We start from the raw sequence: 144,179 nt of genomic DNA, 5'->3' as shown, positions 1-144,179 counted from the left end.
TGAACCGATAGCCTGAGTCAGATTTATTACCTTGGTTCACTATAGATCATAGTTTCAGCAAACAAACAAAACAAACTTCTCTGGTTTTGAACCAAGTTTCAGAGCTTTCGATACGAATTTCAGAGACTGAAATCATTGATTATCAAACACTGATCGGTCCAGGGACCGATCAGGACGATATCTGATCGGTCTCTACGACCGATCAGGAGAGTTCCACCTCTCTGTTCTTACTGATCGACCTCTGATCGGTCCGGGGACCGATCAGGAGGTTCCCTGATCGGTCCCCACGACCGATCAGGAGGCTCTGACCTCTGATCGGTCCGGGGACCGATCAGGAGGTTCCCTGATCGGTCTCCACGACCGATTAGGACACTCCCTGACCGATCAGGACGTTCCCTGATCGGTCAGGATTTCTCCTGATCGGATAGCCGTCCGATCTTATGATCTGATCACCCTCTTTATATTCCCCCAATCCTTCGTCCTCTCATTTCACGCCGAAAACCCTAGCCGAACCACTCCTCAGTCCCGACTCTTCTCTCCATCTTCTCCGAAAGCCTCAAATGGCGCCCAGGTAACTTCCTTTCTCCCCGAAATCTGTTCATTTTTGGCATTTTAGCTTATTTTTACAGTATATCTCTGTGTGTTGTCTCGGTTCTCGACTCTGTGGCTCCCGTGGACTCCCATTTGCGCCGACCATGTCCCATTTTTGACCTATTTAGGAAGAAATCAGCCGGTGAGGGTACGTCTAAGTCATCTGCTGAGAAATCCAAGTCCCAGGCACCCTCCCGGCCTCAACCTTCTTCTTCTTCGAGATTCTCGAACCGACAGTTTGAACAAGCTTTTCAACAGAGGACATTCAAGCTACTCCCATGTCGATCTATGGATCGAAAGTACATGGATGAGTTTTGTCCCTCTGTATCCGAAACCCTGGCATATTATAAACTTGACTCGTTAGTCTACTTAGAAAGGGACATCAACTATGACCTAGTTTCTGAATTCTACAACAATCTTCATCAGACCAGTGATGGTGCTTATAGAACCAGAGTCGCTAAGAGAACTATCGATTTCTCCGTCGTAGAATTCTTTGGGTATCTAGGTTGCTGAGTTTGTTCAGGAGATCCTTTTCCCATTTATCCTGATTTCCCCGATCCTTTACCTCCTCCATTTGATGTCTCACCTGATTCCATCTATGAGTACTTCTTCGGTCATCCTAGACCGGATGGACTGGATGAGTTGGATGTCGAGTTTCCTACTTTTGCGGCTCTGAGACTATCTCCACCTGACTATATTCTTTTTAAGATAGTCACAAACTGTCTTCTTCCAATCACATCCAAACCTCTAGCAGAGATCCGACCATACCACTGCCTGATGCTTTATGGTTTGCGTCGGCGTCTCGACTTTGACATTATGTCCAGCATCTATTCTTCGATCATCTCCTATTCTCAGCCTAGCAGCTCCATTATGGGCATATAATTACAGATTAGCTCGAGACCCTTCCGATAGATGTGTCTAAGGGTAGGATAGTGAAGATGGTCGACAGGATTGCCGACTTGGGAAACGGGCATTTTCCAAGTCCGGTATCTTGGGACAGAATGGGGCTGTTCGGTGGAAGGATGGGAGAGGTCTGGGAGAGTTACCACGGGCACTTCCTCGACAGGTTGCTGCTCCTCCTCCTGCTGCGGATGAGGCCGATCCTGATCTGCGCTGGCAGATCGCTGAGCTAGAGAGCCGCTTCGATCAGCACAATGAGCTGCTGTCTGCTTCTGGGCTGGATGGCCAACTACCCACCTCCGCAGCATTTCTCGGGTCATCCACCTTCGAGCTCCAGCATGCCGCCTCAGGGTTACGTGCCTCCCGCAGATGATGATGATCCTCCTGTTGAGGATATTGATTGATACATTCTGTGTGTCACTTTGCCTGTCTATGTTGGATGCTATTTGTTGGATATCTTTGTCTGACTTGGATACTTATGCTACTCATATGTTTTTGCTATTCATTTGTCTATTTCTTGCTTTTCCTTATGCTTCAGTTCATATTAATATGCTGTTCCTATACCATGATTTGATTGTATCTTATCTCTTTCTTACTGTCATATAATACACTTAGAGGGAACTCTAGGTGCATTAAGAAAAAGACAGTATGGGTTAAGGGGGAGCCTTTTGAGTTTTTGTCACCTCATTTGCACCTTTTCGGTGTTTGACAAAGGGGGAGAGGATACCTAAGTTTAGAGATGTATGAAGGCTTGATTTTAGGGGAAAAGATAACGGGAAGGATCTTGATTCCCGTTATTGACTTAGTGGTGTATCCATCTTAGGGGGAGGATCTTGATTCCCCTAAAATTATGAAAATAAGAACATTTCTGATCTAAACTTAAATCGTGTTGTCAAACAACAAAAAGGGGGAGATTGTTGATACCATAATTTGATGTTGACAATAAGTTTGATATATAATTAAACTCAGTTTGATTAATGATCAAGGTTGATCAAGTGGAAGGAAAAGTCAAGTTGGAAACTTGGCACGCTTGTCGGAGAGAGCTCGTTCTTGGATTAGGTCGAGAGAGGGCTCGGTGGCTCGTTCTCTGGGCACGAAGTGGAGGGCTCGGTGCTCGTTCTCGGACTAGGTCGAGAGAGGGTTCGGTGGCTCGTTCTCGGACTGGAAGTCGGAGAGGGCTCGGTAGCTCGTTCTTGGACTAGGTCGGAGGGGGCTCGGTGGCTCGTTCTCTGGACCGACGAAGTCAGAGATTAGTTGTCTCGGGCTGAGTCAGGATCTAGGTTGACCAGTCGGAGAGGGCTCGGTAGCTTGTTCTCCGGACTAGGTCGGGAGGGCTCGTGGCTCTCTCTCGGACTGACTAAGTCGGAGAGGGCTGTGGCTCGTTCTCCGGACGAAGTCGGAGAGGGCTCGGTGGTTTGTTCTCCGGATTAGGTCAGAGAGGGACTTAAGTGGACATTCCATGGTACATTGGATCGGTCGTGAGACCGATCGATGTCATAAGGCGGTGGATCGATGCGGTGACCGATCGAAACACTCGAGCTCGAGTAATGTCGATGCAGTAGACCGATCGAAACTACTCGAGCTGCAGTGCAATCGTCGGTCTTGGAGACCGATCGGAGATAGTGTGCGAAGAGAGAAGGCGATCGGTCCGGACGATCCACCGCATCGATCGGTCTCCACGACCGTCGAGAAGGCTATGAACCGATTAGGATATGTCACGATCGGTCCATGGATCGATCTGGTGACCGATCCACACATTGTTTCTGCGATTCCTCCACTGCATTTGATCTGCCTGATTCATGTGATATAACCCTCTGTGCTGTTAGCTTTTGAGTTTGCAGGATCACAGGTATCATTCCAAGCCTAATTTCAAATTAAGTCCATAAGAGGAATACGACAAATGACCTTTCTGCTGTGATTCGCGGCGCATGGTGCATTTGAAGCATCAACGACTACTGGTGTGATCTGGCTGCGATCCGCTTGACTCATGGTGATTGGTTCGAGCTCAGAAGACACCAGTGAAGACTATGATTTCATTGGTGTGAGTTCAGAGAACCAGGTAAGGAGGAAGAGGGATTGGCTGCAACGATGATTCTGTGCAGTTTGACCACGATCCGTGACAGCAGAGAACAGGGGCTTAAGAAGCAGTAAAAAGTGAGAGGAAAGAACAACAAGAAAGCAAGAAAGTGAAAAAACATTCTGTTGATTGTTGAGGGGTGCTAAGTTCTTGAGCTCTCGGGTGAGATACTGCGATCTGTGAGTTCCCTGTTTCCACTGATCCTCGCGTGGTTGTAAGCGTTAGTTCATTCTTCTTTGCCACCGAGCTATGTAAGTCTTGTGCTTTAACATATATATTTCTTGAGACTTTGTGGAGAGGTTACTCCACCGAGAAGGAGGATTTTTAGCCGGAATTTATCCGGGGTGTGATCTACCGAAGATCAAGGGGCCGTCCACCTTACGGACACGCCGAGGAGTAGGGGCAAGTTATCCCCGAACCTCGTAAATCCGTGTGTTAATGCGCTTGTTTCCTCTTTGTTTTTAGTTTCCTAATTCCGCTGTGCTAACAAGTTTCTTTGTAGAAATTTGTGTTTAAGTTTTTAAGAGGCTATTCACCCCCCTCTAGCCATCTAAGATCCTAACACACAGCATACTAGCAGAGTATGCAAGCTGCATAGGTCCATTTATGGACTAAAGCAAGCTTCTCGGAGCTGAAATCTTTGATTCGATGATGCAATCAAACAGTTTGGTTTCATCAAGAACGAATATGATCCTTGTGTCTACAAGAAGGTTGTAGGAGATATAGTTGTCTTCCTCATATTGTATGTGGATGACATACTACTTATTGGGAAGGACATCCCTATGCTTTAGTCTGTCAAGACCTGGCTAGGGAGTTGCTTCTCAATGAAGGACTTAGGTGTGACATCTCGCATTCTAGGGATACAGATCTATAGAGATAGATCTAAGAGATTGCTTGGCCTAAGTCAGAGTACATACATTGACAAGGTACTCCTTCGGTTTGCCATGCAGAACTCCAAGAAGGGATTTCTGCCGATGTCACATGGCGTGAGTCTTTCGAAGACTCAAGGTCCCTCTTCTAGAAAGGAGAGAGACCGCATGGATCAGATCTCTTATGCCTCAGCCATAGGATCGATCATGTACGCCATGCTATGTACTCGACCTGATGTCCGTATGCTTTGAGCATGACGAGCAGATACCAGCCAGATCCAGGTGAAAGTCACTGGATAGCGGTCAAGAATATTCTTAAGTACTTAAGAAGGACTAAAGAATATTTCTTGATATATGGAGGCAATGATGAGCTAGCTGTAAAGGGTTACAGTGATGCTAGCTTCCAGACTGACCAGGATGACTATAGATCGCAGTCAGGGTTCGTGTTTTGCATTAATGGTGGTGCTGTGAGCTGGAAGAGTTTGAAGCAGGACACAGTAGCTGATTCTACGACAGAGGCCGAGTATATTGCTGTATCAGAGGCAACAAAGGAGGCAGTTTGGATTCACAAGTTCATCACTGAACTTGGGGTGGTTCTTAGCATTGCTGACCCTATTGAGCTCTATTGTGACAACAATGGAGCTATAGCACAGGCAAAGGAACCTTGCTCACACCAGCGGACCAAACATATACTATGGCGCTTCCATCTCATTCGAGAGATCATCGAGAGAGGAGATGTTAAGATTTGCAGAGTACGTACAGAGGCTAACATCGCAGATCCCTTGACCAAGGCTTTGGCACAGAGGAAGCATGATGGTCACACTAGGTCATTTGGGCTTAGAGCCTACACTGATTGGCACTAGTGCTAGTGGGAGATTGTTAGCTAGAGCCCTAGAGCCAATCATTTGATGATTGTATTTTGGACTTGTTGTATCATATTCTATATATAAATAAAGGCATTTGGTTTTTGGTTATTATACTTACTTGTATTGGTGCCAAATAAACTAAGTATAATAACGTCCTTGAGTAGACGGTTCTCACCTATATCAATCGGTTAGTTGAACCGATAGTGAGATGATATAGGGAACACTACTCTTAATCATTCCTAGTCGAGTATTAACATTCAGGGACAATGTTAATGCAATAAGACTAGCATGTAGGTCAATTCGATGACTTGATCTTACAAGTCATGGATATAGAGATATCAAGTTGACACATGGGTATGCATTGGAAAATGTATACTGAATGACCCGCGATGAGAAAGTATCATGGATCGTTATATGAGTGTCATATACTTTCTCATGTGGCTATTAGTATGACTACTAGTCCTTAGACCTAAAGTCACCATGGTTCCCTACATAAGGAGTTATGTACTTTGGTTTCGTCAAACGTCACCCGTAATTGGGTGGAATATAAAGGTGATTACTGGGTATGTAACAAATTATGCGGAGGGATGTGAGTGATGTAGATGGGATCTATCCCTCCTATATGACGGGAGAGACATCGATATTCTTGATAGAGTGAGACCACGAAGTGCATGGCCATGCCCAAATGAGTCAATATGAGATATTGAGCTCATTTGATTTAGTGAGTCTACTTGGAGTTCAAGATTTAGACTGATTAGAGGATGACACGGTCTATGCCTCATATTGATCAATCTAGATGTCTAGGATAGAAAGGACATTTGTCATATATTGTGAGGAGTCACAATTAGTAGTCACAAGGTGATGTTGGATCTCAACATTCTTGTAACTTGGGTAGTAATGATGTGTTGCTAGATACCGCTCATTACTTATGCTCCTAAATGGGTTTAGGACCATTGCCAACGTTACAAGAACCTATAGGGTCACACACTAAGGACAATTAGATGGAGATTAGGTTCATATGATGAACCAAGAGGATTAGATTCATTTGATGAATCAAATTGGATTAAGAGTAATCCTAATTGGGCTAACTTGAGTTGGACTCAAGTTGATTCATGTATTCAATGAGTCTAATTTAGATTATGACTCATTAGATCAACTTAATTTAATAAATTAGATTCATTATATTAAGTTAGCTTGAATCAAATGGTTAGATTAGATCAACCATGGAAGAGATTTGGTCAAGTTTGACTTGACTTGAGAGGAAGATAAAAGACAAGTTTGACTTGACTTTATGCCACCTCATTGGTGAGTTAGCATTGATGTGGACTAATGATGTTACTCCACATCATCATGGGGTGCCACCTCATGGAAGTTACAAAGCCATTCTCTTTAATGGCTTCACATTAATTGCACTTAATGCAAAATTTGGGGGTTACACTTGGGAAGTGGCCAACCACTTTTGAATGGGAATTCAATTCATTTTTCTCATTCAAGTGCATTCACATCTTCTTCCTCTTGGAGCTCTTTCTTCTCCCTCTCCTCCTCTCTTGGACGAACAAGACAAGGTGCTAGCACACCTTTGTTTGGTCTTCTCCATCAAGGATTGTTCGTGTGGATACTTCTAGAGGACCGTACACTTGACGGTCTAGAGATCCGGCACCTTGGACGAGCGGGATTCGTGAAGGGCGCGATTCAAAGGTATAACCTTTTTCTTCATGTAGATATAGAAGTAGATCTAAGTAGAAACTCGTACATGTAAATTTTTGAAATCTATCCTTCGTACGAGATCCAGTGGCATGGGTGATTCGGGGTTTCCGCGACGTGAAAACGCGATTTTCGTGGCCCGAAAAACCCAACATTAGAAAGTGCCAACACTTCTAATGAGAAGCCCATTAATAAGAAGGATAACAGTATAAAGGAGCTTCTCGATCTTTTTTGGAGAGGACCGTCAAAAATAATGAGTTAGTCATTATTGAGAAGGACATTATAATTGTTCAAAAAGACAAGTTGATAGGTAAGTTGCAAAGTCTTATGGTACAATGTCATAGAAGAGACAATAGCAGCTCCCAACCATGACAAAGGTAAAGAGCCCCTAGAGGCCACACTAATCCTGAGCCACCAAAACTATATATCCAAGGATAAAAAGGTGTGCCATGAAGAAAACTAGGTTGCCTATGGATGTGAAGGCAAGGGGAGAACCATCATCACCCACTTGGTTCAAAGTTGTACCCAAAAGAAGAATGGTTGATATTATACTAATATAAGTTTTTAGTGTAAGTACCCTGTGATAATTTTGATGTGATCAAGCAAGTCAAATTAGATCCTATTATTATTTTGATGTCTTGTTTTTAAGTGTGCAGGAACTTAGGAGCACAGGAAGTCGAGCGAAATACGTAGCTAGCAAGAAAGACGGTACGGGAGAGAGTTGACAGATTCGGTACGTCCGAGAGACGAGACACTACGGAAGAGTACGCTGGTAGACTAGAAGGAGGTGCACGACATTTCTGAGGGATAAGAAGCTGGAACGGAAGACTGTTCGAAGGCTGAAAAATGGATTCGGGTGAGCCCTATTCCAAATGATCGAAATCACCCAAGCAAGCGGAACAGGAGCAGAAGACCAAGACCGATGCGAACGAAACTATAACGACCTAGCCCTTTGGCCTCTTGGACAGCCCTTGTGGTGTCCCAACTGGCGGCCCTTATATCATCTGCCCATTTGGCGACCTCTAATGTCGTCGACCGACGACCCTTTGGTCGTGCCGTTACTCACTAGGACTTTCCACCCCTGGTAGTGGATTTTTGCCTTCCCCAGGATTCGAACATTAGACCTCCAGGCTTAAGTACTAGAGTTTATGAATCTTGGTAGCCAAGTGAGAGGTGCTCACTTGGTTACCAGGATTTATAAACTCTAGTACTTAAGCCTGGAGAAGGCAAAAATCCACTGCCAGGGGTGGAAAGTCCTAGTGAGTAACGGCACGGCCAAAGGGTCGTCAGTCGACGACATTAGAGGTCTCCAAATGGGCCGACGACATAAGGGCCTCCAGTTGGGATGCCACAAGGGCTGCCCAAGAGGCCAAAGGGCCGGGTCGTTACAATAAAAGGCGCCTTTTTATTGTAATGACCCGACCCATTTGGTGGCCCATTTAGCGACCCTCGGGTGGTCGACCGTCGACTGTCAGCCTTGTCGTTACTCACTAGGACTTTCCACCCCTGGCCAGTGGATTTTTGCCTCCCCCAGGATTCGAACTCTAGACCTCCAGGCTTAAGTACTAGAGTTTATGAATCCTGGTAGCCAAGTGAGCGCCGGATTCATAAACTCTAGTACTTAAGTCTGGAGGTATAGAGTTCGAATCCTGGGGGAGGCAAAAATCCACTGGCCAGGGGTAGAAAATCCTAGTGAGTAACGACACGGCCGACGGTCGACGGTCGACAACCCGAGGGTCGCCAAATGGGCCGCCAAATGGGTCGGGTCGTTACAGAAATCGTAGCGGAAGATTAGAACCAAAAGTCAACAAAATGTTGACTTTTCGATTCGGGTGCCCGAACCTGGTCCACGCGCCCGGACTCCTAGCGCCCGGAACCCCTCTGACCGCCTAGACCTAAAATCTCAGTCAAACGCAATGTGGCACATTCCATTGTGACGGAGATAAAATTTTATCCCCCTCAAGGTGTCTGGAACCCTTCTAGGCGTCTCAACCAGGGTTATAAATACAGCTCTGATCCCAGTAGCTTAGAACAATACTTGTAAATGATTTCTCTTTAGTTTTGTTCTGTAATTAAGTGTTACTACAGTAAGAGATTTCTCCTCCTAAAGGAGATTGTTTAGTGAGTTTCAACTTCCTTGGATTAGCAATCCCCTTATTGTAAACTAAGTAACCCTTTTGTGCCTCTTCTTTATAATCAGTCTCTTATTTCTTTTATGCAAGTGTCTATTTTAATCGAGATATAAGATCGAGAAAGGGGATCTTGTTTGTTTTTATTATGTAAGCTATTCACCCCCTTCTAGCCGGTTGCCAAAGGATCAACAAATGGTATCAGAGTCCAACAACTTTTGGAGGACTAACCACTAAACGAAACACAAGAGATGGCCGGACCGAGCATCTACCCATCAAAATTTGAGGGGGAATTCGTGAGTTGGAAGAAAAAGATGGAGGTATTCTTTAAGATATATTTTAATTTACTATTAATCATGAAATTTGATTTTGTAGCACTAGAGGAAAAAGAAGAATATCAATGGACGGAAAAGGAGCAAGTCGACTTCATGTCAAATGATGAAGCAGAGTTTCATCTGCTTAGCATCTTACCACCTCAAGAAGTCAACCAGATCATAGCCTACGAGTCAGCCAAGGAGCTCTGGGAGAAATTTTGAGAACTACACGAAGGGACCTCGAAAGTAAAACTCGCAAGATGAGATATACTCCGGAACCAGATCAGTAGCCTCCAATTAGAAGTAGGCAAAACCATTACACACCTTCACTCTAGAATAAAGAAACTCATCACTGGACTCACGAATCTCGGAGAAAAGGTAACTAATCGAGATTCACTAAGGTACGAGCTTAACGCATTCCCTAGGACTACTGAATGAGCATCATTAGTAGATGTTTATTATATCTCTAAGGATCTAGAAGTAAGTACTTTAGAAGAGTTATTTTCAACTTTTGAAGTTCATGAAATGAGATGTGCATATCTGAAAAGTAGCTCAACCACAATATTACCTTAAAGGCGAAAATGGACGAACAAAATTATGAAACTTTTCTCTCGATGATGAAACGATGTTTATGGTAAGGAAATTTAAAAATTTATTTAAAACTAATAAATTTAATTAAGTACAAGATACAAGAAGAAGAAGAAAGATAAGATGCTATCGTTGCAATGAAGAAGGACATGTGAAAGATAAGTGCCCTAAATTGAAGAGCAAGGACAAAAGACCAATCCAGATAAAACATCGAAATCTAAAGGAGACGTGGGGCAAAACATCGTCCGAATAGGAGATCGAAGCCATCGTTGGACTTGCTCTAGTGGCAAGTCACCATGAAGATGAAGACAAAGTAAGCTCATCCTCAATGAGCATCGATGAATAGGGAGCATCGTCGAAGGAAAGCAACACTGCAAGAAGAGCATTAGAAATCGACAAGGTAAGTCAGGTACGATCCCTACCTCCTGACCAATTGTTTAAATTTATAAAAATACTAAAAATTATTAAAATAAAATGAAGAATTAAAATTAACCTTAGCAACATCTTGTCAACTAGAGGATTTCAATAAGATAAAAATAGAAAATGAAAAATTGAAAGAAGAAATTAAAAACAATGCATACTCACAAGTTAGAAAGTATAATGGACTAAATTGATATTTTTGATACCATAAGGGCCAAATTTGAAGAATATCACAGAGATATATTTCTAAAAAAATTTTAATTAACCCAGTTAGAAGGAATCTATTTTGGGTTCCAAAATCATATTTAAGTTAAAATTATCGTTTTGTGCATATTTTTTTAAAATTTTTGAAAGTTAGACCAAGGGCTTTCAGAAAGAAAATTAAATATTTAATTTCTTTAAGAGACTTTGTTTAGAAGTGGTTGTTGCTCCAATAATCAAGAAGACTTAGTGGCTCACCATATCGTAGAAGCTAATTACTAAAATGAATATTTAATTGAATAATTGTTAAAGCATTTAACTGTTATAAAATTATCTAATGTTTTCACTTAAATTGGTCTTCCAATGTTATTTTCTGCAATTTTTTTTTGAACTTTATCATTTTCTCTATCTAAGGGAAATTTTTTTCAAAACTAAATTTTTTTTCAAAACTGAAAGTTTTTTTTAGGTTTCCAAACATGGTTTAGAAATTGAAAACTCTAGATTTTCAAAAACTTAAAAACTTCTTGAATTATTCCTTAGACTTTGCATAGACTATCCCATTTTAATATGATCAAAGGAGGAGAACTAGATATTAAGTCTAAGGGGAGGGTACATTTTTTGATTTTTGTACATGTTTTTCTTATATACAAAATATGTACTTGCTATTTCTATTATTTAGTTTTGGTTTATCCTAACTTAACTTGGGTTGATCCATATCAAAAAAGGGAGATTGTAAGTGCCCCGTGATGGTTTTGATGTGATCAACCAAGTCAAGTTAAGTCCTGTTGTTATTTTGATGCCTTGTGTCTAAGTGTGCAAGAACTTAGGAGCATAGGAAGTCGAACGAAATATGCAGCTAGTGAGAAGGACGGTACGGGAGAGAGCCGATGGGTTTGATGCATCTGAGGGATGAGGTACTGCGAAAGAGTACGTTGGCAGACAAGAAGGAGGCGTGCGACATTTCCAAGGGACGAGAAGGCGGAGTGCAAGACTGCTCAAAGGTCGGAAAATGAGCTTGGGTGAGCCTTATTCTGGATGGCCGAAATCACCTAAGCATGTGGAACTGGAGCGAAAGATTGGGACAAATACAAGAAGAACCAGAGCAGAAGACCGGGACCAAAAGTCAATAAAATGTTGACTTTTCGATTCGGGCACTCGGACCTGGTCCAAGCACCCGAACTTGGTCCAAGTGCATAGACTTCAGGCGCCCGGACTTGAAATCTCAGACAAACACAATGTGGCACGTTTCATTGTGACGGGGATGAAGTTTTATCCCTTTTTAGGTGCCTAGAACCCTTTGAGGCGCCTGAAACCCTTCCAGGTACCCCGACCAAGGTTATAAATATAGCCTTGATCCCAGTAGCTTAGAACAACACTTGTAAACGATTCTTCTTTAGTTTTGTTTTGTAATTAAGTGTTTTAATTACCATGAGAGGCTTCTCCGCCTGAAGGATATTGTTTAGTGAGCTTTAACTTTCTTGGATTAGCAATACTCTAATTGTAAATCAAGTAATCCTTTTATGCCTCTTCTTTATAATCAGTCTCTTATTTCTTTTATGCAAGTGTCTATTCTAATTGAGCTATAAGATCGAGAAAGGAGATTTTGTTTATTTTTATTATACAGGTTATTCATCCCCTTCTAACCGGTTGTCAAGGGACCAACATCTAGTGCTTGTGGGGCTGGAACAGAAGCTGGAATTGTTGATGAGGAAAAAGGAGAGAAGATTGCAGAGACAACAGAGCAAGAAACAACTCCCTCTTCTCATGCAACTTGCACTACTGGTTTAACAACATCAAGTCAATGTATTAATAATCTTATAGCTATGAAAGACCAAATCTTAAAGCTAGGAATGATTGTAGGTTGTAGTTAACTCCAATATTTTTAATAGTTTAATAACATGTTTGCTTGTTAATTTCAACAAACAAGTTCTAATTTCAAGAAGAGTAAAGATATTTTAGTAACAGATACAATATTGAAGCTTAGCCAATTGGCTAAAGTGAATTTAGGATTGTACTATTGATACATATGTATATTCAAAGATTGGTTAGTGTTGGGATCTTAGATGGCTAGAGGGGGGTGAATAGCCTCTTAAAAACTTAGACAGAGAGTTCTACACAAAAACTAGTTAGCACAGCGGAAGTGGAAAACTAAAACGAAGGAAGAAAAACACACACACAGCAGACACAAAGATATACGAGGATCGGAGATAACTTGCCCCTACTCCTCGGCGTGTCCGTAAGGTGGACGACTCCTTGATCTTCGGTAGATCGCACCCCGGATAACTTCCGGCTAAAGATGTCTCCTTCTCGGTGGAGCAACCTCTCAACAGAGTCTCAAGAAAGATCTAAATTAAAGCACGAGACTTACAGAAACTCGGTAGCAAAGGAGAATAGAAATGCTTACAACCACGCGAGATCAGTAGCAGAAAACAGAGATCGCAGTTCACCCGAGAGCTCAAGAACTTCGCACAACAGCACAGACTTTTCTTTTAAGTTTTTTTCGTTATTTTGTTCTTGTTCCCCTCTAGCTGTTTTTACTGCTTCTCAAATCTGATCTCTGCTGTCACAGATCTAGTCAAAACTGCGCAAATCAGCGCTGCAGCCAATCCCTCTTCCTCCTTACCTGGTTCTCTGAACTCACACCAATGATATCACAGTCATCACTGGCGTCTTCTGAGCTCGAACCAATCCCCAGGAGTCAAGCAGATCGCAGCCCAATCGCAATCAGAAACCCAGTGAACGTTGATGCCTCAAATGCATCTGTTGCAGCAAATCACAGTGTAAAGAGCACTTGTCTTCTTCTCTTAATGAAGCTCAATTTGAAATTAACCATGAGAATGTGACCTGCAACCTGCAAGCTCAAAAGACTCACAGCAGATGGTTAAAAACAGATGGTGAAGACAAATACGGCAATCAGAAAAAGTACATGCAAAACAAACAATACTGTGGATCGGTCTGCAGACCGATCCACACTGAATCATCGCTGATGGTGCGGACGATCGGGAACTATCTGATCGGTCCCGGGCGATCGAGATAGCGCTATTAATATGCGCGGCTCACGATCGATGCGGACCGATCGAGGCACTAATCTGATCGGTCCCGAGACCGATCGGATAGCGTTCTTCCAGCGCTTACGACTTCGATCGGTCTCGGGCCGATCGAACTATCCTGATGAGCTCGATCGATTTACGATCGGTGCGGATCGATCGATGGCGTTCGATAGCCAGCGATCAATTCACGATCGGTCGGCGACGATCGTATAAAATTTCACTAGATCGGTGTCGGGTGATCCGACTTCTTGACTCGATCGGGTCGGCCCTCTCGACCTAGTCCGGGAGAAATGAGCTCCCTAGCCCTCTCGACTTCATCGGTCCTAGAGAGCGAGCTACAGAACCCTCTCGACTCGCATGCCAAGTTTCCTTCTTGGACTTTTCAACACCGATGTCCGATCACCCTTGATCCATCTGGATTTTCCTTCCTTGCCACTCACCGGACTTGCACTAGCTTCACTCACTAGGGTTTTCACCGCTTCACTCACCGGGACTTGCACCTAGCTTCACTCAGGTCAACCTAGTCAACTGGATTAGTAATTAATCTGAGTTAATTATCTGATACAAACTTAAATCAGTGTCAACAGCAAAACAACATCCAGGTCAGACTGTATCAACAATCTCCCCCTTTTTGTTGTTTGACAACACGATTTAAGTTTAGATCAGAAATGCTCATATACCCATAATTTTAGGGAAATCAGGATCCTCCCCCTAAGACGGATACACCACCAAGTCAAGGACGGGAATCAAGATCCTTCCCGTTATCCTCTCCCCTAAAATCAAGCTTTCATACATTTCTAAACTTAGGTATCCTCTCCCCCTTTGTCAAACACCGAAAAGGTGCAAATGAGGTGACAAAAACTCAAAAGGCTCCCCCTTAATCCATACTGCCTTCTCTTAATCGATCTAGAGTTCCCTCTAAGGTCACAATATGACAGTAAGAAAGACAAAAGATACAATCAAATCATGGCATAGGAACAGCATAAAAAAAACATAGAAAATGAAGTATAATAAGGAGCAAGCAAATATAAAACCGAGTAGCATAAATATAGGAGTAGCATCAGAAGTGCAAACATCCAGGTCCGACATAAAGACTAACAAATAACATCCAAAATACAGACAGCCAACAAACAAACTGTATCAATCAACATCCTCACACTGAGGAACACCGCCATCATCGGCAGGAGGGGTGAAATCCTGAGGCGGCACGCTGGAGGATGAATAGCCTGGGTAAGACTGCGGAGGCGGGTAGCGTGCCATCCATCCGAGTAGCAACTGCTGTGTCACCACCTGATGACTGCGCATATCATCGAAGCGCTGATCAATATGCCCGCGCAGGTCATCGTAGCGCTGGTCTATCCGAATACGTAGTCCATCGAACTCAGCAGCCACCATCTCCTCGTGTCGATCAAAGCGACTCTCCAGCTCGGCAATCTGCCAGCGCAGATCAGGATCGGCCTCCCCATCATCAGCAGCAGGAGGAGCAGCAACAGGAGCAACCTGTCGTCGAGGTAACTCACCAAGTGCCCTCCCATCCTTCCACCTAACTGTCCCATCCTGTCCTAAGATTTCAGACTTGGAAAATGCACGTTTCCCAAGTCGACAATCCTGCTTAACCATCTTTACTATCCTCCCCTTAGAGACATCAATACCCAGGGTCTCAAGCCAGTCAGTAATTACATGCCCAAAAGGCATATAGATGGTGTAACCGCTTGGCTCGCTATGGGATATGATAGAAGTATAGACACTCGACATGACATCAAAGTCAAGACGCCTACGCAACCCATAAAGCATCAGACAATGATACGGTCGAATCTTTGCCAATGGTTTAGAAGTAATAGGGAGAAGACAGTTTGTAACAATTTTGAAAAGAATGTAATCAGGAGCAGAAAGGCCAAGGGCTGCAAATGTAGGAAAGTCGACATCTAACTCATCTAATCCATCTGGTCTCGGATGTCCAAAGAAGTACTCATAAATCGAGTCAGATGAGACATCAAGAGGATGAGGCACGGGTTCAGGCAAAGAAGGATAGAATGAGAACACTGTCCCCGAACACATACGACAGCCTAAATAACCAAAGAAGGCAATTAAGCTGAAATCAATGTTTTGCTTAGCCACTCTTGATCTATAACTACCATCAATAGTCTGATGAAGGTTGTTATAGAATTCAGAGACTAGGTCAAAATTGATATCTCTCTCTAAATAGACTAAGGAATCAAGTTTATAGTAGGCTATGGTCTCCGTAATGGCTGGACAAAACTCATTCATGTATTTTCTATCGACTGATCTACATGGGAGCAATTTGAAGGTCCTTTCCTTAAAGGATTGTTCAAACTGTTGGTTGGGAAATCTTCTCGAACTGGATGGTTGAGGTCGGGAAGGAGCAGCAGGAGCTTTGGATTTATCTTTGGACTTGGAAGTACTCTCACCTATTGATTTCTTCCTAAGGGGACACAATGGGGTAAAATGGGGCAATGAGTGAGCACCGGAGCCACCAACAATTAAGAACCAAGACAACAAAACAACAGAAGATTCAGTGAGAAATGAAAACACAATGCCAAGTTCTTAGAGAGGTAAGAAGTTACCTTGGTGCCATTTGAACTTTAGACTAGGGCTTCCGAGGGCTAGAGCTTCGGCTAGGTTTGGCGTGCAAAGAGAAGAGAAAGGGTGGGCTGGTGGGAAGAGTCGGCTAGGGTTTCGCGTGAACGAAGAAAAGAAGGGATCGGGAGGTTTTAAAGGTTTAGATGGGTGTACAGTGAAGAAATAATCGGACGGTTGTCCGATCCGAAGGTATCAGACGCCTCCTGATCGGTCCCTGGACCGATCCAGGAACATCCTGATCGGTCCACGGACCGATCAGAGAGCTTCCTGATCGGTCGGTAGACCGATCAGAGATTGATCAGTGACTTTTGTGCGGAATTGATCTGATCGGTCTCCGGACCGATCAGGGATCTCTCTGATCGGTCTGTAGACCGATCAGAAAGGGATCAGTAGCGGGCTCGAGCGTGCCAGGCTGACTTGATCGGTCCGTAGACCGATCAGTGTCTGATTTCTCCCGTAATTTCAGTAACTGAAAGTTGTAATTCCAGTAACTGAAAGTTCTAATTTCAGTAACTTGTTTCGATAATTCATGGAAGTTTCTCTAGGAAAACTTCCAAGTTCAGAACCTAGAACTTGGAGGATCTACAAGCATAACTCTTACCTAAAAGTTATGGTCTGAACTTGTTTTAAAGCCCTAAAGTTTCAGTTTCTTATCAAACAAAACCTCACACTAACTCCAACCATATGGAATTCTGTCTTCTTGATCCTTAAGAGTTCAAAACATATTTTTTGCTAAACTCATCTCTATGATCAGGTTCAAGTTTGTCAAAATATAAACAACTTGTCCTAATTTTCAAACAAGGCATGAAAGCTGAAATTCTTGATCCATGTTATGTTTAGTTCCAAGTTTGTCAAAATATATCCAGGTTGTTATTATTCCCTTTAATAACCTATCGTTTTATCAATCAAAGTCATGACATGAACCAAGCAACAATACCAATCAACACATCAACCATCAACCATGATTAGAAAATTTCTAGGCAAAAGTCCAACCAAGATTCCTTGGTTGGAATTTATGAGTAAGATCTAGGAGCCAAATACACATGAATTATGTAATGGCCTTCCCCATACTCAATTAATGTCTCTTCAACCTAATTATTCAAGGGATGCATGATACATTTTGAATAATTGGGTTGATCCTAGCATCTCACCCCATTTCTAGCAAACAAAAATATTTTGTTAAACCTTATTGTTTGTGTGAGATGTTCCCAAGTTGCCCAAATTATTGTCCCAATTACTCTTGTCATTTTAATAGTCCTTATTGATCATGGTGAAGTTCTAATGACCTAAGGAGCCAAACACATTCCCAACTCCCTCCTTAAATGACTAAATTCATTCTCCGGAAGGGGTTTGGTGAAAATGTCGGCTAGGTTTGACTTTGACTCCACATATGTGAGCACAATGTCACCCCTAGCTACGTGATCTCTAATGAAGTGATGACGCACTTCAATGTGCTTGGTCCTTGAATGATGGACTGGATTTTTAGTTAGGTTGATCGTGCTAATGTTGTCACATAGCACTTGTACACCCTTATAAGAAAGTCCATAATCCTCTAGGGTGTGTATCATCCACAACAACTGTGATACACTCTCTCCCATGGCAATATATTCGGCCTCGGTCGTGGAGAGAGCAACACAATGTTGCTTTCGACTTGACCAACTAACTAAAGATGAACCTAAAAATTGGCAACCCCACTAGTGCTTTTCCGATCCAATTTGCACCCAGCATAATCGGAATCGGTATAGCCTATCAAGTCAAAAGACTCTGTACGAGGGTACCATAGACCTACTCGAATTGTGCCCTTAAGGTATCTCAATATTCTCTTAACTGCAATTAAATGAGATTCCTTGGCACAGACTTGATATCTAGCGCACATGCCCACAGCGAAAAGTATGTCCGGTCGACTAGCTGTGAGATATAGAAGACTACCAATCATGCTTCTATATTGCGTTAGATCAATTGGTTTCCCACTCTCATCATTGTCAAGGCGAGTGTTTGTCGCCATTGGAGTGGACACTTCCTTAGAGTCACTCATATTGAATTTTCTAAGCATCTCTTGAGTGTATTTCGTCGATGGACATAAATGCCATCTCGAGTTTGTTTGATTTCAAGTCCAAGGAAGAATGTCAATTCTCCTACTAGACTCATCTCAAACTCACTTTCCATGTGAGAAATAAATTCATTCAAATAGCCCTTGTTATTTGAGCCACAAATTATGTCATCGACATATACTTGGGCTACAAAAATATTTTCACCATCTCTACGCAGAAATAGTGTTGGGTCTATTTGGCCTCTCACAAAACCCTTTTCTAGTAAATATGTTGACAACCTTTCGTACCAAGCTCGTGGTGCTTGTTTAAGCCCATAAAGTGCTTTCTTGAGCTTGTACACGTGGTTTGGAGCTTCGGTATTCACAAACCCCGGTGGTTGTTCAACATAGACTTCTTCTTTAATAAAACCATTTAGGAAGGCAGATTTAACATCCATTTGATAGAGTTTGAAACCTCTATGTGCAGCAAAAGCTAGCATCAACCGAATGTACTCTAATCGTGCCACGGGAGCATAAGTCTCATCATAATCGAGACCTTCGACTTGACTATAGCCCTTGGCTACAAGTCTTGCCTTGTTTCTTACAACTTCTCCCTTTTGATTTAACTTATTTTTGAAGACCCATTTAGTTCTAATAATGGTGGTCTTTTTCGGTCTAGGAACCAAGTCCCACACTTGGCTCCTTTCAAATTGACCTAATTCGTCTTGCATAGCTATGATCCAATCAGGATCGCGCAATGCCTCATCAACTAATTTTGGTTCAATCTCTGAAATCAATGCGTCTTCACTAGACTCATTTCTAAAGAATGATCTAGTCCTAACCCCTTGTTGGATATCTCCCACAATTTGGTCTTGGGGATGACTAGTGGCTATCCTAGATTGTCTTGGTGTTGGTGGTGCCTCATGAATGGTCTCACTCGGCACAGGAGAGGACTCAATATCAGGCAAAGGATCAAATTGAGTTCTTTGTTGCCTTTGCTCATCAACATCAGAGTCAACTTCGACTCGTTCTTCATTTTGATCATTCAAACTTAGATTTCTAAGTTCAAATTGAATTTCTCCTACATCCCTTGGTTGATCATTTAAGTTAGGGATTTCTTCAAAGGCTACATCAGAGGACTCTTCAATCAATTTGGTCCTATTGTTGTAGACTCGATAGACTTTGCTGGTAAGAGAATACCCGACCAGTATCCCTTGATCAGCCTTAGCCGTGAACTTCCCAAGATGGTCCTTGGTGTTCAAAATAAACACCTTACAACCAAACACCCTAAGATGTTTAATTGTAGGTGGTTTCCCAAACCAAAGTTCATGGGAAGTCTTTCCTAAAAACCTATGTATTAAAACTCGATTTTGCACATAGCAAGCTGTATTCACAGCTTCAGCCCATAAGTAGCTCGGTAGTGAGTACTCATTGAGCATGCTTCGTGCAGCCTCTTGTAAGACTCGGTTCTTTCTCTCCACAACCCCATTTTGCTGTGGGGTCCTTGGAGTAGAGAACTCATGCCTATATCCCTTCTCTTGACAAAACTCTAAAAACCTATGATTTTGAAATTCCCCACCATGATCACTTCTAATGGTTTTAATTGTTGTCGATTTTTCATTTTCAGTTCTTCTACAAAAGGAAATAAAAATATCTATAGTTTGGTCCTTATGTTTCAAAAAGAAAGTCCATGTGTATCTAGTAAAATCATCAACGATTACCAAGCAATATCTACTTCCATTCAATGATATTACACTACTGCAATCAAATAGGTCCATGTGCAATAAATCTAAAGCAGTAGATGTACTTACAGTACTTTTACCTTTATGAACACCTTTTGTTTGCTTACCCTTTTGACATGCATCACATAGTTTGGTCTTGTGGTACTTGATGCTGGGTAAGTCTCGCACTAATCCTTGGTTGGCCAACTTCCGGATGTTCTTCATGTTTACATGTGCCAACCTTCTATGCCATAGCCAAGACTCTTCTTCTTTTGACATAAAACACTTAATCAAAGCATTAGTAGCACTTTTAAACGATACTTGATAAATATTATCAACCCTTGTGCCTACTAGTACCGTGTCAAGTGTGTCAATGTGTTTAACCAAACATTGACTTGAATGAAATTCAATTGTGTAACCCGTATCACACAATTGACTGACACTTAGGAGATTAAAAGTCATCCCCTTGACTAGAAGGACATTCTTGATATGGAGACATTCGGATATATGAATGTCTCCAACTCCTATAACCTTGAGACTACCATTGTTACCAAATGACACATTACCTCTATTTTTGTTTTGAATGGTAGAAAATAGTGACTTGTCCCCGGTCATGTGCTTGGAGCATCCACTATCAACAAACCAAGTTGATAGACGCTCCCCCTTTACCAATGCCTACAAGACACGAAAGATAGATGTTTTAGGTACCCAAGTCTTGGGACCTAATGCATCTACAATGAAAGACTTAGGCACCCATGCCTTTGTTACCTTCTTCCTAGTCTCATGAACCCTAGAAACATGCGATCTATGAAATTGGGTTCTTGACACTAAAGAAATAAAGCTAGACTCCTTAGGTTGGTATCCTAATCCAGCCTTGTTGTAGACCGTCCTTTGGGCATTTAGAATCATGTCTAATGTCTTGGAGCTAGTTGAGAATTTCTCAAGCATTTTCTTGAGTTTCTCAACCTCACCCTTCAAGGCTTTGTTTTCATCTTCAAGGAGCTCTAGATGTAGGTCATCAACCTCATCTTCACTAAGAGCTCTCAAGTTCTCTACTTCTTCTTTTAATGATTTATTTTCTGTTTTTGATTTTTTAAGCAAGGTAGACAAATGTGTAATAGTCTTATAGCATTTTTCTAAGTGAGAAGAGGTTACCTCTTCATCATCCGAAGATGATGAAGCCGCGGCTGATGTGCTTGAGTCATCACTCTCGGATTCGGACTCTTCCCTTACCATGAGTGCCAATTGCCGAGTACTCTTCTCCTTCTTCTCTTCCTCCTCCGATGAGCTTGAGGAGGATTCATCCCAAGTGGCCTTGAGAGCTTTCTTCTTCTTGGCTCTTTCCTCCTTCTTTTTGGCCCGTTCCTCCTTCTTTTTGGCCCGTTCCTCCTTCTTGAGTTTTGGACACTCACTCCGGTAGTGGCCTTTCTTGCTACACTCATAACATGTAACATTAGTTTTATCGATATTTTGATCATTAGATTTACCTTTTCCTTTATATCTCCTGCTTCTTCTCATGATCCTCCTCACAAAATTTGCCATCTCGCTTGATGATGATCCACCTTTATCATCGGACTCGGAGGAGGATGAAGATGAAGGAATCTCTTTCTCCTTCTTCTTTTCTCTCCTTCTTCTCCCATCCTTGCTCTTTTCTCCTGCAACCAAAGCTATACCTTTCTCCTTTTGACCTTTGTTAGCAAGTTCATGAAGTTCCATTTCACAAAAGAATTCGTCTAATTTAACAATGGAAAGATCCTTGGAAACCTTGTAGGCATCTACCATAGATGACCACAAGGCATTCCTTGGAAAGGATTTAAGAGCGTACCTTACTAGATCGCGATTCTCCACGCGTTCATCCACGGAATGTAAACCATTGATGATTTCCTTGAACCTCCCATGTAGTTCACTTACCGTTTCATTTTCCTTCATGGTGAGATTTTGTAGTTGATTCAAGAATAGGTCCCTCTTGGCTATCCGAGAATCTCGAGTTCCTTCTTGGAGCTCGATAAGCTTGTTCCATAAATCTTTTGCACTCGAGAATGGACCTACCTTGACGAGTTGGTCCTTGGCAATCCCACATTGTAAGGTGACAACCGCCTTGGCATCGGCTTGCCCTTTACGAGTTTGTTCGGTAGACCACCTTGATGAATCGAGTTCCTTACCTTCTTCGTCCTTGGTGGTGTGAAGCCTTCCTTGACAGAGAACCACATGGAGATATCAGTCTTGAGGTAATACTCCATGCGGCTCTTCCAATACTGGAAATCTGCTCCATCGAAGAACGGTGGTCTGTTGGTGCTGAATCCTTCCTTCATGGCCATCTTGTTGCTCCTTGGAATGTTAGTCCAGATGAAGAGCACCAGGCTCTGATACCACTTGTTGGGATCTTAGATGGCTAGAGGGGGGTGAATAGCCTCTTAAAAACTTAGACAGAGAGTTCTACACAAAAACTAGTTAGCACAGCGGAAGTGGAAAACTAAAACGAAGGAAGAAAAACACACACACAGCAGACACAAAGATATACGAGGTTCGGGGATAACTTGCCCCTACTCCTCGGCGTGTCCGTAAGGTGGACGACTCCTTGATCTTCGGTAGATCGCACCCCGGATAACTTCCGGCTAAAGATGTCTCCTTCTCGGTGGAGCAACCTCTCAACAGAGTCTCAAGAAAGATCTAAATTAAAGCACGAGACTTACAGAAACTCGGTGGCAAAGGAGAATAGAAATGCTTACAACCATCAGTAGCAGAAAACAGAGATCGCAGTTCACCCGAGAGCTCAAGAACTTCGCACAACAGCACAGACTTTTCTTTCAAGCTTTCTTCGTTGTTTTGTTCTTGTTCCCCTCTCGCTGTTTTTACTGCTTCTCAAATCTGATCTCTGCTGTCACAGATCTGGTCAAAACTGCGCAAATCAGCGCTGCAGCCAATCCCTCTTCCTCCTTACCTGGTTCTCTGAACTCACACCAATGATATCACAGTCATCACTGGCGTCTTCTGAGCTCGAACCAATCCCCAGGAGTCAAGCAGATCGCAGCCCAATCGCAATCAGAAACCCAGTGAACGTTGATGCCTCAAATGCATCTGTTACAGCAAATCACAGTGTAAAGAGCACTTGTCTTCTTCTCTTAATGAAGCTCAATTTGAAATTAACCATGAGAATGTGACACTTTGCAAGCTCAAAAGACTCACGAGATGGTTAAAAGCGGATGGTGAAGACAAATCGGCAATCGAGAAAAAGTACATGCAAAACAAACAATCGTGGATCGGTCTGCGGCCGATCCGCTGAATCGCCGCTGGGTGGTGCGGACCGATCGAGAACTAATCGATCGGTCCCGAGCGATCGGATGGCGGCTGTTGAAAATCGCGCGGCTCGATCGATGCGGACCGATCGGGCACTATCTGATCGGTCCGAGACCGATCGGATGCGTTCTTCCGCTTACGACTTCGGTCGGTCTCGGGCCGATCACTAACATCATAATGAGCTCTTGATGATTTACGATCGGTGCGGACCGTCGATGGCGTTCGATGGCCAGCGATCAATTCACGATCGGTCGGCGGACCGTCGGTATAAAGTTTCGGATCGGTGCAAGCGATCCGACTTCTGATTCGATCCGGGTGAGCCCTCTGCGACCTAGTCGGAGAAATGAGCTCCCTAGCCCTCTCCGACTTCATCCGGTCCTAGAGCTACCGAACCCTCTCGACTCGCATGCCAAGTTTCCTTCTTGGACTTTTCAACACCGATGTCCGATCACCCTTGATCCATCTGGATTTTCCCTTGCCCGGCTTCACCACCCTTGATTCACTCTAGGGTTTTCACCTGGCTTCACTCACCAGGACTTGCACCTAGCTTCACTCACTAGGGTTTTCACCTGGCTTCACTCACCAGGACTTGCACCTAGCTTCACTCAGGTCAACCTAGTCAACCTGGATTAGTAATTAATCTGAGTTAATTATCTGATACAAACTTAAATCAGTGTCAACAGCAAAACAACATCCAGGTCAGACTGTATCAACAGTTAGTATCATTTGTCTAAGGAACAAAATAAGATATATAACATCATATTTAAATGAATCTCTATATTTAAAATCAAAGACATGGAGTTTTCATATTAAAATTAAAATAAATTATTAGTTCCCTTTAAGAATTTTCTAGCAGTTATGCTAGACTCATATATATGTTATAGATATGGTATTATATATAGAATTTTCATAGTTGCTACAATTATAGTAGCTATTTAAATCTTCTATTTTCATAGTCATCACTTGACAAGTTAATTTTCTTATAGGCCCACATTATTGCCCATCGGGTCTGACTCATCAAAAGCATTAAGCATGAACTCATTTTTAACAATATTTAATTGGAAGAAGTACACTCATAGAGATTGCATAAAAGCATATTTTTCAATTTTAGAAAATGAGACTAAAAAGAGAGGAATAGCTTACTACTCATCAATCTTTTGTAGTGGTGGATTTGCAATTAGAAAATTTCACCATATAACTATAGTAATTTATTTTGCATAGATTTCATTAACATTTGATTTGGTCAACACAGGACATGTTTGGATTAATGTACATGCAAGCATTTATGCAGATAAAAAAATAGATGTGGATAATGTTGGTGATGGGTGCACAACATATTACCCAGGGCTTTGATATTTAACTAAGGTTAAAATTAGATTAGTTATAATCTAACTAATTGTGTCAAGGTTGTAGGTGCAGGATGCTTGACAAATGTTAAAGTTCTAGTTGTGAACCAATCAGTGATCAAGTCCTAGTTGATATAGGCATTTAAGTCTTGGTTGAGAATAAGGCATAAGCTAAATCTTAGTTGGACACAAAGCAGACAAAATTCTTAGCTAGAAGCTAGATGAATTAAGTCCAAGTGATTAAATTTTGATAGACAAAATTCCTAGCTGGAGGCTAGGTGAATCAAATCTAAGTGATTAAAGTTTGGCAGACAAATTCCTAGCTAGAGACTAGGTAAATCAAGTCTAAATATGTGGAATCAACTATAGGTTGATTGTTTGGCAAAAAGTCCAAGTGTTTAGAATCAGCTGGGAGTTGATTGTTTGGCACAAGTTCAAGTGTGTGGAATCAGCTGAAAGTTGATTGCTTGGCAAAAACTAAATTAGATGGGCCAGATCTAGTCAAGTAAGTACGAGTAACTTTAAATTCTATATCACAATCATTACGTATAACAACTGTAGGGAAGTATGTTCAACGGTTCTAGATACACACCAGTGGAGTCCGTGGGTGACTGGATGGTGTAACTTTCGACGAAGAGATTTTAGAGGGTCTAGGCGACCGGAGTGTACGGTCTACTAGAGCGGCTTCTAGGTGATCAGGAAGATGAAGTTATTAGCAACCTAAGCTAGTTGGGTCAAGATGAGATTTGACCCCTCTACAAGTGATCGGGAAGGGTCTAGTTGACTGAGAAGTCAAAGTTAATGTTATTTACTAAATAGAAGTTATAATCATGTCATCACCTACACAGGCGACCGGGAGGCACCTAGTCGACTGGGAGAGTACTATATAAGGAGTTTCAAGGAAAAACTTCAAGACATCACATCTATGTTGGTCCCAGTGCGGCCGGTAAGAGAGAGGTGAATTGCCCTGAAATTATGATTATATCCTTCTCTTTCTTTCAACTTGAGTTAGACAAGCACTTAATAAATAAAAAAAATATAGCGAAGACTTGTATGAGTTTAATTTGATTTTTATGAAAAATATAGCTTCTATGATTTTCTGTAAATTTAAGTTTTTATGGTTTTTTATGAGTAATTTTCTCGTAGAAGCGAAACACAAGTGTTTATACACTTGAAATCTTTTTGGGACAGCGGGCTAAGGTGCTGTAGGATCGCTTAGGGACACTCGCGATGGTTAGATCGCGGGTAGGGGCGCTGCCCCTGGCCCCGCAAGGGGATTCATTCCACGATTGCGCCCGAAAACCGCTAAACGGGACCGCTGGAAAATTTTACTCGTAAAAATTATAAAAATTAGTATTAAAATTACAAAAAATTATGAAAATTAGATAATTTAGAATTATGTATAATTTGTGATAGTCATGGCCCAAAAAGACCCAATCTGATTGGATTTGTGTTGTAATTCATATTACGGCCTGTGCGCCGTCATTTGTGTTGTGCGTGTTGTACATTTGATTCGTGACCTGCGCGTCGTGCCTTTCTCTATTTTATATTCTTGTTGTAAATTAGTTTAGACACGAATGTAACTTGAGTTTCAAAATTGTAATGTACAAAATTGGAGCTGTGGAAGGTCCACTCGAGACGGAGTTACGAGGAAGGCGTGAGCAACACAAGGTGGTCAAAGGAAGGAGCTTGAGAAGCTGTTGACCTTAGGTTGACCATCCGATTTTCTCATTGGCTTGAGAAGATCGTAGTAGGGCCATGACTAATAATAAATTAATTTAATTAATTGCTTGTGTATATGTGATGCATGATTAGTAATTAATTAGTACCTAATGATTAGATTAGATCTAAATCGTGTACAAGATGCACCCTTTCGATTAGATTAGATCTATCGCGTATTTGATACACATCGACGATTAGATTAGATCTAAATCGCGTCAAATCTAATGCCTACCGTGCCGTGATACCTATCACTACCTCGATCACATATGTTGTTGAATCTGCCAAAGCAGAGCAACACATATTATCTTGGTAGGGTACGGAGGGACAATCTTGGTCCCGCTTATCAACGCATGGGCGAGTACAAACTCAATTAGATTGAGTATTCCTAGTTAACTCGGTTGGATCGAGTACAACTATAGGCATTCTTCCAATGGTTGGAAAGAGAGGACATAAATCACATTTATATTAATTCTTGGGCGTATTAACCAAAGCTAACTCAAGTTTTAATATAACTGCGGATAATGATCCTATAAACAAGAGTTGCATAGAGATGTAATTAGTAAATCGTTACCTACCGATCATACTAAATCTTGGGCGTATTAGCCAAAGCTAACTCAAGGGTTAGTATGATGTGGATCTTGTCCCACATGAATTATAGAATTCAGTGGGAGCATCATTTAGTTAAAGGCCTAATTAAATGATTTAAAAGAATATGATATTTATTTTCTGCATTTTTCTATTGTAGATAATCATGACGTCGAATACTAACTCTTTCTCCCTGCGTTCTGTTCTTGAGAAGGACAAGCTCAACGGAGCAAATTTTCTGGACTGGTACAGGAACTTGAGAATAGTTCTCACCCAGGAATGTAAACTGTACGTTCTAGAGCAGCCCATTCTGGAGGCTCCTCCTGCCAATGCCCCGCGAGCTGACAAAGATGCTTACAAGAAGCATCAAGATGACGCATTAGATGTGTCCTGTCTAATGCCCGCGACCATGAACTCAGAGCTTCAGAAGCAACACGAGTTGATGGACGACATCTTCATCAACTGTATCAAGGACAAGCGAGGCACGAGAGATTTGAGATCTCAAGGGCACTATTTCAATGCAAGATGTCAGATGGGACTCCCGTAGGCCCATATGTACTCAAAATGATTGGGTACATAGAAAACCTACAGAGGTTGGGATTCCCTTGGCGAGCTAGCCACACTGATCTTGCAATCCTTGCAGGGATAGCTATAGTCGGTTCATTCTAAACTATAATATGAGCAAATTGACAAGCCTAAGCTACTTAGGCATGTGAGGAAATTGAACCTTAGAGGCTAAGCCCCACTTTGTTCGATGGTTGAAACACGACAAGAAAGGCAAGCCCAGGCGAAAAGTCCCAAGAAAGGGTAAAGGCAAACCTTTGAAGCCTAATGGAGGGTTAAGGATGCTACAGCCCTGCTCTGAGGTCATGGGCACTAGAAGAGCGCAAGGTGTACAGGAAGATCTTAAGAAGAAGTGAAGTGAGACTTCCACTTCAGGTATATAAGTCAATCTATCTATTTCTTCATCATGGGTATTAGATACGGGATGTGCTTCTCACATTTGTACTAATGTATGGAAATAGCAGGGCATTGGCGAAGGGCGAGGTGGACCTATGCGTAGGCAATGGAGCACGGGTTGCTGCTGTTACTGTAGGGACTTATTTTCTATCTCTGCCCTCTGGGCTTGTATTAGAGTTGGATGATTATTGTTATGTGCCTGCATTAACTAAGAACATAATTTCAGTTTCTTGTTTGGATAAGAAAGGTTTCTCTTTTATAATTAAGGACAAATGTTGTTATGTTTATTTAAAAGATATGTTCTATTGTAGTGCACCTCTGATGAACGGAATCTACATTCTAGACCTTGAAATCCCTATCTATAACATAAATACCAAGAGGTTCAAGTCAAATGACCTGAACCAAACCTATCTTTGGCATTGTCGCTTAGGTCATATAAATGATAAGCGCTTATCCCAGCTCCATAAGGATGGTTTGCTGGACTCATTTGATTTTGAATCTTATGAGACATGTGAGTCATGCCTACTAGGTAAGATGACCAAGACTCCTTTTAGTGGGCACAGCGAAAGAGCAACTGATTTGTTAGGACTTATACATAGTGATGTATGTGGCCCTTTCAATGTCTCTGCTAGAGGTGGTTATAGGTACTTTATCACATTTACTGATGACTTCAGTAGATATGGTTATGTGTACTTGATGACACATAAGTTAGAATCCTTTGAAAAGTTCAAAGAATTCAAGAATGATGTACAAAACCAGCTTGGCAAAAGTATTAAGATACTTCAGATCGAGGTGGAGAATACCTTAGCCATGAGTTTCGTGACTATCTAGCTGAGTGTGAGATTCTATCCCAACTCACTCCTCCTGGAACACCACAGTGGAATGGTGTATCCGAAAGGAGGAATCGTACCCTATTAGATTTGGTACAATCTATGATGAGCCACACAGATCTTCCGACATTCCTTTGGGGCTATGCTCTAGACACGGCAGCTTTTATACTCAACCGAGTTCCATCCAAGGCCGTGATAAAGACACCATATAGGATATGGACTGGGAGAGATGCCCAGGTGTCTTTTATGAGGATTTGGGGTTGTGAGGCTTACGTTCGACGTCAAGTCTCAGACAAATTAGGACCCAAATCTGACAAGTGCTACTTTATTGGATATCCCAAGGAAACTAAGGGATATTACTTCTACATTCCCAGTCAGCACAAGGTAGTTGTGGCAAAAACTGGGGTCTTTCTAGAAAGGGACTTTGTTTCTAGAAAGTCTAGTGGGAGCACGTTCGATCTTGAAGAAGTTCAAGATGCGAACAATAGCACTGAAGCCTCGATGGAAATTGAACTGGAACCACAAAGTGTTGTGGATGATGTTGTTCCACAAGGAGTTGAGGAACAACAACCAGTTCAAGTAGATATATCTCTTCGTAGGTCTGATAGGGTACGTCGTCAGCTTGAGAGATACTCATTTCTCTTGTCTAACCATGATGACATTGTGTTCATAGAGAATGAGCCTGCCGCCTATCAGGAAGCTGTGATGAGACCAGATTCCGAGAAATGGCTAGAGGCCATGAGATCCGAAATGGAATCCATGTACACCAACCAAGTATGAACTTTGATTGATCCACCTGAAGGGGTAAAACCCATTGGGTGTAAATGGGTCTTTAAGAGAAAGACTGACATGGATGGACTTATCTATAAGGGTCGCTTGGTAGCTAAAGGTTTCAAGCAAATTCATGGTATTGACTATGATAAAACCTTTTCTCCAGTAGCGATGTTTAAGTCCATTCGGATCATGCTTGCTATTGCAGCATACCATGACTATGAGATATGACAGATGGATGTCAAAACCGTGTTTCTGAATGGAAACCTGCTCGAGAATGTGTACATGACATAACCTGAGGATTTTGTAGATCCACAACATACTAGCAGAGTATGCGACTTGCATAGGTCTATTTATGGATTAAAGCAAGCTTCTCGGAGCTGAAATCTTCGATTCGATGATGCAATCAAACAGTTTGGTTTCATCAAGAACAAATATGAGCCTTGTGTCTATAAGAAGGTTGTAGGGGATATAGTTGTCTTCCTCATATTGTATGTGGATGACATACTACTCATTGGGAAGGACATCCATTTGCTACAGTCTGTCAAGACTTGGCTAGGGACATGTTTCTCAATGAAGGACTTAGGTGAGGCATCCCGCATTCTAGGGATACAAATCTATAGAGATAGATCTAAGAGATTTTTTGGCCTAAGTCAGAGTACATATATTGACAAGGTACTCCTACGGTTTACCATACAGAACTCCAAAAAGGGATTTCTGCCGATGTCACATGGCGTGAGTCTTTCGAAGACTCAAGGTCCCTCTTCTAGAGAGGAGAGAGACCGCATGGATCAGATCCCTTATGTCTCAGCCATAGGATCTATCATGTACGCCATGCTATGTACTCGTCCTGATGTCGCGTATGCTTTGAGCATGACGAGCAGATACCAGTCAGATCCAGGTGAAAGTCACTAGATAGCGGTCAAGAATATTCTTAAGTACTTAAGAAGGACTAAAGAATATTTCTTGATATATGGAGGCAACGACGAGCTAGCTGTAAAGGGTTATAGTGATGCTAGCTTCTAGACCGACCAGGATGATTATCGATCACAGTCAGGGTTCATATTGCATTAATGATGGTGCTGTGAGCTGGAAGAGTTTGAAGCAGGACACAGTAGCTAATTCTATGACAAAGGCCGAGTACATTGCTGCATCAGGGGCAGCAAAGAAGGCAGTTTGGATCCACAAGTTCATCACTAAACTTGGCGTGGCTCTCAGTATCACTGACCCTATTGAGTTCTATTATGACAACAATGGAGCTATAGCACAGGCGAAGGAACCTCGCTCACACCAGCGGACCAAACACATACTATGGCGCTTCCTTCACATTCGAGAGATTATCGAGAGAGGAGATGTGAAGATATGCAGAGTACCTACAGAGGCTAATATCGCAGATCCCTTGACCAAGGCTTTGGCACAGAGGAAGCATGATGGTCACACTAGATCATTGGGGCTTATAGCCTACATCGATTAGCACTAGTGCTAGTGGGAGATTGTTAGTTAGAGCCCTAGAGTCAATCATTTGATGATTGTATTATGAACTTATTGTATCATATTCTTATATATAAATAAAGGCATTTGTTTTGGTAATTATACTTACTTGTATTGGTGTCAAATAAACTAAGTATAATAGCGTCCTTGAGTAGAAGGTTCTTACCTATATCAATCGGTTAGTTGAACCGATAGTGAGATTATATAGGGAATACTACTCTTAATCATTCCTAGTCGAGTATTAACATTCAGGGACAATGTTAATGCAATAAGACTAGCATGTAGGTCAACTCGATTACTTGATCTCACAAGTCATGGATATAGAGATATCAAGTTGACACATGGGTATGCATTGGAGAATGTATACTGAATGACCCGCCATGAGAAAGTATCATGGATCATTATATGAGTGTCATATACTTTCTCAAGTGGCTATTAGTATGACTACTAGTCCTTGGACCTGAAGTCACCATGGATCTTACATAAGGAGTTATGTACTTTCTTTTCGTCAAACGTCACCCGTAACTGAGTGGACTATAAAGGCGATTACTAGGTATGTAACGAATTATGTAGAGGGATGTGAGTGATGTAGATGGGATCTATCCCTCCTATATGACGGGAGAGACATCTATATTCTTGATAGAGTGAGACCACGAAGTGCATGACCATGCCCAAATAAGTCAATATGAGATATTGAGCTCATTTGATTTAGTGAATCTACTTGGAGTTCAAGATTTAGATTGATCAGAGGATGACACAGTCTATGCCTCATATTGATCAATCTAGATGTCTAGGATAGAAGGACACTTGTCATATATTGTGAGGAGTCACAATTAGTAGTCATAAGGTGATGTTGGATCTCAACATTCTTGTAACTTGGGTAGTAATGATGTGTTGCTAGATACCACTCATTGCTTATGCTCCTAAATGGGTTTAGGGGCATAGCCAACGTTACAAGAACCTATAGGGTCACACACTAAGGATAATTAGATGGAGATTAGGTTCATATGATGAACCAAGAGGATTAGATTCATTTGATGAATCAAATTGGATTAAGAGTAATCCTAATTAGGCTAATTGAGTTGGACTCAAGTTGATTCATGTGTTCAATGAGTCTAATTTAGATTATGACTCATTGAATCAATTTAATTAAATGAATTAGATTCATTATATAAAATTGGCTTGAATTAAATGGTTGGATTAGATCAACCATGAGAGAGATTAAGTCAAGTTTGACTTGACTTGAGAGGAAGATGAAGAGTCAAGTTTAACTTGACTTTATGCCACTTCATTGGTGAGTTGGCGTTGAGTGGGCCAATGATGATGCTCCACATCATCATGGTTGATTAAGTGGGATGCCACCTCATGGGAATTACCAAGAGTTGTGACTCTTGGCATTCCATGGAGGTTACAACTCCTCTTAATGTGGTCGGCCACATCAATTGCAGAATGAGTTTCATTTGTGAGTAATTCTCATTCATTCCATCATCTTCTTCCTCAAGCTCTCCTCAAGCTCTCCCTCTCCTTTCATTGCCGAACACCATAGGTGCTAGCACACCTTTGTTTGGTCCCCTCCACCTAATTTTGTTCGTGTGGATACTTCTAGAGGGTTATCTACTTTGACAATCTTGAGATCCGGCAAACCGTTGGACTAGCGGGATAGCGAAGGGCATCGCATCGAGGGTAACGCTCTTATCTAGTGTAGATCTAGACTTTAGAAACTTGTACTCGTATTTTGTTTTATTTTTCCTTCGCACTGATCCGGTGGCGGGGGTTTCGGGGTTTCCACGACGCGGAAAAGCAGTTTTCGCTGCCCGAAAAACCCAACAGTGGCAGAGCCACGTGCGAAGCTTAAACGAGTTTGGTTTTTGTTTTTATGACAAAAATTCAGTTCTGTGATATTCTCTAATGTGATGCCCTTCGCTATCCCGCTAGTCGAACGGTTTGCCGGATCTCAAGATTGTCAAAGTAGACAACCCTCTAGAAGTATCCACACGAACAAAATTTGGTGGAGGGGGCCAAACAAAGGTGTGCTAGCACCTATGGTGTTATACCAAGAAAGGAGAGGGAGAGCTTGGGGAAGAAGATGGAAGTTACACCCACAAATGAAACTCATTCACATCCAATAAAGTGGTCGGCCACACTTAAGAGGAGTTGTAACCTTCATAGAATGCCAAGAGTCACAACTCCTGGTAACTCCCATGAGGTGACATCCCACTTAAGCAACCATGATGATGTGGAGCATCATCATTGGCCCACTCAATGCCAACTCACCAATGAGGTGGCATAAAGTCAAGTCAAACTTGACTCTTCATCTTCCTCTCAGGTCAGGTCAGACGACATCTCTCATCATGGTTGATCTAATCAGCCATTTAATTCAAGCCGTTTTATTAATGAATCTAATTTATTTATTAAATTGATTCAATGGTCGTAATCTAAATTGAACTCATTAACAGCATCGTCAGAGTCAGTGTGGTGCTCTTGTCAGTGATTCATCACATGTCTGATCCTCTTGAGTTCATATCTAATCTTCCGGCTCTGGTGTCACTGGCGTGGGCCAGGGTTCTTGGCGTTGCTAAACCTGTTTAGATGCATAAATGATGGCGACCATCTGGCGACACCGTCTGAAATTGAAATGTTGAGATCAACATCACTGTGTTTGCAATTGTGACTCTCTGTCGAAGTCCTTCTATCTGGGCATCTGAATTGATCGTGGCGGGCATGGTCCGTAATGGTCACTGGGCAATCTGGTCTTGGAACTCGATGAGCTCATGAGTGGAGTGAATGTGTGAACTCGTTTGCTTGGGTGATTCACTCTGTCAGAATAGTGTCTCTCCGTCATATGGAGATGGTCCGTCACCTCCTCATCCTGCGTGGTTGGGCGATGGCATCACCCGGTGCGGTGGGCGTTGAACAAGTACTGTAACTCACGTAATGTGGATGTGGTGGGCTCGGGGCAGAAGACAGTCTGCCCAGCCAGCGTGATATGTGACGCTCGCGCGCGTCCAGCGGATGCTTCGTGGCGGTCGGCGTTCTTGATGCGTGCCGGCAATGTCTCATGGCGCGGACGGTCGATTCGACCTGTGTTGACCCATTGGCATTGTTCTCCGATGTTAATGCTGCGACTGAAATGATTGAGTAGTGTTCCTCATCGTCTGCTATGGGTTCAACTAACGTTGATATCAGTGGAAACATACGCACCAGACGTATCGCAGTTTGTTAACGCTAATACGTAAAATATAATAACGAAACAAATGTAACTATGTGAAATATGATAACAACAGTCCGCACAGTCGTCAGGTGACTCTGAAATGGCTGATCTCCCACTAGCACTGACATGTCGATTGGGCTCTGGCTCGATAACTGGTCATCTGCAAATCCAAACGCGGTCGAAGAGATGCTGATATCTATGATCCTCTACATCTATCTTCGCATCTCGATAATCTCGAATGAATAAAATATTTGTAGTGTGTTTGATCGGCGGTTGACGAAGATTCCTGCGTTCTATAACTCCATTGATATCACCGATGAAGCAATAGGGTTGGCGATACCCAGACGCCCGGTTCCGGTGAACTTGGATCAAAGCGCCTCCTTTCTTGCCTGCGATCGTCGATATCGACGCTGTCAAACAGAATCGACTGCGTGTGCGCGGCTGTTCGATCACCGTGTGCGAAATGCAGACACACGGTGCGATCGATAATCATGCGATCACGACAGGCTGGCATCACAATGACGCTGCGTGTCCGTATGTCAGAAATATGGTCTCTTAATGCTTAGTGTGACCCTTATCGATGAATTTCGCTTGGATATGACTAGTATCTGCTGGGTCGTCGCTCAAAGCGTCAGGAAGATGGAAATGTAATGGCGTGTGCATGATGTGGTGACGGGCAAGGGATACGATCCATGCGGTCTCTCTGAAGGGGACATGAGCGCCGTGTGACATCCCGGCGAAAATCCCTTCTTGGGGCGGGCAAATTGCCCGAAGTACTGCAATCATCTGCTCGGCAAACGGCAATGATCTATGAATCTCCCTGGGGCTTGATCTCACTGGGTGAGCAACTCCTGAGCTGGGTTGTGACTGGTGAGGATGTCGCTTCCCAGTAGTGTCGTCATGTGTGAGGGTGGCTGCCTGTTCTACCTTGTGAACACAAGGCTCGTCTTAGCATAGAGCCAATTGTTGATTGCATCGTTGGATGAATTCAGCTCAGAAGCGCTGCTGAACCTGTCGTGCATGCGACTGCGCTAGTATCTGGTCTACGAACCACCGGGGTTGTGTGTGCACATCTGTGTTTCGTTGGAAGCGGGCTGACATCCATCGCCATATCTGCGGTCGTGAGCGCAGCCGAAGCATGACGGACAGGCTGTCGCTACTAGAAAGGTTTCATCATCAGTCATACTATAATACCTTTAACAGCCTGGCGTCCATCCATGTAATAGATGGCTGGGTGCCTCCCGATAGGAAATCGAACTTGGTTGGTGTACATGGATTATCTCGAGGCCTCTGCATGACTGTGCCATTCTGCCGATGCGTCTCATCATAACTTCTTTGATAAGTGGTAAGCTCATCTCAGGCGCGTGTCATCGTGGTCGGTGAAATGAATATCTCTGATTCGGTGACAATATGTCGAACTGCGGTATATCTACTTGGCTGGTGTTGTTCCTCAACTCATCCTAACACTTTGTATTTCCGGGTTCAACTTCCACTGGTGATGCGCATCTTAGACTTCTCGAGATCGAATGTTACTCTGTAGTTTTCTAGAAACAAAGTCCCTTTCTAAGACTCCAGTCTTCTCCACAACTACCTGTCTTGTTGGGAATGTAAGTAATATCATAGTTTTCCTTGAGATATGAATAGTACTTCTTGTCGGTTGGTATAGAGACTTGACGTCGAGCGTAACCCCAAATCCTCATGACAACACTGACTTCATCCATATTCTATGGTGTCTTTGGATGGAACTCGGTAGTACCTTAAAAATGCCTAGATGCATAGCCCATAGCCCCAAATGTATGTCGAAGATGCGTGTGACTCATCATAGATCGTACCATATCCCAATAGTGCGATTCCTCCTTTCGGATACACCATTCCCTTAATGTGTTTGAGGAGAGTGAGTTGAGATAAATCACATACTCGGTGAGTAGTCAAAAATTCTAAGGTGTATACCTGCCGATCTGATTATATCTTGTGCCAGGTGGTTTGTACTTCATTCTTGAATTCTTTGAACTTTTCAAAGTTCGAGACTTATGTGTCATCAGTACACATAACCATATCTGCGAAGTCATCGATAAATGTGATGAAGTACACATACTATAACGCCTCAGCGACATTGAAAAGTCACATACATCACTATGTATAAGTCCTAACAAATCGGTCGCTCTCTGTGTCCACTAAAGGGAGTCTTGGTCATCCTAGTAGGCTGACTTCGCGCGTCTCATAAGATTCAAAATGAGTCCGACCATCTTTATGGAGTGGATAGCGCTTGTCATTTATATGACCTAGCGGCAGTGCCGAGATAGGTTTGGTTCATGTCATTGAACCTCTTATGTTATAGATAGGGCTTTCAAGGTCTAGAATGTGAGTCCGTTCATCGGTGCACTACAATAGAACATATCTTTTAAATAAGCAGGAACAACATTTGTCCTTAATTATAAAAGAAACCTTTCTTGTCCAAACAAAGCGAAATTATGTTCTTAGTTAATGCGGGCACATAACAACAATTATCTAATTTTAATACAAGCCGGAGAGCGAGATAGATGTCTCTGACCAGTGCCCGTGCTCTAATGCCAGCGTAGGTCCACCTGCCGCCCTCGGTAGTTTGCACATTAGTACAAATGTGAGAAGCACATCCGATATCTAATACCCATGATGAAGATAGATAGCTTCTATAACATATATACAGGAAGTGCTTCGCCGCTTCTACACCTTGGGTTCCTCTTCTAGTGCGCGGTTTGACCACGGTGGGCAGGTAACATCCTTGGTGACCCCTCCTTTGGCTTCAGTGCCTTGCCTTTGCCCTTGGCTTGCGGCTTTCCCTTGCCCTTGTGTTTGAACCATCGAGCAGTGGGGCTTTGCCTTGTTAAGGTTATTCGGTTCTTAACATGCTAAGCGGCTCGGGCGATGGCTTGTCAATTTCATTCATATTGTAGTTTAGAACTATAGCTATCGGCAGGATTGCAAGATAAGGTCGATGGTCGACTTGGCGCGGAATCCCAACCTCTGTGTTTCTATGTAATCATTTTGGTACATATGGGCCTATAGGGCCCATTTGACATCTTGCATTGAAATAGTGCCCTTGAGATCTCAAATCTCTCATGCCTCGCTTGTCCTTGATACGATTGACAAGATGTTCAACCATATCGTAGCAACTCGTGTTACTTTAAAGCTAGTCATGGTCGCGAGCATTATCTGAGAACATCGTCATCTTGATGCTTCTTGTAAGCATCTTTGCGCTTCGCGTGGCATTGGCGGGAGGAGCCTCGGGAATGGGGCTCTGAGCGTCTGGGTTTACATTCACGGTGAGAACTATTTTCAAGTTCTTGTACTAGTCGGAAATTTGCTCCGTTGAGTTTGTCCTTCTAAGGCAGTATAAAGAGAAGGTGTTAGTATTGACGTCATGGTTATCTGCAAAAATCCGAAATATCATATTCTTTTAAATCATTTAATGGGCCTTTAACTAAATGATGCTCCCTTGAATTCTATAATTCATGTGGGACAAGATCCACATCATACTACGCCTTGAGTTAGCTTTGGCTTCAGACTTATGATCGGTGAGGTAACGATTTACCAATTACATCTCTATGCAACTATTGTTTATCATTATCATATTAAAACTTGAGTTAGCTTTGGCTAATACGCCCAAGAATTAATATAAATGTGATTTATGTCCTATCTTTCGAACCATTGGAATAATGGCTATAGTTGTACTCGATCCAACCGAGTTAACTAGGAATACTCAATCTAATTGAGTTTGTACTTGCCCATGCGTTGATAAGAGGGACCAAGATTGTCCCTCCGTACCCTGAAGATATTTGTTGCTGCTTTGGCAAATTCAACACACGTGATTAAGGTAGTGATAGGTACTATGACACGGTAGGCATTAGAGACGATGAGATCTAATCTAATCGTCGATATATCAAATACGCGATAGATCTAATCTAATCGGTGCATCTTGTGCGATTTAGATATAATATAATCGTTAGGCACTAATTAATTACTAATCATGCATCACATACACAAGCAATTAATTAAATTTATTTGTGATTAGTCATGGCCCTACTACGATCTTCTCAATGAGATGAGAAGATGGTCAACCTAGGTTCAGCGACTTCTCAAGCTCCTTCCTTTGACCACCTTGTGTTGCTCGCGCCCTAACTCCGTCTCGAGTGGACTTTCCACCGCTCCAATTTTGTACATTACAATTTTGAAACTCGAGTTACATTCGAGTCTAAACTAATTTACAACAAGAATATATAATAGAAAAGACGGTGCGTGAATTATGTGAATATTACAACACGTACGAATAATATGCAAAAATCCAATCAGATTGGGTCTTTTGGGACTATCACAAATTATATATAATTCTAAATTATGTAATTTCCTTAATTTTCTGTAATTTTAATACTAGTTTTACAATTTTCTGAGTAAAATTTTCCGTGTCGTTTAGCGATTTTCGCGTGTGATCATGTGGCGGGGCCAGGGCGCCGTATAATCTATCCATCAGAGTGTCCTAAGTGATCCTACAGTGCTAGCCCGCTGTCCCAAAGTTTTTGGGGTGAAACCTTGCGTTTGGAAAAATTTTCTCGATAGTCGAAACCTACAAGTGTATAAACACTTGTGCTTATTTTCTCATAAAAACTATAAAAAAACTTAAATTTACAGAAAATCACAGAAGCTATATTTTCATAAAATCAAAATAAACTCGTACAAGTCTTCACACGTGGCTCGATACCTTGTTGGGTTTTCGGACCGTGAAAACCGTTTTCGCGTCGCGAAAACCGACCGGATCTGTGCGAAGGAAAAATAAAACAAAATATGAGTACGAGTTTCTAAAGTCTAGATCTACACTAGATAAGAGCGTTACCCTCGATGCGATGCCCTTCGCTATCCCGCTAGTCCAACGGTTTGCCGGATCTCAAGATTGTTAAAGAAGACAACCCTCTAGAAGTATCCACACGAACAAAATTAGGTGGAGGGGACCAAACAAAGGTGTGCTAGCACCTATGGTGTTCGACCAAGAAAGGAGAGGGAGAGCTTGAGGAAGAAGATGGAAGTTACACCCACAAATGAAACTCATTCACATCCAATAAAGTGGCCGGCCACACTTAAGAGGAGTTGTAACCTCCATGGAATGCCAGGAGTCACAACTCTTGGTAACTCCCATGAGGTGGCATCCCACTTAAGCAACCATGATGATGTGGAGCATCATCATTGGCCCACTCAATGCCAACTCACCAATGAGGTGGCATAAAGTCAAGTCAAACTTGACTCTTCATCTTCCTCTCAAGTCAAGTCAAACTTGACTTAATCTCTCTCATGGTTGATCTAATCCAACCATTTAATTCAATCCAATTTAATATATAATAAATCTAATTCATTTAATTAAATTGATTCAATGAGTCATAATCTAAATTAGACTCATTGAACACATGAATCAACTTGAGTCTAACTCAATTAGCCCAATTAGGATTAATCTTAATCCAATTTGATTCATCACATGAATCTAATCCTCTTGGTTCATCATATGAACCTAATCTCCATCTAATTGTCCTTAGTGTGTGACCCTATTGGTTCTTGTAACATTGGCAATGCCCCTAAACCCATTTAGGAGCATAAGTAATGAGCGGTATCTAGCAACACATCATTACTACCCAAGTTACAAGAATGTTGAGATCCAACATCACCTTGTGACTACTAATTGTGACTCCTCACAATATATGACAAGTGTTCTTCTATCCTATACATCTAGATTGATCAATGTGAGGCATAGACCGTGTCATACTATGACCAATCTAAATCTTGAACTCCAAGTAGACTCACTAAATCAAATAAGCTCAATATCTCATATTGACTCATTTGGGCATGGCCATGCACTTCGTGGTATCACTCTATCAAGAATATCGATGTCTCTCCTGTCATATAGGAGGGATAGATCCCATCTATATCACTCATCCCTCTAATTTGTTACATACCCGAGTAGCTTTTATAGTCCGATTACGGGTGACGTTTGTGAAACAAAGTACATCCCTTATGAGGATTCATGGTGACTTCAGGTCCAAGGACTAGTAGTCATACTAATAGCCACATGAGAAAGTATATGACACTCATATAACGATCCATGATACTTTCTCATGGCGGGTCATTCAGTATACATTCTCCAATGCATTCCCATGTGTCAACTTGATATCTTTATATCCATGACTTGTGAGATCAAGTCATCGAGTTGACCTACATGCTAGTCTTATTGCATTAACATTGTCCCTGAATGTTAATACCCGACTAGGAATGACTAAGAGTAGTATTCCCTATATCATCTCACTATCGGTTCAACTAACCGATTGATATAGGTAAGAACCTTCTACTCAAGGATGCTATTATACTTAGTTTATTTGGCACAAATACAAGTAAGTATAATAACCAAAAACAAATGCTTTTATTTATATAAGAATATGATACAACAAGTCCATAATACAATCATCAAATGATTGACTCTAGGGCTCTAACTAACACTTGAGAATAGTTCTCACCGGGCGTAGTGCGTTGGGCGATATTCGGGCTCCTCTTGCCAATGCCAGAGTAGACAAAGATGCTTACAAGAAGCATTAATATGGCGCATTAGATGTGTCTGTCTAATGCTCGCGACCATGAACTCGAGATTCGGAAGCAACACGAGTTAATGGGTGCTACGATGGTTGAACATCTTGTCAAGCGTATCAAGGACATGCGAGGCATGAGAGATTTGAGATATCAAGGGCCTTTGTTTGATTGCAAGATGTCGAGATGGGGCTCCGTAGGCCCATATATGTACTCAAAATTATAAAACCCACAGATTAGGATTCGCTTGGCGGTGTGACTTGATCTTGCAATCCTTGCGAGATAGCTTTAGTCGGTTCGTTTTAAACTACAATATGAGCGAAATTGACAAGCCCTTGCCAGCATGTTAGCATGTTAGAATGCGAGAACCTTAAGAAGGCAAAGCCCCACTCTGTTCTGATGGTTCAGAAACACAAGGGCAAGGGCAAGCCCAAAGGTAAAGGAAAGTCCCAAGCCAAGGGCAAAGGCAAGACACTCTGTTGGGTTTTTCAGGCCGCTAAAACCGCCAAGGGCAAAGTAGACAACCCTCTAGAAGTATCCACACGAACAAAATTAGGTGGAGGGGACCAAACAAAGGTGGGCTAGAACCTATGGTGTTCGACAAAGAAAGGAGAGGGAGAGCTTGAGGAGAGCATGAGGAAGAAGATGATGGAATGAATGAGAATTACTCACAAATGAAACTTATTCTGCAATTGATGTGTCTGGCCACATTAAGAGGAGTTGTAACCTCCATGGAATGCCAAGAGTCACAACTCTTGGTAACTCCAATGAGGTGACATCCCACTTAAGCAACCATGATGATGTGGAGCATCATCATTGGCCCACTCAATGCCAACTCACCAATGAGGTGGTATAAAGTCAAGTCAAACTTGACTCTTCATCTTCCTCTCAAGTCAAGTCAAACTTGACTTAATCTCTCTCATAGTTGATCTAATCCAATCATTTAATTCAAGCCAATTTAATATAATGAATCTAATTCATTTAATTAAATTGATTCAATGAGTCATAATCTAAATTAGACTCATTGAACACATGAATCAACTTGAGTCTAACTCAATTAGCCCAATTAGGATTACTCTTAATCCAATTTGATTCATCAAATGAATATAATCCTCTAGGTTCATCATATGAACCTAATCTCCATCTAATTGTCCTTAGTGTGTGACCCTATAGGTTCTTGTAACGTTGGTAATGCCCCTAAACCCATTTAGGAGCATAAGTAATGAGCGGTATCTAGCAACACATCATTACTACCCAAGTTACAAGAACATTGAGATCCAACATCACCTTGTGACTATTAATTATGACTCCTCACAATATATGACAAGTGTCCTTCTATCCTAGACATCTAGATTGATCAATGTGAGACATAGACCATGTCATCCACTAATCAATCTAAATCTTGAACTCCAAGTACACTCACTAAATCAAATGAGCTCAATATCTCATATTGACTCATTTAGGCATGGCCATGCACTTCGTGGTCTCACTCTATCAAGAATATCGATGTCGCTCCCGTCATATAGGAGGGATAGATCCCATCTACATCACTCATATCCCTCTACATAATTCGTTACATACCCAGTAATCGCCTTTATAGTCTACCCAATTACGGGTGACGTTTGACGAAACCAAAGTATATAACTCCTTATGTAGGGAACCATGGTGACTTCAGGTCTAAGGACTAGTAATCATACTAATAGCCACATGAGAAAGTATATGACACTCATATAACGATCCATGATACTTTCTCATGGCGGGTCATTCAGTATATATTCTCCAATGCATACCCATGTGTCAACTTGATATCTCTATATCCATGACTTGTGAGATCAAGTCATCGAGTTGACCTACATGCTAGTCTTATTGCATTAACATTGTCCCTGAATGTTAACACTCGACTAGGAATGATTAAGAGTAGTGTTCCCTATATCATCTCACTATCGGTTCAACTAACCGATTGATATAGGTGAGAATCGTCTACTCAAGGACGCTATTATACTTAGTTTATTTGGCACCAATACAAGTAAGTATAATAACCAAAAACTAATACCTTTATTTATATAAGAATACGATACAACAAATCCATAATACAATGATCAAATGATTGGCTCTAGGGCTCTAACTAACAATCTCCCATTAGCACTAGTGCCAATCAGTGTAGGCTCTAAGCCCCAATGACCTAGTGTGACCATCATGCTTCCTTTGTGCCAAAGTCTTGGTCAAGGGATCTGCGATGTTAGCCTCTGTAGGTACTTTGCAAATCTTCACATCTCCTCTCTCGATAATCTCTCAAATGAGATTGAAGCGCTGTAGTATGTGTTTGGTCCACTGGTGTGAACGAGGTTCCTTCGCTTGTGCTATAGCTCCATTGTTGTCATAAAAGAGCTCAATTGGGTCAGCGATACTGGGAACCACCCCAAGTTCTGTGATGAACTTGCGGATCCAAACTGCCTCCTTTGCCTCTGCCTGCGGCAAATGTACTCGACCTCTTCGTAGAATGCACTTGTGTCTCGCTTGAACTCTTCCACTCCAGGCACCACCATTTATGCAATCAGAACCATGCGCGATCGATAATCATCACGGTGGGTCTAGAAGTCGCATCCTTGTAACCCTTCTGACTAGCTCATCATTGCCTCCATATATCAAGAAATATTCTTTATTCCTTCTTAAGTACTTAAGAATATTCTTGACCTATCCAGTGACTTTCACCTAGATCTGACTGGTATCTACTTGTCATGCTCAAGCATACAAGACATAGCATGGCGTCATGATAGATCCTATGGCTGAGGCATAAGGATCCGATCCATGTCGGTCTCTCTCCTCTCTGCGAGGGACCTTGAGTCTTGAAGACTCACGCCATGTGACATCGCCAGAAATCCCTTCTTGGAGTTCTGCATGGCAAACCGAAGGAGTATACTCTGACTTAGGCCAAGAAATCTCTTAGATCTATCTCTATAGATCTGTATCCTAGAATGCGAGATGCCACACCTAAGTCCTTCATTGAGAAGCAACTCCCTAGCCTTGACAGATGAAGCAAAGGGATGTCCTTCCCAATGAGTAGTATGCCATCCACAAACAATATGAGGAAGACAACTATATTCCTACAACCTTCTAGACACAAGGCTCATCTTCGTTCTTGATTAAACCAAACTATTTGATTGCATCATCGAATCAAGATTCAAGCTTGAGAAGCTTGCTTTAGTCCATAAATGGACCTATCAACTGCATACTCAGCTAGTATGTTGTGGATCTACAAAACCCTCGGGTTGTGTCATGTACACATCCTCGATTCAGAAACGCAGGTTTGACATCCATCTACCATATCCCATAGTCATGGTATCTGTAATAGCAAGCATGATCGAATGGACTTAAACATCGCTCATTGGAGAAAAGGTTTCATCATAGTCAATACCATGAATGCACTTGAAACATTTAGCTACAGCGCAAAAGATAAGCCATCCATGTTAGTCTTTCTCTTAAAGACCCACTTACACCCATTGGGTTTTACCCCTTCAGGTGGATAAACCAAAGTCCATACTTGATTGGTGTACATGGATTCCATCTCGGATCTCATGGCCTCTAGCCATTTCTCGGAATCTGGTCTCATCACACCTTCCTGATAGGTAGTAGGCTCATCCTCTATGAGCACAATGTCATCATGGTCAGACAAGAGAAATGAATATCTCTTAGGCTGACGATGTACCCTATCAGACCTGCGAAGAGGTATATCTACTTGAACTGGTTGTTGTTCCTTAACTCTTTGTGGAACAACATCATCCACAACATTTTGTGGTTCTAGTTCAACTTCCATCAAGCCTTCAGTGCTATTGTTCATATCTTGAACTTCTTCAAGATCGAACGTGCTCCCACTAGTCTTTCTAGAAACAAAGTCACTTTCTAGAAAGACCCCAGTCTTTGCCACAACTACCTTGTGCTGACTGGGAATGTAGAAGTAATATCCCTTAGTTTCCTTGGGATATCCAATAAAGTAGCACTTGTCAGATTTGGGTCCTAACTTGTCTGAGACTTGACGTCGAACGTAAGCCTCACAATCCCAAATCCTCATAAAAGACACCTGGGCATCTCTCCCAGTCCATATCCTATATGGTGTCTTTATCACGGCCTTGGATGGAACTCGGTTGAGTATAAAAGCTGCCGTGTCAAGAGCATAGCTCCAAAGGTATGTCGGAAGATCTGTGTGACTCATCATAGATCGTACCATATCTAATAGGGTACGATTCCTCCTTTCGGATACACCATTCCACTGTGGTGTTCCAGGAGGAGTGAGTTGGGATAGAATCCCACACTCAGCTAAATAGTCACGAAACTCATGGCTAAGGTATTCTCCACCTTGATCTGATCGAAGTATCTTAATACTCTTGCCAAGCTGGTTCTATACTTTATTCTTGAATTTTTTAAACTTTTCAAAGGATTCTGACTTATGTGTCATCAAGTACACATAACCATATATACTGAAGTCATCAGTAAATGTGATGAAGTACCTATAACCGCCTCTAGCAGTGACATTGAAAGGGCCACATACATCACTATGAATAAGTCCTAATAAATCAGTCGCTCTTTCGCTGTGCCCACTAAAGGGAGTCTTGGTCATCTTGCCTAGTAGGCATGACTCGCACGTCTCATAAGATTCAAAATCAAATGAGTCCAGCAAACCATCCTTATGGAGCTGGGATAAACGCTTGTCATTTATATGACCTAAGCGACAGTGCCAGAGATAGGTTTGGTTTAGGTCATTTGACTTGGACCTCTTGGTATTTATGTTATAGATAGTGCTTTCAAGGTCTAGAATGTAGAGTCCGTTCATCAGAGGTGCACTACAATAGAACATATCTTTTAAATAAATAGAACAACATTAGTCCTTAATTATAAAAGAGAAACCTCTCTTGTCCAAACAAGAAACTGAAATTATGTTCTTAGTTAATGCAGACACATAACAACAATCATCTAACTCTAATACAAGCCCAGAGTGCAGAGATAGAAAATTAGTCCCTACAGCAACAGCAGCAACCCGTGCTCCATTGCCTACGCGTAGGTCCACCTCGCCCTTCGCCAATGCCCAGCTATTTCTCAGCGCCTGCACATTAGTACAAATATGAAAAGCACATCCGATATCTAATACCCATGATGAAGATATAGATAGATTGACTTCTATAACATATATACCTGAAGTGGAAGTCTCACTTCGCTTCTTCTTAAGATCTTCCAGGTACACCTTGCAGTTCCTCTTCCAGTGCCCGGTCTGATGGCAGTGGAAGCAGGTAGCATCCTTGGCGACCCCTCATTTAGGATTCAGTGCCTTTCCTTTACCCTTGGCTTGGGACTTTCCCATGCCCATGGGCTTGCCCTTGCCCTTGTGTTTCTGAACCATCAGAATAGAGTGGGGCTTAGCCTTCTTAAGGTTCAGCTCAGCAGTTCTTAACATGCTAAGCAACTCGGGCAGTGGCTTGTCAATTTCGTTCATATTGTAGTTTAGAGCGAACTGACTATAGCTATCCAGCAAGGATTGCAAGATCAAGTCAGTGGCCAGCTCTTGGCCAAGCGGGAATCCCAACCTCTGTAGGTTTTCTATGTACCCAATCATTTTGAGTACATATGGGCCTACGGGAGCCCCATCTGACATCTTGAACTGAAATAGTGCCCTTGAGATCTCAAATCTCTCGTGCCTTGCTTATCCTTGATACAGTTGACGAAGATGTTCAACCATATCGTAAGCGCCCATCAACTCGTGTTGCTTCTGAAGCTCTGAATTCATGGTCGCGAGCATTAGACAGGACACATCTAATGCGTCAACTTGATGCTTCTTATAAGCATCTTTGTCAGCTCGTGGGGCATTGGCAGGAGGAGCCTCCGGAATGGGCTGCTCCAGAACGTACAGTTTATGTTCCTGGGTGAGAACTATTCTCAAGTTCCTGTACTAGTCCAGGAAATTTGTTCCGTTGAGCTTGTCCTTCTCAAGAACAGAACACAGGGAGAAAGAGTTCGTATTCGACGTCATGGTTATCTACAACATAAAAATATAGAAAATAAATATCATATTCTTTTAAATCATTTAATTAGGCCTTTAACTAAATGATGCTCCCACTGAATTCTATAATTCATGTGGGACAGGATCCATATCATACTAACCCTTGAGTTAGCTTTGGCTAATACGCCCAAGATTTAGTATGATCGGTAGGTAACGATTTACCAATTACATCTCTATGCAACTCTTGTTTATAGGATCATTATCCGCAGTTATATTAAAACTTGAGTTAGCTTTGGCTAATACACTCAAGAATTAATATAAATGTGATTTATGCCCTATCTTTCTAACCATTGGAAGAATGCCTATAGTTGTACTCGATCTAACCGAGTTAACTAGGAATACTAAATCTAATTGAGTTTGTACTCGCCCATGCGTTGATAAGCGGGACCAAGATTATCCCTCCGTACCCTACCAAGATAATATGTGTTGCTCTGCTTTGGCAGATTCAACAACACATGTGATCGAGGTAGTGATAGGTATCACGACACAATAGACATTAGAGTTGACGCGATTTAGATCTAATCTAATCGTCGATGTGTATCAAATACGCGATAGATCTAATCTAATCGAAAGGGTACATCTTGTACACGATTTAGATCTAATCTAATCGTTAGACACTAATTAATTACTAATCATGCATCACATACACACAAGCAATTAATTAAATTAATTTATGATTAGTCATGGCCCTACTGCGATCTTCTCAAGCCAATGAGAAGATCGGATGGTCAACCTAAGGTCAACAGCTTCTCAAGCTCCTTCCTTTGACCACCTTGTGTTGCTCGCGCCTCCCTCGTAACTCCGTCTCGAGTGGACCTTCCACGGCTCCAATTTTGTACATTACAAATTTGAAAATCGAGTTACATTCGAGTCTAAACTAATTTACAATAAGAATATAAAATAGAGAAAGGCACGACGCGTAGGTCGCGAATCAAATGTACAATACGCACAACACAAATGACGGCGCGCAGGCCGTAATATGAATCTTTTGGGCCATGACTATCACAAATTATACATAATTCTAAATTATGTAATTTCCATAATTTTTTGTAATTTTAATACTAATTTTTACAATTTTTACGAGTAAAATTTTCCGGCGGTCCCGTTTACCGATTTTCGGGCGCAATCGCGGAACGAATCCCCTTGCGGGGCCAGGGGCAGCGCCCCTATCTGCGATCTAACCATCGCGAGTGTCCCTAAGCGATCCTACAGCGCCTTAGTCTGCTGTCCCAAAAAGTTTTGGGGTGAAACCTTGCCGTTTCGGAAAAATCTTCTCGGTAGTCGAAGCCTACAAGTGTATAAACACTTGTGCTTCACTTCTACGAGAAAATTACTCATAAAAATCCATAAAAACTTAAATTTACAGAAAATCACAGAAGCTATATTTTTCATAAAAATCAAAATAAACTCGTACAAGTCTTCGCACGTGGCTCTGATACCACTGTTGGATTTTTTGCGTCGCGGAATCCCCGAAACGCCCACCAACGGATCCGTGCGAAGAAAAAATAAACACACAATACGAGTATGAATTTCTAAAGTCTAGATCTACACTAGATAAGAGCGTTACCCTCGATGCGATGCCCTTCGCTATCCCGCTAGTCCAACGGTTTGCCGGATCTCAAGATTGTTAAAGTAAACAACCCTCTAGAAGTATCCACACGAACAAAATTAGGTGGAGGGGACCAAACAAAGGTGTGCTAGCACCTATGGTGTTCGGCCAAGAAAGGAGAGGTAGAGCAAGAAGAGAGAGCACTAGGTGGAAGAAGATGAGAGTTACTTCACTAATGAAAACTCATCTTGCAATTGATGTAGCCGGCCACATTAAGAGGAGTTGTAACCTCCATGGAATGCCAAGAGTCACAACTCTTGGTAACTCCCATGAGGTGGCATCCCACTTAAGCAAGCCCACTCAATGCCAACTCACCAATGAGGTGGCATAAAGTCAAGTCAAACTTGACTCTTCATCTTCCTCTCAAGTCAAGTCAAACTTGACTTAATCTCTCTCATGGTTGATCTAATCCAACCATTTAATTCAAGCCAATTTAATATAATGAATCTAATTCATTTAATTAAATTGATTCAATGAGTAATATGTAACGCCCGCCCTCCCTGCTAACCCTAAGGGACGGGGCTACGATACTCCATGTACAAATTTTTCTTTTTAAAACAGCGGAAGACTTAAAATAATTTTCTTAGTTTAATAAAAATTTTTCTTTTGTTTTTCTTTTCATCAAATCTGAACTACACTATCATGGCATCAATAATATGATATCAAAATTAGTAGAAACATAACATCAAGTCACACATACGGTACTAAAATTCATGATACCAAAGCATAGTTCTTTAAAAGTTTTTAAAGCAGGTTCTTATTTGCCACACATCTCCTTGCCTCTCCTGCTCCTTTAGCTCATCCGACTTTTCCTTTATCGTGGTATCACTCAAGGATACTACTCACTAAAATCAAAATCATGATCGTCATAACATGATCTCAACTAGTCATGGCATAACATATCATACTCTTTAAGCATATCATGCAACATAACAAAATCATAACTAGTCATGGCATATCATCTCTTAAAGCATAGCATGAAACATAACATAATCATATATAATCATGGCATATCATAGTATCATCATATCAAGCTCTTAAAGCATAACATGAAACATAACATAATCGTATCTAATCATGGCATATCATCATAATAGCATCATCACAACATGATCATAAGGTATATGCAATATGATTTTGAAAACATGTATCCGAAAAAACATGTGTATGTCTCATGATCTTTAAAACCATTTCTTCTTACATATATACTTGAACATAATATCAACATAATCAGGGCTTGTACCACACATAGATAAATCATGTAGATATGCGCGCTTCCTATATCCAAGGTAGCAAGTCTTGAATCATACTAGGAATTAGGTCACCCGACCACTTGGTGCTAAGAACCCATCCTGTTTTTACTAGCACGGATCACACTGCCAAGGCCTAGGGCTGATTAGGCCACCCTTGGTACAAACCTTAAAGTAAAGTAGCAAAAAAATGCATCATTTAGTCACATAGCATATCATAGAAGTATGCATCACTTAGGCATATGTTATGTCATAAAAGTATGCATCACTTAGGCATACATCATATCATAAATAGTATGCATCACTTAGGCATATATCATGTCATAAAAAATATGCATCACTTAGGCATACATCATGTCATAAAAAGTATGCATCACTTAGGCATACATCATGTCATAAAAAATATGCATCACTTAGGCATACATCATGTCATAAAAGCATGCATATTTTCACCACATAGCATATCATAAGAGCATGCATATTTTAGGCACATAGCATATCATCAAAGCATGCATATTTCTATCCACATAGCATATCATGAAAGCATGCATATTTTAGCACATAGCATATCATCAAAGCATGCATATTTCTATCCACATAGCATATCATAAAAGCATGCATATTTTAAGCACATACCATATCATCAAAGCATGCATATTTCTATCCACATAACATATCATGAAAGCATGCATATTTTAAGCACATAGCATATCATCAAAGCATGCATATTTCTATCCACATAGCATATCATGAAAGCATGCATATTTTAAGCACATAGCATATCATCAAAGCATGCATATTTCTAAGCACATATCATATCATGGAAAGTATAAATCACAAGCATACATGTTTAAGCATAAGGGTGTATCATGTGATTATACTATCATAAGAAACATGGTAACATAGTTAGCTTGGGTTCTAAGCTTCCTAATCCCTTGGGTTCTTATCATGGCTGAACCCCCCTTTAGATCCCAATTTAGGTAAAAACAACCTCCAAGCATGTGGAACCTAAATTATCATCACATCAATTTCATAGGAAGCATTATAAGCATGATTAACTTGGTTTCTAAGTTCTCCAAGTCCCTAAACTTCATGTGGCCAAACCCTATCAGGTGTGAAACAAGGTCCCAAATGTCATGAAAGCATGGAAACCTTAAACCATATTTATAGCATTTTTTCCAAGTAACATAGTAAGCATATTTGAGTTAGTTCCTAAGTTCTTCAAGTCCTTAACATATGTCATGGCCGAAATTTAACAAGTATTCATTAGGGCTAAAAGCAAGCATACAAGCATGTGAACTTGAACTAACATCATGTATAAATTCATAATAAGGCATCATACAATGGGTATGGCCGAAACTTACCCTAGCCTCATTTTAGGTCATTAAACAACATATAGCATGAGAACTTTGGCTTTCTACTTATCATATTTCATGTAGAGTGACATGAGCATATTTAATTTTTGTTCTAGGGTTTCTAGGGCATCTATCCCTTCATGGCAGAAACATACAATGGTCCATTTAGGTCATGGAAAAATTATACAAGCATGCGACTCAATCAACATATTATCCTATTTCCATAAGAAGCATTTTTAACACAATTAGTTTCAATTCTAAGGCCTCTAGGTCATTTAAACCCTACTTGACCGAGACTCATCAGTGTTTAAATTTGCTTCAAATAGCCTAAAAGTATAGGAAGTCATACAAGTTTCATAGCATGTATAAAGACAAGCATAATAAACATACATGTGAATTGTGTCTTAGGCTTCCTAGGTTTCTTTCCTTTTTCTTTTATTTTTCCTCATGGCCGAAACCTACCAATCTCTAAACTAGGTTTTAAGTGGCCTAAAGAATGGAAAACCTAAGTAAGTTTCATGGCAAAAATTACTAAGAACATCATATACAAATTTGGTTCATAAACAAGCTAGGACCCTTGTGATCTTACATGTCATATATTATGTAACTAAATTCTCTATACCCTAATTAAGCATGAGAGCATGAAACAACTTTCATATCTTAATATCACAGAGGTCTTGAGCATGTTAAAATTTTGTTTAAGCTTTTCTAAGCTATCCATCTTATCATGGCCGAAAATCTTAAATGAAGAGTTCATGAATTTCTAGCAATATTTAACATGCAATTCTTTAAGAGAACTCTATATTCTATCATATAAACATGGTTACTTAAATTTAAAGGTCTTCCTAACCCTAAGCTCTTTTCTTGGCCGAAACATATGAGTGGATTTCTTTTGGTTCCAAGTAACTTTCAAGCAAGAAAAACCAATAAAAGACCCTTAGTAATTCATGGAGGGAATCTTGTACTAGTTTGGTTAAACAATGATTTCCCTAACCTATTTAAAATATTTTTTCCGAAATTCTAGGGTTAGGTACTCCTCTGACCAAGCATCATATAGGTATAAAAACATGAAGGAAAACCTTCCTACATAGCATAGAAAAATATCATGAAATGAGGACTTGTTTAAAAACTTCCTAGATTTGAAAACTCTTCTTTGGCCGAATTTTTCTTAAATTCTATTCTAGGTTTTCTAATCCTCATAAAATCCGAAAAGCACATAAAACGCCTTGTACCACAGGTGAGGGGAAGCTTACATCCTTTTCACTTGTGGATCTAAGGTGTGGTGATGGAAGAAGTAGCCTCTTCTTCTAGTTCCCTTCCCTTGATTCCCTTGCTAAGTCCTCCTTGTATCTTAGGCTTTCTTAGGAGAAAACCTTGGCTTGGGGCCGAAGATGGAAGAAAGGGGACTAAGGGTTCGGTGAGGGAGAGGAGAGAATGAGAGAAATGAGAGAAAAATAAAATCTCCTCTTTACATACTCTCTTTTATGTTAAGGGGGAAGAGGTAGCAAAATTAGTTTTTGCTTTCCTTCTCCCTTAGCCCTTTTTTTTTATTTTCTTTTATTTATTTTATTTTATAATTTATTCTCATCATTTATGATGAGAACAAGGGGGAATGAATCCCCTTCATTCTCCATTTAATTGTCACGGCAAAGAAGAGAAAGAGGGAGAGAAAGGAAGGAAGGCAAGTTGCCTTTCTCTTGTTCTTTTCTTGTTTTCTTTTGGCTAGATTTTACTCTCATCCTTATCATGAGTTTCCCTCCTTTGCTATCAATATATTATTCCTATCCCAACTAGTTATTACTCATTAATCCTATCATTTACATCATGAGAGGTTCAAGGTTCAATCCTTGACCACTCCCTATTTTTATTTCTTTTTGGTTCAACATTCTACTAATATTTTTCTAAGGCAAATTCATCATTCTCATATTTATCTTAAAAGCTTAGTGGGTGTTACATAATAATCTAAATTAGACTCATTGAACACATGAATCAACTTGAGTCAAACTCAATTAGCCCAATTATGATTACTCTTAATCCAATTTGATTCAACAAATGAATCTAATCCTCTTGGTTCATCATATGAACCTAATCTCCATCTAATTGTCCTTAGTGTGTGACCCTATAGGTTCTTGTAATGTTGGCAATGCCCCTAAACCCATTTAGGAGCATAAGTAATGAGCGGTATCTAGCAATACATCATTACTACCCAAGTTACAAGAATGTTGAGATCTAACATCACCTTGTGACTACTAATTATGACTCCTCACAATATATGACAAGTGTCCTTCTATTCAAGACATCTAGATTGATCAATGTGAGGCATAGACCATGTCATCCTCTAATCAATCTAAATCTTGAACTCCAAGTAGACTCACTAAATCAAATGAGCTCAATATCTCATATTGACTCATTTGGGCATGGACTTTGTGGTCTCACTTTATCAAGAATATCGATGTCTCTCTCGTCATATAGGAGGGATAGTTTCCATCTACATCACTCATCTCTCGCATAATTCGTTACATACCCGCTTTATAGTCTACCCGGTCACGGGTGACGTTTGAAACAAGTACATAACTCCTTATATAGGGAACCATGGTGACTTGGTCTAAGGACTAGTAGTCATACTAATAGCCACATGAGAAGTATATGACACTCATATAACGATCCATGATACTTTCTCATGGCGGGTCATTCGATATACATTCTCTAATGCATACTCGTGTCAACTTAATATCTCTATCCATGACTTGTGAGATCAAGTCGTTGACCTACAGTTGATTCTGTCTTATTGCATTAAACATTAGCTAAATGTTAGTTGGACACAAATCAGACTAAATTCTTAACTAGAAGCTAGATGAATTAAGTCCAAGTGATTAAATTTTGATAGACAAAATTCCTAGCTGGAGGCTAGGTTAATCAAATCCAAGTTATTAAAGTATGGCAAACAAATTCCTATTTATAGAATATGTAAATCAAGTCTAAATATGTGGAATCAACTATAGGTTGATTGTTTGGCAAAAAGTCCAAGTGTTTAGAATTAGCTGGGAGTTGATTGTTTGGCACAAGTTCAAGTGTGTGGAATCAGCTGAAAGTTGATTGCTTGGGAAAAACTAAATTAGACGGGTCAGATCTAGTCAAGTAAGTACGAGTAACTTTAAATTCTATATCACAATCATTACGTATAACAACTGTAGGGAAGTATGTTCAACGGTTCTAGATACACACCAGTGGAGTCCGTGGGTGACTGGATGGTGTTAACTTTCGATGAATAGATTTTAGAGGGTCTAGGCGACTGGAGTGTACGGTCTACTAGAGCGACTTTTAGGTGATCAAGAAGATGAAGTTATTAGCAACCTAAGCTAGTTGGGTCAAGATGAGATTTGACCCCTCTACAAGTGATCGGGAAGGGTCTAGTTGACTGGGAAGTCAAAGTTACTAAATAGAAGTTATAATCATGTCATCACCTACACAGGCGACCGGGAGGCACCTAGTCGACTAGGAGAGTACTATATAAGGAGTTTCAAGGAAAAACTTCAAGACATCACATCTATGTTGGTCCCAGTGCGACCGGTAAGAGAGAGGTGAATTGCCCTGAAATTATGATTATATCCTTCTCATTCTTTCAACTTGAGTTAGACAAGCACTTAATAAATAAAAAAAATATATAAATAAATATGAGACTATTGAGATGTACTTGGTTTGCAATCGAGAAGGTTGCTAATTCAAGGCAATGTAAGCACTATTAAAGTCTCCTTCTTCGAGCAAAGTCATGGCGGAGAAGCCCCATACAACATTTGAAAGCATGATTTGTAAATATGAAAAAACAAAGTGGAAAATGAAGTACAGAAAGTGTTGTACAAAACTCCTAGTACTAGAACTCTCTATTTATAACTTATTGGTTAAATTTATCCGTAGGATGACGTGGAAACTCTGAGCGCCTGAAGTAGGTCCGGGCACCCCCAGTGGTGCACTCTATTTGCTTCGCATCAGCTCTTCAATGGCTTTAGGATAAAATTTTATCCTCACCTAGGTGCTTGAACCGGTCAGGGCGCATGAAGTGTTGCTAATGTGGACTTTGATGTTATCCGCAACAAAATCTCGACAAGGCACCTGTTCTGTACCAAGTTGGTCCAGGCACCCGGACTTGGCCCGGGAGCTTGGAGTCCAGGTGCCTTGACCAAGTCCATGCGCCTAGATAAGTCAACTTCTGTTGACTTATTCAGCTTCTACTTTGGTCACTTGGGTGATTTTCCGACCATCTAGAGTTGAGCTTACCTGAACCCAACTCCGTCCTTCTCTTTGACTTGTCTTCCACTTCAGCTTCTCATCCCTCAGAAGCACCGCGGACATCCTTCTCATCCGCTGGTGGCTTCCACAACACCTTATCCTTCGAATGTACCGAGCTCGTTGACTCTCTTCCCGTGTCACCCTTCTTACTAGCTACGTCTTTTGCTCAACTTCTTGTGCCCCTAAGTCCCTATATATTTAAACACAAGGCATAAAAAATGTAGAGCCTAATTTAACCTGGTTGATCACATCAAAACTCATCCGAGGTACTTACAATTTTCCCTTTTTTGATGTGTATCAATCTAATTTAAGTTAGGGTAAATAATACAATAAAATAAGTAGTTATTGTAAGTTAATACAATAATTTGGCAATTATAACAAGTAAAGAAAAATGTAAAGAAAAATAATCTATACCTCCCCAAAATTTAATTCCTAAACTAATTTCTTCCCTTTTGATCACATGAAAAAATAGGGGTATATATTGAAAAAAATCTGAAAATTTTTCTAAGGGTGATTAAAATAGTGACCAAGTTTGAATTTTTTTTTTCAAGAATTATTTTCAAATATCTGAATTTCTAAAATTTTAAAACTAGATTTGTCAAAAATAATTTAAAAATAATTTTTATTCTTCTAAAAATTTTAAAGTTTTTTGTCACTAACAAAGAAAATTATCCAAATCATTATTAAATTTTTCATGAGAAAATAACATTTATTTTAATGAAAATAAATAATTTTTGATAGAATATATATTTTTGAAATAAAAATGTCTAAAAATAGATTTTGACTACAAAATTTATTATAAATTTTTTTCAACATTCAAAATCTAGTCATTAGCTTTTGAAAAATCAAAATTTATTATTTAATTAAAGATCTAATTAAATGATCTAAATATGATACTTATTTCTGTATTTTATTGTTGTACATCATCATATCATCAAATACGTCGAATACATGATCTATCCTTGATAAGGACAACCTCAATAGAGCTAAGCTCATAGACTGGTACAAAACTTGAGCATAGTTCTCAAGAAAGAAAGAAAATTGTACATTCTAGAGCAGCCCATTCCTGAAACACCCCCACTGCTGCCACTAGAGCTTATAAGGATGCTTATAAGAAGCATCAAGATGATGTATTAGATGTATCATTTATTATGCTTTCCACCATGAACTCTGAGCTTCAGAAGCAACATGAGGACATGAATGCTTATGATATGGTTGAACATCTTAGACAACTATATCAAGGACAAGTAAGACACGAGAGATTTGAGATATCTAAGGCTCTATTTCAATGTAAGATGCAAGAAAGAAGTCTCGTAGGGCCTTATATGCTCAATATGATCAGGTATGTGGAGAACCTACAAAGATTAGTATTTCCACTAGGCCAAGAATTAGCCACTAATCTTATTCTGTAGTCGTTGCCTAAGAGCTATAGTCAATTTGTCATGAATTATAACATGAATGAAATTGATAAACCAGGCTTGAGATGTTGAGCATGTTGAGAACTACTGAACTCAACCTTAAAAAGGCAAAGCCTATTACCATTTTGATGGTGCAAAAGGGCAAAGGCAAATGGAAGTCTAAAGGTAAGGGTAAGTCCCAAGCCAAAGGCAAGGGCAAGACTCATGCATTGAAACCCAAAGGTGGGGTTGCTAAGTAAGGAACCTGCTTCCGCTGTGGTGAGACCAGATATTGGAAGAGAAACTACAAGTTGTACCTAGAGGAATTGAAAAAGAAAATAAGTGAGACTTCTGCCTCAGGTATATATGTTATAGAAGTCAATCTATCTATTTCTTTTTCATGGGTATTAGATACTGGGTGTGCATCCAATATTTGTACTAATGTGTAGGGACTAAGAAATAGTAGATTATTGACAAAGGGAGAGGTGAACCTACGAATAGGTAATAGTGCAAGAGTTACTATTGTCGTTGTAGGAACATATTCCTTATCTTTGCCCACTGGACTTGTTTTAGAACTAGAAGAATGATGTTATGTATCTGCCTTAACTAAGAATATTATCTCTATTTCTTATTTATACAAGAGAGAATTCTCATTTATAATAAAGGATAAATGTTGTTTTGTTTATTTCAATGAAATATTCTATTATAGTGCACATCTTATGAATGAGCTCTATGTTCTAGACTTTAAAAACTTAATCTATAACATAAATACCAAATTGTTCGAGTCCAATAATTTGAACCAAACATATCTCTGGCATTGCCACTTGGGTCACATAAATGAGAGTCACATATCACAACTCCATAAGGATGGAATCTTGGACTAATTTGATTTTAAATCATATGAGACATGCAAATCTTGTCTTCAAGACAAGATGACTAAGACTCATTTTAGTGGACACAGTGAAAGAGCTACTTATTTGTTATGACTCATACATATTGATGTATGTGGCCCTTTTAGAATAGCAGCTAGAGGAGGCTATTATTACTTCATTATTTTTATTGATGATATTAGTAGGTACAACTATATGTATCTGATGAGACATAAGTCAGAATTCTTTGAAAATTTCAAAGAATTCAAGAAGGAAGTATAAAACTAACTTAGTAAGAGTATTAAGATGCTTCGATCAAATCAAGGAGGGGAATACCTTAGCCAAGAGTTTCATGACCATCTTGTTGAGTGTGGAATCATATCTCAACTCACTCCACCTGGAACACCACAATGGAATGGTGTATCAAAAAGGAGAAACCATACTTTATTAGATATGGTACGATTGATGATGAGTCAAACAGATCTTCCTACTTCGTTCTGGGGAGATGCTTTAGAGATGACCGCTTTCACACTTAACTGCATTCCATCTAAGGTCATCATAAAGACATCATATACGATATAGACTAGAAAGAGTCCCAATATATCTTTTATGAAGATTTAGGGTTGTAAGGCTTACGTTCGAGGACAAGTTTCAGATAAACTAGGACCCCAATCGAACAAGTACTATTTGTAGGATATCCTAATCAAACAAAGGGATATTACTTTTATAATCCCACATAAGGCAAAGTGTTTGTTGCCAGAAATAGTGTCTTTCTAGAAAGGGAGTTTATTTCTAGAAAAACTAGTGGAAGTAAAGTCAATCTTGAAGAAATTTAAGATACACAAACTAGCACCGACGTCTTGATGGAAACTGAACAGGTACCACAAGATGTTATGGATCATGATTTTATTAAATCGTAAGAAGTTGTGGAGTAACAACCTGTTCAAGTGGCACAAGCTCTACACAAATTTGATAGGACCCGTCATCAACCTGAGAGATATTCTTTTCTCTTGTTTGACCATGATGATCTAGTGCTTATTGGTCTCAACAATCCTACATCTTATCAGGAAGTTATACAAGGCCCAAATTCTAAGAAATGGCTAGAGGCCATGAGATCCGAAATGGAATCTATGTACACTAACATGTATGGACCTTGGTTGATCCACCTGAAGGGATCAAACCCATTGGGTGTAAGTGGATTTTCAAAGTGAAGATTGACATGGATGTTCATATGCATACCTATAAAAGTAGATTGGTGGCTAAAGGAATCAAGTAGATTCATGGTATATAAACTATGATGAAACCTTTTCACCAGTTGTCATGCTCAAGTTTATTTGGATCATGCTTACTATTGCAGCTTACTATGATTATGAGATCTAGCAAATGGATGTCAAAGCTACATTTTTTAATGGAAATATACTCGAGGATGTGTACATTATACAACCTGAGGGTTTTTTCGATCCAAAGCATGCTAAAAGGTGTGTAAGTTGCAATGATCAATTTATAAATTGAAGCAAGCTTCTAGAAGCTAGAATTTTTAATTCAATGATGTAATTAAAGCGTTTGGTTTCATCAAGAATGAAGATGAACCTTGTGTCTACAAAAGGGTTAGTGGGAGCACAATCATGTTTCTTATATTGTATGTAGATGGCATACTTCTCATTGGAAATGATATCCTTACTCTTCAGTCAGTGAAGACTTAGCTTAGGAATTGTTTCTCAATAAAGGACTTAGGTGAAGCAACCTACATTTTAGGCATCAAGATCTATAAAGATAGATCTAAGAGATTAATTGGTCTAAGTCAGAGTACATATATTGACAAGGTCTTTAATCGTTTCGCCATGCAAAATTTTAAAAAGAGATTTTTGTCAATGTCACGTGGTGTGAGTCTTTCGAAGACTCAATCCCCCTCTTCTAAAGAAGAAAGGGATTGCATGGATCAGATTCCCTATGCATCTACTATATGATCTATCATGTACGCCATGCTTTGTACTCTCCTAGATGTCTCATACGCGTTAAGCATGATAAGCAAATACCAGTTAGATCCAGGTGAAGGTCACTAGACAGTAGTCAAGAATATTCTTAAGTACTTGAGAAAAACTCAAAATTATTTCTTGATCTTTGGAGGCGATGAAGAGCTTGCTATAAAGGGTTACACCAATGCTAGCTTCCAAACTGACAAGGATGATTCCTTATCACAGTCAGGGTTTGTATTTTTCTTAAATGGTGATACTATGAGCTCGAAGAGTTCCAATCAAGACATAGTTGATGATTCTATAATAGAGGTCAAGTACATGATGCTTCAACTACAACAAGGAGGCTATTTGGATTAAGAAGTTTATTGCAAAGCTTGGTGTTATTTTTAGTATAGCGAACCCAATAGATCTCTATTGTGATAACAATGGGGCTATTACACAAGCTAAGGAACCTCACTCTCATCAGCAATCCAAACACAGACTATGGTACATCCATCTCATTCGAGAGATCATCGATAGAGCAGATGTGAGGATATGTAGAGTACTGACCGATGCTAACATTGTGGATCCTTTGACCAAGACTTTGTCATAAAGGAAGTATGATGATCACACTAGGTCACTTGGTATTAGATATTTCAGTGATTGACACTAGTACTAGTGGGAGATTGTTAGTATTAGTTCTATTACCAATTATAAGATGATTGACAAGGGCACTTTTTATATCATATTTCACTTATTAATAAAAGCTAAAGTTGGTTATGTTGGTGTAGGAAACATCAGACGATCCAACCTGTGTTTTAATAATGGAAAAGGGTTCAAAGTTAAGTTATCTTGTGATCTAACAAGTGTTGAACCAAGTGTGTAGGAAAGTTCTAATTATACTTAGGTAAAGTCCTAGTGGATTCTAGGTAGTGAAAAACCATAGGGGGAGGTAACCCTAGGTCGTAGGGAGTGGTAACCCTAGGTTCTAGAAAGTCTTGGTGAGTCGTGAACTTTGGGCGAAATCCTAGAATCGGGAACTCTAGTTGAAAATCCTGGTGATTGCGAACCAGGTGAAAGACTGGATGGGTCGGGGATCAGACGTTCGGTGGGAAAGTCTTGACGTCTCAGGCGCTGAGCAAAAGTCCTGTCGGTCTGAAGGACCGATCTAGCAAAAGGTAACTTCTCCTAAGAGGAGTAGGTAAGAACGCGTTCCCCGTTGAGGGAACATATAGGCATTGGTTCGACCTAAGGTTTATGGAGAAATCTGACAATTAGAACCGGACAATCCGGAGACTATCAAAAGTTATCTTTTATATTGCTTTATTATTTGCTATTATACTAACTCTGTTTTGCAGGAGATTAACACCTTTAGTAGGGCTAATTCGACCTTTATCGGTCGACCGAATGTCCAAATCATTTGTAACGACCCGCCTTCTACTAACTAAGTTGTAAGGCTTATTGTCACATTATGGTGTGCTATACTATTCCCTGACCATCACTAAAACTAGACGCGGAAGCTGTACTAATTAAAATTTTGCTAAGCTGTTAACATTTCTTGGTGCTACATGTACTAAGGAGTGTAATCTAAGTATACCTAACATATACTACATCCCCTATGGTCAAGGAACTGAAATATATGGTTTCCAGCTGTTATCAGACCTCCCAATCGATCCACGGATCGATTGGAATAGTCGGATTGATCCAGGGATCGATCCAGATGGCTACTGTATGCGGGGCATAAGTTGGATCGATCCAGTGATCGATCCAGCACGCTACTGTGCTCGGGGCAATAATTTGGATCGATCGGTTGATCGATCCAGGCTGGTCAATCGATCTAGTGATCGATCCCAGAGCTCTCTGTTCACGACGGAAATGGCTGGATCGATCGGCTGATCGATCCAGAGGCCTACTGTTCGTGGAACAGATTGCCCAATCGATCAGTTGATCGATTGGGAACCCTCGAATCGATCAGCTGATCGATTCGAGTTACTGATTTCGTGCCAAATGTCTGATTTCAGCACTGTTTCGTGCCTCAACCACATTTCTAGTTCTAAGATGGCTAGGAAACACTCTAACGATGACCACTAACATTCTAACATCATATATTTAACATTCTAAGCACAATCTAAAGCATGGTTCGTTAGCTCATGGCGTTTAACATGCTAAAACAAAGAGTAATAGAAATACTAAAGTTTATATGCTGAATTGAAATTGCTGGATCCCTAGGATCTTTATTCCATGTTCCATCCACACCCATCCTCATCAGTGCATTGACCTCCAGCCTCCGCTAGTCCATCTTTCCTTTACCTTTATCTGCAGTATAAGGAAAATAGAATCTGTAAGCTTAAAGCTTAGTAAGAAACCATCTACCTCACAAAAACATGCATACGATGCATTCATGCTTTTAAAACATGCTATTTAAAACATATGCTGAACATGTAAAAGATGGCATGGCATACAATCATCCAAACATGTATATCGAACTAAACATAGAGTTATCATGCATATTCACAGGGAAAAACTAAGCTGGAGCATGATACTGAGCTAAGCTATTACTGATCTGATACTAAAACTGTACTGAATTCATATGACTATTTTATGAACTTTTGAAAACTATATACATAATATGTGAAAATACATAATCATGCTGCTGTTTGGGCCCGGCAACTGTACCTGCTGTGCGCGCATCCCTAACTAGACCCGGGTTTGCAAGTCCCGAATTTAGAAAGGTTACTAGGTTATCTGAACCTAGGGACCGACTGTGGGAGTCCAGCCCAATGGATATCTAATCCTGTACAGTGCCACTGAAAAGTAAAATACTGATTATAGCTGTATTTTTTGCTGTTCTTGCTATTTCTAGGTTGTCTGAACCTAGAGCTAGGTTGTCTGAACCTAGAGGCGACTGTGGGAGCCCACCCATTGGACATCTAGTCTCATATAAGCTGTAATAAAGCTGAAAGTGCTAAATGAATGCTTCTATTGCATTTAACTAAGCTATTAAAATGCCTAAATTGCCTTTCTTTTCTGAACTGAGCATTTTATCAAACACTTGGTGTGCTCTAACCCTCTCCTCTACTAGGGAGACCACCTCTAGGCACCCGACAGCGTCTACATCCTCCAACTGTAGGGGAAGGACGTGTCTGGCCCATCTAGAGGTGTTCAACTAAATCCCTAAGTCACGAAGGAGGTTAAACACACCCTACGTGCCGAAAAACTGCGTACAACTAATCTACAAGCATGGAATTTATACGAGAGCTACTTATACCGCAGGTGAGGGGTTTCTTACCTTGTGTGCTAGATTTCTTACAAATCTAATGGCTAAAAATTCCGGTGGAGACGACTTCTCGACGGTTCGCTCGCGTCCACGTGCTCTACTCGCGGAGGGGAACGTCCTTGTGCCCGAGATGTCACCGGAAGGCACTCCTATGGCCCTAGGGATGAAACCCTAGGCTTGCTTGGGTGTTGGCGCCGAGAGAAAGAGAGGGAGACGGGCAAGGAGTGGGTATTCGGTGGTGAGGGTTTTTGAGAAAGAGATGTTGCCGAACCAAACTCAAAATAACCCAAACCAACTCAAGTTTTTAATTTATATTAAGTGGGTAACTAGGCCCAACACAAATATAAATATAAATGTTTCCCTTCTCTTTCAGCACGGCCCTGCTGGGTTCAACTGGTTACTAGCATTATCCCCAAGCCATAGGTCTCGGGTTCAATCCCCGCTTAGGCCGTTTTCGTTTTCTAATTATTTTTGCTACTTCCGTTATTCTAAAAATTCCGGAAAAATATCTAAAAATTCCAGAATAATCCTAGAATATTTCTAATTTAGCTTTGAGAATTTTTGGGTGTTACATCATTTCACCGAACCTACAATCAGCAAGATTAGATTTCCAGCGAGTGGACCAGGTTTGACCAGGGGATTGGTCAATCGAACATCAGGTTCAGTCGACCGAACTAAGATAAGAAGCAACTTGATCGAGCTGGGTCAATGGAGGGGGGGGGGAGAGATCATCGGTGGATTGGTCGACCAAATGGCAGGATCGATCAATCGAACAAGGACTTACTTGAGCGGTAGAACTTGGATGGGAAGTCGGGCCAATTCAGGTAGGATCCGTTGATCGATCCGGGGGATCAGTCGATCGATCCGGGGGATCAGTCTATTGAATCGAGACGCGCTAGAGGGGATGAATAGCACTCGCGACTATTTTGTTTCGATTATCGGAATCGTAAAGGCGTAAGAGTTAAAGTAGCGGAATAAACAGAGAACAATCACACAGAAAGACGCAGGGGACTTTACTTCGTTCGGAGCCTAGATCGACTCCTACTTGAAGGCCCGCAATCCTTGATCGCTTTGCGTGGGCAACAACTATAAGCTTGATAAAAATGATTACAAGATGAAGTACAATACCTAACAATAAACAATTGAATTATACCAACAACAATGAGAAAAACTGAAGTTTCGGAGCTCCGGGTCATGGGGTGGTTGTCACAGCAGTTCGGGATCGTGTCGTTAGCAGCTGGTCATAGAGAGATTACTTGGCATTGCTTGTTGTGAGCTGCTGGTCGAGATCCCTTATAAAGGGTAACGCCTTCTACTGTTCACCAAGGTGCCTTGAATGAGCCGAGTCAGCCGCGGAGATAAGGGCTGAACTGGTTGAACCTTATCAGGTTCAAGGCACCTTCAGCCTCTCCAAGGCGCCTTCATCAAGCTGTCCAAGGTGCCTTGGCTTCCTTCAAGGCATCTCCAAGCTTGCTTCGCAGCCAGCTCAGGTTTTGCACCCGAGGCGCCTCCAAGCTCCATGGAGGCGCCTCGGTACTATTCATCCGAGGCCAATTTTGCACTTTGGTCCCTACAAGATATGTTAAACACAAAAATACCCTACAGCATGAAGTTAGCTCATAACACATAAGTCATAGTATAACAGTGAAAGTTTGACAGTCTCCGGACTGTCCGAGTCTGACTTCGGGTTTCCAACCGGAAATCCTAGGTCGACCCGACCCCTACTGTTCCCTCTACGGGGAATGCGTCCTCACCTACTCCATTCAGGAGATTTACCTTTTGCCAGTTTGGTCCTCCAGACCGACTGGACTTTTGCTCAGCGTCCGTTGCTTCCAGTCTTCATGTTGGACATCCGGTCCTCGACCCTTCCAGACTTCTACCCGGTTCGCGACACCAGGATTTTGACCTAGGGTTACCATCCCCTAGGAATTTTGCCCGAAGCTTCGACCCGCCAAGACTTTCCGCATAGGGTTACCACCCCCTATGACCTAGGGTTACCACCCCCTAGGGGTTTTCACCTGCCTAACCGCAGTTAGGACTTTCCTGAAACACTCAATCAAATATATTAGATAACAAATGAGCTTAACTTTGAACCCTTTGCTATTATCAAAACTCAGGTTCGATCGTCGGATGCTTCCTGCACCAACAATCTCCCCCATTTTGATTAGGGCAACAGAAATTCAAAGTTAAGCGAAAAGATGCAAAACATATAGGCATAAGTCAACACAGGCATAAATAAGGCATTAGTACATACAAAGCCCCCCCTTAATAGAAGCTCCCCCTTAACAGAAGCTCCCCCTTAATAAAATATCTCTTTTGAATTTTCTTTGATTTTCTTTAATAATTCCTTTGAATTTCCCTATACTCTCCCCCTTTGCCATATATCAAAATAACTAAGAGAGAAATCAATAGTAGTAAACACTTAAATTAATTTTCTGGTAAATATTTAAAGATTAAGTGTATTTATAAGTTTTTGGAACAGATTTTGAAATGATTTTCAACAAGGGTTTCAGAATGAGTTTCAAAATATTTTTCAAAAGATTTTGAATAAGTTTTTCAAATATTTTTCAAAGGATTTTGAATAAGTTTTACAAATATTTTCCAAAAGATTTTGAATAAGTTTTTCAAATATTTTTCAAAGGAATTTGAATAAGATTTTCAAATATTTTTCAAAAGATTTTGAAATAAGTTTTTCAAATATTTTTCAAAGGATTTCAAATATTTTTCAAAAGATTTTGAATAAGTTTTTCAAATATTTTTCAAAGGATTTTGAATATTTTTCAAAGGATTTTGAATAAGTTTTTCAAATATTTTTCAAAGATTTCAAATATTTTTCAAAATATTTTGAATAAGTTTTTCAAATATTTTTCAAAGGATTTGACTAAGTTTTTCAAATATTTTTCAAAAGATTTTGAATAAGATTTTCAAATATTTTTCAAAAGATTTTGAATAAGTTTTTCAAATATTTTTCAAAGGATTTCAAATATTTTTCAAAGGATTTTGAATAAGTTTTTCAAATATTTTTCAAAGGATTTTGAATAAGATTTTCAAATATTTTTCAAAATATTTTGAATAAGTTTTTCAAATATTTTTCAAAGGATTTCAAATATTTTTCAAAGGATTTTGAATATGTTTTTCAAATATTTTTCAAAGGTTTTGAATAAGTTTTTCAAATATTTTTCAAAGGATTTTGAATAAGATTTTCAAATATTTTTCAAAAGATTTTGAATAAGTTTTTCAAATATTTTTCAAAGGATTTTGAATAAGTTTTTCAAATATTTTTAAAGTATTTCAAATATTTTTCAAAGGATTTTGAATAAGTTTTTCAAATATTTTTTAAAGGATTTTGAATAAGTTTTTCAAATACTTTTTAAAGGATTTCAAATATTTTTCAAAAGATTTTGAATAAGTTTTTCAAATTTTTCAAAAGATTTTGAATAAGATTTTCAAATATTTTTCAAAAGATTTTGAATAAGTTTTTCAAATATTTTAAAAGATTTTGAATAAGATTTTCAAATATTTTTCAAAAGATTTTGAATAAGTTTTTCAAATATTTTTTAAAGGATTTCAAATATTTTTCAAACGATTTTGAATAAGTTTTTCAAATATTTTTCAAAAGATTTTCAATAAGTTTTTAAAATATTTTTCAAAAGATTTTGAAATAAGTTTTTCAAAGGATTTTGAATAAATTTTTCAAATATTTTTCAAAGGATTTCGAATATTTTTCAAAAGATTTTGAGTAAGTTTTTCAAATATTTTTCATAGGTTTTGTATAAGTTTTTCAAATATTTTTCAAAGGATTTCAAATATTTTTCAAAAGATTTTGAATAAGTTTTTCAAAGGATTTTGAATATTTTTCAAAGGATTTTGAATAAGTTTTTCAAATATTTTTCAAAGGATTTCAAATATTTTTCAAAAGATTTTGAATAAGTTTTTCAAATATTTTTCAAAGGTTTTGAATAAGTTTTTCAAATATTTTTCAAAATATTTTGAATAAGATTTTCAAATATTTTTCAAAAGATTTTGAATAAGTTTTTTGAAATATTTTTCAATAGATTTCAAATATTTTTCAAAGGATTTTGAATAAGTTTTTCAAATATTTTTCATAGGATTTTGAATAAGATTTTCAAATATTTTTCAAAAGATTTGATTAAGATTTTCAAAAGAGTTTTAAAGTGATGGTTGATTTAGTTTAGTTGATTTTAATTAAATTTACTTAAATTTTGATCAATTTGAACTTTATTTGAACATAGATCCATCTCGCCCGATTCTAAATTATCAATCAGGTAATCTTAAGTGATTTTGTGAGATGGTTATCTTGAATTTAGGTTATTTCTAATGAGTAATTTACATTTGAGTTAAACTTAGGTTTTCCAAAATAGTCAATTAAATATATCTTTCCATGATTGATTCCCAGGTCAGGACGAGACTCTAGGCCTTCTTGGGTATGGAATCATCCACCCCTTCCTAGACAGAATCGCTCAAAGAGATATATATTCAATTTTCTTTTTGAAACTCCTAGATTTAACTAGCAAGTGTAAATTACGCCTAGATCCTTAAGCTATCCTAGTCTAAGCATGTATATTGCAAGAGAATAAATAAACAAGCATCAATCAATTTATATATTTATTGAGATGGTTTTTCTATTTGCTCCCCCTGGATCACAGCCTCGATATGGTCTATCAAGGAAATGGATCTGATCCTTGGGGACCCAATAGTGACCAGGTCCAACTTGATTAACCAAGTTTGACTTGGGGACCCATGCTTGAATTATGCTTCTATTATTTCTATTTACTAAAGATAGATATGATTTATACTTACTTTTGGTTATGAATCCAAGTCCGGATTTGTTGTACACGGCTCGCTGTTTTCCGAGAATCAGATTCTTGGAACCCATGGTGAACCGTTCCAACGTGTTCATGAGTTCTTGAGCTTTCAGATTGGAATTTTCTTCCTCAAGTTGTTGGACTTGAGTTGAGTTTCCAATTTGAACTGACTCAGTTAAAGAGCTCAAGTCAGTCGCTTCCTTAAGGGCTGTTACCTCCTTTTGGAGCGACTTAACCCGGAAGTTAGATTTAGCCAACTTTTTTACTAAGTAAGGTGACTCCAGTTCATGCAAGTTATCTAATTGAAATTCTGTGAGTAGTGAACTTACAGTGAAGTTTGGTCCTTCGGAAATGAATGCGGATTCGTGGCTTTGCTCGGATTCGGCTTCTGACTCGCTCTCGGTTTCAAACTTAAATTCGGACTCAGTTTCGTTAATGTCTACTTGTACTGGTAATGCGAGGAAGTTTGTTGGTTCTTCTTTGTCGGACTCGGATTCTGTTAGAGTGTATACTAAAAGCCTAGCATTTGTAAACATTTATTTGTTGAAATAAAAGAATCACATTGGTCAATTTCTGCATTTATTTGTTAAATGTAATTGTTCAATTAATTTATATAGTAGATAACATGGAGTGTGGTGTCACACTCAGAAGATCATGTTGTCGGCTCTCTATAAATTATAAACAGTTGCTCACGACTAAGATGGAAAGGAACAAATCATCAGTATAGTCGTAGTGTAATTAAGTATTAGTTTATCTTGACTAATAAATTACACTGATACACTTTAAGTGTATTGAGTAGGATCATTTAGGTAACTTCTTTTTGTACTGACTTAGTAAAAGAACTAAACCTTAGTTATTATGGAAGTGTGTACTCTTAATCCTAATAAAATAACAAACACATATATTTAATATTTATTTCTTTGACTTATCAAAGGGTGAGGTTTAGCTTGATAAATCAATATGCCCGATAAGTTGGGAAATGATATTACTTATAGTGTGTGTTGCTGATTATAGAAGGAATCTGTGTCCTAGTTATCTAGGTTGAGAATGTCCCCAAGAGGAGCTCATAAGGATTGCCATGTTAAACCCTGCAGGTGGACCTAGTCCAACTTGACAATAAAGTTGGGTGGTACTACTCTTGGAGCAACATATTAATTAAGTGAGTTGTCAGTAACTTACTTAATTAGTGGACATTCGTAATCTTAAACACAGGGAGACTAACACACTCATGATAAGAAGGAGCCCATAATGTAATTTGGGATTAGTGCGGTAGTGCGATAATAACTCTCTAGTGGAATGAGTTATTATCGTTGAACTTGAGTTGTGTGTTTGGGGCGAACACGGGATACTCAAGCTCATCGGAAGGCCAAAACCAATTTCTCCTCTAGGTCCCTGTCGTAGCCTCATTATAGCCTCAAGTCCATCCAAATGTAAGACTCTTCTTGGTGTCCAAGAAGTGGGCCGGTCCAATGCTTGGTGACCAAGCAAGGGCCGGCCACATCCTCTCCTATAGGGGCCGACCCTTTGCTTGGTGACCAAGCATGAAGGGGCCGACCACAATAATTCAAAAAGGGAGGGTTGTTTTGAATTTTTAAAATCTTCTCTTTGTAGAAAACTATAAGTTTTAAAAGAGATATTTTAATTTTTAAAACTTTCCTTATTTGAATTAGGCCACATGTTTAAATAGAGAGTTTAAAAGATTTTAAAACTTTCCTTTTTTAACCATCCTCATGGTTTAAGAAAAAAAGGGAAAAGAAGTTTTAAAATTTAAATTTTCTATCACCATGTTAAAAAAGGAAATTTTATAAGAGAAGTTTTAAATTTTAAAACATGGTTTTAATTTTTAGAACTTTCCTTTTTTAACTCTTACTTTAGAAAAGAGAGCTTGTAAAATTTTATAAGAATTTTTCTTGTAAAATTTTATATAAAAATTATTTATTTCTTTCTCTTGTGGGGGCCGACCAACCTTGCTTGGTGCCCAAGCAAGGTGGCCGGCCATATTAAAATAATAAAATCATCATCCAATTAATTTTGGTTATTGATTCAATCAAGAGGAAAGAAAAGGAAAAATAAAAGGGAGAAGGAAAAACTCTTGGATGATTTTATTTTTTTGTAAAAAGTTTTTCCTTATTTGCCTTGGGCAAGTAATATAAAAAAAGGGGTGAGGGGGCTTCATGAGACACAACTCTTATTCTTTTACTTGGGTGGTCTCTTGGTGGCCGACCCTCTCCTTTCTCCCTTTCCCTTTGCTCTCTTCTCCTTGGTGGTGGTGGTGGCCGAATTCTAGAGGAAGAGGAAGGACTCTTTTGGGTGGTGTTCATCTTGGAGGATCGTCTCCCACACGACGTCCAAGGCGAGGCGATGAATATGGCAGAAGATCTTGAGGTCATTAGCTTACAAAGAGAAGGTATAACTAGTATTTTTCTACCGCATCATACTAGTTGTTTTTCTTTGTATGAATTCTAAATACAAGAGGCAATTAGATCTAGTTTAATTGAATTTATTTTTCGATTTTGTGTTTTCTTCTTTTTTGAATTTGTGATTCGATTGTTCTTTTTGGTTAACCTAGAGTTATTTAAGGAAATAAATATTAGCTTTCCTTAAAAGGCTTTGCCTAGGCGGTGGTGGTTGCTCCCATATCCAAGAAGGTCATGTGCCTCGCCATACAGTCCTGGAAGCCAATTTTGGAAATTAATATTTATGGAATTAATAACCTAGGTAGATTTGAATCAATAGTGTTAAGTTCTGCTTGCGATTCAAATCTAAACCATTAAGAACAGATAAGTTAAATTTGGAATCAATTATGTTAAGTTCCGTCTGCGATTCCTAATTTAACTTCTAAAGAACACAATAGGTTATTTAAGGAAAGGTTTGACACTTGTACAAAAAATTTTTGTTCAGTGGAACCGGTACGTTTCCTAGGATTAACCAACAATTGGTATCAGAGCTAGGGTTTGCCTCTGTGTATTTTTAGAAATCAAATAGGTTATGCACATGTCATACATAATTTAGGCAGGAAAATAGTAGGATGTGCTAACTCTTTGGTTGCAGGCTCCAACTATTATGCCTTATTGATATTGTGTGTGATTGGGCCCTTGGACATGTTAAGGGCATTATTTGTGTGCATGATTGTATGTATAAAAATACAGCAGGAGCTGTATTATTATTATTTTTTAGAATTTTATTTTTGTTCGATCTAGAATACATGTACATTCCCTCGTGGAATATAGGATCGATATATGTAAAATTCTATTTTTGTTGCGGATCAGATTCTTGCGAGGCGTGGTACTTTTGGAGCACTAGAGGCGCAGCGGAATAAGAAGCAAGAAGGATGCGACAACTCGACCCGATGGCGGTGGCTAAAGATGGCAGCAGCTAGGGTTGGAGCATACTGAAGACAGTGATGGAAAAGGCCATAATAGTTGGAAAATTAATTTCCAAATTTATTGCTTTTATTTACTGTGATGTTTATATGCATGTGATGTATGCTAGGATAGGTTAAAAATCCTTATTTTTAAATAACTAAGTGGGAGAGAGATTTTAATAAATCCCATGGTCTCCATTACTGGTTTGTAAGTAATGCAACAAGCCTGCGTGTTGGCTCTGAGTGCCTCCCTCCACAACGGATGGGTTTGTTGCGGATCACTAGATCAAACTTCCTTTTATGGATGACTATAGGAAATTATTTAGGAGCGTGTGATCTTCTCCAACTGAAAGGGCACAATCCTATTTAATGGACTTAGTATCAAGTAATGGTATACACTTAGACGCATTCAATAGTATCCTCCCCAACGGAGTCACTGCTATTGTCTTGTGTGACCAAAGTGAAACCAACTATTAATTTTATTTGTCATAAAGTTAGGATGACAAGATAATAAAATTAATGGGTCACACCCTCCTCTTATAAATGATGAATTTGTATACGTCCACACTAATGTGGCATGCAATATTCATGGTGATTTGATGTGTTGGTTAATTTAAAATAGTATTGTTTGAGGAATCAATATTATTCTAAATTTAGAGTCTTGACCAAAGTTTATTTTTGTGATTCTTAGGATGACTTTCAACCCACTAGCCATTATATTGAAAGAGAACAAACTTACTGGTCCCAACTATATTGATTGGAAAAGAAACCTGGACATAGTTCTTACTGCTGAAAGCTAAAAGTTTGTACTGACTGAGGCTTGCCCTGATGCACCTGACGGTGACTCTACCCCAGAGGAGATTGAGTATCATAAGAAATGGGTAAAAGCTGATGAGATGGCGTGGTGTTACATTTTGGCAGCAATGTCAAATGTATTGCAACATTAGCATCAAGACTTACCAACAGCTTATGATATAATGAAGAATCTCAAAGAACTCTTTCGGCACCAGAGTCGGATTGCTAGGCAAGAGGCAATGAGAAAGCTAATGACAGCCACTATGTCTGAGGGTACACCCGTAAGGGCCCATATCCTCAAAATGATGGCTTATCTGAATGAAATACAAGTCCTTGGAGGAGAAATTGATGGGGAAACCCAGGTCGATATAATTCTTCAAACGCTACCCAAAAGTTTTCAGCAGTTCCGCCTGAACTATAACATGAACAAAAGAGAGTATACGTTGGCAGAACTTCTGATAGAACTACAGGCAGTAGAAGAAATATTTCGTCACAGTTCTCAGATTCACTATGCTGAAAATGGTTCTACTTCTAAGTCGAAAGGCAAGAAGAAGAAGAAACAGGTCTTTTCAGCAAAGAAGGTGAATAAACCTCAAGGTACAGGATAGAAAGCTGGAATGAAGAAGCCGAAGGGCAAATGCTTCATCTGCAAGCAGTCTGGACATTGGAAAGTGGGCTGTCCTCGTAGGAACCAGAACAATAAAGGTATATCTCATACTCTAGTTGTTGAAACATGTTTAGCGGTGTTATCTACCAGCACCTGGTGTGTAGATACGGGAGCCACTGATCATGTCTGCAATTCTTTGCAGGGGTTCTAGGAAACCCGGCGACTATTTGATGGAGAGATAACTGTCTACATGGGCAATGCTACTAAGGTGGCGGCTGTTGCAGTGGGAGACATCTACTTATCTTTTGATAGGAATAGAAATTTGATTTTAAGAAATTGTCTTTATGTACCCAATTTTAGAAAGAATTTAATTTCAGTTTCTAAACTGTATTTGGATGGATATTCAGTTTCTTTTAGTAACAATGTGGTTATAAAGAGAAATAAGGTGATTATCTGTTCTGGTGCATTGGTTGGCAATTTATACACTTTAAATCCAATTTCTCCCACAAGTCAAAATATGGAAATTAATAACACATCTTCTAACTCTAAAAAGAGAAAAGAACCTTCGGAAATGAACCAAACATATCTTTGGCATCTAAGGCTTGGACATATTAATTTAAGTAGGATTCAAAAGCTTGTAGTTGATGGACTATTGGGTTCATTAGAGTTGGAAAACTTTCCAACATGTGAATCCTGCTTGGAAGGTAAAATGACCAAGAGACCTTTTAAGGCCAAGGGGTATAGAGCCAAAGATGCGTTAGAACTGGTTCATTCTGATTTGTGTGGTCCTATGTCTATCCAAGCAAGAGGAGGTTATGAATACTTCGTCTCCTTTATAGACAATTATTCAAGATACGGATACATTTACCTGATGCACCGCAAGTCTGGATGCTTTGACAAGTTCAAAGAATATAGGGCTGATGTGGAGAAACATCTTGTTAAAAGTATCAAGACACTACGGTCTGACCGTGGTGGCGAATACCTCTTTGGAGAGTTTAGGAATTATTTATCAGAAGTCGGGATTCAATCCCAATTGTCTGCACCTAGTACATGTAATGACCCAATTTTCCTCATTAGGAGTTATAAAAGTTCTTAAAAATATTTAGAAATATTTTAGAAATATTCTAGAGATTTTTAGAAATTTTTAGAGTATTTTTATGTAATTTTTGGAGGTCGTTTGGTATTTTTACAAAACGAAAGAAGTTTCGACAAAAGAATGTCCAAGCCGATAATTGAACCCACGACCTTTGACTCTGTCAAAACCCGGCTGACCAGGTGGACAAACGGATTTTTCTGTTTAGAAAAGGTAGCGAATTTATTTAAGATAGTTAACAGAATATTGGATTATAAAAGGGATAAGTTGATGTTGGATTTGTCTATTTAGAAAAGGTAGCGAATTTATTTAAGATACTTAACAGAATATTGGATTATAAAAGGGATAAGTTGATGTTGGATTTGTCTATTTAGCAAAGGTAGCGAATTTATTTAAGGAGTTAACAGAAATATTAAGTTATAAAAAGGGATAAGTTGATGCTCTGTTTTCCCGTGACTTAAACCATTCTCTCCTTCTCTTCTGCGTACGATGGCGGAGCTCGGGCAGAAAACGAAAGGGAGTTAGGGCATCGTCTCCGGCGGTCGACCAAGGTCCTAGAAGCCCTTTTTGTTCGATTGTGAGTCCAAGAAGCAAGGTAAGTGCTTCTCACCTGTAGTAGGAGTAGTTTCGGACCTTTGTTCTTCTTGAATTCGAAGCATGAGGAGCGCTTATAGTGTAGATTTTTAATTAAGCTCATATGCAGATTTTTATGTAAGCTTATAGTGCAGATTTTAATTAAGCCTATAGTGCAGATTTTAATTAAGGTTATAGTGCAGATTTTAATTAAGCTTATAGGTGTAGATTTTAATTAAGCATATAGTGCAGATTTTAATTAAGTTTATAGGTGCAGATTTTTACTTAAGCTTATAGTGAAGATTTTAATTTAGCTTATAGTGCAGATTTTAATTAAGCTCATATGCAGATTTTTTATGTAAGCTTATAGTGCAGATTTTAATTAAGCTTATAGAGCAGATTTTAATTAAGCTTATAGTGTAGATTTTAATTAAGCCTATAGTGCAGATTTTAATTAAGCTTATAGTGCAGATTTTTATTTAAGCTTATAGTGCAGATTCTAATTAAGCCTATAGTGTAGATTTTAATTAAGATTATAGTGCAGATTTTTATGTAAGCTTATAGTGCAGATTTTAATTAAGCTTATAGTGCAGATTTTTAATTAAGTTTATAGTGCAGATTTTTGGTGGAACTTGTAGTGCAGATTTTTGGTGGAATTTATAGCGCAGATTTTTGGTGGAACTTGTAGTGCATATTTTTAATGGAATTTATAGTGCAGATTTTTGGTGGAATTTGTAGTGCAGATTTTTGGTGGAACTCATAGTGCAGTTTTAAGGAAAAAGATTATAGTGCAGTTTGGTTAAGTATTATAGTGCAAAATTTATGTTTGCATAGTATGCAGAAATAGTGTAGCATAGAATGCAGAATCTTGATTAGCATAGTATGCAGAATTTTGATTAGCACAGTATGCAGATTTTTGTTTATGCATTTCAAAGTTAGAATTTGTTTAAACATTTCAGTTTTTAAAGAGGCATTCTTTTATTAGAAGTATTAACAAGTGTAAAAAAGATAAAGAAAAGAAAGAGAAAGGCCAAGGCCTTAATTAGATCCCAAAGTCAAGACTTTAGGGATTTTGGCACACAATGTGCTCGTTAAAATGCCAAGGCATTTAAAGAAGAAGTAATTAAGATAAATCAGCTTATAAATCAGTATTTTACTTTTATCAGTGGCACTGTGCTGGACTCTTAGTTGTCCTTGGGTTGGGCTCCCATAGTCGTCCCTAGGTTTAGATAACCTAGTAAACCCTACTAGATTTGAGACCAGCTATCTCGGGTCTAGTTAGGGATGCGCGCATAGCAAGTACAATTGCCGGGCCCATCAGCAGTTTGATTATTATTTTTATCTATTATGAAAATAGTTTTCAAAACTTCACAAATCAGTTTTAGATTTATTTTAGAGTTTTGTGAGTTAGATAGCGCTTACTAAGCATTTTGCTTATAGTTGCCTTTCCTCTTACTGCAGATAAATGTAGGAAAAGTTATAGCAAAGGAAGGTGACAAGGAGGTGCGGATGGATGTGTGATGCCTGGACTATAGAAGCCTTGGGATTTAGCATAAGAATTTATTAAGATTGTCATTTATTAAGAATGTATTAGATGAGTCATTTAGTCTTCCGCTACTAGTTAATTGTATCCTTTGAGTTCTCCGAGAGTTTTAGAAATTACTATCAACATGTGTGCAATGTTAGTTAAGATAAGTTAGTAGTCTAGTAGCGCTTCACCCTCACAGTCTAGTAGTGAGGAGGGTGGGGTGTTACAGTACACCCCAGCAGAATGGTGTGGTAGAACGAAGGAATATAACTCTTATAGAAATGGTTAGATCAATGATGAGTTATTCAGAATTATCGAATTCATTTTGGGGATATGCTTTAGAAACAGTAGTGTACATTCTGAATATGGTACCTTCTAAAACAATTCCTTCTACTCCCATGGAATTATAGAATGGGCGCAAGCCTAGTCTGAATCATATCCGGATATGGGGTAGTCTAGCACATGTGCTGAAGAGAGATACTGACAAGTTGGAATCACGTACAGAAGTTTGTCTGTTTGTGGGATATCCTAAGGGAACGAAAGGTGGTTTGTTTTATAATCCTAAAAATCAGAAGATCATTGTTAGCACCAATGCTCGATTTTTAGAAGAAGATTATGTAATAAACCATAAGCCCATGAGTGAAATAGTTCTAGAAGAAATTAGAGAGGACACGTCAACTTCAGTACCAACAATACAAGATGAAGTACCACAAGAAACTGCAACACGTGTCACACATGATACACAACCACAGACGGTGCCTCGTCATAGTGGGAGAGTTGTAAGGCAACCTGAGAGATTCATGTTTTTGGGAGAGTCTTCGGACTTGATCTCAGGTAAACATGAACCTGATCCCTGGACATATGATGAAGCACTCCAGGATATAGATGCAATATTTTGGCAAAAGGCAATGAATTCTGAAATAGAGTCTATGTACTCTAATAAGGTCTGGGAGCTTGTAGAACCACCTGATGGTGTAAAAGCCGTTGGATGCAAGTGGATCTACAAAAGGAAAAGAGGGATAGATGGGAAGGTAGAAACCTTCAAAGCAAGGCTTGTTGCGAAAGGGTATACTCAGAAAGAGGGAATCGACTATGAGGAGACTTTTTCGCCGGTAGCCATGCTTAAGTCTATCCGGATACTCTTGTCAATTGCTGCTTATATGGATTATGAGATTTGGCAAATGGATGTCAAGACAGCTTTCCTTAACGGAAGTCTTGAAGAAAACATCCATATGAAGCAACCAGAAGGGTTCATTGAAAAAGGCAAAGAGCATCTAGTGTGCAAGCTTAATCGGTCCATTTACGGATTGAAGCAAGCTTCAAGATCTTGGAACATCCGGTTAAATGAAGTAATCCAGTCATTTGGATTTATTCAGTGTCCGGATGAGTCTTGTGTATACAAGAAGTGTAACGGAAACGTGGTGGTATTTCTTGTACTATACGTAGATGATATTTTGTTAATTGACAATAATCTCAAGGTATTATCGGACGTAAGGGTATGGTTGTCCAAATAATTTGATATGAAGGACTTAGGAGAATGTGCACACATTCTTGGGATCAAAGTTATAAGGGATTGCAAGAAAAGAATGGTGTGCCTATCCCAAGCTTTATATATAGATACAATCCTTGCTCGTTTTAACATGCAAAACTCCAAGAAAGGTTTCTTACCTTTTAGGCATGGAGTAGCCTTATCTAAAAGAGATGTCCCCGAAGACATCAAAGGAGATTGAGGACATGAAGGCAGTTCCTTATGCTTCGGTTGTAGGAAGCCTTATGTATTCAATGCTGTGTACAAGACCTGATATCTGTTTTACCGTGGGCATGGTTAGTAGATATCAGAGTAACCCTGGATAAGGGCATTAGACTGCGGTAAAGCATATATTAAAGTACCTGAGAAGGACTAGAGATTATATGATAGTTTACCAAGCAGACGATTTGCTCCCTGTGGGTTACACGGATTCGGACTTCCAATCAGATAGGGACAATAGTAAGTCAACATCAGGCTATGTGTTTACTCTAGGAGGTGGAGCCATTGCATGGAGGAGTGTAAAGCAGAAATGCGTCTCGGACTCAACCATGGAAGTTGAGTATGTTGCAGCCTTTGAGGCAGCAAAAGAAGCCGTATGGCTCAAGAACTTTCTAATGGACTTAGATGTGATTCCTGGTTTGCCCAAGATCATCACAATTTATTGTGATAATAGCGGTGCAGTTGCAAACTCAAAGGAACCACGAGCTCATAAGGCAAGTAAACATATAGAACGCAAGTACCACCTGATACGAGACATCGTCAAGCGAGGAGAAGTTGTCATCGCCAAGATTGCATCAGAAGATAACCTAACAGATCCTTTCACAAAGGCCCTTCCGGCGAAAGCTTTTGATCGACATGTGGAGGGGATGAGAATCAGATGTAAGGCAATAGATATGGCAGCTTAGTCTTTTAGTATAAGTGGGAGGTTGTTAGAGTGTATACTAAAAGTCTAGCCTTTGTAAACATTTATTTGTTGAAATAAAAGAATCACATTGGTCAATTTCTGTATTTATTTGTTAAATGTAATTGTTCAATTAATTTATATAGTAGATAACATGGAGTGTGGTGTCACACTCAGAAGATCATGTTGTCGGCTCTCTATAAATTATAAACAGTTGCTCGCGACTAAGATGGAAAAGAACAAATCATCAGTATAGTCGTAGTGTAATTAAGTATTAGTTTATCTTGACTAATAAATTACTCTGATTCACTTTAAGTGTATTGAGTAGGATCATTTAGGTAAGTTCTTTTTGTACTGACTTAGTAAAAGAACTAAACTTTAGTTATTATGGAAGTGTGTACTCTTAATCCTAATATAATAACAAACACATATATTTAATATTTATTTCTGTGACTTATCAAATGGTGAGGTTTAGCTCGATAAATCAATATGCTCGATAAGTTGGGAAATGATATTACTTATAGTGTGTGTTGTTGATTATAGAAGGAATCTGCGTCCTAGTTATCTAGGTTGAAAATGTCCCCAAGAGGAGCTCATAAGGATTGCCATGTTAAACCCTGCAGGTAGACCTAGTCCAACATGATAATAAAGTTGAGTGGTACTACTCTTGGAGCTAGATATTAATTAAGTGAGTTGTTAGTAACTTACTCAATTAGTGGATATTCGTAATTTTAAATACAGGGAGACTAACACACTCATGATAAGAACGAGCCCATAATGTAATTTGGAATTGGTGCGGTAGTGCGATAATAACTCTCTAGTGGAATGAGTTATTATCGATGAACTTGAGTTGTGTGTTCAGGGCGAACACGGGATACTCAAGCTCATCGGAAGGTCAAAACCAATTTCTCCTCTAAGTCCCTGTCGTAGCCTCATTATAGCCTCAAGTCTATCCAAATGTAAGACTCTTCTTGGTGTCCAAGAAGTGGGCTGGTCCAATGCTTGGTGACCAAGCAAGGGCCGGCCACATCCTCTCCTATAGGGGTCGGCCGTTTGCTTGGTGACCAAGCATGAAGGGGACGACCACAATAATTCAAAAAGGGAGGGTTGTTTTGAATTTTTAAAATCTTCTCTTTGTAGAAAACTATAAGTTTTAAAAGAGATATTTTAATTTTTAAAACTTTCCTTATTTGAATTAGGCCACATGTTTAAATAGAGAGTTTAAAAGATTTTAAAACTTTCCTTTTTTAACCATCCTCATGGTTTAAGAAAAAAAGGGAAAAGAAGTTTTAAAATTTAAAATTTCTATCACCATGTTAAAAAAGGAAATTTTCTAAGAGAAGTTTTAAATTTTAAAACATGGTTTTAATTTTTAGAACTTTCCTTTTTTTAACTCTTACTTTAGGAAAGAGAGTTTGTAAAATTTTATAAGAATTTTTATTGTAAAATTTTATATAAAAATTATTTATTTCTTTCTCTTGTGGGGGCCGGCCAACCTTGCTTGGTGCCCAAGCAAGGTGGCCGACCATATTAAAATAATAAAATCATCATCCAATTAATTTTGGTGATTGATTCAATCAAGAGGAAAGAAAAGGAAAAATAAAAGGGAAAAGGAAAAAGTCTTGGATGATTTTATTTTTTTGTAAAAAGTTTTTCCTTATTTGCCTTGGGCAAGTAATATAAAAGAAGGGGTGAGGGAGCTTCATGAGGCACAACTCTTATTCTTTTGCTTGGGTGATCTCTTGGTGGTCGGCCCTCTCCTTTCTCCCTTTCCCTTTGCTCTCTTCTCCTTGGTGGTGGTGGTGGCCGAATTCTAGAGGAAGAGGAAGGACTCTTTTGGGTGGTGTTCATCTTGGAGGCTCGTCGCCCACACGACGTCCAAGGCAAGGCGAGGAATACGGCAGAAGATCTTGAGGTCATTAGCTTACAAAGAGAAGGTATAACTAGTATTTTTCTTCCGCATCATACTAGTTGTTTTTCTTTGTATGAATTCTAAATACAAGAGGCAATTAGATCTAGTTTAATCGAATTTATTTTTCGATTTTGTGTTTTCTTCTTTTTCGAATTTGTGATTCGATTGTTCTTTTTGGTTAACCTAGAGTTATTTAAGGAAATAAATATTATCTTTCCTTAAAAGGCTTTGCCTAGGCGGTGGTGGTTGCTCCCATATCCAAGAAGGCCATATGCCTCGCCATGCAGTCCTGGAAGCTAATTTTGGAAATTAATATTTATGCAATTAATAACCTAGGTAGATTTGAATCAATAGTGTTAAGCTCCGCTTGCGATTCAAATCTAAACCATTAAGAACAGATAAGTTAAATTTGGAATCAATGATGTTAAGTTCCGTCTGCGATTCCTAATTTAACTTCTAAAGAACACAATAGGTTATTTAAGGAAAGGTTTGACACTTGTACAAAATTTTTTTGTATAGTGGAACCGGTACGTTTCCTAAGATTAACCAACAATTGGTATCAGAGCTAGGGTTTGCCTCTGTGTATTTTTAGAATTCAAATAGGTTATGCACATGTCATACATAATTTAGGCAGAAAAATAGTAGGATGTGATAACTCTTTGGTTGCAGGCTCCAACTATTATAGCTTATTGATATTGTGTGTGATTGTACCCTTGGACATGTCAAGGGCATTATTTGTGTGCATGATTATATGTATAAAAATACAGCAGGAGCTGTATTATTATTATTTTTTAGAATTTTATTTTTGTTCGATCTAGAATACATGTACATTCCCTCATGGAATATAGGATCGATATATGTAAAATTCTATTTTTGTTGCGGATCGGATTCTTGCGAGGCATGGTACTTTTGGAGTACTAGAGGCGCAGCGGAATAAGAAGCAAGAAGGATGCGACAACTCGACCCGATGGCGGTGGCTAAAGATGGCAGCAGCTAGGGTTGGAGCATACTGAAAACAGTGATGGAAAAGGCCATAATAGTTGGAAAATTAATTTCTAAATTTATTGCTTTTATTTACTGTGATGTTTATATGCATGTGATGTATGCTAGGATAGGTTAAAAATCTTTATTTTTAAATAAGTGGGAGAGAGATTTTAATAAATCCCATGGTCTCCATTACTGGTTTGTAAGTGATGCAACAAGCCTGCGTGTTGGCTCTGAGTGCCTCCCTCCACAACGGATGAGTTTGTTGCGGATCACTAGATCAAACATCTTTTTATGGATGGTTATAGGAAATTATTTAGGAGCGTGTGATCTTCTCCAACTGAAGGGGCACAATCCTATTTAATGGACTTAGTATCAAGTAATGGTATACACTTAGACGCATTCAATAGTAACCTCCCCAATAGAGTCACTGCTATTGTCTTGTGTGACCAAAGTGAAACCAACTATTAATTTTATTTGTCATAAAGTTAGGATGACAAGATAATAAAATTAATGGGTCACACCCTCCTCTTACAAATGATGAATTTGTATACGTCCACACTAACGTGGCATGCAATATTCACGGCGATTTGAGGTGTTGGTTAATTTAAAATAGTATTGTTTGAGGAATCAATATTATTCTAAATTTAGAGTCTTGACCAAAGTTTATTTTTGTGATTCTTAGGATGACTTTCAACCCACTAGCCATTATACTGAAAGATAACAAACTTACTAGTCCCAACTATATTGATTGGAAAAGAAACCTGGACATAGTTCTTACTGCTGAAAGCTATAAGTTTGTACTGACTGAGGCTTGCCCTGATGCACCTGACGGTGACTCTACCCCAGAGGAGATTGAGTATTATAAGAAATGGGTAAAAGCTGATGAGATGGCGCGGTGTTACATTTTGGCAAAATGTCAAATGTATTGCAACATCAGCATCAAGACTTACCAACAGCTTATGATATAATGAACAATCTCAAAGAACTCTTTCGGCACCAGAGTCGGACTGCTAGGCAAGAGGCAATGAGAAAGCTAATGACAGCCACCATGTCTGAGGGGACACCCGTAAGGGACCATTAATTACATTTGGATTCATTCCTTCACTTTGTTGATTGGGTTAATATTTGGTTGTTTGCAATAGTTCTTTATGTGGGTTGATCTTTATTGATAGATGATTGTATTAATTGGGCTTCTCATGTTTTAGATTTCTTGCATTAGGCTTAAAGCAAATGTTGCCTTTGATCTGTTCAATGAAATGCCCCCAAACACTTTGATAGCTTTATTAATGCATTTTAGTTCCTTAATTTCTTTCAATGCTTGTTTGGTTAAATGTTAGTGAAAGTTGTTCTTTGATTGAATGCAATTAGGATTAGATTTCTTTAATGCTCTAGATTACGTTCTATGCTTAATTTCTTTAGTTACTTACTTTATGTTGTCTTTAATTTCCTTGCAATCATAGTTTAAGTTAGACTAGATTTTCTTACATGCACTGTCTTTCATTTACTAGGTTAGGTTCATTTAATGTTTTGCTATTTCATTCTCTAGTTTAATGTCGTTGATAGTGAAATCGTAGCGTAGAGTGACAATGCGCTATGAGATCACTATTAATTGATAGATAGGATGTCTTTCATTAATTAGAATTAGATTTCATACTTGCATTGCTCTTTTGTTCTTTAGGTTTAATTTCATACTTGTTTTATTATTTCATATCGTAGTTCAAAATTCAAAACCCAAACCCCCAGTTTCATATCAAAAACCTAAAGCAATAATCAATCCTGAAGTTATTATCCTATCGTTACATTCTTTGGGAGACGACCCGAGTCATTTCTATACTACTTTAGTGTAGAGGGGTTCGATAAACTTTAATTGTAATTTGATGTAAGCTCCCGTAGCATGACAATCGAGCTCACATCAATGACCATCAAAATTAACCAATTATAGTGAGTGGATCATCTTCTAGTCCGCAATTTGTAGACCAGAGGATCTGTCTTCATTTCTCTTTCATCACACATTCTCTCCCATCACACGCTCTCTCTCCTCATTTTCTCTCATCACACTTTCTCTCTCTTCATTATCTTCCATCACAATTTTCTCTCTTATCATTCTCTCTCTCTTCTCATCCTCTCTCATCATGTTTTCTAACCCATCACACTCTTTCCTTATTTTTTCTCATCACACTTTCTCTCTCATTATATTTTCTCTCTCCTCAATCTCTTTTATTACACACTATCTCCTCATTTTCTCTCATCACACTTGTAACGACCACCCTTCTTACTACTACTACTCTCTAAGGATGACCGTTACATAACTACTAACTTTACTTAACCGGTATGATTAAAAATCACATAGAAACCCTACCGAAAAATTTCGGCAGAGTCTCCCCTGTACCGGTGACCTTAAACTGACATACATAACATAATATACACAGCCACAGGCGGCTGGAACACATATCAAAAACACAAAAGGAATAACATCACCACGCAGTTTAATGAAATCAAATCATGCAAGTAATGAATAGCGGAAACAAAATAAAAACATACAATTAACTAATAGCGGAAGACTAAATGACTCATCCAATACATTCTTAATAAATGGCAATCTTAATAAATTCTTAAACTAAGTCCCAAGGCTTCCATAGTCCTGGTATCACACATCCTTCGAACACCTCCTTGTCGCCTTCCTTTCTATATCTTTTCCTTTCCTGTATCTGCAGTAAGAGGAAGTGTAGTCTATAAGCAAAATTTGCTTAGTAAGCGCTATCTAACTCACAAAATCTCGATATGCATGAAGATATACTGAAATCTAAAACTGAATGGTCAAAAGGAAATCTACTCATGCTCATCTACTAGTGAAAGAAACATACTGAAAGGCTAAACATGTAAAGTAAATCTATACAATCATGCTAGCATAAAGAACTAAGCTTACTGAATTCTAAACACCTTCTGAATCTTATCTCACTTGTTTAAAGACTTATTCTTTAAATACTTTATACTTATGTAAAACTTTCAAAAACTTATACTTATAATACTTCAAAATAATAATCAACTTCTCTTGGGCCCAGCAACTGTGCTTTTACTTTTGTAACGACCCGACCCATTCGGCGGCCCATTTGGCGACCCTATGGTCGTCGACCGTCGACCGTCGGCCGAGCCGTTACTACTAGGTTATCTAAACCTAGGGACGACTATGAGAGCCCAACCCAAGGACAAAGAGTCCAACACAGTGCCACTGATAAAAGTAAAATATTTGTTATCTTTTAATACTTCTATATAATGCCTCGGCATTTTCTTTAGCACCTTGTGTGCCAAAATCCCTAAACTCTTGACTTTGGGATCTACTTAAGGCCTTGGCCTTTTTCTTTCTTTTCTTTATCTTTCTTATACTTGTTCAAGTAAAATACTAGCCTCTTCAAACATGCTACAACAGATTAAAACAAAGGAAAACAAATCTGAAGTCTTTAGTCATGCTACAGTATAATTAAATCAAAGGAAGGAAAATCTGACTTCTATAAGCATGCTACATCAGAAACAAATCAAAAGAAAGCAAATCTAACTTCTTCAAACAGGCTACATCAGATTCAAATAACAACATGAACTTAGAACTAAACTTAGGTATAAACAGTTAGAGCTTAAGGTAAATCATGTATAGGAATATGATGGACTTAAAGCTATGCATACTAGAAGCGATAAATTCATATTAAAATAAAACCTAGGTCATGCTTAAAGAATTCAAAAATCTGTATTGCTTCTACAGGCTGTTCATGTTGTCCCAATAGCAAATAAATCTAGAAATCTTCTCGTGCACATTTAATAGCAAAGAAACTAGAATTAAAGGAATCAAATGCTTAAGGAAATCTAAGTTCCTGCACTGCTACTGAAAGGAACTAAAACATGGATAATCATCTTGATGTGTGCCATGGCTATAATGGAAAAACATAGAAAAGTGCCTCTGCTTCAATTCACGGCAAAAATGGAAGAAAAGAAAACAGAAAAGTGCCTCTACTTCAATCTACCGCAAGGAAGGAAAACTACAATACCAGCCATTCGTCACTAGACTATTTGTTAAATTCTAAACCTAACAATTCTGTATCAACTTCATGGCAGCAACTTCAAATCTAACCGAAATTCGAGAGACTTAATGGGAGCCGACAGTATTCTTTGAGCTAGCAACAAACAAAGCAATCTAAACATGAAAAATAGGTCATAAAAGCTGGGGAGCCTAACTACATGATCAATTCATTTAAATCTCTTCTCCTATTCCTTATAAAACTCACGGTAGCAGCTTCAAACTCATTAATCTTTACAGCTTATTCCGAAAATCCAAAAGAATCTCAATTCAAGCTTGGATCCTTTGAATCCCACGGCAGCAAACACAAATAGAAAATTTGTACAACATGCTTCGAATTCAAGAATGCAAAGATCCGAAACTAAATTATTCTAAGTTCCTCTTTCTTGTTCTTTCCTTGAATCTCACGGCAACAAGCCCTAAAACCAAAAATCTCCATAGCAAAACCCGAAAACAAGATGAAACAAGAATCCGGAGCTACTCTACTGCAGGTGAGGAAGCACTTACCTTGCTGTTCTTGAGCTCACTACCGAAGGAGAAAGGCAGCTCTAGGGTTTCGGAGGAGCTCACGATCTCGGCCTCTTCCCTTCGTGTCCGGGCGTCCTCCTTGACAAGGCGCTCACGGGCTTCTTCTTCACTGTCGCTCGAGAGGAGAAGGTGCACGGGAGGAGGAGATAGAGGTGAAGCCCTAGCCCTCTTCTTCGTTTCTGCCCGAGAGAAGCCGACGCCATCGCTGCGTGCAAGAGGAGAAGAGGGATCGAGCAAAACTCCCCTTCCTCTCTTCACTTAACCTCCTTTTTATAACCTAGGGTTATTTTTATTACCAACCATTGCTTAAGAATATTTCGCACCTTATCTTTTCACGAAATATTTGCGGAAGAGTTGGTTGGCCGCATTTTGACCAAGTTAAGGGTTGCAGGTTCAAATCTTTCGTCGCTCCCTTTTTATTTCAATTTATTTCCCAACTACTGCTTAAATATATATTGCTCCATATATAATTAACAAAACATCCATAGACCAGATGGTTGGGCTGAGTTCGTTAAGACTCGGGTCAAGCCCGAGGTCTTGGGTTCAAAACCTAGCTTCAACATTTTTCTTTCTTCTTTTTTTCTTAAACTTCTTCCTCTTGGTAAAAATACCAAACGAACTCCAAAAATTACATAAAAATACTCTATAAATTTCTAAAAATCTCTAGAATTTTTCTAAAATATTTCTAGATTTTAATAAGATCTTTCAGAACTCTAAATCATGAAATTTGGGGTGTTACAATACTTTCCCTCTTCATTCTCTCCCATCACACTCTATCTCATTACACTTTTTCTCTCTCCTTAATCTCTCCCATCATACTCTTTCTCCTCATTTTCTCGCATCACACTTTTTCTCTCTTCATTTTTTCTATCACACTTTCTCTCTCATCACACTTTCTCTTATCATTTTTCTCTCACATTCAACTTTCTCTCACATACAATTTTCTCTTATTTTCCTCTAAGGATAAAAAAATAAATTTCGGTTCGTTTTGATAGAAAATATTTAACTAATCAATATTATTTTTTAGAGTGATATCCATGCTCATACCCATTTCTATTCTACAATACTATGATTCTCATTCCCATTCTAATTTCTAGTAAAGAACCAAATGCCACCTAAGGCAATTTTATGAATGAGTACAAAAGGGGTTGATTCATTTTCATGATGAGATTTTGTGTTCTTGCTCTTCTTCTTCTTTCACCTTGGCCAAAACTTCCAAAAAGGTTACTAGCACACCCTTTGGTTGATTTTCTTCTTCATTTTGTGAGTTCGTGAGATGGACAGAAGGCTTGTTAATGTGGATACTGAAAGAGGCGCAAACACTTGTTCGTGCTGAGATCCTTGTTGTCGAGAGTTCATGTTTGCGCAACAAAGGTAACTCCCTTTAGCAAAACTTAGTATATGGTTTTTCTTCGCATAGATCTTCTGGAAAGGTAACTATTTTTTTTTTCTGCTGCGCTTTCTGCTTGTTTAGCACTTTAGTTCCTTACATAGGATCTAATGAACATTGAATCTATGACAACTACAATGTCTCCTCATCATATCCACCACATATATTCCATTCCGCATGCCCCATGGTGATGAGATCTTCAATAAACACAGTCATCCTAGAAGATAGTTTTTCAATAGACTACCTATATATGCAGCACCATTTAGATAGATTCCTTCTTATGTACTTGATCATACCATATATTGGTATTCAATATTGAATTCATGCACTCAGAACCATTGGTAGAGAGCATATGATATTTGCGGCTAGAAAAAAAAATATATTTGCCCATTTCTCCTTCTCCACTTTCATAACACATTCATAGCTCTCTTGGTGGTACAACCTCATCTTCTCCATGCACTTAGTGTAAGTGAGTGCAGTGCATGCACGAGCTGTAATCCATAATAAATTGCATGCCTCTCTATCTCTACAGTCTGATACAAAATTTATTTCAAGGTGTACAAAACAATACCCATAGTATGATTCAGGAAATATATCTTTTACGACATGAAATATGCTTGGATTTTGATCACTTATAATTGATAAGGATCAATCCCTTACACTACAAAAATACTGTCACTTTGGGACAAACTTTGCAACAAATTTTAGAGAAAAAATTGTTGGAAATTGGATTTGGGACGAAAATTGCGACAAAAAAAAATTCGTTGGAAATCTGCCATCCCAAAAATTTGCGACAAAAAATTATAATTTCGTTGGAAATTTTGCAACGAAAATAATATTCGTTGCAAAATTCGTTGGAAACTTTGCGACAAAACCAAATTTCGTTGCAAAATTTGTTGGAAAAACTACAACGAAAATAAATATTTGTTGGAAATGTCAGCATGAAAAATCTGCAACGAACCTCAAATTTGTCGCGAATTAGCAACTAAAAAACGTATTCGTTGCAAACAGATTTGAGACGAATAATTATTTGTTAGAAAAGTTTCAAAATACAATATTACCAACGAAAATATAAATTCGTTGGCAATTTCCAATGACAATGCAATTCCGTTGGAAATGTCCAACGAATATGAATTTCGTTGGAAATTTCCAACGAATCCATATTTTCGTTGGAAATTTCCAATGAAATTCATATTCGTTGGAAATTTCCAACAAAATTAATATTCGTTGGAAATTGCCAACGAAATATAAATTCGTTGGCAATTTCCAACAAAATTCATATTCGTTGGAAATTTCCAACGAAAATATGAATTTATTGGAAATTTCCAATGAATCCATATTTTCGTTGGAAATTCCCAACGAATCCATATTTTCGTTGGAAATTTCCAACGAATATAAATTTCGTTGGAAATTTCCAATAAAATTCATATTCGTTGGAAATTGCCAACGAAATATAAATTCATTGGCAATTACCAACAAAATTCATATTCGTTGGAAATTTCCAACGAAAACATAAATTCGTTGGAAACTTCCAACGAATCCATATTTTCGTTGGAAGTTTCCTTTCATTGGAAGTTTCCAACGAATTTATATTTCGTTGGAAACTTCCAACGAAAATATGGATTCGTTGGAAATTTCCAACGAATTTATATGTTTCGTTGCAGTATTCCGATAAAATACAATATTTCCAACGAATCTAATTTCGTTGCAAAATTCATCCCAAAAATAAAAAAAATATATCCAACCCTATCTAATTTGAATATTTTTTCCTATTACAATTTTTTTCAAACTGATTCAACATATATATAAGAGCATTAAACACATTAACAGATTCAACATATTCACCACTAAACACAATAACACAAATATAAATCAAAAATCAACTAACATATTAGTATACAACAAAATAAATACAAACATCAATAATATAAACCCAAACACATGCACCATTAAAACATGTTGTTCCATATACAACCTAAACTAAGAGTATAAAACTAACAATACAACACATCATCATCCAACAATACAAACTACAACAATATACAACTACAACTAACACCCTAAACCAAACACTAATAAAGTTACAACAAACATGTCATAGTATCCAAATTCCAATATCATACAAGAACATGACAAAGATAGAGTAGAAGATAATCTTATGGAGATCCTTCTCAGTCCAAATCCTTCTTCTACCTACATCAAAAGATAAACAAAGAAAAAGAAAATCTTATAAACCAACACAAAAGTAAATATGTAAAGACTTACATATTTTTACGTCAATACCACCATCATCTTCACCTACCAACCCTGTTTGAAACAAAAATAACAATACTAATCAAAATACAAAAATTAAGAATTTATAAAATCGATAAAATAAAAGAAGTAAAAAATTCTAATTACAAATACTCATGCATCATCATCAACATCATCGGCGGCATCATCATCGACATCATCATCATCGTTAGCATCATCACCAATACCAGGAGAAATATAGCTTGGACCCGATCTAAATTGTTGAAATTGTTGTAAAAGAAAAGCTTGTTGTTTGCGCATATCTAGATCTCTTTGTGAATTTTGTTTTTGAATTTCTAAAATTTGCTAATCCCTTTGAGATATTATGCCTTTCAAATTGTCAACCTCTTCAGTTAAGCTATGAATCTGTGTCGTTACTGCGGGTGGGGTAGAAGAAGATAAAGATCTTCGAGGAACATTATGGATTCTACTCATAGAACCCATACCTATTATCCTTCCCCCTTTGACTCCCCCACTGGCCTCTAACCATAAATCTAAATTATTAGTAACAAACGGCTCAGATCCCTCAATATTATCGCCATCACCTGAACTTCTTTGTGATAATTATAGCTCATCATATCTCTCCTATAAAAAATTAAAACCTTAATTAGAGCAAATAGATAAGTAATAAAATCTAAGTTAAAATTAAGATTAAAGATTAAATCAAACCTTAATTATTCTAGCTCTATCTCCACTCCAAGTCTTGTCTTTTTTTTGAAAAGTGCGGACGAAAGTGTCTATAAAATCGAGCTCTTTTCCCAAATCCCTAGACTAAAAATAATACGGTTAGAAATAATATAATAACATCAAATATATTAAAAATCTAATTGTAGAGTTGAAAATTTACCAATCTACTTGAATGCTCCTCGATATTTATAGATCCTCCTGCATATATTGCACGTGAGTCTCCAGAATTATAAGCTTGATTTATTTTATTCTGCAAACTCCTTTCTTTGCACTCATCAGTTTGCCAAAAATTACAGATCCTAACCCAATTGTCTGTCGTGATAAAGGGAGGCTTTTTTCCAGTACTTTTAGCATGGTTTAATACATGGCAAATGTGATTACCACATTTCTTTTTGAAAATTCTTTTAACTTCTATCTCAAAATAAGTGTCCCAACTAAATAATCGCTGAAATGAAAAAAAAACAATAGATTATACATGAACGTAATTGTTTTATATATAAAATAAATTAGTTATACCTTAAACTCGCACCACCGGAGTTCTTTTGTGGGTGCTGGAGTGCTTGAGTATGACATTGAGTCTCCTTTCCAAAAGTTATTCACAATTTGATTAATCTCACGAACAACAGTTACTGAATTTTCAAATCTATCATAAAATTAAAATAAGCAACGTTAAATAATTAAGATAGTTAAAATATAATAATTTTAATACTTACGAGTCTCCAAGAGGGACTATATGCAGTTGAGCGTCGGCAATATCAACGATTGAGTGTCTGGCAGGTATCGACGACTCAAGTGGGGAAGGTGAATGGCTATGTGAAGGTCCTGCCGGTGACTGGCCACATGAAGGTCCTGCCGGTGACTGGCCACGTGAAGGTCCTGCCAGAGATGGTCCACGTGAGGGTCCTGCCGGCGACTGGCCATGAGAAGGTTCTGCTGGTGACTGCCCACGAGAAGGTCCTGACGACGACTGGCCATGTGAAGGTCCTGCTTGAGGGGAGGGCGTAGGTACCATCCTATCAGATGGTGAATCAGTCTGGCCAATGCTTGAACGGTGTCGTCTATGGTGTGCCCGTTGAAACTGCCAACCAAAAATCAAAATTAGAATAAAAAAATAAAAAACTTAATGCTTGCTGAAGAAATATGAAAAACTTACAATATCCATAATATAAAAATCAGAGAGCGAGAATCTTTAGTGATAATGTCTCACCTCTAATGACCTATAGAAAAAAAAATAGCACGCATATAACATATATATAAATTTAACAATGAGATATTATGTAGACAATTAATTAAACTATGAATTTTATAAATTTACAGATTAAAATTAAATATAAAAAAAACTTATCGTACATGTTAAAAATCAAAGTTGTCATCGTCCTCCTCGTCCTCGTCCTCGTCCTCCTCCTCCTCCTCCTCCTCATCATCATCAGCCTCATGAAATTCACTGGCATCCACATTTATCACTACTCCGCTGGGATCTCGTAATGTTGGAATAATATATTCCTCGGTCTAAAATGTATTTACAACCTTCTCTTGTTGATATGCAATGTCTTCCCAATGTTCCTATATTTTTTTCATGCTTTAGTTTTACAAACAGCCCACCAATCCATTTTATCACGTTTCAAGCTAGGGTATGAAGCATAGAACACTTGAATCGCTTGTTGTGCCAAAACAAAAGGTTCATATCTCTTATATAATCTTTTATGATTTATTTCAACCAAATTATAACGTGGATGCACCTTCATTCCTCTGATAGGATCAAACCAACGACACATAAATAAGATAACTCACATTTTTGGACCAGGGTATTCTATCTCTATAATTTCATCCAGTAGACCATAAAAATCATTACTTACACCTCCATCATTGGATGACTGAACACATACCCCACTATTCATTGTGGTCTTCCCTTTTCCATATTCTTGAGTATGAAAATTATATCCATTTATGAAATATGCTGGCCAAGTGCGTACCATTGCTTTTGGACCCCAAGATAGATGAAATAACATTTGATGTTCGAGGTGATCTTGATTATCATAAACCTAAACTCAAATGAATATGTTATTCATTTAAAAGTTAATTATACTATACCAATACAATAAATTAGAATACAAGGTAAAAATTACTTACATATGATTTGAACCAAGGTGCAAATTCTTGATTACAGAAACGATCAAACTCTAGTGTTGGCATATCAGAATACAAGTTTTGAAAAATCCTATCATAAAAAAATTGAATTATAATACCAAAAAGTTACGATAAAAAAAATAGGAAAGATATACTAACTCGAAATATGGTGATACTTCTGGACAATTAAGTAAAACATATGTCTGGGCTGCTCGCCATTCTTGATCAGTTAAATATCTTTGCTTACATTGTCCACTCGGTCGACCAAGATAATTAAAAATTGAGAATATATTCGTATTGGGATCAATAGGACCTTCATCATTTCTTCCAGGTCTCCGTCTTTTGGTCTGAATGTGAGGCTCAAAATAATACGATGCAAAAGTTGTTACTTCCTCCACAATGTATGCATTAACAATAGAGGCTTCAACATGTGCCTTATTTTTTACTTTTTTCTTCAAATGATATAAAAATCTGATTGAAATATAACAATTTGTATCGAATATGTATAAAAAAGTTATAAATTTACAACGCATTAATAACGAAGTATATAAGATAAAACAAAATATACCTTTCAAATGGATACATCCATCGAAAATGGATCGGTCCTCCAACTTTGGCCTCGTATGGCAAGTGAACCAAAAGATGTTCCATTGAATCAAAAAATGAAGGTGGAAAGATTCTTTCTAAATTACACAAAATAATTGGAATGTCTCTTTCTAACTTCTCCATCTGTGAATATCTCAAAATTGTTGAGCAAATATCATGAAGGAAAATGCTTAACTCTGTAATTGTACCCCATACAAAATTTGGTAAGAGTTCCTTAAAAGCAATTGGAATAAGTCTTTCCATAAATATATGACAATCGTGACTTTTCAAACCAATCAATTTGAATTCCTTCATATCGACGCATCTCCCAAGATTAGAGACATACCCATCAGGAAATCTCAATGATTTCAACCATTCACAAACAACACGTCTCTGTTCTTTATTTAATGTATAAATTACCTTTGGCTTTGGTCCCCTACTACTTTCATCCACATCAAGAGTGGGTCATTTACAAATTAGTCGCATATCTTTTCTTGCATTCAAATTATCTTTTGTTTTTCCGGCGATATCCATCACTGTATTTATGAGATTATCAAAAACATTTTTCTCAATATGCATTACATCCAGATTATGATGAATTAAATTACTATACCAATAAGGTAAATCCCAAAATATACTCTCTTTAGTCCATTTATGAGTGCTTCCATATTCATATGTTGTACCATGTGGTTCTTCAATAACAGATGGAAAGTGACGCACTCTATACCAAATATCTTGACCTGTCAATCTTAATGGCGGAGGTGTTCTTTCATTTCTATTCCTAGTGAACTCATCTTTATTCCTTCTGAAATTATGATTTAATGGTAAAGATTGTCTATGACAATCAAAATAACTCGACTTTCTCCCATATTTCAATCTGATCGACTTTGATCTCTCCATACATATTGGATAACCTAAGATTCCCGCAATACTCCAACCAGATAGCATACCATAAGCTGGAAAGTCATTAATGGTCCAAAGAAGAGCAGCCTTCATAACAAACATCTGATTAGTATGGACATCATATGTAGGAAACCCTTCATCCCATAGTTGTTTTAGCTCTGCAATCAGTGGTTGCATATAAACATCTATTAACTTCTTTGGATTTTACGGGCCAGGCACAACTAATGTTAAAAAACATATACGGTGTTTTCATGCACATCCTAGGCGGAAGATTATATGGAGTTAATATAACTGGCCAACAAGAATACTGTCTTCCTGATTTACTAAATGGAGCAAAACCATCAGCACAAAGACCTAACCGAATGTTTCGAGTCTCCTTTGCAAATTCAGGATATGTTCTATCAAAATTTTTCCATGCCTCTGCATCTGATGGATGGCACATTAATCCCTCCTCTGTTCGATGATTTGCATGCCAAGTTATGTGTTGAGTAGTGGTCTTTGATGCATAAAGCCTTTGTAACCTAGGAGTTAATGGCAAATAAAATAACTAACTTTATGATTTACGTCGTTTTTGACTCCTTCTAGAGATCTTGTACCTATCTTGATTACAGAATCTACAAACATTTGCATCTGCATCATCTCCCCAATATAGCATACAACCGTCTCTGCAAACATCAATTCTTTCCACCGGAAGACCTAATTCTTTCATAAGTTTTTCATATTGTAAAAATCATTAAGCAGTATATTATCTTGGGGCAATGCCTCTTCAATAGCTTGAACAAACTTATTGAAATTATCTTCTGACAAATTAGACTCTGCCTTGATATTCAACAGTCTTGGGTGAATGATAATTTAGTATGATTATCACAACCAATCCATAAAGGTTCATCTGCAGCACTTAACACTTCCTGAAATTTAAGATATGTTTCATTACTCACAATTTCATCAACACCTGGTACTTGTACCTCTTCTAATGCTGATGCATATGTTGTAAACATTTGCTCAACTGTTGGAGGGCAACTAGAACTGGCACCATGTGGTTCAGGAATTAAATTCGGAGTCGCTGCATCAAATATCATTCTTTGATATGGATTTAATTGATTATAATAACTTTGATCCCTAGAGACTTGTATGTTGTGTCCATAATAATCCTCATCAGATATGAATGGTTCACCATGACATGTCCAATTATAGTAATTCGGAGAAAACCAAATCTACAAAGATGCTCTGAAACTTTATTAGATGGTAAAAATTTTCCATTATGACACTTTCTGCATAGACATCGTATCTGATTACCATCCATAAACTCAACATTACTAGATGCAAAATTTAAAAACTGTCTCAACCTAGTGATAAACTCATCAGTTAAACCGCCACGGTCAGGTAAATTTTTATTATACATCCAACTTCTTTCATTCTGCATGTTGCCTGTTTCAAATAAAATATAGTAATAAAAACTCCTAAAACACAAATACTAATGGTCAATATTACTTAGCTCACATACAACTGCAAATAACATATAATAGAGGAAATAAAAACATGCAATCATTATTAAAATATCATGTGTAAAAAAATATACCTAACAAAGGTAAATAAAACCGAAAGTGTAAGCCTGAAAATTCTCAAAATTATTTTAGAAATATTCTATGGTTTTTTTGGAATTTTAGAATATTTTTATGGAATTTTTAGAGTAGAGGAAGTAGCAAAAATAAATGGAGTCGTAAAATAGCCTACGCGGGTTTTGAACCCGAGACCTATTGGGTCCTATGACTTATGGTGAACTTTAGTAACCAGTGAACCCAGCAGGGTCGTGCTGAAAGGAAAAGGAAACAATTTTATTTAAGTTAGAGTTGGGAGAATTAATTCCTTAATTTAAATAGGGAATTAAGAGAGGAGTTATTATTTTTCTAAACACTAACTCTCCTCTTCCTCACCCTAATACCGTCGAACCTCCCTTCTCCCTCATCTCTCGGCGCCAACCACAAGCAAACCTAGGGTTTCCGTCCCAAGGGCAAGAGGAGCACCTTCCGGTGATGACTCCGACACGAGGACGTTTCTCTCCGCAAGAAGAACGCGTGGACGCAAGAGAATCATCGAGAAGGTCGTCTCCACCGGAAAACTAGCGACTAGATTCGTAAGAAAACTAGTGCAGGAGGTAAGAAACCCCTCACCTGCAGTATAAGTGGCTCTCGTGTGATTAATGTTTCAGTTTAGTAGTATGTAGATTTTCGGCACAAAGGATGTGAATTAGCGCATACCAAGTGTTCGATTAAATTATTAGCACGGTTAAAATGCAACTTAAGCATTTTACTAGCTTAGCTAAATGCAATAGAAGCATTCATTCAGTATGTTTAGCTTTAGTACAGCTTATGTGGGACTACGGTCCAATGGGTGGGCTCCCATAGTCACCTCTAGGTTCAGACAACCTAGCTCTAGGTTCAGATAACCTAGAAATAGCAAGAACAACAAAATTCAGCTATAACCAGTATTTTATTTTATCAGTGGCACTGTACTGGATTAGATATCCATTGGGTTGGGCTCCCATAGTCGTCCCTAGGTTCAGCTAACCTAGTAAACCCTACTAGATTCGGAATTTGCAACCCCGGGTTTAGTTAGGGATGCGCGCACAGCAAGTACAGTTGTCGAGCCCATCAGCAGCATGATTAGTATTTTCATCTATTATATATATATAGTTTTCGAACTCTCACAAATAGTTATGTGAATTCAGTATAGCTTTAGCATTAGTTTAGAATTAGCTCAGCTCAGTTTTTGTATTAGTTTAGTTGTCTATTGATACCATATGATAGCTTATGTTAGTACTTGTTGTCATGACTAGTTTGTTTGTATGCCATGCTATGCTCTTACATGTTCAGTATACATATATTTCAAATAGCATGTTTTAACAGCATGATTCCATCGTATGTATGTTTTTGTGAGGTAGATGGTTTCTTACTAAGCTTTAAAGCTTACAGATACTTCTTTCCTTATACTGCAGATAAAGGTAAAGGACAGATGGACTAGCGGAGGCTGGAGGTCAATGCAATGATGAAGATGTGTGTGGATGGAACCTGGAATTAAGACCTTGGAAGAACTAGAACATTTAAGAACTTAGTGTTTCTTATCATGTTACTTTTTGCTTATTTAGTTATCTAAATGCATGAAATTATAGAAAATCTGTTTAGATTGTCAGTGACCATGTTTAGGATGCTAGTTGTTTGCTATTAGTATGTTTTCAGCCATTATGGAACTCTTGTATGTGTGTTTGGCACGAATCAGTGTAGAAATCAGAGTTTGCTGCGAAATCAGAAACTCCAATCGATCAGCGGATCGATTGGGGGCCCTCAATCGATCAGCGGATCGATTGGGAGCCTGGTCCCGCGAACAGTAAGCTTCTGGATCGATCAGGCGATCAATCCAGTCGTATTCTATCGCAAACAGTGAGTTCGGGGATCGATCCTTCGATCGATCAGGAAATCGCTCCCGCGAACAGAGAGCTCTGGAATCGATCACTGGATCGATTGGCCAGTCTGGATCGATCAGCCGATCGATCCAGAATATTAACCCGAGCACAGTAGCCATCGAAATCGATCCATGGATCGATTCAACAGCTTGCAATCGATTGAGTTCAATCTGGATCAATTGGGAAGCTGGGTTTCGACCAAGAGACCTTGTAATTCAGCTCCTTGACCATAGGGGATGTAGGATATGCCATGTATACCTTAGATTGCATCCCTTAGCACATGTAGGACCAAAAACTTGTATTAGCTTAGCAAAGTTTTTAAATTGGTACAGTTTTCTGCACCTAGACTTAGTAATGGTCATGGAGATAGCTTAGCACAGCATAATGTGACGCTCGGCCTCACAGCCTAGTCAGTAGGAGGCGGGGCGTTACAGAGTGGTATCAGAGCAAGTTCCATACTTCCTTCACACACATCAGCATTGAACCTGCAGCTTCCAAGTAAGAACACCTCTCCTCTTACTTATGTTTTCTTACTGTCATGTTTATAGATAGCTAAAGCATGTTGATATATGATAGTGTTTAACATGGTTGATTATAGTAATTAGTTAAATGTGTTAGTATTAGTTATGTATGTCCTCTCTTCCTTTAGAAATGGCAAGAGGACGCCCAGCTAGAAGGGCACCAGCTACTGAGTCCTAGCACGAGGCAGGCAGTTCAGTGCCTCCCCCAGACCTTACAGCATTAGTGGCTCAGTTACAGCAGCAGCTAGATGAACAGCAACAGGAGATAGCCACCTTAAAGGCTAATCAGCAGAATACTCCCACTGTCACCCCAGAACCAAACATAGCAACCCTAGTAGTTATAGAGGTTCCACTAGTCCAGCCTACAGCACCAGTAGCCTCAGCAGCAGAGGCAAGGAGAGAAGTCTATCTGATCCAGTGGCAGAGAGTCAAGCCCGAGAACTTCTCAGGCACCAGTGAACCATGGGATACTCAAGCCTGGTTCAAAACACTGGAGAGTATGATGGAGCTTCTGGACTGGCCAGAACATGAGAAGGTGAAATGGTCCTCCTTCTGCTTGACAGGAGATGCACGTATGTGGTGGGAAAGAATTAGAGCGAAGCGCCCAGTAAACCAGATGACATGGGCTGACTTCGAGAAGGAATTCTTCGAGGAGTTCTTTCACATGCGGGTCACAAACTGCCACTACGACGAGCTCACTGAGTTTCGCCAGGGCAACCTTTCAATGGAGGAAGCCGTGAAGAAATTCAACAAATTGGCTCGTCTATGCCCTGAACTGGTCAGCACAGAAAAAGAACGAGTTCGGTTGATGCTCAAGATGCTGAAGTCAGAAATAGCGATGAACGTGGCTGGCGGCGTTCATAGGCCGCAAACCACCGAAGAACTAGTCAGCAGTTCTCTGACCACCGAGCACTACCAGAACAATATCAAGCAGCAGAAGCAAGTCCTCTCAGATTCCAAAGGGCAAGGAGGTTCAGGTACTCAGAAACACCAAGGCCACAGCTCCCACGGCTCTAACTGGAAAGGGAACTCCAGCAACAAACGCAAACCAGGGAGTTACCCGAAAGGAGGACCAGCTAGTAAACAGCCTAGTTATCCCAAATGTGCTACTTGTGGGAAATTCCACCCTGGAGTTTGTCGTAAGGGCACACGAGGATGCTTTGAGTGTGGACATGAAGGGCATATGGCTAAGCAGTGCCCGAACAAGACCAGCTTTCCACAACCACAGCCGATTCAGTACGGAGGCCAGCCAGCACAGCTACATCAGATGCAGGCCGCTTTAGAAGGTCCACACATCAGCCAGGGCAGATTAGAAGCCCCTCCAGCTACGACTAATGCGAGGATCTACTCACTCACCAGAGAGGACGTAGCAAATGCCTCGACAGTTGTTTCAGGTCAGATCAATATTTTACAGCAAAGTACAACTGTCTTATTCGATATTGGGGCAACCCATTCCTATATATCCAGGATGTTTTCCGAAAAGTTAGTGATACCTCCAGAGGTACTCAGTAGTCAGTTTCTGACGACATTACCTTTAGGAGAAATTATGGCATCCACGCACTGGCTCAAAGCGGTGCCAGTCATTATAGCAGACAGAGAACTCTTTTGTGATCTGATAGTGCAGACATGACTGATTATGATGTCATCTTTGGAATGGACTTCCTGATCAAATACGGTGCCTCTATAGAGTGTCGTAAACAGAAAGTAGTATTCCAACTGGAAGCAGAAGTACAGTTCGAGTACATCGGAGAACCAAAGAGAAAGGCCAAGAAGTTTCTCGCAGCTCTAAAAGCACAGAAGTTAATGGATTCAGGATGTACGGGATTTTTAGCGCATGTAGTCAATGTCAGTCAGGACAAGGACCAACAGCTAGCAGAGGTCCGAGTCGTATGTGACTACCCAGCAGTCTTCCCTGAGGAGTTACCAAGTCTAGCACTAGACAGGGAGATTGAATTTGAGATAGAACTCATTCCCGGTACGAATCCTATCTCCAAAGCACCCTACCGCATGGCTCCAGCAGAACTGAAGGAACTTCATGAGCAACTACAGGAGCTGCTTGACAAGGGCTTCATACGTCCTAGTCACTCACCATGGGGAGCACTTGTATTGTTCGTGAAGAAGAAGGACGGGAGCATGCGCCTGTGCATAGATTACAGAGCACTGAACCAAGTCACGATCAAGAACAGGTATCCTCTTCCCAGAATAGATGACCTGTTCGATCAGCTAAAGGGAGCAGCAGTGTTCTCTAAGATAGACCTCAGATCAGGTTATCATCAGGTGAAAGTTAAAGAAGGGGATATACCCAAGACAACATTCAGGACTAGATACGGACATTATGAGTTCGTAGTCATGCCCTTTGGCGTGACAAATGCTCCAGCTACCTTCATGGACCTCATGAACAGAGTATTCAGGGACTACCTAGATAGATTTGTTATTGTGTTTATCGATGACATCCTTATCTATTCAGGAACTCAAGAAGAACACGCAGAGCACCTGAGAAAAGTATTGCAGACCCTTCAGTAGAACCAGCTGTACGCTAAATTCACAAAATGTGAATTCTGGCTAGATCAGGTGTCCTTCCTGGGCCACATTATCTCAAAGGATGGTATCATGGTAGACCCCAGTAAGATAGAACCTGTGAGTAACTGGAAAAGACCTAAGAACGCCAGTGAAATCAGAAGCTTTTTGGGACTAGCAGGTTATTACAGGAAGTTCGTAGAGGATTTCTCCAGAATAGCCTCCCCACTGACCGCTCTTACCAGAAAGAACAGAAAATTTCAGTGGACAGAGGACTGTTAGAATAGCTTTAGCGAGTTAAAGAGGAGATTGACCAGAACTCCCATTTTGACTCTACTAGAATATACAGACAGCTTCGACATTTATAGTGATGCCTCTAAATTGGGACTAGGAGCAGTGCTGATGCAAAATGGCAAGGTGATCGCCTATGCCTCCAGACAACTCAAAGACCATGAGAGGAACTATCCTACTCATGACCTTGAGCTTGCAGCAGTTGTGTTCGCTCTCAAAATTTGGAGACATTACCTGTATGGAGCTCAGTGTAGAGTGTATACAGATCATCAGAGTCTGAAGTATTTCTTCACTCAGAAGGACCTGAATATGCGACAGCGCAGATGGCTAGAGCTGGTCAAGGACTATGATATAGACATCCTCTACCACCCAGGAAAAGCTAATAAGGTAGCAGGCGCACTTAGTAGAAAGCCCAGTGCTAACTTACTATCCCTAGCAGCCATGTCACCACCCCTACAGAAGGAGATCACAGATTTCGGTCTCGAACTCATAGTGGGACAGCTCTCTACTATGACATTAGCATCTACCCTGCTTGGTGACATCCAGATAGCTCAGGAACAGGATCCTGAAATCCAGAAAATCAAGCAAGGGTTAACAGAATCAGAAAGTGGAGAGTTCAGGGTCTCAGATAGTGGGGTATTATATTTCGGTGACAGACTATGTGTCCCAGATCAGGAGGAGCTACGAAGGAAGATTTTAGATGAGGCTCACAGGACTCCCTATGCGATGCATCCTGGCTCCACCAAGATGTACTAGGACTTGAAGAAACATTTTTGGTGGCCTGGGATGAAAAGAAACATCGCTAGATATGTTAGCACCTGTCTGACCTGCCAGAGGGTCAAGGCAGAACACCAGAGACCAGGAGGAGTTCTGCAGCCTATCCAAATCCCAGAGTGCAAGTGGGAGGATATTTCTATGGATTTTATAGTGGGACTACCCAGAACCACGAATGGTTTTGACACCATCTGGGTAGTAGTCGACAGGTTGACTAAATCAGCCCACTTCTTAGCTATTAGGATATCCTATTCCATGGAACAGCTAGCTCAGTTGTATCTCAAGGAGATTGTTAGGCTACATGGAGTCCCACGAACCATTATTTCAGACAGAGACAGTAGATTCACATCAGACTTCTGGGAGTGTGTACAGTCAGCATTGGGCACGAAGTTAAAATTCAACACAGCTTTCCATCCTCAGACAGATGGTCAGACGGAGCGAGTAAATCAGGTACTCGAAAATATGCTCCGAGCATGTGCCCTAGACTTCAAGGGTAGTTGGTGCAAATATCTGAGTTTAGCAGAATTTGCATACAACAATAGTTATCAGGCCACTATCGGCATGGCACCTTACGAGGCTCTCTATGGGCGGAGGTGTAGATCTCCAATCTGCTGGTATGAGAGTGGTGAACAGAAAGAACTAGAACTTCAAACAGATCTAGTAGTAGATACCACAGCAGCTATACAGCAGATCCGCCAGAGAATAGAGATAGCTCAAAGTCGCCAGAAAAGCTATGCTGATACACGGCGCAGATCTTTAGAGTTTTCAGTTGGGGATACAGTGTTCCTCAGAGTGGCTCCCATGAAGGGAGTAATGTGTTTTGGGAAGAAGGGCAAATTAAGTCCCAGATATGTGGGACCATACCTTATAACTAGAAGAGTTGGCAAAGTAGCATATGAGCTAGAGCTACCACAGAAGATGTCAGTCATCCATAATGTATTTCATGTCTCTATGCTGAAGAAGCATATCCCAGATGCCACTCAGGTGATTGAGCCCCAGTCGGTACTAGTCCGCGAAGACCTCAGCTATGATAGTCGGCCTATTCAGATAATAGACCGAGCAGTTAAGAAATTGTGGAACAAGGAGGTACCATTAGTAAAAGTCATTTGGCAAAATCACACAACAGAAGAGGCAACATGGGAGACAGAAGCTAGTATGAGACAGAAGTACCCAGAGTTATTCTAAGTTCGAGGATGAACTTTTTATAAGGTATGGGGGATTGTAACGCCCGAAAATTCTCAAAATTATTTTAGAAATATTCTATGGTTTTTCTGAAATTTTAGAATATTTTTATGGAATTTTTAAAGTATAGGAAGTAGCAAAAATATATGGAGTCGTAAAATAGCCTACGCGGGTTTTGAACCCGAGACCTATTGGGTCCTATGACTTATGGTGAACTTTAGTAACCAGTGAACCCAGCAGGGCCGTGCTGAAAGGAAAGGGAAATAATTTTATTTAAGTTAGAGTTGGGAGAATTAATTCCTTAATTTAAATAGGGAATTAAGAGAGGAGTTATTATTTTTCTAAATGCTAACTCTCCTCTTCCTCACCCTAATCCCACCGAACCTCCCTTCTCCCTCATCTCTCGGCGCCAACCACAAGCAAACCTAGGGTTTCCGTCCCAAGGGCAAGAGGAGCACCTTCCGGCGACGACTCCGACACGAGGACGTTTCTCTCCGCAAGAAGAACGCGTGGACGCAAGAGAATCGTCGAGAAGGTCGTCTCCACCGGAAAACTAGCGACTAGATTCGTCAGAAAACTAGCGCAGGAGGTAAGAAACCCCTCACCTGCAGTATAAGTGGCTCTCATGTGATTTATGTTTCAGTTTAGTAGTATATAGATTTTCGGCACAAAGGATGCGAATTAGCGCATACCAAGTGTTCGATTAAATTATTAGCACGGTTAAAATGCAACTTAAGCATTTTACTAGCTTAGCTAAATGCAATAGAAGCATTCATTCAGTATGTTTAGCTTTAGTACAGCTTATATGGGACTACAGTCCAATGGGTGGGCTCCCATAGTCGCCTCTAGGTTCAGACAACCTAGCTCTAGGTTCAGATAACCTAGAGATAGCAAGAACAATAAAATTCAGCTATAACCAGTATTTTATTTTATCAGTGGCACTGTACTGGATTAGATATCCATTGGGTTGGGCTCCCATAGTCGTCCCTAGGTTTAGCTAACCTAGTAAACCCTACTAGATTCGGAATTTGCAACCCCGGGTTTAGTTAGGGATGCACGCACAACAAGTACAGTTGTCGGGCCCATCAGCAGCATGATTAGTATTTTCATCTATTATATATATATGGTTTTCGAACTCTCACAAATAGTTATGTGAATTCAGTATAGCTTTAGCATTAGTTTAGAATTAGCTCAGCTCAGTTTTTGTATCAGTTTAGTTTTATATTGATACCATATGATAGCTTATGTTAGTACTTGTTGTCATGACTAGTTTGTTTGTATGCCATGTTATGCTCTTACATGTTCAGTGTACATATATTTCAAATAGCATGTTTTAAAAGCATGATTCCATCGTATGCATGTTTTTGTGAGGTAGATGGTTTCTTACTAAGCTTTAAAGCTTACAGATACTTCTTTCCTTATACTGCAGATAAAGGTAAAGGACAGATGGACTAGCGGAGACTGGAGGTCAATGCAATGATGAAGATGTGTGTGGATGGAACCTGGAATAAAGACCTTGGAAGAACTAGAACATTTAAGAACTTAGTGTTTCTTATCATGTTACTTTTTGCTTATTTAGTTATCTAAATGCATGAAATTATAGAAAATCTGTTTAGATTGTCAGTGACCATGTTTAGGATGCTAGTTGTTTGCTATTAGTATGTTTTCAGCCATTATAGAACTCTTGTATGTGTGTTTGGCACGAATCAGTGCTGAAATCAGAGTTTGCTGCGAAATCAGAAACTCCAATCGATCAGCGGATCGATTGGGGGCCCTCAATCGATCAGCGGATCGATTGGAAGCCTGGTTCCGCGAACAGTAAGCTTCTGGATCGATCAGATGATCGATCCAGTCGTATTCTGTCGTAAACAGTGAGTTCGGGGATCGATCCTTCGATCGATCAGGAAATCGCTCCCGCGAACAGAGAGCTCTGGAATCGATCACTGGATCGATTGGCCAGTCTGGATCGATCAGCCGATCGATCCAGAATATTAACCCGAGCACAGTAGCCATCGGAATCGATCCATGGATCGATTCAACAGCTTGCAATCGATTGAGTTCAATCTGGATCGATTGGGAAGCTGGGTTTCGACCAAGAGACCTTGTAATTCAGCTCCTTGACCATAGGGGATGTAGGATATGCCATATATACCTTAGATTGCATCCCTTAGCACATGTAGGACCAAAAACTTGTATTAGCTTAGCAAAGTTTTAAATTGGTACAGTTTTCCACACCTAGACTTAGTAATGGTCATGGAGATAGCTTAGCATAGCATAATGTGACGCTCGGCCTCACAGCCTAGTCAGTAGGAGGCGGGGCGTTACAGAAAGTCTCTCCCAGCCACGTCAAATCCAAACCTGCACAAACAATAATATTAAATTTACAATAAAATAAAAAAGTCTAGAAATTATCAAATATAATCTTGGCTCCAATGGCAAGGCATTGACCCCCGGACAGTTGTGCCACTGTAAGGCACAAACAACCCACGACCAACCAAGGTTGAGAACAACTAGTCGACATCAAACAATGACCTGTCGATTTACAAATAGAGGTCACCTAATGCTGTCAGCTGCCAGCGGACAACATTAGTCGCTAGTGGTCAGCCTACGGCCCCAGCGGGATCACCAACGCCAAACAGCAGCTAGGTGAGGCCACCATCAGCCATCCTATGCCGACAGTGGACAGGGAGGCTACTAGTGGCCAACCTCGACACCGTTGAGAGCAGCCAGGAAGCTGCGAGAGCGGCCAGGCGGCGGCGCTAAGGCCAGGCGCCGGCACGAGGGGCTAGATGCCGCCGTGAGCTGCCATGCGCCACCGCTCGCGGTCGCTCGCGTCCACTCGCGACCAGGCACCATTCGCGGCCAAGCGAGGGCGCGACCGGCCAAGCGCGACCGCGAGCGGCCAGGCGACGCCATGAGCGGCCAGGCGATGCCGCGAGATCGGGAAAAAAAGAGACGCCGTGAGATCAGGAAAAAAAAGAGCTAGAATGAGAGAGCGGCTTACCAGTCCAGAGAAGGGCGAAAAAATCGTCCGCAGCTGCCGTCAGAAAAAATTAGGTCAAGAGAAGAGGTGAGGAGAATAGATCGGGCCGGGTCTGGATAAATAATTAGGGTTCTTCCAACAAATTTCCAACAAAAATATTATTTGTTGGATATTTGCAACGAATATGCAATTTGTTGGAAATTTCCAATGAATCTACGATTCGTTGGCAATTTCCAACGAATTGGCAGATTCATTGGAAATGTTTCCAACGAATCCTAAATTCGTTGGAAATGTTTCCAACGAATCCTAAATTCGTTGGAAATTTCCAACAAATTTCAGATTCGTTGGAAACCCTTCCTATTCTTAAAATCACGGTTGACCGACCTAGAGACCTCTGAATTGGATGAAACTAGTTCCTGTGTGCTCCTCTATTTATCCTGACTACATATGTGTCCTCAAATATTTTTTTTAATTTATATATTTTTTTCCTTTATTTTTTCAACCCCCAATGTGTTGGAAAAATTAAATTCAAGTTTAAAAATTCACAAATCAAAATAAATTAGCTCCGTAATTATTTTTAATTCATGGATATAATCACGAGAACCATACGCACGCCAACAAACTAATTTCCCCTCGTTCTGAGCACTCGAACATCATTTTTTAAATCCACCAAGTTCAACTAAACTCCATTTTGATTTAAAACTCTAACACTTTCATGCTCAAATTCAAATTCATCCAATTGACCTTGATGTTAAAAATTTATCTTAATTCAAAAAAAATATTTGAGGTCATCTATAGAATCAGGAGACCAAGAGGAGCGCATAGGAACTTGTTTCATCCGATTCCGAGGTCTCTAGGTCGGTCAAACGGGTTTTTAAATCACAGCATACTTTCCAACAAATCTGCGATTCGTTGGCAATTTCCAACGAATTGGCAGATTCGTTGGAAATGTTTCCAACGAATCATAAATTCGTTGGAAATTTCCACTGAATTTCAGATTCGTTGGAAACCCTTCCTATTCTTAAAATCACGGTTGACCGACCTAGAGACCTTCAAATTGGATGAAACTGGTTCCTGTGTGCTCCTCTATTTATCCTGACTTCATATGTGTCCTCAATTTTTTTTTTTACTTTATATATTTTTTTCCTTTATTTTTTCAACCCCCAATGTGTTGGAAAAATTAAATTCAAGTTTAAAAATTCACAAATCAATATAAATTAGCTCCGTAATTATTTTTAATTCATGGATATAATCACGAGAACCTTACGCACGCCAACAAACTGATTTCCCCTCGTTCTGAGCACTCGAACATCATTTTTTAAATCCACTAAGTTTAACTAAACTCCATTTTGATTTAAAACTCTAACACTTTCATGCTCAAATTCAAATTCATCCAATTGACCTTGATGTTAAAAATTTATCTTAATTCAAAAAAAATATTTGAGGTCATCATAGAATCAGGAGACCAAGAGGAGCACATAGGAACTTGTTTCATCCGATTCCGAGGTGTCTAGGTCGGTCAAACGGGTTTTTAAATCACAGCATACTTTCCAACGAATCTACGATTCATTGGCAATTTCCAACGAATTGGCAGATTCGTTGGAAATGTTTCCAACGAATCATAAATTCGTTGGAAATTTCCAACGAATTTCAGATTCGTTGGAAACCCTTCCTATTCTTAAAATCATGGTTGACTGACCTAGAGACCTCTGAATTGGATGAAACTGGTTCCTGTGTGCTCCTCTATTTATCCTAACTTCATATGTATCCTCAAATATTTTTTTTAATTTATATATTTTTTCCTTTATTTTTTCAACCCCCAATGTGTTGGAAAAATTAAATTCAAGTTTAAAAATTCACAAATCAAAATAAATTAGCTCCGTAATTATTTTCAATTCATGGATATAATCACGAGAACCTTACGCACGCCAACAAACTGATTTCCCCTCGTTCTGAGCACTTGAACATCATTTTTTAAATCCACCAAGTTCAACTAAACTCCATTTTGATTTAAAACTCTAACACTTTCATGCTCAAATTCAAATTCATCCAATTGACCTTGATGTTAAAAATTTATCTTAATTCAAAAAAAATATTTGAGGTCATCTATAGAATCAGGAGACCAAGAGGAGCACATAGGAACTTGTTTCATCTGATTCCGATGTCTCTAGGTCGGTTAAATGGGTTTTTAAATCACAACATACTTTCCAACGAATCTGCGATTTGTTGGCAATTTCCAACGAATTGGCTGATTCGTTGGAAATGTTTCCAACGAATCCTAAATTCGTTGGAAATGTTTCCAACGAATCCTAAATTCGTTGGAAATGTCCAACAAATTAGCAGATTCGTTGGAAATGTTTCCAACAAATCTACAAATTCCTTGGAAATTTCCAACGAATCTGCCTATTTGTTGGAAACATTTCTAACGAATTTAAGATTCGTTGGAAACTCTACCCTCAAACTGTAAAATTGCGATAAATTATATATGTAACGACCCGGCCGGCAGCCCAACTGGCGGCCCTTATGTCGTCGGCCCATTTGGCGACCTCTCATGTCGTCGACCGACGACCCTTTGGCCGTGCTGTTACTCACTAGGACTTTCCACCCCTGGCAGTGGATTTTTGCCTCCCCCAGGATTCGAACTCTAAACCTCCAGGCTTAAGTATTAGAGTTTATGAATCCTGGTAACCAAGTGTGGCATGTCATGCTTGGGAGAGCTCTACATCACTGGGAGAGAAATCGCCAGAGAGGGGAGAGGGCTCGAAATCAGCAAACAAAGAAGAGGAGGAAATCGGGAGAGTTCGGGTGAATTCAGGAAGAAGGAGCTCGGGGATTTAGGGTTATTAATTAAATACTTAGGTTAACCTAATTAACCTCTAACTTAACCACTTAATCAACTCCCACATAATGGGTATTCTAAACATGCTTTCTCCCGGCCCAATAAATCCATCCCCGTAAAACTAGTCATACGACCTCAGTTTAAATCCTGAAAAAATTCTAAAAATTCATGAAAAATCTAATAATATTATTTCTTTAATAATCTTATTATTTAATTATTATTTGGGTACCGTATTTTACATTCTCCCCCACTAATAAAAATTTGGTCCCCAAATTTCTTGCTCAACTTAGGGATCCTTATCCAAGGTAACATCCAAGCAACAAATCATACACCACTCCATCCAAATATCATGAGCATATCTCCAACCCTAAAGAATGACTCTGTGAGTTATAAGCTCACCCTACTTCTGTTACTCCCATACTATTACCTAACTAACTGTGGATAAATCAACTATCTCTGAAATTCAAAATCCACTATCATCAGATCCTCCAACATCTGTATAGGATACTCAAACTATCCATCAATCTGAGTATGAAAATATATACTAAAGCAAAACACTGAACCCAAAGTCTGCTAAAAAAAACTCGCTCATAACCATGATGTGAAATCACAGATCTCCATCCAATACAATACTCAGAGATACACCATAAGATCCGGTAATCTCTTTATAGTATAACTCTGCTACTCAATCCAAAAGAATCCGTCCTACAAATCGATAGCTAGGGGGCAAGGTCGTCACCCAACACTGATAACCCAAATCATTATATCTACTAGCTAGAGCCCTAGAGCCAATCATTTGATGATTGTATTTTGAACTTGTTGTATCATATTCTATATATAAATAAAGGCATTTGGTTTTGGTTATTATACTTACTTGTATTGGTGCCAAATAAACTAAGTATAATAATGTCCTTGAGTAGACGGTTCTCACCTATATCAATCGGTTAGTTGAACCGATAGTGAGATGATATAGGGAACACTACTCTAAATCATTCCTAGTCGAGTATTAACATTCAGGTACAATGTTAATGCAATAAGACTAGCATGTAGGTCAACTCGATGACTTGATCTCACAAGTCATGGATATAGAGATATCAAGTTGACACATGGGTATGTATTGGAGAATGTATACTGAATGACCCGCCATGAGAAAGTATCATGGATCGTTATATGAGTGTCATATACTTTCTCATGTGGCTATTAGTATGACTACTAGTCCTTAGACCTGAAGTCACCATGGTTCCCTACATAAGGAGTTATGTACTTTGGTTTCGTCAAACGTCACCCATAACTGGGTGGACTATAAAGGCGAATACTGGGTATGTAACAAATTATGCGGAGGGATGTGAGTGATGTAGATGGGATCTATCCCTCCTATATGACGGGAGAGACATCGATATTCTTGATAGAGTGAGACCACGAAGTGCATGGCCATGCCCAAATGAGTCAATATGAGATATTGAGCTCATTTGATTTAGTGAGTCTACTTGGAGTTCAAGATTTAGATTGATTAGAGGATGACACGGTCTATGCCTCATATTGATCAATCTAGATGTCTAGGATAGAAGGGTATTTGTCATATTTTGTGAGGAGTCACAATTAGTAGTCACAAGGTGATATTGGATCTCAACATTCTTGTAACTTGAGTAGTAATGATGTGTTGCTAGATACCGCTCATTACTTATGCTCCTAAATAGATTTAGGGGCATTGCCAACGTTACAAGAACCTATATGGTCACACACTAAGGACAATTAGATGGAGATTAGGTTCATATGATGAACCAAGAGGATTAGATTCATTTGATGAATCAAATTGGATTAAGAGTAATCCTAATTGGGCTAACTTGAGTTGGACTCAAGTTGATTCATGTATTCAATGAGTCTAATTTAGATTATGACTCATTAAATCAACTTAATTTAATGAATTAGATTCATTATATTAAGTTGGCTTGAATCAAATGGTTAGATTAGATCAACCATGGAAGAGATTTGGTCAAGTTTGACTTGACTTGAGAGGAAGAGTAAGAGTCAAGTTTGACTTGACTAATTGCCACATCATTAGTGAGTTGGCAAGATGTGAACCAATGATGATGCTCCACATCATCATGATTAATTAAGTGAGATGCCACCTCATGGAGGTTACAATTCTTCACTTTAATGGCTACACATTAATTGCACTTAATGCAAAATGGGAGTTACATTCTTTTGAATGTGGTCGGCCACTATGGTGTGGGGTGGAATGAATTTTTCATTCATGTGTGCATTCACTCTCTCTTCTTCCTCTCAAGCTCTCCCTCTCCTTCTTCTCCTCCCTTGCCGTGACCTATCAAGGTTCTAGCACACCTTCGTTTAGGTCTTTCTCCACCTAATTAGTTCGTGTGGATACTTCTAGAGGAGTATCTATTTTGATACTCTTGAGATCCGGCACCGTTTGGACGAGCGGGAACGCGAAGGGCTTCGCTTCAAAGGTATAACCCTTTTTCCATGTAGATCTAGGAGTAGATCTAAGTAGAAACTAGTACATGTAAATTTTTGAAATCTATCTTTTGCACGAGATCCAGTGGCATGGGTGATTCGGGGTTTCCGCGACGCGAAAACGCGGTTTTCACGGCCTGAAAAATCCAACAGTGGTATCAGAGCCACGTGCGAAGGCGTGTACGAGTTTGTTTTTGTTTTTTATGAAAAAAATAGCTTCTGTGATTTTCTGTAAATTTAGGTTTTTTATAGTTTTTATGGGTAATTTTCTCGTAGAAGCGAAGCACAAGTGTTTCGGCACTTGTAGGCTTCTGCTACCGGGAAGATTTTTCCAAAACGGCTTGGTTTCGCCCCAAATCTTTTTGGGACAGTAGGCTAAGGCGCTGTTAGATCGCAAAGGAACCCTCGCGATGGTTAGATCGTGGGTAGGGGCGCTGCCCCTGGCCCCGCAAGGGGATTCGTTCCGCGATTGCACCCGAAAACCGCTAAACGGAACCGCCGGGAAATTATACCCGTAAAAATTGTAAAATTATAAAAAAATTACAGAAAATTATAGAAATATATAATTTTTAATTATATATTAATTTTGTGATAGTCATGGCCCAAACGACCCAAATTGGATTTGGAAATGTGTTGTAATTCATAATACGGCCTGCGTGCCGTTATGTGATGTGCGTGCAGTATTTATTCTTTTTATTTATTTTATTTTCACGCCCTGCGCGTCGTGCCTTTCTCTTATATTCTAGTTGAAAATTAGATTTAGACTCGAATGTAACTCGAGTTTCAAAATTGTAATGTAATTTTGAAGCGGTGGAAGGTCCACACGAGACGGAGTTACGAGGAGGGCGCGAGCAACACAAGGTGGTCAAAGGAAGAAGCTTGAGAAGCTGTTGACCTTAGGTTGACCATCCGATCTTCTCATTGGCTTGAGAAGATCGTAGTAGGGCCATGAGACAATCACAAAATAATTTAATTAATTGCTTATATGTATGTGATGCATGTTTAATTAAGTAGTTAATTAGTGCCTAGCGATTAGATTAGATCTAAATCGTGCACATGATGCACCCCACGATTAGATTAGATCTAAATCAAGTATTTGATACGCATCATCATTTAGATTAGATCTAAATCACTTCAACTCGTAATGTCTACCATGCCATGATACCTACCACTACCTCGATCGCATGTTGTTGTTGAATCTGCCAAAGCAGAGCAACACATACTATCTTGGTAGGGTACGGAGGGACAATTTTGGTCCCGCCTATCAACGCATAGGTGAGTACAACTCAATTAGATTGAGTAACTAGTTAACTCAATTGGATCAAGTTTAACTATAGGCATTATCCAATGGTTGGTAGATAGGTCAAAATCACGTTTATATTAACTCTTGGGCGTATTAGCCAAAGCTAACTCGAGTTTTAATATAAATGCGGATTTTGATCCTATAAACAAGAGTTGCATAGAAATGTAATTGGTAATCGTTACCTACCGATTATACTAAGTCTTGGGCGTATTAGCCAAAGCTAACTCAAGGGTTAGTATGATGTGGATCTTGTCCCACATGAATTATAGAATTCAGTGGGAGCATCATTTAGTTAAAGGCCTAATTAAATGATTAAGAATATGATATTTATTTCTACTTTTATTTCTGTTGTAGATTACCATGACGTCGAACACGAACACCTTCTCCCTGCGATCTGTCCTCGAGAAGGACAAGCTCAACGGATCAAACTTCCTGGACTGGTACAGGAACCTGAGAATAGTTCTCACCCAAGAACGTAAACTGTACGTTCTGGAGCAGCCCATTCCGGAGGCTCCTCCTGCCACTGCCCCGTGAGCTGATCGAGATGCTTTCAAGAAGCATCAAGATGACGCATTAGATGTGTCTTGTCTAATGCTCGCGACCATGAACTCTGAGCTTCAGAAGCAACACAAGTTAATGGGCGCTTACGATATGGTTGAACATCTTCGTCAACTATATCAAGGACAAGCGAGGCATGAGAGATTTGAGATCTCAAGGGCACTGTTTCAATGCAAGATGTCAGACGGGGCTCCAGTGGGCCCATATGTACTCAAAATGATTGGGTACATAGAGAACCTACAAAGGTTGGGGTTCCCACTTGGCCAAGAGCTGGCCACTGACCTAATCTTGCAATCCTTACCGGATAGCTACAGTCAATTCATTCTAAACTACAATATGAACGAAATTGACAAGCCACTGCCCGAGCTGCTTAGCATGTTAAGAACTGCTGAGCTGAACCTTAAGAAGGCTAAGCCCAACACTGTTCTGATGGTTCAGAAACATAAGGGCAAGGGCAAGCCCAAAGGCAAGGGAAAGTCCCAAGCCAAGGGCAAAGGCAAGACACTGAAGCCTAAAGGAGGGGTCGCCAAGGATGCTACCTGCTTCCACTTCGGTCAGACCTGACACTGGAAGAGGAACTGCAAGGTATACTTGGAGGATCTTAAGAAGAAGCGAAGTGAGACTTCCACATTAGGTATATATGTTATAGAAGTCAATCTATCTATTTCTACATCATGGGTATTAGATACTGGATGTGCTTCTCACATTTGTACTGATGTGCAGGCGCTGAGAAATAGCAGGGCATTGACAAAGGGCGAGGTGGACCTACGAGTAGGCAATGGAGCACGGGTTGCTGCTGTTGCTGTAGGGACTTACTTTCTATCTCTGCCCTCTGGGCTTGTACTAGAGTTAGTCGATTGTTGTTATGTGCCTGCGTTAACTAAGAACATTATATCAGTTTCTTGTTTGGACAAGAAAGGTTTCTCGTTTACAATAAAGAACAAATGTTGTTCCGTCTATTTAAACGATATGTTCTATTGTAGTGCACCTCTAATAAACGGACTCTATATTCTAGACCTTGAGAGCCCTATCTATAACATAAATACCAAGAGGTTCAAGTCAAATGACATGAACTAAACCTACCTCTGGCACTGTCGCTTAGGTCATATAAATGACAAGCGCTTATCCCAGCTCCATAAGGATGGTTTGCTGGACTCATTTGATTTTGAATCATATGAGATATGTGAGTCATGCCTACGAGGCAAGATGACCAAGACTCCCTTTAGTGGGCACAGCGAAAGAGCGACTGATTTGTTAGGACTCATACATAGTGATGAATGTGGCCCTTTCAATGTCGCTGCTAGAGGCGGTTATAGGTACTTCATCACATTTACTGATGACTTCAGTAGATATGATTATGTGTACTTGATGACACATAAGTCTGAATCCTTTGAAAAGTTCAAAGAATTCAAGAATGAAGTACAGAACCAGCTTGACAAGAGTGTTAAGATACTTCGATCTGATCGAGGTGGAGAATACCTTAGCCATGAGTTTCGTGACTATCTAGCAGAGTGTGGGATCCTATCCCAACTCACTCCTCCTGGAACACCACAGTGGAATGATGTATCCGAAAGGAGGAATCATACCCTATTAGATATGGTGCGATCTATGATGAGTCACACAGATCTTCCGACATACCTTTGGGGTTATGCTCTAGACATGGTAGCTTTTTGTTACTCTTTGCAACTGTACGGAAATGTCGCAAGTAATATAAAAGATTATCGTATCCACAGGGACTGGAATAAGCACTAGAAATGTCTCAATGCGAATTAGCTAAACAACTATCCAATCGTTTCAAAAGCAAAGTAAAGGTAAACAAATCTAATATTAAAGATCAACAAACAAGAGTTTAGAGTTTTGGGTTATGATAAAGGAAGATTCTAGGAGTTTCGGTTTCTTTGTAAGATTTCTTGAATGTAAATGGTTCACCAATTCTTATCCCTCAATTGCCAAACATGTAGAAAGTTGCCGGTTCCCTCTTGCAATAGACAACCGGCTAAGGACTGAGAAATGTATCTAAATAGGATTAATTAGACATGAACCTATGTTGTCCTTACACAGAAGTGCACCTATTACTATGCCTTCCTCGGATATCAATGTAGAAGCCCACGACTCATTAATCTATCAAGATACAAGAAGCTAATCATAAAATTCATCCTACTCTCTTGAATATCCCTATTTCCTCTTCAAGATTATCTCTCAAACGTCCTTACACGGGCTTGCACCTGTCACGTGGATCCCTCGGATGATCGAGTGAGAGTTTATCTTTACAAAGTCCATAAGAAATCCAAACAATCAATCAAGAATGAGAATTAAGCACAAATCACCATCAATCATTCAAGATCTAATTGATACAAGCAAGATAATGTCATTGAAACAAGAAAATGGCAAATCCATAAGAGATTACATCAATCCATCATACAAATACTCCCTTAATCCTACAATACAAGATCTACTCCATGAATCGAGGAAGAAAATCCGAAGAAATAGATATTACAAGCTTTCCTTGAATCCCCAATCCAAGAAAAAAAGAAGAGGGGGAAAGAGAAAACTTATCTACGAAGAAGCCTTGTCTTCGGATCCAATCCTTGCTCCGGAGTCGAAATCGTCGAAATCTCCCTTAGAATCGCCCAGAAATCCTCCCAAGAATGGGAGGAAACCACCAAATCTTGCTTTCTCCCAAAGGGGGAGAGATCCCCTTTCAATTCATGAAGAAGGGTTTAAATAGAGGAGGGAATCGGGCGCCACACGGCCGTGTGAGATTCACACGGCCATGTCCAGTTCCCTCTCTGCCAAAGCTGCACGGCCGTGTGACTCCACACGGCCAGAACCCTTCTGCTCTCTGGAAATGCTACACGGTCGTGTGGTGCACACGGCCACAGCCTGCTTGGTCTCTGGAAGTCTCACACGGCCGTGTAGATCCACACGGCCCTGTAAGGCTTCTGCTCTGGTTGGCTTCAAATCTTGGCACGACCGTGCGAGGTTCACACGGCCATGTCATCTTCCTCTTCTGTTGGTGCCAAACTCCACACGGCCCGAGCTCCATACCAGTGCAGGGCCGTGTGAGGTACATGGCCCGGTGCTTTCTCCCTTCGTTTCCTCCAATGCATGCCCAAAGATGTAGATTCTTCACCAAATCGACTCCTGTGTATAGAAAATGCACAAAAAGCAGATCTCCGAACCAAAAGAGTAAATATGCTAAAAGGAAAGCTGGAAGTATAAAAATGCATAGATCAAGCATGCTCAAAGTATGTAAATGTGCGTAAAAACATGCATAAAAGAGTATATAATCTACGCACATCACTTTTATACTCAACCGAGTTCCATCCAAGGTCGTGATAAAGACACCATATAGGATATGGACTGGGAGAGATGCCCAGGTGTCTTTCATGAGGATTTGGGGTTGTGAGGCTTACGTTAGACATCAAGTCTCAGACAAATTAGGACCCAAATCCGACAAGTGCTACTTTATTGGATATCCCAAGGAAACTAAGGGATATTACTTCTACATTCCCAGTCAGCACAAGGTAGTTGTGGCAAAGACTGAGGTCTTTCTAGAAAGTGACTTTGTTTCTAAAAAGACTAGTGGGAGCGCGTTCGATCTTGAAGAAGTTCAAGATGCGAACAATAGCACTGATGCCTCGATGGAAATTGAACTGGAGCCACAAAGTGTTGTGGATGATGTTGTTTCACAAGGAGTTGAGGAACAACAACCAGTTCAAGTATACATCTTCGCAGGTCTGATAGGGTACGTCGTCAGCCTGAGAGATACTCATTTCTCTTGTCTGACCATGATGACATTGTGCTCATAGAGGATTAGCCTACCACCTATCAGGAAGCTGTGATGAGACAAGATTCCGAGAAATGGCTAGAGGCCATGAGATCCGAGATGGAATCCATGTACACCAACCAAGTATGGACTTTGGTTGATCCACCTGAAGGGGTAAAACCCATTGGGTGTAAGTGGGTCTTTAAGAGAAAGACTGACATGGATGGACTTATCTATAAGGGTCGCTTGGTAGCTAAAGGTTTCAAGCAGATTCATGGTATTGACTATGATGAAACATTTTCTCCAGTAGCGATGTTTAAGTCCATTCGGATCATGCTTGCTATCGCAGCCTACCATGACTATAAGATATGGCAGATGGATGTCAAAACCGCGTTTCTGAATGGAAACCTACTCGAGGATGTGTACATGACACAACCTGAGGGTTTTGTAAATCCACAGCATACTAGCAGAGTATGCAAGCTGCATAGGTCCATTTATGGACTAAAGCAAGCTTCTCGGAGCTGGAATCTTCGATTCGATGATGTAATCAAACAGTTTGGTTTCATCAAGAACGAAGATGAACCTTGTGTCTACAAGAAGGTTGTAGGGGACATAGTTGTCTTCCTCATATTGTATGTGGATGACATACTGCTCATTGGGAAGGACATCCCTATGCTTCAGTCTGTCAAGACCTGGCTAGGGAGTTGCTTCTCAATGAAGGACTTAGGTGAGGCATCCCGCATTCTAGGGATACAGATCTATAGAGATAGATCTAAGAGATTGCTTGGACTAAGTCAGAGTACATACATTAATAAGGTACTCCTTCGGTTTGCCATGCAGAACTCCAAGAAGGGATTTCTGCCGATGTCACATGGCGTGAGTCTTTCGAAGACTCAAGGTCCCTCTTCTAGAGAGGAGAGAGACCGCATGAATCAGATCCCTTATGCCTCAGCCATAGGATCTATCATGTACGCCATGCTATGTACTCGACCTGATGTCTCGTATGCTTTGAGCATGACGAGCAGATACCAGTCAGATCCAGGTGAAAGTCACTGGGTAGCGGTTAAGAATATTCTTAAGTACTTAAGAAGGACTAAAGAATATTTCTTGATATATGGAGGCAATGATGAGCTAGCTGTAAAGGGTTACAGTGATGCTAGCTTCCAGACCGACCAGGATGACTATAGATCGCGGTCGGGCTTCGTGTTTTGCATTAATAGTGGTGCTGTGTGCTGGAAGAGTTCGAAGCAGGACACAGTAGCTGATTCTACGACAAAGATCGAGTATATTGTTGCATCAAAGGCAGCAAAGGAGGCAGTTTGGATTCGCAAGTTCATCACTGAACTTGGGGTGGTTCCTAGCATTGCTGACCCTATTGAGCTCTATTGTGACAACAATGGAGCTATAGCACAGGTGAACGAACCTCGCTCACACCAGCGGACCAAACACATACTACGACGCTTCCATCTCATTCGAGAGATCATCGAGAGAGGAGATATGAAGATTTGTAGAGTACCTATAGAGACTAATTAACGTTGCAGATCCCTTGACCAAGGCTTTGGCACAGAGGAAGCATGATGGTCACACTAGGTCATTTGGGCTTAGAGCCTATACTGATTGGCACTAGTTCTAGTGGGAGATTGTTAGCTAGAGCCCTAGAGCCAATCATTTGATGATTGTATTTTGGACTTGTTGTATCATATTCTATATATAAATAAAGGCATTTGGTTTTGGTTATTATACTTACTTGTATTGGTGCCAAATAAACTAAGTATAATAACATCCTTGAGTAGACGGTTCTCACCTATATCAATCTGTTAGTTGAACCGATAGTGAGATGATATAGGGAACACTACTCTTAATCATTCCTAGTCGAGTATTAACATTCAGGTACAATGTTAATGCAATAAGACTAGCATGTAGGTCAACTCGATGACTTGATCTCACAAGTCATGGATATAGAGATATCAAGTTGACACATGGGTATGCATTGGAGAATGTATACTGAATGACCCACCATGAGAAAGTATCATGGATCATTATATGAGTGTCATATACTTTCTCATGCGGCTATTAGTATGACTCCTAGTCCTTAGACCTGAAGTCACCATGGTTCCCTACATAAGGAGTTATATACTTTGGTTTCGTCAAACGTCACCCGTAACTGGGTGGACTATAAAGCCGATTACTGGGTATGTAACAAATTATGCGGAGGGATGTGAGTGATGTAGATGGGATCTATCCCTCCTATATGACGGGAGAGACATCGATATTTTTGATAGATTGAGACCACGAAATGCATGGCCATGCCCAAATGAGTCAATATGAGATATTGAGCTCATTTGATTTAGTGAGTCTACTTGGAGTTCAAGATTTAGATTGATTAGAGGATGACACGGTCTATGCCTCATATTGATCAATCTAGATGTCTAGGATAGAAGGGCATTTGTCATATTTTGTGAGGAGTCACAAGGTGATGTTGGATCTCAACATTCTTGTAACTTGGGTAGTAATGATGTGTTGCTAGATACCGCTCATTATTTATGCTCCTAAATAGGTTTAGGGGTATTGCCAACATTACAAGAACCTATAGGGTCACACACTAAGGATAATTAGATGGAGATTAGGTTCATATGATGAACCAAGAGGATTAGATTCATTTGATGAATCAAATTGGATTAAGAGTAATCCTAATTGGGCTAACTTGAGTTGGACTCAAGTTGATTCATGTATTCAATGAGTCTAATTTAGATTATGACTCATTAAATCAACTTAATTTAATGAATTAGATTCATTATATTAAGTTGGCTTGAATCAAATGGTTAGATTAGATCAACCATGGAAGAGATTTGGTCAAGTTTGACTTGACTTGAGAGGAAGAGGAAGAGTCAAGTTTGACTTGACTAATTGCCACATCATTAGTGAGTTGGCAAGATGTGAACCAATGATGATGCTCCACATCATCATGATTAATTAAGTGAGATGCCACCTCATGGAGGTTACAATTCTTCACTTTAATGGCTACACATTAATTGCACTTAATGCAAAATGGGAGTTACATTCTTTTGAATGTGGCCGGCCACTATGGTGTGGGGTGGAATGAATTTTTCATTCATGTGTGCATTCACTCTCTCTTCTTCCTCTCAAGCTCTCCCTCTCCCTCTTCTCCTCCCTTGCCGTGACCTATCAAGGTGCTAGCACACCTTCGTTTAGGTCTTTCTCCACCTAATTAGTTCGTGTGGATACTTCTAGAGGAGTATCTATTTTGATACTCTTGAGATCCGGCACCGTTTGGACGAGCGGGAACGCGAAGGGCTTCGCTTCAAAGGTATAACCCTTTTCCCATGTAGATCTAGGAATAGATCTAAGTAGAAACTCGTACATGTAAATTTTTGAAATCTATCCTTCGCACGAGATCTAGTGGCATGGGTGATTCGGGGTTTCCGCGACGCGAAAACGCGGTTTTCGCGGCCCGAAAAACCCAACAATATCCTCTCTATGTCCTGGGTAATCCTGCAACAAAATCCATCATAATATGCTCCCAACTCCACTCCAAAATATGAGTCTACTGAAATAATCCTACTAATCTCCAATGCTCAACCTCCACTGGCTGACATACTAGACATCAAGCTATAAAATCCGCGATGTCTTTCTTCATATTGTTCCACCATCAGAATGCTCTAAGTCTCCATACATCAGGTGTCAATCACAAATCCAGATCAATGTGTTTCCTACGGTAACTCCTCCCGGATAAGAGTGACTCGGAAACACACATAATCTCCCATGGAAATCAAAGGATCTCATTCCCATCCCACGCTAATTCGGTATACTGGCATGAGACTGCTCCGCCCATGCTATATCTGAACTGCACCAAACCTCGGGTATGATACATCTGTGTATAGTACAAATCCGTCTACACTAGAAAGCATAACTAAGACGGTGCAGTTAACAACTTTTCATCCAACTCCCAAAACTGATCTAGTAAGCATCCGTCCATGAAAGTTCTATTCCCTTCCTAGATAGTCCAATCAACGACCTATCAATGCTAGAGAAATCCTCAACCACTCTCCAGCAATATTCAACTAGACCAAGGAAACAGCGAGTCTCCTGTATAAACTATGACTACTCCCAATTGGTAACAACCTCTATCTCCTGTGGATCCATTACTACCTCTATTAGTGACCATGTGTCATAGAAATCCCACAGAAGACAATCCAAATACGCATCACTGAACTTCACATATAGATGTCCCCGTCGAAACATCTCTAGAACTATGCGAAGATAGTGTACGTGATCCACCTCGAATCGGGAATAGATCACAACATCGTCAACAAAGACAATGAAAACTGATCCAAATGCTCTAGGAATACCAAATACATCAAGTCCTTAAAAACATCTAGGGCACGGTATGCCTAAATGATAACACCAAGGACTCATAATGTACGCATGACAAGCTCACTCAACTGTAAGATCCCCAACAACAAGTCTGTAATCTAATCACCAACTACAAATCACCAAATCCATAAATATCATAGACATGCTACTTCCCATATCACTATCAACATCAAACGCTAAATAATAAATCGTCAAGCCAAAATATCCACCAATATATCATCAAAAGACAGCATATCACTACACATGATCTCATAATATCCATCAATCCCAAATCATCCTCAACTTCAATCAATCATACCAGATAGTCTTCTAAACAATGATAGAGAAACACTAGATACATCAAGAATATCTAACTACATCCGGTAGGTCTATGAGTCAGGGTCTCCCATAGAGCAACGATAGGCGAGTCTAGTAGTCATCGCCTTAAAAACCATCATGTTACCGAAAGAGGTAGAGAACTACTCTATCTCCAAACACCTCAACAAATCACTAAGTGACGACCTGATCTCCAAAAAGCATTCTCTGCTTCTTCCTTTACGTGGTACCGGGTCAAGTAAAGGTTAAGCAGCTAACTTCAACTCACTCAAGTCAGTACAAATCATATACCCAAAAGCACTCTCCAAGTTATACACCCTAATAACGGTTGTATCTCATAAGTGTTAAGCAGGCAGCTTTACACTTTTCCACACCGTGCGGTATCATATCCACATGTACCTTCTAAGTCATCCAATCAGGTACAGATAATCCATAGTCAAAATCCCCATAGAATAGGATACATTAATCCTCTATAGACTGATTAAGCCGACAATGGTGTACGGCTAATTCAGTCTTTTCCACGATGGTACAAGTCATGTACTCAAATGTATCTCCCAAAATATCTAACCAAGCACAAGTAACCCCAAAGATCAGAATCTCTAAAAATAGAGTATGACGATACCCTAATGATCAAACTGCTAAATAAATCGGTCGTCAACTAACTGATCTAATAAGGGTAAATCAATCCTCGTCAAAAGCAACTAAGATAAAATCGATCCACCACTACCCAAGTCAACAAGGGTAATCTACTAACCTAACCAACAAGAGTAAATCAATACTCTAGTAATCAAAACAACAGGAGTACGAAACCAACTAAGATAAATCAAACCACAACTGCACAAGTCGATCAGGTAAATCAATCCTAAGCTGATCTAATCAACCGGAGTAATACAAACTGAGTCAACATATGTATACAGATATCATCCACTACCCAACTAATAATTACAGAGACTAGTATGTGACTCTAACTCTCAACCAACTCATAGTAACAAACACTAAAACTACTGGTAGTATGATATGACGAATCTCTTGAGACTATAATCCTTGATCTCCAGTAGGGTCAACCATGATTAGTGATTGACCCAACACATCGAATGCATGCTACAATCAACTAGACAAGTACTAACAAAAGAGTACTAACACATGTCATAACTATCATGAACCACAATACGTATACCAACAGAAATGTATGATAACAATATGCAAAGATACCTCCTATAGCCTGGAGATGTCCTGCTGTTGCCCGGTCCCAAAAGTCGAAAAGTCACATCAAGAAAATCAAAACATGAAATCCTAAAACACGAACAGCAGGCATCGCCAACCTGCTCTGATACCACTAATTGTCACGCCCCAAAGAAGTCTCTACCAGACAAAAATCCGGCAGTATCTCTCCTGTACCGGTGACAATCTGAAACATCAATACATACAAAATATACATCAGCCATATACAGCTGGAATATATATACAACCACACAGTTATAATCACAGCCCACTCGGCTGGAATGAAACAATCACAACCACGCAGTTATATATAAAGCAGCCCACACAACTGTACTAGAAACACAGTGGAAAAATGAAGGAAAGCCCACATAAACCATATAAATACAATGCATGCCGACACGGTTTAAACACAAATACAATACCAAAACCATGAGATAGCCACATGGCTACACATAAATACAATGCTAAAAATAATAAAAGGATATACAAAAAGAAAACAAACACAAGATGAAACCATCTTCGGATGTGACGTAGGACCCGGCAGATAGGATACTCCGAGCGACACCAACCATCTACAAGCTACCTAAAAACATAAATGTATACATGCGGTGGTGAGTATAGGTAACTCAGTGGGTAATAGACAAGATAGTGCATGGTCCATAAACAAACATGGAGATCACAAGTATACAGTCTCAGCAGGGAAATAAAGAACATGATCATACTAACATATCCAATAAACACAACTACCAGTACCGGTCTATCTCACATGGTATAACGATCATAACTGACATACAAAAATGCACATACTACAACTGACAAGATGATAACACATACCCAATCTGGAGATGACACATGGTACAATGATCAGTAAACTCACCGAATCTGCAACAAACCCACTCATGACACCTGTGCAATATAAATACAACTCATATACATGTAAAATAAATGACATGTATGCAGCATGACAACCATATGCAACAAGCATATCTCAAACAAGTGCAACAATCACAATCACATGCATCTAGTATCTACTAGGCATGTATGCAAATATATCTCCAAATATGCACCGCGCATCATATGCAAAAATGTGTATGCATGCTCCATGGTCACCCCCGCCACCTTTCTAGACACCACGACCCCTGTATGGCTGAGAGGCTTGGGTCCGTGACAAATCGTACTAGCCTCCAGTACATTTACTGCTATAGGCGGCCAAAGCGGACGGTCAGCTAAGTAGTTATATAACTACATAGCTAAGGGTCCCTGACCACTCACATCTCTAGCCCTCTGACTACTGTACCCTCAAGACTCACTACTCCAGAGTGGTCGAGACTGACAGAACACTGAGCGGCTGAGTAAGCACGACAGGACTAGCTCCACTCCTAGCTACAACTCTCCATCAGTAGTCGGAAGGATAGCTATAAACGACTGACGGCTCTCTCAACCACAAGAGAGACACTAGTCGTCAGTGATGCAATGAATGATGAACATGATATATATATATATATATATAATCAAGATAAGGACAATGTCATCATCCATGCAACCCCCAAATCCACATAAGTACCCCACAACATGAATATAATCATAATGATATATCCACATATCCCACCAACACATGTACACCACTACACATGTATAATCACCCAAAAATCTCCAATAATCCCTCGAGACACAGGTACACAGAACATTGGTACTATCAACATGTATCCTCCAGTAAAAACACATCAGTCACATGTATATAAACAAACATACAATCAACACAACTCCTCCAAAAGTACATAACCAACACGTGGGTACATACAGCATGCAAATGTATGGTCAACATGATAACTCCTATAACACATACCAACCTACGTACAATCCACATCATATGCACAATCAGCATGGTAATACAAACAACCCGACAATTCCTACAATACATACTCTACACGTGTGAACATAGCAGAGTAGATATCAAGAGTAGAGACTGTATATGATGTAACTAGAAAACCTCAAAGATCAAGCATAGGTATCAAGTAGGAAAGTAACAAACGAACACGATATAAGGTACAACAGCCTAATCCATCACATAAAACCATGCACTAAGCTCAATAAAAATCTACATAGAGCCAAGGAAGAAATACCCACCTTTATCTGTCGACCGTGTCAAATAGCCCAATCCCATATCAAGATGCTCGCCTCGAAACAAAGTCTGTGATCACATAATATATTAGCTAATTAGATGGGTAGCAATAATTAACTAAATAACTCCCCCACCTAATTAGAACCACTCTAATCAAATATGATTATGAATTAATCCTCCAATAAACCTTAATCATAATACAACCTACTTAGATTAGGTTATACATGATACATCTCCAAAACTCCTCCAAATCAACACATCTCAACCAAATTCCTAATTCTAATCATTTAATCCACTTATCACCATCATTTAATCCATGTATCAACAACAAACATTAAGAATTAATCCTACATAGTTCATCCACCTCAATTTATCCAACCATATTAATTCATCCAATCCACATGACACTACTCATAAATCTAAGTAGAATAAAGCCCCACAACCCATAGAAAACTCAATTTAGCATCATACTATTAGAATACCCAAGGTACAACACTAGAAGAGCATTGACCTTGAAGTATGGCAGCAATTCCAATAGCTCGGTAACCCTACAACTCACTGCCAAGAAGCTACAAAGAATCCCCACAACCAATTCTTCCAAGAATTAATCAATAAATCCAATCATCTAGCAAAGGATTTTTTTAAAACCCTAATTCACAGCACTAAACTCACCTTTATCCGTGTACTTGCTATTAACTCACCGACAAAGCACCCACTGCTAGAATATCCCATAGTCTCCAAATCTAGCACCCTACATCATAAATCAACACCTCCCCTCTGAGCATCAACCAAATCACTAATCAAATAATCTTTTTAAACAAAAAATCTAACCCATATCTGTGCCAATAGATTTTGATTCATACGGAGAACCCATCTTTGGCAGCTAGGCAGCAAATCTGTGTCACCTTCTCCGTAATGAATCCATCCAACAACCTATCCATCTCAGGGATGACGATCTACTGTGAAAGGGATCTAGAATCCAAGAGGTATTGATCTGGTGATGAACTACGACATAAATCAAACAAGAACAGAGCACAAGATCAAGAACTAAACCCTCACCTGTTGGTCACAGTGTCGGATCAATACTGTTCTGAGAAGGAGACAAGGCATAGGAAGAAATCAGCATAAGTTGAAATCGAGGAAAGGCTCAAGACACATACCCTTGTTGTCGGCCCACACACTTGGCCTCCAGCGAGCACTGGGTGCTTGCGGCAAGAAAAAGAGCGCAGTACCCATGGTCAACGAGGAGGCGTGACGATGTCCGACGCTATCAGAATCCTAGAGAGGCAGTTAGGGCATGGATCGGGCACAGAGACATGACAGCGACGGCTAGCCGGAGACGAAGGAGCAACATCGCCGGTTCTCGTGGTGATCTGATGGCATCGTGTGGCGTGTCATGGTTGGGAGAGCTCGCCATCACTGGGAGAGAAATCTCCAAAGAGGGGAGAGGGCTCGAAATCGGCAAACGAAGAAGAGGAGGAAATCAGGAGGGTTCGGGCGAATTAGGGAAGAAGGAGCTTGGGGATTTAGGGATTTAGGGTTATTAATTAAATACTTAGGTTAACCTAATTAACCTCTAAGTTAACCACTTAATCAACTCCCACATAATGGGTATTCTAAACATGCTTTCTCCCGGCCCAATAAATCCATCCCCGTAAAACTAGTCATACGACCTGCGTTTAAATCCTGAAAAATTTCTAAAAATTCTTGAAAAATCCAATAAGATTATTTCTCTAATAATATTATTTTTTAATTATTATTTAGGTACCATATTTTACATATGAAGTCCAACTAGGTCGACAGGACGACCAGATAGCTGGTACAAAGACCAACTTGGTCGATGGGCCGACCGGATAGCTAGCACGAAGTCTAGACTGGTCAATGGGCTGACCGGATGTTTGGAAAAAGGTAAGTAAAGGTAAGTCACTGGAGAAGAGTAACTATGAGGATGCATCTCAGTTGAGGGACAGTAGGCATCGGTCTAGTTTAGGTCCATTTGGGATCTATAAACTAAGACCTTGACTAGTTCCTGATCCTGGGAGGATAGGAACTAATTACTCTATTTATTATATTTGTGCTAACACTTATTTTGTAGGGTATTTGGACTAACACATTTATTGCAGTGCAAGAAAGCAAGTAAAGAAGCAAAGTTACCTTCGGGTGAATATGTAATCACCCCCATCCTCAATGTTTTCTAAGAGTTGGGTTACTTCATTCTCATTTACTTCTTCTTTAATTTAAGTGCTACTCTACTTGACAATAATTAAATGAAGTTCTTTTAATCTCTAAAAATGAATCCACATACAATGCATCAATTAGTATACTCACGTGCTAAAAGTATCAATATGTAAAAAACTAATTAAGCATTTCTTCATTTTATTACTTTAGAATCTCATGCATATTCCTTAAAAGACATGGAATCATAATATCCAACAAACATTAACTAAAACTAATCTATTTCATCACTAGCAACGGAAATACTAAACAATATCCAACATATGCAAAATTAACAATTTATAAAATCTTCTTAACAATGAATAGGAAGTAAACTCTCTAAATTTTCTTAGTAATTTAAAGAAAAATCTTATTATGTTCTTAGCAAATTCCCAAGGCTTTCCATAGTCCAAGCATCACGCACACCATCACGCATCCCCTTGTCGCCTTCCTTCAAATTTGTTTTCCTTTTCCTTTGTCTGTAGTAAGAGGAAATGCAACTAGTAAGCAACAAGGCTTAGTAAGTACTACCTAGCTCACAAAAATCTCGAGATGTTCAAGCATGTTTTTAAAAATGCTTTTCATGCTAGAATCTTTAATACTACTTACATTGATGGTACATGTAAACATGCATAAATACTTTCGTACTAATAGAGGAACTAAAACAGGTTTAACTCAAGGTAACATGAATATACAAGCATTTAACTTTCTTAAATATATACAAGCATTTAACTTCCTTAAACTCGCTTTTTTTTCTTAACTTAACTTGAAACTTGGAAATTCTTCAACTTGAAAACTTTGCTAAAGCATATACTTGAAAATAAATAACTTCACTTGGGATCCCTAAGGCGTAAGTACCATCTTATGCGCGTTCCCTAATAGGTTGGGGTAGCGAGCCACTAATCCTAAAAGAGCAGACCTTGGTCTACCAGGGCCAAGACCTTGGAATTGGACACCTGGATTTATTTATGGCAACCTTGGAAGTCGGTTACTGGCCTTTCAAAGTAAAATATCTTAATTACTTCTTCTTTAAATGTCTTGACATTTTAACAAGCACCTTGTGTGCCAGAATCCCTAAAGTCTTGACTTTAGGATCTGTTTAAGGCCTTGGCCCTTTTCTTTCTTTTCTTTATCTTTCTTATACTTCTCCTAAGCCCACAATACTGATTGGGTATTCTTCCATATGCATCTACAAGTGAAATCAATTAGGTAACACACAATCATGCATAGAACACAAAAGAATTCTATACATATAATATTTCTATGACGAGAAATCAACGGAAAACACCTCTTACTGTAGGTGAGCAGTACTTACAGTGTTATGTTGAACTCACTAATGCGAACCCCCTCTAGAATTCCGATGAAACTTGAGATCCTCGCGGTTTGCTCACGTCCACGCATTCCTCTCGTCGAGACGAGTAAGAAAATATCAAAAGCGCCCTCGAAGCTCGTCCTAGCCGGCCACCACAGGAAGCCCTAGGCTTCTTTTGTTTTTTTCGCCCAAGCCAAGGAGGAGTCGGTGCACAGGAGGAAGAGGAAAGATTAGGTGGAGAAAATCCCATTATTTCACTTAAGTTCTTCTATTTATGCCTAGGGACATATTTATTTCTACATAAAATTATTCTGCTCTCTTTTCTTTCAGCACACCCTTGTTGGGGCACTTGGTCATGCTAAACATTCTTAAGATTTTGCTTACTAAGGGGTTTCGGGGTCGAACCTTGGATTGACAATTTTTTACCGCAACTTTATTTCTTTTGGTAAAATACCAAACGACCTCCGAAAATTCTATAAAAATAATCTAAAAATCTCTATAATATTTCTAAAGCATTTCTAAATATTTATAAGCACTTTTAGAACTCAAAACAAGGAAATTTGGGGTGTTACAGAATAGTACCCGAAGGCGCCTTCCATGGCTATGGAAGGCACTTCGATACTGTTCATAGAAGGCGCCTTCCATGGCTATAGAAGGCGCCTTCCATGGCTATGGAAGGCGCCCTCCGCAGGATGATTTTTGGAATCAGTCGTAGATAAGTGCTGGTTCACTCGGGATAGGATTTGTCTTATTGGAGGCTCCTTCCATGCTTATGGGAGTCACCCTCCAAGCCCTTTATAAGGTAGTCTCGAATAGGCACTTACATAACAAATACATACGAGCTACTGCGGGCACATTTGAGCCTCTGACTACTCTCGGTTCCTGCTGTGACTCTACTACGAAGCTGCTGAGCCCGACGACTACTTCGAGGATTTCCGATCACGCCCGGCAGAAAGACATCAACACAAAGCGTTGTCATTTCTATCATTGAAGTGTTGGTAAAAATTTTTTTTGTAGTTAATTACTATAAAAGGACAAGTGCAGAGTGTTGCACTTGGCTTAACTTTTCTTGTACTCGATTCTCTCTTTCAGTGGTACCGAAAGAGATTTTTAGTAGATTGTCCATCGATAGGTATACAGACCTGGGCTTGGAGTAGAAGTCGCCGAAGGCTTCGAACCAAGTAAAAATCACTTGTGTTCTTCTCGTATTTTCTTATCTTCAAACTTCTTACTATCCGCTGCATGCTCGTGTTTTTAAAATTGAAAAGAAGAGTTTTTTAAAACCACGTGATTCACCCCCATCTCATGTGTGTCACGATCCAACAAGCTCGCCCAACATGAGCATCGAGAGCATCGATAAAGAGGGAGTGTGGAACTACGAATCCAACATTGTGAGGAACAACTCTTACCTCTTGATCAACATTATGATACAATACAAATTTTATCTAAATATGTAAGCAAATTATGCACCAAGTATGTTAATTTTAAAAAGGATAACATCTAATTAAAAATTAACTTAGCTAATGTATACCCATTAGAACACTTTGACAAAATCAAACTGAAAATGTAAAATTAAAAGATAAAATAGAATTATTTGAAAAGAATTTTCATGTAGAAATTTAAAATTTGCTTAAAGTTCAAATTTTATAAATCATAAAGGGCTTAATTGGTATTTAAAAAATCATAGGGGTCAAATTATAAATGTACCAAAAAATATTCCTCAAAAATACTTGATAAATATAGTAGGTAAGAATTTATTTTGGATACCAAAATCTATTCTAATCTGTTAAATTAATTTTATGTGTATGCTTAAATTTAATTTGGTAGTTAGAAAAATTAATTTCATAAATCTTCTATTCAAAATTTCAACTTAAAATTTTTTTATGAAAAATTGAAGGTACTGAATATTTTAACAAAAAAAATTAAATTAAAATATCTAGTTATTTGAAAAATATAATTTTTCTATAATAAAATATTATGTTCTCTATTGCTAGAAAATATTTTTAAAATTTTTAACTGTTATATAAATTATTATGAATTTTTTTCCCAAAAATAATATTTTCATAATTAAAAATTCTCAAAACTAGTTTTTGAAAAACTCAATTTTTTTGTGGATAAATATTATATTTTATATTCTTAGAAAAATTAGCAAGATTTTTTGAAGTCTATAAATATTTTTAATCATTAAATTTTAAAAATAAATATTTCTATTATAAAATATTTAATTTGATATGACATTAAATATTATTTTCATGAAAATTTTTGTTTTGATTCGAATGATACTGTGTAATATTGACAAAAAAATTTAATTTTTTTCATAAATTAAACTTAATTTCTAAATTATTTTTTTCCAAAAATAAGAAATATGTCTCAAAAATTATTTTATGTGAAAAATTATTTTGGTAAAAATATAAAAATTTAGATACTTTGCAAACATACCCTCAAAATTTTCTCATATTTTGTGCTATTATTTTTCTCCTATTTTTTGATGTGATCAAATGGGGAGAAATTGTAGGGAGTTAAGTTATGGGAGAGATATGACATGCATTATTTTCCATGTTTATTTTTGTACTAAATTGTAATTTTTCATATTTTGTTTTTAAAAATAAACATAGATTATTTTATTGTTACTTTAACACTAATCTTAACTCAAATTGATGCATATAAAAAAGGAGAAGATTATAAGTACCCCTGATTAATTTTGATGTGGTCAATAGTTAAATTATGTCCTATGTTGTTTTGATACCTTGTATCTAAGTATGCAGGAACTTAGGAATACAAAAAGTCGAGCTAAAGATACAAAAAAGGAGAAGGATGATACGAGAAATTAGTCGACGGACTCGATGCATCTGAAGGATGAGAAACTATGAAAGAGTACACAATGGACAAGATGTAATGTGAGTGGTGTATCCAAGGGACGAGAAGTCTGAGATAAAACTTACTCAAGGAAAAGGCCGGAGTTAGGTGAGTGAGCTCAATTATAGACAGCCGGAGCATCACCCAAGCGAGCACAGAAAAGAGTCCATTCAGAAGAACCATGCTCGAGGCACCTCCAATGGCTTAGGAGGTGCCTCAAGCTTCGCTACCACATTTGGGGCCCTAGGAGCCTCCAATGTGCCTGTGGTGTCTCAGATGAACAATGCCGAGGTGCTTTTAATCACATTGAAGGCACCTCCTATGAAGTAGAGTTGTTAGCTGACCATTGTAAAGTGGATAAAACTTTATCCACTTATAGGCTCCTTGGATAGCTTTGGAGGTGCCTTCAAACCACGTCAGCACAACAATAACTTTTCCCAGGAGCCTATAAATAACACCTTGATGGTAGGAATTCTTCAACAATCACTATATTCAATTCCTAGTTAGTTTTTGAGCTTTCAAAGTTTGTAAGAGGCTACTCCGCTTGCACGAAGGAGGTTTTTTTAATGGAGTTTTCAACTGCCTTCGATGAATAATCACCTAGCTTGTAACCAAGTAAAAAAATTCCTTAGCTTTCATACTTTTTTGTAATTCTTTTTATGTTATTTTTTTTATCTAATATTGTGTCCTTGTTAAGTTCAATAGCAAGATAATCTTTCTAATATTTTTTTTCAAGACTATTCACCCCCTCTAACCGACTGCCAACTATCCAACAACAAGTCTACGAGAGGTGACTAGTGAATTTTTGGAGTATTTTCATGGCTTGTTGGGTCAATCAGCACAATGTAAAGAAATAGATAGCTTGTTGCTTTTTCTGGCAAGCGGTTAAACACTACCCAAGCAATGGATCTTATCAAACCAATTGCGGTGGATGAAATCAAGAATGCTCTATTTGATAAGACTAGATGGGTACAGAGCAAAATTCTTCACCACTACATGGGAAATAATTGAGATAGATTTTGTTGCTATAATTCAGGAATTCTTTTGGTCTAGGAAATTGCTCAAGCAATGGAATCATACTGTGATTGCTTTGGTCCCTAAAGCGGATCATACTCCGTGGATAGTGGATTATAGACCAATACCATGCTATAATGCTACAATGGAATCATACATTGATTGTGGCCTGTTTGGAGGAATTTGGGGATGAAGCAATGGAATCCTCATATTGGCACTTGTTGGTTTGGTTTTCCCTAACAATTTTGAAATTGGATCCGTGTTATACATTTTCATATTCTATGAGCTAAATGGAGGCATCCACGATTTCTTTAGTGGATGGCGAGGACTAAGGCAAGGAGACCCACTATCACCCCTATTGTTTGACCTTTCTCTTGAAGTACTATCAAGGATATTGAAGGTAATTTCATCACGACCTTCTTTTCATTTTCATCCCATGTGTGGAGAAGCTCAAATCACTCATCTAACCTATGTCGATGACCTCTTGGTGATTGCAAGAGTTAATGTTACATCTATCACATTGATTGTGGCATGTTTGGAGGAATTTGGGGATGAAGTGGATCTGAGAGCTAATCCCTTGAAGTCTAACATGTATATGGCTGGAGTAGATAACACAATTGTCACATAACTACTACAAATTATCAATTTCTAGGAGGGCTCTTTTTCTTTCCAGTATTTTTGTATTCCACTTACTATGGAGAAGTTACGAATTGCCAACTATGGGCCCTTGCGTGATGCGATAACAAAGAAGATAATTGCATGGTTAAAGCACACATTATCCTATGCTGGACGTGTAAAGTTGGTCAAATCAATCCTCCAAGGTGTAGAATGTTATTGTCTCTCCATTCTTCCCATATCATGCGGGGTGATTGATAAAATATATGGAATTTGCCGAATTTTCCTTTGGTCTTCCAAGCACCCACCAATCTCTTGGGCTAAGATGTACCTTTCCAAGCAAGAGGGAGGTTATGGACTTCAGGACTTACAAGCATGGAATAATATCTTATTATGCAAGACACTATGGAATATACATTCGAGATCAGTTGGTTCAGGGGTTGAACAGACAAGGGATGATAAACATGAAGCTGTTGGAATGTTTGTTGCTAAGAAAATGGGGCAACCAACGCGTACAAGTTATTTTGGCCAAATGGACCCGTAGTATCTTTGGCATCAATGATTTAGAGACTAGGAATATTACCAAACATCATTTTAGTGTTTGGCTACCTTCTCATATGAAGTTAGAAATAGTAGACAAATTTGCATATAAATCTTACAAGAGTTGTGCATTGAGCCAGCAAATAGATAAATGAATCAAAAACACACATTTTCTTTGAGTGCCCCATTACTTGAGCCTTAGGAAACAAGGTGAGAAGATGACTTGACATTGGACATGAGGTACGAACAATTGGAAGACTAATGCATATTTTCGACAAACATTATATCAACAATCAATGCATTATGTGATGGATCGAAAGCGCTAGAGGGGGGGTGAATAGCGCTCGTGGCTATTTCATTTTTCGAAATCGTAAAAACTTGTTCAGAAATAACGCAGCGGAAAAGTAAATAAAGTGGACACGAAGGATTTACTTAGTTCGGAGCCTGTGACGACTCCTACTCGAACGCGATCCTTGATCGCTTCCGGTGGGCAACAACTATAATTCGCAAAATCTATTACACGCTAAGTAAAATTTAAGCAGAAAAGAATATTGTACCGACAATAAAAAGAATAAAGCTGAAGCTCCGAATTGTCGTTGCAGCACTTCTGAGTCGAGACGTTAGCAGCTTGTCGTACGGAGAATGCTTAGAAGATGGTTGTCTTTGAAGCTGCACCTCAACCCTCTTTTTATATGAGGTTCCGGGCGCCTGGGACCTTTCCGGGCGCCTGGAGTGTGACGTGGCTAGCCAACTAGGTTGCTCCATGTGGTGAAGTCGCGCAGGGGATAAAATTTGGTCTCGGGCGCCCGGACCTGTTCCGGGCGCCCGGACCTCCGGGCGCTCGGATCCATCCCGGGCACCCGGACCTCCTTTTTCCAGGAGCCGCTTCCCCTACAAAACAAGGTTAGTCCGAGCAATTTCATACCCTGCAAGACAATGTTAGAATCTGATAATTCATAAGTGAAACAGAGCTGACAGTCTTCGGACTGTCCGAGTCTGACTTCGGATTCCCAACCGGAAACCCTAGGTCGACTCGACGCCTACTGTTCCCTCTACGGGGAACGCGTCCTCACCTACTCCACTCAGGAGATTTACCTGATGCCAGTCCGGTCCTTGATAACCATGATTTTACTGCATTAATTTGATTCATATATGCATGGTTTGATGTTGATTTCATAAGTTAAAATCATGGTTACATTACATTTTGTGCATAGTGTGTATTTTTGAACTTAATTGCAAATTACTTTATTTTTATATTATTTGATGCTAATATTTAATTCTTATTTTGTAGGCATCAAAGGATCTTGAATTTGGATCTATTTGGACCGAAATTGGGCTCAAATCGGAGTTTAAACGAGAAGATCAAGCTTTGGGTTGATTTGGGCCGTTCATCAAGAATAGGAGAGATCTGAACCATCCATTGAAGATCTAACCGATCCAACTTAATGGGGAGCAGATCTAAGCCATTGATGAAGATCCAGAAGTTTTGATGCAGATCTGAGTTCATCTAGCTATTGATCCAGCCCGACTTAATCTGGACCGTTTATTGAAGACTAGGCGGATCTGGGCCATCCAGTGATGATCTGATCGATCCAACCTACGGGAGGGTAGATCCAGACCCTAGATCAACATCAGTACCTTCGGATCGGCTTTTAGGCAAGCTTTCACCGTTGATTTAGCTCCAAATCAATCTCAGCCGTCGGTTCAAATCTGAGATCTGTTTAAATGAGAAGCTACAGTACTTCGTGTTCTTCGTCGATCTCCTCACGCAGCTGCGCGTCCCACGGCGAGCTTTTGCCTGGATTTCGATCTCATTCCTTCTCCGATCATCCTCCCGAGCTTCTACCTTGGTGGAAGACTTCTTAGCAGCTCATCCCGATCATCTGGAGCACCGGTGAGTGTTCTCTCCGGCGGAAAATCTGCTCACAGCGACTTCTCTGTTTTCGCCAGATTTGGAGGTGGTCTTCCAAATCTGCGCTCCGATTCCCATCAGTGACGCTTGGAGGTGGTCCGCCGGCGTTATTGAGCTTCATCCGATGCCCATCTGCAATCCACGACTTTCATCCAGATTCAGAGAGCTCCGGTAGCAGATTTCCAGCATTCTCGACATTTTCTTGGGTTCAGGTTGTTTCCAGCGTGTCGGGGGTGGTCCGTCGGCACTTGTGAGCATTCCTCGAACTGATTTGCAGCTTAAATCTCCACTGAGGTCCGAAATTGGGTGGTCTCGATTTTGGCCTCTTGTGTGACGGCTTGAGTGTGAAGTTTTGTGGGATTGGTTGAGGGATTGGATTGGTTAGGGTTTATTTCTTTTTCTTACTGTTTTTTTAACTTAGAACAGATTACTTTTATGTTTTGTTATATTTTTATGCAAGTAGTTAGCATTTCTTTCCTTGTTGAAGCTTAGTTTAATTTTAATTTGTTGCTTGGTTAATTGTTTAGTGTTTAAGTGCTAAATTAGGTTTACATCTTGCTTTAGATCAGATTTATTTGAGTCTCGTAATTTCATCCTTAGTTTGATGTGTGTTGATGGATTTATCACAACGTAGTGTGACAATGCATAATGATTTGTTCATTGGCTCATAGTTATGTTTCACTCTTGCTGTAGATTAATTTCTTAATTGCTGTGTTTTTCCTCTGTTAGATTTAGATTTAAAGCTTTTAAACCCCCAACTCCATTTTTATATCGAAAACCCCAAAAAATAGGAATAAAAGACAATCCTAAATTACATTCTACCGTTGGTTCCTCGGATCGATCCTGGGCTCGTTACTACAATATTATCATTTAGTTAAGGGGTTCAGTGAATATAATACATTGTTAATTTGATAAGCCTATTTGTGACATTTAATATATTTTTGCTTATCAAATTTTGGCGCCGTTGCCGGGGAAATTGTAATATGCAATGTTTAGTAATTTTAGGATTGTTGTTTTGATTGCTTTCATGATTATATATTCATGTGTTGATTTTATTTGTTCCTGAGTCTTCTGATTTTATTTGCTAGTGTTTTAGTGTAAGAACAGGAAATTCATGTGACCATGGATCCATATCAGTATTTTGGAGATGGGATGGAGAATTATTTTTATCAGCCTCAGACTCAGTTCTATCAGTCCTACCTACCTATGGAGCAGCGGAATAGGTATGAGGATGTACAAGAAAAATTTGCAGAGTCAGTTTGAAAATGCAATGAAGTTATGCAACAAATGAGAGAGCATCAAGAGCAACAATTTGCAAGGATACAGAATATTCAGAGTCAGTTAGATCAGATTGCACATCAGATAGCATAATCTATTAATCAGTTACAAGCACAGAACTCCAGTGGAGAGATGAAGAGTAGTGATTTTGTCAGGCCTGACCGTATTCCCATTTATTCACAAGATTTATCTAATTTTATTTGTGATGATGATGTAGTTGTTCAGATTTCTGATTCTACTGATAGTATTGCTTTAGATGATGTTGTAGATGCAGGTATTGTTGCAGAAGATGATATAAGTGTAGGGGAGTGCTTACTGGAAGCATTACCTCAAGAATCACCAAGGATAGAAGATGTAAGTGTAGGGACTTGTGCTATGGAACCAAGCACCCAAGAATCACTACATGAAGATGTGCATACACCAGAACTGGAGTCTTAGCCATTAGTTGATGAGATAGAGGTAACAAGCACCACTCCAGGTACCTTTCAAGATGACAAGGTGAGTATTTTGTGTAATTTTTTAGAGAATTTTATTGAGGTACCAATTGTTGATTTTATTAGTTGTGATGCAATTCTTGATATATATTTTACCCACACTAATTTTCTCCTATTTTCTTTTTACCCCACATGCGTGTGGGAGGTATTTTCTTTTATTGATGTGGTAGGAGAACATGAGCTTCCGGAGTGGATGCTTACACTAAACCGACTTAGACCTCCAGAGAGAATTTTGAAAGGAAAAATGAGGAATAAGAAGAATTTGAGTGGAACCACGATTACTCCATTTCCGGGGTAGCTCCTTCTTCTAAACCTTCTTCAACCACCGGGAATGAAAGGGGAGTTGGTTCTAATTTAGCTTTCTTTTGCATTTTAATTCATGCTTTGTGTTTAGTTTTTCTCTAATAAATTCTTTATACGTTCTTTAGTTCCATACTTTGCAATTTGCATTTTATTTTCATACTTTGCATTTAGTTAGGTTTACATAGCATTTCATTTGAATAAATTCTTCATGGGAATTTTCTAAGTAATAGTTTTAAGATGGTAAAAGCTTCTTAAATTTGATCATCAAGTTTAGGTCATGTGACATGATTGGATACTCTACTTACATGATTTTGGTTAAAATGGTAGTGGATTCCAATTTGATTGATTGAGTTTGATTGCAATGAAAATACCTAGTGAGGTCCACTTTAAGCCTATACCTCATTATTTCCTTTGTGAGACATGCACTCATAGCTATTGAAACTCTAGAACTTGCTTAGTTTCTTTTCAAAGCCATAATAGCATATGTATGCGTGGATATAAAGGATATTTGTCATTCTTGTTCTCTCACAATTTCAAATTCCTTTCTCCATAATTTTCTTAAAACATTCTCATCAAGCATTCTAATTCTTGAACTTCTTGCTTGACATTTTTCATTATGAGTCTTGGTTGAATTCTTGATGATTTGGATCGACTAGATGACAAAGGATTAAGTGTGGGGGAGATGTATAGAGCTTTTGTATGCTTGGATTCATTTGTGAATGGGATTCAAGTTCAAGCCAATGATGGAGATTTGGAAGATGCAATGGTGTTAAATGCTAAAGGTTTTAAAGATGGAGTTGCTACTGTGCTAGAAAAGAAAATGCTGAAAAAAATTGTCAAGAATGAAGTGCTCTTAAGATTGTATGCTAAATTAATTCATTTCTTGAGTTTTATCATGTCAAGAGCAAGCTATAATTGCTTTGAACTTTGAGACTTGATACTATCTTGATACATTCAAACCTTGAGAGACATATGTGGAAGAAGGTGTTGCTTTGCTGAATTCTGCAGAAATAGACACTGCAGTTATCAAGTTGCTGAAATTGGGAAATTGCAGTAAGCTGTTTTATTGATGTACTAAAGCTGAAATAAGATGGATTTCAAGTTATGAAATGATACTTCATTCAAAGATTACTGTAAAAACAGAAAGGATATCAAAATCTGTGTAGAACAAAAAGTCAAATGTACTTAATATGAAGAATCTGTGCAGAGAAAAAAAAAATGAAGAGCTGAAGTGCAGGAATGCAAAATGCAAAAAATGCATAAATTCAGAATTGCAGAATTCTGCAGAAATATGGCAGTTTTGTGCCAAATTGAGATATGGATTGTAACTATTAAGAGATGCTGAAACCTGTAGGCTTCTCAGTGATGCATTGTATTGCTGAATTTGATTGCTGAATTGCTGAAAATTCTGATCAGGTGAAGTCTGAAGTTGCAATCTGGGAATTCAGAATTCAGAAGTTGTTGACGATAGGCTGCTGTAGGTGATTAATGAAGCTAATGTCATTAGTATAAAGCAAGAAAAGTTCATAGAAGGAAATGTTCAGATTGGCACATAAAATAAACAGAGTGTAGATGCTGATATTCTGAAGAAACAGGACAAAGTTGAAGTCTCAATGTTACAAACTGAAATTACTTTCAATTGCAGAATCTGAAACTTTATTCAGAATTCCTGAAAATCTAGAATTTTGAAAAGACACTAAAATTGTCTTCTTGTCAAGTTAACTCTGTTGTTAATTATCAAAGGATCTGTTAGCCATTTTGAAATGTACATCAAAATTTGCAAGTAAGGTGAAGTTGCTTGTGCCAATATTGGATCTTAATCTAATTACAGAGATGGATAAAGCTGTAGAATTTGAAGAAGAGCAGGATGCAAGGAAGTGCACAGCAGGGCTACTGAAATTCGAAGGTTAGTTTAGTGCCTAGTACATGTGATGATAGCACCCAATAAAGATTTACTTGAGTGTTAGACCTTTTAGTGCAACCTTCTTTTCTGCTGCAAGTGTTAGAAATTGGGAACTTAAGAAAACTCAAATCTGCAAGAACAGAAATAGAGAAGTATGCAGACTGTAGTTTGATCTTTTATCCATTGATTGCTTGTAGTTTTCAGAATGATTGAATCTGAACTTCTGAAGTAATTCAAATTGAAGTACTTGGATGATCTTTTATCATTTTCAGCTGTCTTCATTTCTGTAGTTTTTTTCTTCAAACTCAGTTTTCTGCAGTTTTTCCTGCAGTTTTAATTTAATGCAGAATGTAGTTTTCTTCTGAAGTTTTCTTTAGTTTGTTCTCCATTACTTTGCAAGAGCAAACAACTGGAGGAGGATAGAACAGGAATGAGTATCGTGCAGAAATTCAGGAAGTACAGATTTTGCAGAAATGTGGCATTGCTGTGCCAAATAAGGAAATGAAATATAAATAGCTAGAGTTGTTGAAATCTGAAAGCTTTCGAGTATGCATTGATAAGGTTCTTAAGTAGCAAGATGAAGAAGTATTGAGATTTTTGGTGGTTAAACAATGCAAAGTTGATACAAAGGCACTTACTTTTGTGACAAATACTACTTCCTGTCAGGAATGGAGAGATGGAGATTTAATAATTGTGGAGTTTTATTAGCATTTGGAAGTTGAGAATCCAACTTGAAATTTCTGCAACATCTGCAGAAATGAAACCTGAGCATCAACAAGTTCATATTTAGTACCAAACCTCTATGATGTTTTTGATTGCTGCAGATTTCTGATAAAGGAGAAGACCAAAAATCAGAGATGATTTGAGGACTGTTGTTGGTGTACAGCTTGATTTGAACTTGTTTTTAGTGCAGGAATTGCAGAATTTTAAATGAGATGCATGGATAAGCTTAAATTTTCAATTTTCAAGCCAAGATTACTTTGAATTCCAACCTGCAGGAATGAGGAGAGGCATACCAAAGGAATTTGTTTGTGTATCTGATTGTGCCATTGAACGTATTGAATGGTGTTTATGTACCAATGCTGAAAAAAAAAAGTCTTTGAACAGTGCTATTGCAGGGCTGAATTGGGTCCATGAAATCAGAGATTTAAATCTGAATTTATACAGAATATGCAGAATTCTGATGTGTATGCTGTGGTGCTCTACGATTTCTTCTTTTTGCTTTCAGAAACATTAGAATTCAGTGCTGTTTTCAGAGGTAGGAAGCTGATGCTCAGACTAGATGCAGAAATGCAGTTGATGCAGAATTTGGACTAGATGTTGTTGTAAACCTGTTAAAGTTTAAGTGATCATTAAACCTTTTACCAGAGGTTTTGCAATAAGGGAAAATTTGTAAAGGTCTTTCTTATCTGGATGACACTATGTTGGAGTAAATGTAAATGAATTCCTTAAATTACAGAAAATGCAGAGTTGAAATCTGAAGCTGTTGATTTCTGGAATTTGCCAGCTGCATTTCAGCAGATGATTTCTGGAATCAGTAAAGAAGAAGATGGAAACGTAGCAATAGCAATAGACAGTGTGATTTCTGCACAATTCGAATATGCAAGTTTCTGAAATTTATGTTTAATTGCCCGAGACGGACAATATTTTAAGTGTGGGGGAGGGAGCTATTTTCCATTAGCTAATGTGAGTTTGTTTTTGTTTCAAAATGCTAGGATGGAAGTGGAAGAACAGTGATAAAAAAAACAGTGAAGAAGAGAAGAGAAAAATGGCACATCCAAAGAGTGTATCAAAAGAGTATCAAGATTCTTTGTTTGCCATCAAATTGAAGGGGAGGTTAGCTTGATATGTTGAATTGTTAAAAACAAATGGTATTCATATCTTTTCACATCAAATTGGTCAACTCATCAAGTATATTCCTCCAATACTCTCATTATCTCATTTTCTTCATTAATACCTTTTCTTTTGCTACTATATTCATTTTCATTGTTCTTTTTGCTTCCATATCAATTCTTCATGATAAATTCCTTTTGATTCATGTATGCTATGTTTATAGTGGTGGAGAATTAGAAAATAAGCAAGCTTATGGTAGTGAAATATTGTGAGTTGTATTTAGTGAGCTCCACATATATGCAATTTTGAGTGTGAGAGTTAGAATAGGTAAATCCCTTGAGAGAGTGCAATTTACTTAATTTTTCAATTGGATTGAAACTACCATGCCTACTGATTATTGTTTGGATTGTATTCATGATTGTTAGTGATCTTTAGATGATCTTACTTAAATTCTTTTTACCATTTTTAGGTATTGCTAGAGAAATTTCTATGGAGATGATTTTTAGTTTTCTTTACTTGCACGGGACGTTCAAGACTAAGTGTGGGAGATTTGATAACCATGATTTTACTGCATTATTTCGATTCATATATGCATGGTTTGATGTTGATTTCATAGGTTAAAATCATGGTTACATTACATTTTATGCATAGTGTGTATTTTTGAACTTAATTACAAATTACTTTATTTTTATATTATTTGATGCTAATATTTGATTCTTATTTTGTAGGCATCAAAGGATCTTGAATTTGGATCTATTTGGACCAAAATTGGGCTCAAATCGGAGTTTAAACGAGAAGATCAAGCTTTGGGTTGATTTGGGCCGTTCATCAAGAATAGGAGAGATCTGATGCATCCATTGAAGATCTGGCCGATCCAACTTAACGGGGAGCAGATCTAAACCATTGATGAAGATCCAGAAGTTTTGATGCAGATCTGAGTTCATCTAGCTATTGATCCAGCCCGACTTAATCTGGACCGTTTATTGAAGACTAGGCGGATCTGGGCCATCTAGTGATGATCTGATCGATCCAACCTACGGGAGGGTAGATCCAGACCCTAGATCAACATCAGTACCTTCGGATCAGATTTTGGGCAAGCTTTCACCGTTGATTTAGCTCCAAATCAATCTCAGCCGTCGGTTCAAATCTGAGATCTGTTTAAATGAGAAGCTACAGTACTTCGTGTTCTTCGTCGATCTCCTCACGCAGCTGCGCATCCCGCGGTGAGCTTTTACTGGGATTTCGATCCCATTCCTTCTCCGATCATCCTCCCGAGCTTCTACCTTGGTGGAAGACTTCTTAGCAGCTCATCCCGATCATCTGGAGCACCGGCGAGTGTTCTCTCCGGCGAAAAATCTGCTCACGGCGACTTCTCTGTTTTCACCAGATTTGGAGGTGGTCTTCCAAATCTGCGCTCCGATTCCCATCAGTGACGCTTGGAGGTGGTCCGCCGGCGTTATTGAGCTTCATCCGATGCCCATCTGCAATCCACGACTTCCATACAGATTCAGAGAGCTTCGGTAGCAGATTTCCAGCATTTTCGACATTTTCTTGGGTTCAGGTTGTTTCCAGCGTGTCGGGGGTGGTCCATCGGCACTTGTGAGCATTCCTCGAACTGATTTGCAGCTTAGAATCTCCACTGAGGTTCGAAATTGGGTGGTCTCGATTTTGGCCTCTTGTGTGACGGCTTGAGTGTGAAGTTTTGTGGGATTGGTTGAGGGATTGGATTGGTTAGGGTTTATTTCTTTTTCTTACTGTTTTTTAACTTAGAACATATTACTTTTATGCTTTGTTATATTTTTATGCAAGTAATTAGCATTTCTTTCCTTGTTGAAGCTTAGTTTAATTTTAATTTGTTGCTTGGTTAATTGTTTAGTGTTTAAGTGCTAAATTAGGTTTACATCTTGCTTTAGATCAGATTTATTTGACTCTCATAATTTCATCCTTAGTTTGATGTGTGTTGATGGATTTATCACAACGTAGTGTGACAATGCGTAATGATTTGTTCATTGGCACATAGTTATGTTTCACTCTTGCTATAGATTAATTTCTTAATTGCTGTGTTTTTCATCTGTTAGATTTAGATTTAAAGCTTTTAAACCCCCAACTCCATTTTTATATCGAAAATCCCAAAAAATAGGAATAAAAGACAATCCTAAATTACATTCTACCGTTGGTTCCTCGGATCGATCCTGGGCTCGTTACTACAACATTATCATTTAGTTAAGGGGTTCAGTGGAAAATACATTTATTAATTTGATTAGCGGATGTGACAGATCCCGCATTATCAGTCCTCCAGACCGACTAGACTTTTCGCCTAGGTTTACCACCCCTAGGACCTAAGGTTACCGCCCCTTAGGGTTTTTCTCCACCTAGGGTTACCGCCCCCTAGGATCTAAGGTTACCGCCCCTTAGGGTTTTCCTCCGCCTAGGGTTACCGCCCCCTAGGACCTAAGGTTACCACCCGTTAGGATTTTTCACCTGCCTAACCGCAGCTAGGACTTTCCTGAAACACTCATTCAAACATGTTAGATCACACAATAACTTAACTTTGAATCCTTTGTCATTATCAAAACTAAGGTTCGATCTTCGGATGTTTCCCGCACCAACAATCTCCCCCTTTTTGATAATGGCAACCAAAATTCAATGTTAAGTAAAAAATATGCAGTTATGTATAAGCACAAGAACCAAGATAAGCATAAACATAGCTCCCCCTTAATATAAGTTATTCTCTTTGAATTTTTTACTAATAGTCATAGCTCCCCCTTAATACAAGCTCCCTTTAAAATATTTTCTTTGAATTTCTCTACTCTCCCCCTTTGCCATATATCAAAAATGAGTTAGTTTTGAAAACTTAACTTTTCAAGACAGAATTTAGCAGAAAACATTTTAACTTAGGTAAGGAGCAAGTGAAAGGCAATACCTTAGAATTGATTTTGCTTGAAGAGATATAACAAAAAGGAGCTCTTTTTAACTTAGTGTATTTTGAGGAGTTTCCAAAATTTTCACAGGAAAATTTTCAAAACACAATTTTCAACTTCAGAAATTTTCAAAAAAAATTTTCAACTTCAGAAATTTTCAAACAAAATTTTCAACTTCAAAATTTTTCTAACAAAATTTTCAACTTCAAAAATTTTCAAACAAGATTTTCAACTTCAAAAATTTTCAAACAAAATTTTCAACTTCAGAAATTTTCTAGAAAAAAATATTCAGGTTTTTAAAGAAAATTTCCAAGGAAAATTTTTAACTTAAAAAATTTCAAATTTTTAAATAATTTTCTAAAAAACCTTTTTTTTTTTTCTAACTTAACGAATTTTCGAAAAAGTTTCAGCTTAAATAACTTTCTAACAAGATAAAAAATTTTCAAAGTAGAGGACACTTGAAAGTTTTAAATTTGGAGAAAGTTTTTGAGAAGGCTGCTTAAGGCATGTTTTTGAAATGAATTTCAAGAATACTTAAGGCAAAGGAGAAGCGATAACCTTATTTTTTAATAGCTTGCCATTTGTTTTAGTAAGGTATCAGAGCCCTAAAGTCCAAGCATGAGTCAAGATTTATTTTGATCAGGTATCA

Source organism: Zingiber officinale, chromosome 9A (genome assembly GCF_018446385.1).
Source record: "Zingiber officinale cultivar Zhangliang chromosome 9A, Zo_v1.1, whole genome shotgun sequence".
Lineage (NCBI taxonomy): Eukaryota > Viridiplantae > Streptophyta > Magnoliopsida > Zingiberales > Zingiberaceae > Zingiber > Zingiber officinale.
The sequence above is the reverse complement of the archived record's forward strand: the minus strand, read 5'-3'. Positions refer to the sequence as shown.